The sequence below is a fragment of the Diplotaxodon limnothrissa genome, linkage group LG3 (assembly GCF_057381915.1).
Source record: "Diplotaxodon limnothrissa isolate DT_005_m linkage group LG3, D_limnothrissa_male_GT1.1, whole genome shotgun sequence".
In the NCBI taxonomy this organism is placed as follows: Eukaryota; Metazoa; Chordata; class Actinopteri; order Cichliformes; family Cichlidae; genus Diplotaxodon; species Diplotaxodon limnothrissa.
Window position 1 is genome coordinate 12,882,602 of NC_140598.1, and position 144,179 is coordinate 13,026,780.

Below are 144,179 nucleotides of genomic sequence, written 5' to 3' on the forward strand. Positions count from 1 at the left end.
ATATAAAGAAGAGCAAATACTTTCATAGCACTGTGTTAAAAAAGAAAAATGCTGTTTCTGTGCTGTGCTGAGCTCTGAAACCTGACTGAAACTCTTCAAATAAGCCATTCCTCTGCAGATGATCTGTTAGCTGTTTGACAACTACTCTTTCAAGGATTTTTGATATGAAAGGAAGGTTGGAGATTGGCCTATAATTAGCTAAGACTGCTGGGTCTAGAGATGGCTTTTTGAGTAAAGGTTTAACTACAGCCAGCTTGAAGGCCTGTGGTACATAGCCGATTATTAGAGATAGGTTGATCATATTTAAGATCGAAGAATTAATTAATGGCAGGACTTCTTTGAGCAGTTTTGTAGGAATGGGGTCTAAAAGACACGTTGATGGTTTGGAGGAAGTAATTATTGAAGTTAACTCAGAAAGATCAACTGGAGAAAAAGAGTCTAACTTAACATCAATGGTGCTGAAAGGAGCCAGCTGAGGTGGTTCGGGCATCTGACAAGGATGCCCCCTGGGCGCCTCCTGGGTGAGGTGTTTCAGGCATGTCCCACCGGGAGGAGGCCCCGGGGCAGACCCAGGACACGCTGGAGAGATTATATCTCTCGGCTGGCCTGGGAACGCCTTGGTGTTCCCCCGGATAAGCTGGAGGAGGTGGCTGGGGAGAGGGAGGTCTGGGCCTCTTTGCTTAGGCTGCTGCCCACGCGACCCGGCCCCGGATAAAGCGGATGAAGATGGATGGATACTAAAAGTAGCTGTAGATTGAGTAATTTTTTTTCTCTAATGGTTCAAATTTGATTTGTTTGTTGCTGAGTAGCTGTGGCAGTTAATCTTTGGGCGTTAAATGTCGTTGCTTTGTCCTTGGCTGCTGGTAAGTAAGGGATTCTTAGGTTCTTGATCCTTCCATCACAAATAGATGCTCTGAGACACGAACCCCTTTCACTAGTAGCTTCTACTAGCCACCAGCTATAACAACTGCTTTAATAGTAGTTAAAGCTAAAATTAAGCATTAGATACTGTTACAGCCGTTTTTATCTCCAGCTCTTTTCTTTCCTTTTTTACTTTAGCTTCTTTTTCCTGTAAAATTTGCTTTTATTTTAAGGCTCCTGATCTGGCTAACAGTGTCGCTTTCTCCGACTCTGCCTTTAAACCACCAGATGATACACAATGAGACTACACTGTAGCCATTTTAAAACCATGCTTTGATCATAGCAGCATATGTGAGAGTCACCTTTTCATTTCTTTATTCCGCTTCATTAATGCTATTCTCAGTAATGATCGGCCATCTCGTCCAAGTGCAGTCTGCAAAGTCCTGAAAAGAAGCATCCTTGAAACTTTCAAGCAAGGTTGTTTGATCTTTGTTCATTTTTTCTTTAGAAACCTGTTGAAGCATCTCTTTAACACTGTTCACAGAAGTCTCCAACCTGCCGAACTCAACCATCGCTTTGTTTTATCTTGAATGTCATAACCCCAGAACGAGTTGACATAGGATTTTAAAATTCATACCAAAGGTGCAGTTTCTAAAATTCTTGGATAAGTTCACATAATACATGGCACTAGTCCAAGATGGCGGCCAACCAAACCGGTTTGACAACCGGTTTGACCGGTTTCGTGCGTGTGCTCATGCGCGTTCAGGTGTGGTGGGGGTATGGTTGTTCGTGTGGAAATACCACAGGGGATCAGAGGGGTTATATGAGTTTATAGGTTTTTAACGGGGTTTTAATTTAATCAAACCATAGGGTTTTTAATTAAACTCTTTTTATCACTTAGGTGTATCGCAACATTCAGTTATGTATGTGTTCTTAAAAGCAATTCTTTGTTTCTTGTTTCATTCTTGGCGGAGTGGAAGCTGTTTTGGTTCACAGTGCGCCTTAACAAAGAGGGGGTGCTCTAGTCAAAAGTGTTGGTAATAGTGTTTTAATCACACTAATTTTCTAAATCTGACAATGTCTCAGCTTGCAGTGAGGCATGCATTTTATTTTATAAATGGCACAAATGGGAATTTCTTCTGAATGGGTGATGTCAGCATGTTCACAAGCGTTTCATTTAATCAAACCCCTAGTTTTAATTTAACTAGTTTTTCTTTCCAGGGTTGATGCGATCATTTTATTTAAAAATCGGGATTTCGGAATGTTGAACTAAGAGTGAGACAAAGCCAGCCAGCTAGTTTTTAACACAGTAAATGTCACAAATAGCATTCAGTCCTTTAGAAAATAAATGCTATAAGCAGCCAGTATCGCTCTTTTCAAACTAATCGTCTTTTAAATACACTCATTTTGTGATTCCGGTGTCACACCTTGCACCGATGCAAGCATTTTATTTATTTAAAAACGGATCAAACGGGCCATTTCTTCTGTAAGGGGTTTCATGGTTTCAGAGTAGTTTTTAACACAACAGATAGTCGCAAATAACATTCAGCCCTTTAGAAAATAAACGCTACAGTGATACTTCTAAAACCAGTCGCCCAGACCCGCTCCAACTTTTCAACAGCTGGCTAATTGTTTGAATTTGTTCAGGATTGCAAAAGCCCACCGCTGGGTATCACTAGTTGAGAGTACCATGCGAACAAGGGCCCAGCCTATTGTTTAAAGTGGCCGGTATTGGCTCTTTTTGTAATTCCTCGACAAGGTAAATGGGGCAGGTGTAGCTACCAATTGGGTGGCGACCCCGCCTATTGTCTGAAGTATCGGCTCCTTTGTAATTCCTTGAGAAGACAAAAGCCCTGAAGGGTCTCATTTAAATTGGTTGGAGACATACCTTTCTTTTTGGAAACACCCACCCTATATAAAAAAAACACGCTCAGAGCCCGAAACCCTGAGCCATTTACGCCTCAAGATTCGCTGCAGGGCACACCATTTTCTTTGCGATCATCAACACTAACATCGTTCTTTATAACATGGACATGTAAACGGTAAGTAAAACAAAACCTATTATTGTATTTTTAAAAAGTGTTATGTTAACATATTATAGGATATTCAAACGATTTTTTTTCCTAAAACAAAAGCTTAATTTTTAGGAGTTCGGGAGAACGGCCCAGGACCCTTTTCTTTAGAAACGGGCGCTTTTACAGCTGGAACTAGTTCTCTAACAGGCACAAGGTGTGTACAGCATTACTGGGTTTTAAAACGTATGTATGTTTTAAACTAGCGATTGTTTTAAATTATGTAATAACGTTTTTGTTTGATTTGTTCCAGGGTTAACAAACTGAGCAGGAAAACATTCAGACCCCGCGACCACAGAGCCCAACTTTACATCAGGTGTGTATACAACGGGATGTATAGTTGTGTATTATTTTTTAAAAAGAAAAAAAAATTTAAAAGGGGTTTAAACAATTACAAATGTTCTAAACTGACCGTTTTACACACGCCAGAGAACCGTGTGTGTGGAGGAGCAGGACCATCCCGAATAACGCACACTACAAGGTAAGCATAGGCATATATAAATTAGATAAAAAGAGATAGAGAGGGAGACACGCTTATTCAGTTTGAAATGGGTACATGTATAATATGTTTTAACACATGTCTATCTATCTTCACAGACTGCAGAACAGCACCCCTCCTCATAATGATCAGGACACCGTACGATTCCAGACGTTTTTGGAATGTTTAAGCAGTATCGACCTCCCAGAACAACAAAAACCTGGAGCTTTGTGCAACAGTGGAGAGTCAGAACAGATCTTCATCAGCGAACCTGCAACACCTCCGAGTGAGTGGCTACATCGCGATTTCTCTGATGTTTTTGAGTACAGTATATCAGATTTTGATCTAGTTCATATACCCACCAACCCAGAATGTGTCAGAAAGAGCGTTGATTCACACATAGATTTCGAAGAAGGCGGCATAACAGACTCTCAAATATCAGCGGCGTATGATGCTTACATGAAGCTTCCAGACGCTCAGCCTGCTGAACAGAGTCATATAGCTTCAATAGCTGATAAATTATGTTTGATTGAAGCTAGACTCAATCAATACCACCAAGAAGCACAGGTACAAAGGCAACAGTTTACCAAACTCATAAACAAAGTGTGTAGTACATTAGACAACATCTGCAGCAAAATTTCAAGTCCCTGACTTTTAAAATCCAGACCATGGACCCTCCAAATAAATTATTTAAACATAATAACGGAACCTCCACTCCTGTTAGATGTTTTGACTTAGAGACTTTTATGCAGTGGGCTGAAGAAACAAATAACAAATTAGACGATATTATAGCTAGACTTAATAGGGTGCCTGCATCAGCCTCATCTGATACACATCCTCGTCAGACTGTTCCTACGTCTGCTATTGCTGATGGGGCTATTGTTGCTAATAATAGTGATAGTACAGCAGGTGTTGCTCGGGCCGTTGCTGTTACTGATGCTAACCATATAGCTTGTGCTGCTGGTGATTTTGCGTCTGATGCACAATCTAGCCGGGTCACCTCTGCTGCAGCTACTGCAGTTGTTATTGAGCCTGTTACCGCTTCTACTATTACTTCAACCACACATGCGTGTCCGGGCTCCGCTGGTGATGCTGCAACACCACACACCCCCTCAATCATTGTAAATTTCTCACAAACAGATACTACTGTAATTGAGCCCGTTGTGCAGTCTGGGTCCGGCAGTCGCTCTCAGTCACACATTAGAGAGATATCTAATTTTAATGCTCGCGAATTGCGTGAACGCCTTGATTTTAGAGGTATAAGTCTCGATCATCCAGAACAAGTGCTGGCGCGAGTGCGCGAGTGCTTAGCCAATGTGATAGACAGAGCTGTGGCGGGATCCCAACAGGGCAGTGTTCTAAACGTGGTCCTGCGTGGCCCCTCGCTGGCTTCAGATGTTCAGGCTGTTTTAAACGCTGATGATCGGTATGATCCGGAGCTGTTTCTCGATCAAATTGCACAAGTTATGCAGAGTAATGATGAATCTATCGGTGATGATGAATTAGAGTTTATTGTCACGGTAGCTCAGAACAGTAGTGGTGGGTCTCGCTTAAGACTGGCGCACATACCTTATGATGAGATTCTCTGATGATCCCCTGTGATCATATGAAACATTGCATGCACTGTGGCACCACATATAGAGAATCCAAGAAATTGCCACACAAATGTGCGCAGCCGGGATGCGAGCACCGCCGCGAACCTAAATTAGCAGGAGACTCCGACCATCAGTGTTTCATACAGCCTGTTGAAAAACAGAAGCCTAACGATAAATACATTTTATATGATTTTGAGACGCGGTACCACAACGGTAAACACGAGGCTAACTTTGTGTGTGCGTCTGATCTGAAGGGCAATAAGTTCAGATTTAATACATTAAAGTGTGTGGAGGCGTTTGTGCAGCATTACAGACGCCCAAGGTTTCGTGGGTACACTTTCATAGCACATAATGCATCTGGCTTTGATAACTACATACTCCTCGAGTACTTTGTCAGACAGAGCATAACACCTAGTGTCATAATGAGCGGCAGCCGTGTGATTTTAATGCATGACAGGGACTATGACCAGCGGTGGATTGATTCGTTCAGCTTTTTGCCCATGGGCCTTGCCAAAATACCCTCTGCTTTAGGTTTTCAAGACCTGCAGAAGAGCCATTTCCCACACAGGTTTAATACGAGGGATAATGAGCGTTATGTGGGCCCGTACCCAGATCCCTCCTTCTACGGCTATGAGCACATGTCTGAAAGCGATAAGGTGCGATTCATGGAATGGTACCAGGTTGCCTCGCAGAATCCCTTTGATTTTCAGGCTGAACTCAGGCGTTACTGTGTTAACGATGTTGATGTCCTGCGTAAAGCATGCAGCATTTATCGTGACACGCTACTGGGTTGTACTCAAGTTGATCCATTCACGTATACCACCTTGGCTGCATTTAGTATGGGTGTGTATAAAACGCTGTTTCTGCCTAGAGACGCGCTCGCTCTCACGGGGCATACGTTGAGCAGAACAAGACGTTTTCTAACGTCACTGTCTGAAGACCGTGGTTTTTTAAAACACACACCAAAAAAGAACACCCCTGGTGGACCGCTGCGGCATAGTACACTAAAAAAAATAAAGAATAAAAAAAAACAAATTAAAGGGGGGTCCTGTAGAGTGGTTGGATTTTTGAATTCAGGTTTTTTTCTTATTGCAGAAATTGTTCTTCTGCTAAAAATATTTGCTGTTTGGTGTTTTTCTACTGTTATGGGTTTTTTTTTTTCACTTATTGCTGCTAAATTGTTTTGTTTTCTTTTCTTTTATTACTGTTAAATATTTTATGTCTTTTATTACTGGTTAATGTTTGATGTCTTTTATTTATGTTTAAACAAAGTATGTTATGAATCTATATATATATATATATATATATATATATATATATATATATATATATATATATATATATATATATATATATATACGAGATTTGATAATAAATACCATTGACTCGATTAAATCATGCTCTCCTGTTGTTTTTATTATTATTCTCATTAGTACATATCAGTATCCACATTGCACACACACATAATCACTGCATACAGCAACAGGTTGTATGTTGTTGACAAATCGACACATCATAGCATCATTACAAATTAAATTAGACCCATACATGTTAAGCAGGCGGGCATAAGATACACCATTTTGCATATGATATTAAAAAAAATACACAATGTTGACCGCATGTGATGGAGAAGTCCTTCTGCACTTGTTTTCCTGAATATAAAACAGTGGAACAGTTTTTTAGAAGAAACATCTTTATTGCTGGGGGGAAACTGTCTAACGAGTGTCTGTGAAGGTTCTCAGTCATCCAGGTCATCGTAGTCAAAGGAGCTTGCAAAGAAAAGCGTCTGGACTTCTTTAAGTTACTTGAAGACGTTTCACCTCTCATCCGAGAAGCTTCTTCAGTTCTAAGGTCAAATGGTGGAGAGTCCCAGATATAAACCTAGTGGGAGCTACCCCCCACGGAGGGACAAAAGGACCCCCTGATGATCCTCTAATCGCCTGAGCCAAGGTGTGAAACTGGGTGTGGGTCCCAATCAGCCAGACTTTCGGGTGAGTTCATTGTGAAACCTGGCCCCACCTTATCATGCAAATTCCTGAGATCAGATGGCCCAGGATGTGAGTGGGCGTTAAGGCGTCTGGGAAGGGATCTCAAAACTGGATTATAGATGGCAGAGAGTTGGTGTCGTAAACCACCGCCTCTGTTCAAAGATGGTCGCTCACAGTGGACATAGATGGCTTCTTTCACTCCTCTTTCAAACCATCTGTCCTCTCTGTCCAAAATGTGAACATTGGCATCCTCGAAAGAGTGTCCTTTATCCTTAAGATGCAGATGGACTGCTGAGTCTTGTCCTGTGGAGGTGGCTCTTCTATGTTGTGCCATGCGCTTGTGAAGTGGCTGTTTGGTCTCTCCAATGTAGAGGTCTGAGCATTCCTCGCTGCACTGTACAGCATACACCACATTGTTGAGTCTGTGTTTTGGTGTTTTATCTTTCGGGTGAACCAGTTTCTGTCTGAGTGTGTTGCTGGGTCTGAAATGCACCGGGATGTCATGCTTGGAGAAAACTCTCCTGAGTTTTTCTGACACACCGGCTACATAGGGGATGACAATGTTGTTGCGTCTGTCTTTCTTATCCTCCCTTGCTGGTGTCTGATCTTCTTTTCTGTGCCTCTTTGCTGACTTTAAGAACGCCCATTTAGGATAGCCACACGTTTTGAGTGCTTCCTTTACATGTGTGTGTTCCTTCTTTTTTCCTTCAGGCTTAGAGGGAACATGTTCTGCTCAGTGGTGTAGGGTCCTAATTACTCCAAGTTTGTGTTCCAGAGGGTGATGGGAGTCAAAGAGGAGGTACTGGTCCGTGTGTGTGGGCTTCCGGTAAACTTCGATGTTGAGTTTGCCGTTCTCTTCAATGTGCACAGCGCAGGAAAGGCAAACAGTTGTCCTTTGTGTCTTCCTGGTGAACTTGATGTTTTTATCCACAGCGTTAATGTGCGTAGTGAAGGATTCCACTTCTTGTGTCTTGATTTTGACCCAGGTGTCGTCCACATATCTGTACCAGTGGCTGGGTACTCTTCCTTTGAAAGAGCCAAGAGACTTCCTTTCCACTTCCTCCATGTAAAGGTCCATGTAAAAACCCTTGTTGTATTTAAATGTGTGGTGGTGAGGCAGAGGTCTAACAGAGTGCTAACAGTCTGATCGGGGGTGATCGCTTCTCTCTTCTTGTAGGCGTTTTAGGACGGTCTCCACTGCCTCAGTTGTAGGTATGCAAGTGAAGAGAGAGACTACATCAAAGGACACCACAGTTTCATCTGCCTCAAGTAAAAGTTTCTTTACCAAACCAAATCAAAGCAACTAGTACTGAGTCTCCCTGTTAATGTTGATCAAACAGTGTCATGAGAAATGTTCATCAGCACCATCATTAAAACTGACCAGTACTGTCTTGTGACATCACAGCTATCGGACTCAAAAACAGGTCATTGGCAGCTAAAGTCATATAACATACTGCCAAGAGATGAAAATACTGAAAAATGGTGAAAGCAAAGTTTTCAGCCATGAGATTATTGTTTATGCAATTTTAGGAAAAGATCATAATTTAAAAAAAAGTCCTTGCTACTGGGGATGGTAATACTGTTATTAAAAATATGATTAAAAACATAAAAACCGCTTGTCCACATTTTTTTAAGTTTATTTTAATCAGAATATGAATAGTGTAAAATTTGAGCACTTGAGAATCTCTCAAGTCTTGAATGTTTGAATTCAGTGATGCCACGTTAAAAAATACAGATATTCAGTAAGATACAGTTTTTTTTCATAGGTGTTTTTTAACTAGACAGAATGACCAGTTGGCACAGATGCAAAGGAAATATGCAGCTGAACACGTTACATATTTTAGGCTGGTTAATGAACAGCCTTCAATTATCTGCATCATACTCAAAATTCATTGCAAACCACAAGATCTTCAACATCAGTGCAATAAACAAAGTTATGATCGGTTTAATAGAATAGAACAAGATCCTCCTCACAATACATATTAATAAAAAAACTGTGTTCACTGAGGCAGGAAGTGCTCGTCACAGAGCCTACACCTAAATAACTCAAATGCTTCTTTTGTCAGATCCAAGTCTCACAGTCTCATATAAGTCATTTAACTCTGACGAGTGAACTCGAAATTTCAAGTTAGCCCTGGCAGTCAGGAAGTGCTGTGAAGTTACGTAATGTCCTTGTCACGCTTGAAGCTGGAAGCAGAAGCGGAAGAAATTACGTAATTCAAGACTGGCAATGCTCACTAGAAATTTTAACTTATTTTACTAACTCAAAATTTTAACTTAACATCAATTTTTTTTCTTAAATTTCTACTTGTTAACTTGAAATGTTGAGTTATTCTTGGAGTTACTCTTTTGTTTCCAGTAGCAGAAACCAGCTTCCACAGAATGTTTCAGACTGGTGTCATTGGAAGGTCAGGGTAACTGATTCATGACGTACAAACTGTGTTTGTAACTCCACCCACAGCGTTTTTCCAAACCCAAGCTCTTTCCCGTCTTCTTAGAGCCAATAATGTAAACTACACAACGTGTGTCACTGACATCATTAGAAGCATTAATGGTTTTTCTGTTTTTATATTAATGACTTTGTCCTTGTGTCAACTCAGAAGACAGTAGGTTGTTTTTCTGACATCCAAAAAGATTTATTATTGTTAACAAACAAACAAACAAAGAAAAAATAAATCCAGGATTGATCTCCTGAAACACTAAAATGTTTAAAGAATAAAAACTGAAAAGATTTAGAATTTAAAATTGTATGATTTACAAAAAAAACCCCAACTATTTCCAGCACTATACAAAAGTCTTGGGTCAATCGTCACTTTTTAATATTTTGCTAGGAAAATGGGAAATAGGTTTAATCAATAGCTGCACCTAATTTACATGGAAAAACAGTACATGAGGCCGGCCTCGGATAAAGCGGATGAAGATGGATGGATACTAAAAGTAGCTGTAGATTGAGTATTTTTTTTCTCTAATGGTTCAAATTTGATTTGTTTGTTGCTGAGTAGCTGTTAATCTTTGGGCGTTAAATGTCGTTGCTTTGTCCTTGGCTGCTGGTAAGTAAGGTTCTTGATCCTTCCATCACAAATAGATGCTCTGAGACACGAACCCCTTTCACTAGTAGCTTCTACTAGCCACCAGCTATAACAACTGCTTTAATAGTAGTTAAAGCTAAAATTAAGCATTAGATACTGTTACAGCCGTTTTTATCTCCAGTTCTTTTCTTTCCTTTTTTACTTTAGCTTCTTTTTCCTGTGAAATTTGCTTTTATTTTAAGGCTCCTGATTTGGCTAACAGTGTCGCTTTCTCCGACTCTGCCTTTAAACCACCAGATGATACACAATGAGACTACACTGTAGCCATTTTAAAACCATGCTTTGATCATAGCAGCATATGTGAGAGTCACCTTTTCATTTCTTTATTCCGCTTCATTAATGCTATTCTCAGTAATGATCGGCCATCTCGTCCAAGTGCAGTCTGCAAAGTCCTGAAAAGAAGCATCCTTGAAACTTTCAAGCAAGGTTGTTTGATCTTTGTTCATTTTTTCTTTAGAAACCTGTTGAAGCATCTCTTTAACTGTCACGGTTTGCGGGGCAAGCCGTGTGGATTTGTAGTGAGGATCCAAAAGGCGGCAGCTCTGGTGCAGGTGAGTGTTTATTTACAGCAGTGGGTACAAACAGCAACAGGGTGTGAACATGAAACCGAAACCTAAACTGGGTAAACTAACACACAAACCAGGAATGACGGTGCAGGGAGGTCCGGGGAAATACATGCAGGGAGACCGAGGGGAAACAACACAGACGAACCAGCAACTACTATGACAGAAGACACAACTTAAATACACTCAGAGAACACAGGGGGATTACATACAGGTGGGGACACAGCTGGGAGTAATTAACATGACGAGACTAGGGAGGCAAACTGAAAACACTCACATAAGACACAGACCTTCACAATAAAACAGGAACTTACACATGAAAGGACACAAACTAAGAAACGCGGACTAGATACAGGAACACACGGGCAGAACAGAGTAAACACTAACCAGAGGAAGAACAGAACCAAAATCGCGAAGAGAAAACACAAAACGCTGGGTCAAAAGGACCCAGGATCATGACAGTACCCCCCCCTCAAAGGCTGGCTCCAGACAGCCCAACAAGAAACAAAACAGCCAGAAAAAACAGAAAACAACCCGACCAGGGCGGGCGGCGGGGGACCCAGGAAGGAGGGTGTTCCGTTATTTGAGGTTATGGATGTTATTTGACTGGAGGCATAACTCACAGACACACGAGACGCGCCATTACTCGATGAGTGTCCTTTATTATTTTCCATCCCCCCCTACAACAACAACCCAGCAGAAACGTTCCTACCACTTAACATTTACCTGATACTACATCCCCCCTACTAAATAGGATGTGATGCTGGAATATAACCAAGAAAACAGATTAGACCCGCACGCTTTAAAGTATACTATTACTATGTCCTTGTGCTTTATCTGGTAACAGCTTGTTTACTGAACTCGCTTGGTTTCAAACCAGACTACTCAGAATGTCCAAAAATAAACTCTCAAAGTATACAACTCTGAACACTAAGCATAAGTGCACATTTCTGAACTATTCAGTGCAGCTACAAACAACATGTTTAAACAGTGCAACCATTTGCTTTATTTCTCATTGTCTCTATGAGGGATGGGGTAGACTACCCAGCCCTCAGCCTGAGTGTGGGGATTATTCTGCCCCAGTGCTCACTCAGTTCCAAGCCCTATGAGCAAACATAGTCTTTTAGGTATGCTGGAGGCCTCCTAGACCTGGGTTGGATTTGGCTCCCAGCTTCAGGAGTCTGCTGGCTGGCCTCCTGTGAGATAGTGTCTGGAACCGACACAATCTGTGCAGCTGGAACAGAGTTCTCAGGTGAAGCCTCTGGTGGATCGCCAGAAATCTCTGGTGCCCCAGGTGTCCATGTAAGATGGTAACGGTTTCTTCTCAGCGTGCCCTTTGCTGTCTCGATGATGTAGGACCTCGGTGAGCCTGCCATGGACACGACTGTCCCTCTAGTATCCATGTCTGAGACCCACACTTTGTCTCCAGGATTGAGCTGTAGCATATCATGTGCTCTGTGTCTGCGGTTGTAGTTTTGTCTTTGCTTTTGTCTGTACGATTGTTCTATAGCTTTGAGCTTGTCTGTGTCCGTACCTCTTGGATGTAGCTGTGATGGGATGACAGGAATAGTTGTCCTTATCCGTCTACCCATGAGAAGCTCCGTTGGGCTGTAGCCATTTGCCAATGGAGTGGCCCGGTATGCCATAAGGGCGAGATAGGGATCGCCAGACTTTTTAAGAAGACTTTTGATGGTCCTGACTGCCCTCTCGGCCTCCCCATTGCTCTGAGGGAAGTGGGGACTGGATGTCTCATGGCTAAAACCCCATTCTTGTGCAAATCTTTTGAAGGAATCAGACGAAAACTGAGGTCCATTATCAGAGCGAACCCGCTCTGGTATGCCATGACGTGCAAAGATTGATTTACAGTGCTCGATCACTGCCTCTGATGTTGTAGATGTCAGTTTGGCAACTTCGAAGAATCTGGAAAAGTAATCCACAATGACCAGGTACTGTTTATTCTCTATCTGGAACAGATCAGTTCCCACCATGGCCCACGGTCTTTGTGGGAACTCGGTAGGTAGCATGGTTTCTTTGTGGTTAGTCCGCTCACGGCAGCAAGTGTCACAGGTCCCAATCACTTTTATCAGCTCACTGCTCAGGCCTGGCCACCAAACAGATTGTTTAGCTCTCTCTCTGCATTTCGTTATTCCTAGGTGTCCCTCATGTAGTTTAGACAGAATGTCTGCTCTGAGCGATGTGGGAATCACTATTCTGCTCCCATAAAGAAGCAAACCATTGTGGACTGTGAGGTCACCTGAAAATGGCAGATAAGGCTGGAAAACCCTTCCGATGGAGTACTTATCTGGCCATCCTTCCACACAGAACTTCTTCAGCTGGCTTAGAATGCTGTCATTGTCCTGATGTGTCTGGATTTCTCTGAGTCGTGGCTCTGTGGCTGGCAGGCTTGCTATGACGGACTCCACATACAAGTTGATTTCTTCCTCCGGCAAACCCTCAGTTGTGTCACATACAGGAGCTCTGGACAGTACATCTGCTGTTGCAATGTCTCTACCAGGAACATGAGATATGGTATAAGAGAACCTCATCAATCGCATGCGTAGACGTTGTATACGAGGTGGAAGCTCGTCCAGGCCCTTGGAGCCAAGCAACGAGACCAGAGGTTTGTGGTCTGTTTCAATGTGGAATGTTTTCCCAATTAGGAACTCTGCAAACCTCTCACAGGCCCATGTTGAAGCGAGGGCCTCCTTCTCAATTTGAGCATATCGCTGCTCTGTCGCGCTGAGAGCTTTTGAAGCGTATGCTACTGGTTTCCACCCTAGATCGGCGTGCCGCTGGAGAAGCACTGCTCCCAAGCCATACGAAGATGAATCAGCTGATACGCACGTTTCAGCATTTGGATCATACAGAGCAAGCCCTGGGGGTGTTGTCAGTTCTTTTTTGATGCCGTCGAAAGCCTGCTGCTGCTGTGGCCCCCATGACCACAGGTTGGACTTCTTCAGTAGATCTCTTAGGGGGCGCGTTTTTTCCGCCAGGTGAGGAAGAAACTTTCCTAGGTGATTCACCATGCCCAGGAAGCGTCTCACCTCACTTATGTTGCTGGGCTCATCCATGGAACTCACGGCATGCGTCTTGTCAGGATCTGCGCTAACCCCCGATGCCTCAATGACCTGCCCCAGGAACTTTATCCTGTTCTTGGAGAACTCACACTTGTCGTTCAATGTTACTCCAGCCTCCTGCAGTCGAACCAGTGCTTTTCGAAGTCTCTCATCATGCTCTGCTTGTGACGTCCCCCAGATGAGCACATCATCCATCTGGCAGAGGACTCCTTCTAAACCCTCAAGAATGCGTGCCATCCGTTTCTGGAAGTGTTCTGGGGCTGATGAGATTCCAAAGCACAGACGATTGTAACAATACCGACCAAAAGGTGTAATAAAGGTCGTGAGCAAAGAAGAGTCCCTGGATAAGGGAATCTGCCAAAATCCTGCATTGGCATCCAGCTTTGAAAACACTTTTGCTCCTGCAAGCTGTCCTAGTGTGTGTTCTACTGAAGGGAGTGGATGCTTCTCTCTCATGACATATTTGTTTAGTTCAGTGAGATCGCTGCATATTCTCACTTTGCCTGTGCGCTTAGGAACCACCACCATAGGCGCGCACCAATCAGTGGGCTCCTCCACCTTGGAAATGACACCCTGCTGCTCCATCCTGTTCAGCTCTTCTTTAACCTTTGGTAAGAGTGGAAGAGAGATTCGCCTAGGGGTCGAGAGGGAAAACGGCTGTGCCTCTGGTTTCAGAACAATATTGTACTCCCCCTCCATTTTGCCTAAGCCGTTGAAAAGCTTGGGGAATTCTTGTTTGACAGCGTCAATAGAGTCTAAGCTAATATGATTAACTCTAGCAACCAGCTGTAGTGCCACTGCAGCATGCCCGCTCAGCAGCGGTGTGCATAAACCCTTTACGACATAAATGTCTTCTTTGGTTTTGTGGTTGTTCTTGCTGAGAGTGGCTGTGAACATGCCTTTTACCTTCAGACGTGTTCCTCCTGGGCCCTGCAGAACCCTTTTGGGCTTATCCAATCTCCCCAACTGATGCTGTGTGTAGAAAGTCTCTGGGACTGCTGTGACATCCGCTCCGGTGTCGATTTTAAAGAATGTGTTGCATTTGTCCACATGTATCTCTGTTACCCATGGACTCTCTTTGGTGTCCGCAGAGAGGGAACCCAAGAAAGCGACCTCATCATCTGTATCGCTGTTCTCTGAAACTGTTGCAGCATTGACTTCACACAGTTTTTTGTTTCTGCACATCCTGGCAAAATGTCCTTTTTTCTTACAGTAATTACATGCGGCTTCCCTCGCAGGGCATTGTTGAAGATTGTGACCTTTTATGTCTCCACATCTTCTGCATTGTGTCTTTTTTTCTTTCTGTGTTTTGGCGGTTTGTTTATGTAGCGGTGTCAGCTGCTTGGGACGTGCCCCTTCTTGCCGTTTAGCATGGACGCGGTTCAGTTGTGAGTTGGTAATATCCATTTTAAAGTTAGTGCTTAGCATCTCTTGTTGCTTCTTTACAAGCTCACTTTGTCGGGCTCTGTTAAGCGCTTTCCCTAGCGTTAGTTCTGGATCCATTTGTAGCTGTTCTGACAATCGTTTGTCTTTCAGACCCACGACAAATCTGTCTCGCACCATTTCGTCATGCAAAGTCCCGTATCCACAATGTTCTGCCAGACAATGCAGTGCAGTATGGAAGTTGTCAACTGACTCACCCGTCTCTTGTTGGCGCTGGTTAAACTTCGCTCGCTCAAATATGATGTTTCTTCGGGCTACGAAGTGAGCATCCAACCTCCTTTTAACGGTCTCATAATCGCTCGCCTCTTCGGGAGTCAGGTGCAGGGATACCAATATGTCCTCTGCCTCCTCGCCCATAGTGTAGATAAGGGCGTTCACTTGATTTTCGTCCGCTTGCGTCTCCAATCCAGACGCGATGCGAAATCTGTCAAAACGCTTTATCCATTTGGTCCAGTCGTCGGACCTAAAAGTGAACTTCTCCGGCGGGGTGACTTGAAACTGACTCATGACGCCACGTCTCTTTTCGCGCAGCTCCTCTATGGCCGACCTTTAACCTGGCACCGACGCCGAAACCTTTCACTTATGCCCAACTAACGTTTCCAATTGTCTTCTGACACCATGTTCCGTTATTTGAGGTTATGGATGTTATTTGACTGGAGGCATAACTCACAGACACACGAGACGCGCCATTACTCGATGAGTGTCCTTTATTATTTTCCATCCCCCCCTACAACAACAACCCAGCAGAAACGTTCCTACCACTTAACATTTACCTGATACTACAGAGGGCTCGAAGCAAAACAAAACCGGAGCACCAGAAGGCCAAAAGACAAAAACAAAAAACGAGCCCAAAACCAAAAGAAACGAAGCACACCAAAACACAGGAAAAAAAACAGAGTCCAAAACAGAAGAGTTCAGGGGGCCGACAGCACAGGAGTCCAAAACAGTTCAGGGGGCCGGCCAGGGGGCCAACAGCACAGGAGTCCAAAACAGTTCGGGGGGCCGGCCAGGGGGCCGACAGCACAGGAGTCCAAAACAGTTCGGGGGGGCCGACCGTGCGGACGGCAACGGCGGCGACGTGGATACAGTTCGGGAGGCCGGCCGTGCGGACGGCAACGGCGGCCACTCAGGCGATGGCAGTCCGGGGGCCGGCCGTGCGGAAGGCAACGGCGGCCACTCAGGCGATGGCGGTCCGGGGGCCGGCCGTGCGGAAGGCAACGGCGGCCACTCAGGCGATGGCGGTCCGGGGGCCGGCCGTGCGGAAGGCAGCGGCGGCCACTCAGGCGATGGCGGTCCGGGGGCCGGCCGTGCGGAAGGCAGCGGCGGCCACTCAGGCGATGGCGGTCCGGGGGCCGGCCGTGCGGAAGGCGACGGCGGCGACTCAGGCGATGGCGATCAGGGGGCTGGCCGCGCGGAAGGCAGCGGCGGCGCCCAAGTGTCAGGCGCACCGGCCGAGGCTTGGAGGGCACAGGACCAGGCGACGCTGAAGCAGAGGCAGGACCAGGCGATGCTGAAGCAGAGGCAGAGGCTGGCCCAGGCGATGCTGAAGCAGAGGCTGGACCAGGCGTAACAGAAGCACAGGCAGAGGCTGGACCAGGCGTAACAGAAGCACAGGCAGAGGCTGGACCAGGCGTAGCAGAAGCACAGGCGGATGCAGCTGGACCAGGCGTAGCAGAAGCACAGGCGGATGCAGCTGGACCAGGCGTAGCAGAAGCACAGGCGGATGCAGCTGGACCAGGCGTAGCAGAAGCACAGGCGGATGCAGCTGGACCAGGCGTAGCAGAAGCAGAGGCCGCAGGACCAGGCGTAGCAGAAGCAGAGGCCGCAGGACCAGGCGTAGCAGAAGACTCTGATGAGGCCGGACCAGACGAGGATGAAGACTCTGATGAGGCCGGACCAGACGAGGACGAAGACTCGGATGACGCCGGACCAGACGAGGACGAAGACGAAGACTCGGATGAAGCTGAACCAGACGAGGACGAAGACTCGGATGAAGCTGAACCAGACGAGGACTCGGATGAAGCTGGACCAGACGAGGACGAAGCGGCCGCAGGTGGCGGCTGGACAGGCTCCTCGGGCCCTCCAGCGGAGACAGGAGGCTGAACGGGCCCCTCGGACCCTCCAGCCGACGAGGCATGAGGCTGGTGTGGTTCTTCGGAACCACCAGCTGACGAGGAAGGCTGCTGGACGGGCTCCTCGGGCCCCCCAGCTGAAACACGAGACAAAGGCCGGAGCAGTCCCTCGGACCCTCCAGCGGAGATACGAGACGAAGGCTGGACGGGCCCCTTGGACCCTCCAGCAGAAGCCATCACAAAGCCAGCAGGCATGGAGTCCACTGGCAGACATGAAGGAAATGGGTGCTGTGCTGAGCACTGGCCCTGCTCAGACAGCACTGACACGGGGCACTTCCCAGGTGGCTGCTTAAATTCCAGGGGTCCAGAATCAGCTGAGGACTGGGACCTAGCCTCTGGGGAAGCCCTGGAGCGGCAAACAGTGCCAATGGCGGCTGAATCATGAAAAGCACCTTGAGTAGGACTTAGGCTTTCTCCCTGCACGGAGTGAACGGGTGGAACCGGTAATGCTGGAGCCAGAGCTACTGGGGCCTGCGCTACAGGCGGCACTGGAGCTACTGGGGCCTGCGCTACAGGCGGCACTGGAGCTACTGGGGCCTGCGCTACAGGCGGCACTGGAGCTACTGGGGCCTGCGCTACAGGCGGCACTGTCATGATCCTGGGTCCTTTTGACCCAGCGTTTTGTGTTTTCTCTTCGCGATTTTGGTTCTGTTCTTCCTCTGGTTAGTGTTTACTCTGTTCTGCCCGTGTGTTCCTGTATCTAGTCCGCGTTTCTTAGTTTGTGTCCTTTCATGTGTAAGTTCCTGTTTTATTGTGAAGGTCTGTGTCTTATGTGAGTGTTTTCAGTTTGCCTCCCTAGTCTCGTCATGTTAATTACTCCCAGCTGTGTCCCCACCTGTATGTAATCCCCCTGTGTTCTCTGAGTGTATTTAAGTTGTGTCTTCTGTCATAGTAGTGGCTGGTTCGTTCTGTCACGGTTTGCGGGGCAAGCCGTGTGGATTTGTAGTGAGGATCCAAAAGGCGGCAGCTCTGGTGCAGGTGAGTGTTTATTTACAGCAGTGGGTACAAACAGCAACAGGGTGTGAACATGAAACCGAAACCTAAACTGGGTAAACTAACACACAAACCAGGAATGACGGTGCAGGGAGGTCCGGGGAAATACATGCAGGGAGACCGAGGGGAAACAACACAGACGAACCAGCAACTACTATGACAGAAGACACAACTTAAATACACTCAGAGAACACAGGGGGATTACATACAGGTGGGGACACAGCTGGGAGTAATTAACATGACGAGACTAGGGAGGCAAACTGAAAACACTCACATAAGACACAGACCTTCACAATAAAACAGGAACTTACACATGAAAGGACACAAACTAAGAAACGCGGACTAGATACAGGAACACACGGGCAGAACAGAGTAAACACTAACCAGAGGAAGAACAGAACCAAAATCGCGAAGAGAAAACACAAAACGCTGGGTCAAAAGGACCCAGGATCATGACATTAACACTGTTCACAGAAGTCTCCAACCTGCCGAACTCAACCATCGGTTTGTTTTATCTTGAATGTCATAACCCCAGAACGAGTTGACATAGGATTTTAAAATTCATACCAAAGGTGCAGTTTCTAAAATTCTTGGATAAGTTCACATAATACATGGCACTAGTCCAAGATGGCGGCCAACCAAACCGGTTTGACAACCGGTTTGACCGGTTTCGTGCGTGTGCTCATGCGCGTTCAGGTGTGGTGGGGGTATGGTTGTTCGTGTGGAAATACCACAGGGGATCAGAGGGGTTATATGAGTTTATAGGTTTTTAACGGGGTTTTAATTTAATCAAACCATAGGGTTTTTAATTAAACTCTTTTTATCACTTAGGTGTATCGCAACATTCAGTTATGTATGTGTTCTTAAAAGCAATTCTTTGTTTCTTGTTTCATTCTTGGCGGAGTGGAAGCTGTTTTGGTTCACAGTGCGCCTTAACAAAGAGGGGGTGCTCTAGTCAAAAGTGTTGGTAATAGTGTTTTAATCACACTAATTTTCTAAATCTGACAATGTCTCAGCTTGCAGTGAGGCATGCATTTTATTTTATAAATGGCACAAATGGGAATTTCTTCTGAATGGGTAATGTCAGCATGTTCACAAGCGTTTCATTTAATCAAACCCCTAGTTTTAATTTAACTAGTTTTTCTTTCCAGGGTTGATGCGATCATTTTATTTAAAAATCGGGATTTCGGAATGTTGAACTAAGAGTGAGACAAAGCCAGCCAGCTAGTTTTTAACACAGTAAATGTCACAAATAGCATTCAGTCCTTTAGAAAATAAATGCTATAAGCAGCCAGTATCGCTCTTTTCAAACTAATCGTCTTTTAAATACACTCATTTTGTGATTCCGGTGTCACACCTTGCACCGATGCGAGCATTTTATTTCTTTAAAAACGGATCAAACGGGCCATTTCTTCTGTAAGGGGTTTCATGGTTTCAGAGTAGTTTTTAACACAACAGATAGTCGCAAATAACATTCAGCCCTTTAGAAAATAAACGCTACAGTGATACTTCTAAAACCAGTCGCCCAGACCCGCTCCAACTTTTCAACAGCTGGCTAATTGTTTGAATTTGTTCAGGATTGCAAAAGCCCACCGCTGGGTATCACTAGTTGAGAGTACCATGCGAACAAGGGCCCAGCCTATTGTTTAAAGTGGCCGGTATTGGCTCTTTTTGTAATTCCTCGACAAGGTAAATGGGGCAGGTGTAGCTACCAATTGGGTGGCGACCCCGCCTATTGTCTGAAGTATCGGCTCCTTTGTAATTCCTTGAGAAGACAAAAGCCCTGAAGGGTCTCATTTAAATTGGTTGGAGACATACCTTTCTTTTTGGAAACACCCACCCTATATAAAAAAAACACGCTCAGAGCCCGAAACCCTGAGCCATTTACGCCTCAAGATTCGCTGCAGGGCACACCATTTTCTTTGCGATCATCAACACTAACATCGTTCTTTATAACATGGACATGTAAACGGTAAGTAAAACAAAACCTATTATTGTATTTTTAAAAAGTGTTATGTTAACATATTATAGGATATTCAAACGATTTTTTTTCCTAAAACAAAAGCTTAATTTTTAGGAGTTCGGGAGAACGGCCCAGGACCCTTTTCTTTAGAAACGGGCGCTTTTACAGCTGGAACTAGTTCTCTAACAGGCACAAGGTGTGTACAGCATTACTGGGTTTTAAAACGTATGTATGTTTTAAACTAGCGATTGTTTTAAATTATGTAATAACGTTTTTGTTTGATTTGTTCCAGGGTTAACAAACTGAGCAGGAAAACATTCAGACCCCGCGACCACAGAGCCCTACCTTACATCAGGTGTGTATACAACGGGATGTATAGTTGTGTATTATTTTTTAAAAAGAAAAAAAAATTAAAAGGGGTTTAAACAATTACAAATGTTCTAAACTGACCGTTTTACACACGCCAGAGAACCGTGTGTGTGGAGGAGCAGGACCATCCCGAATAACGCACACTACAAGGTAAGCATAGGCATATATAAATTAGATAAAAAGAGATAGAGAGGGAGACACGCTTATTCAGTTTGAAATGGGTACATGTATAATATGTTTTAACACATGTCTATCTATCTTCACAGACTGCAGAACAGCACCCCTCCTCATAATGATCAGGACACCGTACGATTCCAGACGTTTTTGGAATGTTTAAGCAGTATCGACCTCCCAGAACAACAAAAACCTGGAGCTTTGTGCAACAGTGGAGAGTCAGAACCGATCTTCATCAGCGAACCTGCAACACCCCCGAGTGAGTGGCTACCTCGTGATTTCTCTGATGTTTTTGAGTACAGTATATCAGATTTTGATCTAGTTCATATACCCACCACCCCAGAATGTGTCAGAAAGAGCGTTGATTCACACATAGATTTCGAAGAAGGCGGCATAACAGACTCTCAAATATCAGCGGCGTATGATGTTTACATGAAGCTTCCAGATGCTCAGCCTGCTGAACGGAGTCATATAGTTTCAAAAAATGATATCCTATCTTTGATCGATGCTAAACTCAGCCAACATCAACAAGCAGTACAGGAGGGCTTACAAGAAATAGTCGCTAAACTCAACCAACATCAAGAAGCAGCACAGGGCGACTTGCATGAAATAGCTGGTGGTCTAACTAGTACCCGGCAGGCAATAAACAGTACCTGGGGTTTATTAGATCTCATTAGTACCCGCTTTTTAAATCGCTGACTTTTAAAATCCACACCATGGACCCACCCCGTAAATTATTCAAACACAATGATGGTACCTCCACTCGAGCTAAATGGTTTGACTTTGAGGCTTATAACCAGTGGGCTGCGCAAATAGTAAACAAATGCCAAGTTTTGCATGCAAGACTTAGTAGTGCAGCAGCATCATCCTCATCTGATACACATCCTCGTCAGACTGTTCCTACGTCTGCTATTGCTGATGGGGCTATTGTTGCTAATAATAGTGATAGTACAGCAGGTGTTGCTCGGGCCGTTGCTGTTACTGATGCTAACCATATAGCTGGTGCTGCTGGTGATTTTGCGTCTGATGCACAATCTAGCCGGGTCACCTCTGCTGCAGCTACTGCAGTTGTTATTGAGCCTGTTACCGCTTCTACTATTACTTCAACCACACATGCGTGTCCGGGCTCCGCTGGTGATGCTGCAACACCACACACCCCCTCAATCATTGTAAATTTCTCACAAACAGATACTACTGTAATTGAGCCCGTTGTGCAGTCTGGGTCCGGCAGTCGCTCTCAGTCACACATTAGAGAGATATCTAATTTTAATGCTCGCGAATTGCGTGAACGCCTTGATTTTAGAGGTATAAGTCTCGATCATCCAGAACAAGTGCTGGCGCGAGTGCGCGAGTGCTTAGCCAATGTGATAGACAGAGCTGTGGCGGGATCCCAACAGGGCAGTGTTCTAAACGTGGTCCTGCGTGGCCCCTCGCTGGCTTCAGATGTTCAGGCTGTTTTAAACGCTGATGATCGGTATGATCCGGAGCTGTTTCTCGATCAAATTGCACAAGTTATGCAGAGTAATGATGAATCTATCGGTGATGATGAATTAGAGTTTATTGTCACGGTAGCTCAGAACAGTAGTGGTGGGTCTCGCTTAAGACTGGCGCACATACCTTATGATGAGATTCTCTGATGATCCCCTGTGATCATATGAAACATTGCATGCACTGTGGCACCACATATAGAGAATCCAAGAAATTGCCACACAAATGTGCGCAGCCGGGATGCGAGCACCGCCGCGAACCTAAATTAGCAGGAGACTCCGACCATCAGTGTTTCATACAGCCTGTTGAAAAACAGAAGCCTAACGATAAATACATTTTATATGATTTTGAGACGCGGTACCACAACGGTAAACACGAGGCTAACTTTGTGTGTGCGTCTGATCTGAAGGGCAATAAGTTCAGATTTAATACATTAAAGTGTGTGGAGGCGTTTGTGCAGCATTACAGACGCCCAAGGTTTCGTGGGTACACTTTCATAGCACATAATGCATCTGGCTTTGATAACTACATACTCCTCGAGTACTTTGTCAGACAGAGCATAACACCTAGTGTCATAATGAGCGGCAGCCGTGTGATTTTAATGCATGACAGGGACTATGACCAGCGGTGGATTGATTCGTTCAGCTTTTTGCCCATGGGCCTTGCCAAAATACCCTCTGCTTTAGGTTTTCAAGACCTGCAGAAGAGCCATTTCCCACACAGGTTTAATACGAGGGATAATGAGCGTTATGTGGGCCCGTACCCAGATCCCTCCTTCTACGGCTATGAGCACATGTCTGAAAGCGATAAGGTGCGATTCATGGAATGGTACCAGGTTGCCTCGCAGAATCCCTTTGATTTTCAGGCTGAACTCAGGCGTTACTGTGTTAATGATGTTGATGTCCTGCGTAAAGCATGCAGCATTTATCGTGACACGCTACTGGGTTGTACTCAAGTTGATCCATTCACGTATACCACCCTGGCTGCATTTAGTATGGGTGTGTATAAAACGCTGTTTCTGCCTAGAGACGCGCTCGCTCTCACGGGGCATACGTTGAGCAGAACAAGACGTTTTCTAACGTCACTGTCTGAAGACCGTGGTTTTTTAAAACACACACCAAAAAAGAACACCCCTGGTGGACCGCTGCGACATAGTACACTAAAAAAAATAAAGAATAAAAAAAAACAAATTAAAGGGGGGTCCTGTAGAGTGGTTGGATTTTTGAATTCAGGTTTTTTTCTTATTGCAGAAATTGTTCTTCTGCTAAAAATATTTGCTGTTTGGTGTTTTCCTACTGTTATGGGGTTTTTTTTCACTTATTGCTGCTAAATTGTTTTCTTTTCTTTTCTTTTATTACTGTTAACTATTTTATGTCTTTTATTACTGGTTAATGTTTGATGTCTTTTATTTATGTTTAAACAAAGTATGTTATGAATCTATATATGTATATATATGTATATATATATATATATATATATATATATATATATATATATATATACGAGATTTGATAATAAATACCATTGACTCGATTAAATCATGCTCTCATGTTGTTTTTATTATTATTCTCATTAGTACATATCAGTATCCACATTGCACACACACATAATCACTGCATACAGCAACAGGTTGTATGTTGTTGACAAATCGACACACCATAGCATCATTACAAATTAAATTAGACCCATACATGTTAAGCAGGCGGGCATAAGATACACCATTTTGCATATGATATAAAAAAAAATACACAATGTTGACCGCATGTGATGGAGAAGTCCTTCTGCACTTGTTTTCCTGAATATAAAACAGTGGAACAGTTTTTTAGAAGAAACATCTTTATTGCTGGGGGGGAACTGTCTAACGAGTGAACAAAACTATCAAAAAAAATAACCGCGTCTGTCTCTCGAAATATAAACAGCATGCCAATGTTCCCCTGGCATCGTAGAAGGGTGGGTGTTTACAATACCCATAGCTGGGAGTCTTTGAAGCCGTTCAGTGGTTAGCTGATCATAGGCTAACACGCCTAGGAAATGTGTGTTTTTATTGATAATGCCGCCGACCACGGCTGATAGTTCTATAGTGTTCATGACCGTTTTTGTCTCAATAGTAGTCCAAGAGCACTTGTCTCATGTTAGATATTTCAATGACTGAATCAAATACAGAATAACACAAGAGGTTCACTGTACGGGGTAGTGGATTTCTGAAACGGGTTTCCAATCTCACGTTCCCAGTTTTAATTAACGACACATTCCCTGAATGTCCTTTGTCAGCTTCCAGATTGAAACAGAATAAAGTGTAGCCGTTACCAAAGTCGTCACGTGTTATGGCCAAGGATCTGTCCTTTAAATGTCTTCCTGTGGTTTGTATCAGCTGGTAAAATTCTCTGATATAGTGTCTGTGAAGGTTCTCAGTCATCCAGGTCATCGTAGTCAAAGGAGCTTGCAAAGAAAAGCGTCTGGACTTCTTTAAGTTACTTGAAGACGTTTCACCTCTCATCCGAGAAGCTTCTTCAGTTCTAAGGTCAAATGGTGGAGAGTCCCAGATATAAACCTAGTGGGAGTGACCCCCCACAGAAGGACAAAAGGACCCCCTGATGATCCTCTAATCGCCTGAGACAAGGTGTGAAACTGGGTGTGGGTCCCAATCAGCCAGAGTTTCGGGTGGGTTCATTGTGAAACCTGGCCCCACCTTATCATGCGAATTCCTGTGGTCAGATGGCCCAGGATGTGAGTGGGCGTTAAGGCGTCTGGGAAGGGATCTCAAAACTGGATTATAGATGGCAGAGAGTTTGTTAGGTATTTTAGCACTACGGTTAGCATTTACTGGATATTGTTTTATAGTGACATTATGCAGGAAAACTCTGTTATTCAATAAGGCCCATTTGTTTTAGTTATTTTTCTCTTTGACCCAAGAATTGATGTGTGAGAATCACAGGCTGGTACAAGGTTGAAATACCACAGAGATCACTCCCTCAGCTACATTAGTTTCTTAATCTTTTAGACGCCTGTTGAAGGCCAAATGGTTTGTTTCAGATTTCACTAATGAAAGAACTCTTCGTTTTGTGCCTTGAAAATATGTCGCTGAGATAATCACAATTGTAGCTGAACTAATAAACTACACAAAGGATGCTTCTTCACCCAAGGGCAGGAAGACGCTCCCTTATCTTGGTCTGTACTGGTTTAAACTGATAATCTGCTGTCTCATGAATTTTACCCTCTATATAAACTGTTGTACTTGTGAATAAAGTTGAGTCAATTTGGGAAGACAATCTAAAGCAGTCTCTGTTTTCTTGTTCTCCCAAGCTGCTCCCGAGCTCGTACTAACACGCTGAATGGCATGCTTGAATATTACTTGAGAATATATTTGACTGTGTTACAGACTAAGGGACATTCTCTGCTGATAGACGTCCACGCCTCGAAGGAAGTCAATCCACAGATTAGGCCTTGGAAGCCGTTTCCTTCAGAGTTGGTGTCGTAAACCCCCGCCTCTGTTCAAAGATGGTCGCTCACAGTGGACATAGATGGCTTCTTTCACTCCTCTTTCAAACCATCTGTCCTCTCTGTCCAAAATGTGAACATTAGCATCCTCGAAAGAGTGTCCTTTATCCTTAAGATGCAGATGGACTGCTGAGTCTTGTCCTGTGGAGGTGGCTCTTCTGTGTTGTGCCATGCGCTTGTGAAGTGGCTGTTTGGTCTCTCCAATGTAGAGGTCTGGGCATTCCTCGCTGCACTGTACAGCATACACCACATTGTTAAGTCTGTGTTTTGGCGTTTTATCTTTCGGGTGAACCAGTTTTTGTCTGAGCGTGTTGCTGGGTCTGAAATGCACCGGGATGTCATGCTTGGAGAAAACTCTCCTGAGTTTTTCTGATACACCGGCTACATAGGGGATGACAAAGTTGTTGCGTCTGTCCTTCTTATCCTCCCTCGCTGGTGTCTGGTCTTCTTTTCTGTGCCTCTTTGCTGACTTTAAAAACGCCCATTTAGGATAGCCGCACGTTTTGAGTGCTTCCTTTACATGCGTGTGTTCCTTCTTTTTTCCTTCAGGCTTAGAGGGAACATGTTCTGCCCGGTGGTGTAGGGTCCTAATTACTCCAAGTTTGTGTTCCAGAGGGTGATGGGAGTCAAAGAGGAGGTACTGGTCCGTGTGTGTGGGCTTCCGGTAAACTTCGATGTTGAGTTTGCCGTTCTCTTCAATGTGCACAGCGCAGGAAAGGCAAACAGTTGTCCTTTGTGTCTTCCTGGTGAACTTGATGTTTTTATCCACAGCGTTAATGTGCGTAGTGAAGGATTCCACTTCTTGTGTCTTGATTTTGACCCAGGTGTCGTCCACATATCTGTACCAGTGGCTGGGTACTCTTCCTTTGAAAGAGCCAAGAGCCTTCCTTTCCACTTCCTCCATGTAAAGGTCCATGTAAAAACCCTTGTTGTATTTAAATGTGTGGTGGTGAGGCAGAGGTCTAACAGAGTGCTAACAGTCTGATCGGGGGTGATCGCTTCTCTCTTCTTGTAGGCGTTTTACCAAACCAAATCAAAGCAACTAGTACTGAGTCTCCCTGTCAATGTTGCTCCAACAGTGTCATGAGAAATGTTCATCAGCACCATCATTAAAACTGACCAGTACTGTCTTGTGACATCACAGCTATCGGACTCAAAAACAGGTCATTGGCAGCTAAAGTCATATAACATACTGCCAAGAGATGAAAATACTGAAAAATGGTGAAAGCAAAGTTTTCAGCCATGAGATTATTGTTTATGCAATTTTAGGAAAAGATCATAATTTAAAAAAAAGTCCTTGCTACTGGGGATGGTAATACTGTTATTAAAAATATGATTAAAAACATAAAAACCACTTGTCCACATTTTTTTAAGTTTATTTTAATCAGAATATGAATAGTGTAAAATTTGAGCACTTGAGAATCTCTCAAGTCTTGAATGTTTGAATTCAGTGATGCCACGTTAAAAAATACAGATATTCAGTAAGATACAGTTTTTTTTCATAGGTGTTTTTTAACTAGACAGAATGACCAGTTGGCACAGATGCAAAGGAAATGTGCAGCTGAACACGTTACATATTTTGGGCTGGTTAATGAACAGCCTCCAATTATCTGCATCATACTCAAAATTCATTGCAAACCACAAGATCTTCAACATCAGTGCAATAAACAAAGTTATGATCGGTTTAATAGAATAGAACAAGATCCTCCTCACAATACATATTAATAAAAAAACTGTGTTCACTGAGGCAGGAAGTGCTCGTCACAGAGCCTACACCTAAATAACTCAAATGCTTCTTTTGTCAGATCCAAGTCTCACAGTCTCATATAAGTCATTTAACTCTGACGAGTGAACTCGAAATTTCAAGTTAGCCCTGGCAGTCAGGAAGTGCTGTGAAGTTACGTAATGTCCTTGTCACTCTTGAAGCAGAAGCGGAAGAAATTACGTAATTCAAGACTGGCAATGCTCACTAGAAATTTTAACTTATTTTACTAACTCAAAATTTTAACTTAACATCAATTTTTTTTCTTAAATTTCTACTTGTTAACTTGAAATGTTGAGTTATTCTTGGAGTTACTCTTTTGTTTCCAGTAGCAGAAACCAGCTTCCACAGAATGTTTCAGACTGGTGTCATTGGAAGGTCAGGGTAACTGATTCATGACGTAGAAACTGTGTTTGTAACTCCACCCACAGCATTTTTCCAAACCCAAGCTCTTTCCCGTCTTCTTAGAGCCAATAATGTAAACTACACAACGTGTGTCACTGACATCATTAGAAGCATTAATGGTTTTTCTGTTTTTATATTAATGACTTTGTCCTTGTGTCAACTCAGAAGACAGTAGGTTGTTTTTCTGACATCCAAAAAGATTTATTATTGTTAACAAACAAACAAACAAATAAAAAATAAATCCAGGATTGATCTCCTGAAACACTAAAATGTTTAAAGAATAAAAACTGAAAAGATTTAGAATTTAAAATTGTATGATTTACAAAAAAAACCCCAACTATTTCCAGCACTATACAAAAGTCTTGGGTCAATCGTCACTTTTTAATATTTTGCTAGGAAAACGGGAAATAGGTTTAATCAATAGCTGCACCTAATTTACATGGAAAAACAGTACATGAGGCAAAACCAGGGTTTGTACAATTCTGCTGGCCATCTCTATTCTTCAACACAACAAATGGCACTCTCTTAAGTGCCATTTGTTGTACTTCCTTTAAATAGTCTTCAGGTCTACAGTTTTCCGAGCATCTTAAAGGAGGTAGATGATCTGCAGACTCTTTCAACAATCTCTCCTTTGTTCCTGTCGGTGTCCATATAATCCCACACTACCTCAACGATGTTGAGATTCCAGACTCTCGGAAGGCTAATCCATGACTTCAGTCTATTCAACGATGATTTTACTGCGTTGGTTAGGAATGATTTCCAAACTACAGAATGAAGCTGTTGCCAACAAGATGTTTTCTAGATGGTACAGCATGACAGATAATATCTGACAGTACATTTATGCTTTCTCTTATGCTCCAATCCCAGTTTATAGTCAGTACCATTTGGTCTCCAGCTAGTCAGCTGCCACTAAGAGCTTACATAAAGAAAAATACAGCAGACAAAATGAACAGCGCAACACAAAATTCTGTCTGGCAGCCCCAAACCACAACAGAGGCTCCTCCAGGTTTTCAGGACTGTACTGGCAGTTGCTCTGCTCCTGTAGAAACAGGAGGCAAACTGACATGCTTCATATGACACAAGCTACCGTTTTTGATACTATACAAGATACTGTTGCTTTTTGTGTGTGTGTGACCTTTTGCAGGTGAAAGTCACAACTTTCAGATGTACCGTTTCAGCTTCGTGACTTCTTTTGTCCACTGATCCAGTTTTTTTTCAGGACCCAACAATATTTGATCACCAACTCTTTGGGAATCATCCGGTAATTGTTAAAAATACGAGAACGTCTTTAGAACTGTTCGTACTTGTCACTCATATAACTCATTTACTGCATTCAAACTATTTTCAGAAAACTTGACCTCTGACCTTGAGGCGGCTGATCCCATAACACACTCATGCAGTGTACACATAACAAACTGAGAGTAGGAGTGTTTGTAATTGACTGACTCTGTGGTGCACAGATTACACTGGGGTCAAACTGGCTTGTAGGGGATCAAAAACGCACAAATTAATTTTTAAATCAACTTCAAGTAACTGTAATGTTTCTGAGTTTTTTGAGATTCTGTCTCTCTCCATCAAACTGAAATTATTATAAAGAACTATTAGACTACAGAAGTAAAGGACTATTCATTTCATAAAAATTCAACAGGGGATTGAATAATTATTTCTCCCATCAAAGTCACATCAAAGTAGTAAGCAAGTGCACTTTAGAAAGTTACATGAATAAGATATTTTATAAGGCTTTATATTCTGTACTTTCAGTGATGTCACAGAGGCTTAAAGGCACATGGGAAAAGGAGTTAGGTATAGCAATTGATGATGAAGAGTGGAAAGATGTCTGGAGTTATGCCAAATCAATCTCAGTTTGTAATCGTACCAAAGCAATAGTTAAAAATCATACACAGAATGCATATATCCATATTTCGCAGACATCAGTATAATCCTACCCTTTCACCCATGTGCCTCAAATGCAAGACAGAAATTGGTACCCTAACTCACAGCTTCTGGTCATGTTTGAAATTGCAAGAATATTGGTCTAATGTGTTATCTCAAATGGAGAAGATTTTCGGTTGTGAATTGGAGATGGACCCTCTGTCTCTTATACTGGGCCTCCCCAGCCGGCGATTAATATCCAAGAATAATAGGAGATTGTACTGTGTTCTCACCGATGCGGCAAAGAAGAATATAATACTCCAATGGATTTAGGTTGGCAATGAGTAGTGTTGGATCTAGTGCCATTGGAATATCTTTACATGTGTATTGCACTCAAAAACAGATCATTTCTTTAAGGTGTGGGAACCATACTTGAATTATGTGGAATCTGATGTTTCTAATATTATGTTACAAGGATTCTCTTGAGTGTTCAAACTGCAACGTAATACTGGGACCACAGGTATTGTACTGTATTGTATTTTCTCTTTATTTATTTATTTTTTAGATGGAACTGAGCTGTCGTTCTGTGCTTAGTTATCAGTCTGTTTTTTTTGTTTTGTTTATTTGTTTTGTTTATTTATTTATTTATTTTTGGTTCTGAATTGTACACTTTATTATGTTATGTAATTATGTACTGTTTGTGAAAACAGAAAAACTAATAAAAAAAAAAAAAAGAAAGTTACATGAATAAGATCCAGCCTGGGATGTTCACTAGTGACCAGCTGTCGATTTTAAACGAGTGAACAGTGTTTCCCTGTTTCCACGTGTCAGGACGTACCTGTTCACAGTTGTCTATTTAAATGAAATATGAAGTAAACACAAAGATAAAGTTAGAGACCCACAGGCATTCAGATTTCAGGGAAGCAAACAGCATCAAACACGGTGCGTCTCAGAAAGAAACATCGAATTAAAGAGCTTAATTAGGTTTGAGACAAAGATCCCTCTATGTGACCTAAAACAAACGATATTAAATAAATATTTCATTATGTATTTCATTTCAATGATAAAAAAATTTCAGTATATGCCTGGTTTATGCCGCTGGCACGCTCGTCTTACAGCAACGGTGGCTCAGAGTTATGACGTTTTATTATTTAAACTGCTGAAAAAAATCTGTTTTTTCTCTGGAATTATTGACTTTATCATCATGTTGGAAAACAAAACTGTGAAACTTTGAAAAGCAGCTTCAGTGTGGAACGTTGCTTCATGTCTACTCTGTACCAACAAATAGCATCTCCTGTCTTCATGCAGTGTCCCTCCTACTGTCCTATATTCTTGTATTGTGCGCTGCTGTACTGCTGGCCTGGTGAAATATTTATCCTCTTTGCGTTCAGCTCTGCAGCAAATCCTCGTGCCTTTTGATAAAAGAAGAGCGAGCGCTCCCGGTCTATTATGAAGTTGTGGTAGATGGTGGCGAGTTGGGTGCACAGCTGCAACTGAGACTTTTTGTTGCCCAGATCCATGGCTGCAGCGAGAGCTAAGTGGTAGTATCCAGCAGCATCAAAAGGGTCCTGTCGAGGCAGGATTTCAGTTTAGGCATATCGCAGATCACTATGTTCATCAGATTCACATTTTATTGTTTAAAATACAGAAAACAACCCACATCTATGACCCAGTCCATTACCTTCAGATCAGTGAATATAATGTCTCCCAGTGTTTGGTACAGCCTCACATAATACAGTGGCTCCTCATCGAACTGCAGAGGTGTTGGGCAGAGGGTCAGGGTCTTCAGGTAATAATGCTCAGCCAGTTCACACTGTTTCAGACAGTGGTACAGTGAGCCCAGACGGTGGCACGCCACTCGCTCATTCAGACGCTCACCTACATGTACACAGTTCATTTGGTTTTAGCACAGGACCTAATGTCAGCATGTAAGCCAGTGATACGTTTTCATAGGAGCAAACTTTGGAGTCTAATCATACGTGCTGTTCACAGCTGTCATGATTTATTATAATTTGTCATTACACACCCCAAAATTACTAAAACCAAAAGAAGACATTATAATTTTATCGTCATTATATTAATAGAGATTAATAAGAAAAAAATACTGCAAACACCAAGTAAATTACATTAAAAATGAAAATGTTTGTTTGACTGTTAGGATGTTCTCTGTATTATTTTAACGTCTTTATCTCACAATTCAAAGTACCTTGAGGCGCCTCAGGTCATACAGGAGATAATGAAAATACTAGACAAACTAATGTTTAGAACAAGTTAATGTTGAAAAGGAAAATGCAATCGTTGAAGGCAGCTTATCTAAAATAACAGCTGATACTGTTGTGGGCAGTGCAAAGCAGCTTAACTGGATTCAGGCTCTGGGATTTGTGGATGCACAAAGCACCACAAAAAAGCTACAAAACAAAGTTAGCAAATAACCTACTAACACTCTTGCTTTGAGTGGCAATAGACAGGAACAGAAAACACTAGTAAGCAATAATTGTGTGCTGAGGAAACCCTTGGTTGAGTGTCTATTCGAAGTTACCTGTAGGACAAATGGAAGCCCCTTACATATGTACAGTTTGTAAAACTGTTAATGTTACCGCTCCGACATGCCATTAATGCTTCCATAGTTCAGCATGTAGTCACCTGACAACACACCTATTATCCAAAGGGTTTTTAAAAATGGTTAATTTATGTTCTGTGTTATGTAGGTTAGCAATCAGTGACAGTACAGGTACACACTGGGTACTACCAACAACTCCTAAACCTGAATATTTTAAGTCAGCATCAGCACCTGACGAGCCTGAAAAAAGGGGACTGGGTGAAGCTGCATCTTTAAAGTGCTTTTAATTATAGTAGCAATAGTTTTGAAAAGTACAGAGAATACACTTTGGTCCAGTGCTGACACACTTCATGAAAGACAAAAGATGGAAACGACTTCGGTGTGTGCTGGTTTGCTTACCCAGACTCTTACTGATGTCAGCTGCAATGTGAGCAAACTCCACTGCTTCCCCGTACAGCTTGAGACAGAACATCACTTCAGTGAGCTTATTGCACAACCTCAGTCTACTGTGAATGCTGTTGCTCTTCACTGCGATTGGCAGAGCACGGTCCTACATGCAATGAACATAAAAATACAGCCATTTAATTATGATAATTACAGTGTTGAGCTTTTATTAGTTTGCACCAATTTTGGAGAAATTACAGTAATATCATCATAGCACAATAATGCTGAAAAAGTTTTAACAAACATGGATAAATAATCTAATCCTACATAAGAATGACTGAAATCACATTATTCTAAAGTACCCTGTAGAAGAGGACAGCCTTGTCCCTGTCCCGGCAGCTGTCGAAGAAAATGTCTCCTGCAGTTTCAAGAAGCTTCAAGATAAAGCTTGTGTCTCCTGTGCTCAAAGCTACATCCTGAGCTGCCTGAAAACACCAGAAATACAGGATTTCAGTGTATGATAAACAAATTTCATTTTGGCCAAAGCCAAAATCGCTAAAATTGTGAAGACTGCTCTTTCATCCACACATTTTCTTTGCTGATTATCTGACTTAAGAGTTGTGGTAAGTGGAGTAATTCTTTTATAATACTTTTCTACTCTGCGCAGACCCAGGACACACTGGTGAGATTACATCTCTTTATTGGCCTGGGATGCCTCAGTGTGTCCCTGATAAACTGGAGGAAGTGACTGGGGAGTTGGCTGTTGTCCCCATAACCTGACCCAGAATAAGTGGAAGAAGACGAATGGATGGATTGAATTTGAGAGATATTCATGATGGCTGACATAGTTTTCAATGTAAACTTGCAATTCTGAGAATAATAAAAGTTTAAGACAATACAAATGAAAACACTGGTATCAGACCTGAACATAAATGTCCACCAGTTCAATCTGGCCCAGCAGCTGGTAGATCTTCCCGGCTTGTAGCCAGCCATATGCTTCCTTCTCCTTGCAGCCCAGGTCAATGAAAATACCCAGACTGGTCTTGGTGTAGTCAAGAGCAGCTCGGTACGCCCTGAAACAATTCAAAGATAACTTTAAAGGTCTACAGTGGTCCCAGTGTTAATTTGATTCCATTCAATTTCATTTACCCTTCACAACAGCAGTTGCCTCAAAGCACCTTACACTATAAGGTAAACCCTACAATATTAGAAAAAAATCATCACAATCATACAGCCACCTATGAGCAAACACTTCGTGACAGTGGGAAAAAACTATTTTTATATACTCTTCCTATCTGACAATCACATGCATTCATATTCTGATGGATCCATCAGAGAGCAACTTGAGCAACTTGGCATGCAGACTGGAGCATTCGGCAAACAAACCAGCAACCTTCTGATTAGTAGGTGACCTGCTCTAGCACCTGAGTTATAGCTACCACAGGTTAAGTATACGCTAAATGGCAGGGGAACATGATGAAAACAGCCCCACCAAGGCTGGAGATGGAGCAACACTGGAAGATCACATGAAAGGAGGAAACAAGACATAACAATGCTAAATGGCTAGTGTAGCTAATAGCAGACCACAGCAACCTCCCTGAACAGGATCCAGTAACCATCACAGTGGCAGACATCCAAAACAGAGTCTCAAGCATGAAGAGTTGGACAGCATCAGAGCCTGACATGACACAAGCCTACTGGCTAAAGAAGCTAACTGTACTCCATGAGTGCTTGGTAGCACAAATGAACCAGTTGCTAACGAATGAGACACACCCAAAATGGCTAACTGAAGGCTGGACAGTCCTGCTCCCGGTAGATAGTTGCAGATTGTAAGATCAGACTGACCAACCTGTGCACTACCTGGATTGACTACAAGAAAGTCTGGTCATGGGATGCCTCACACATGGATCCTTGAATGTGTAGAACTATACAAGATCAACCAAGAGCCTTCATCAGGAATTCAATGGGGATGTGGCGAACAACACTAGATGCTAACTTCAAGCCAACTCATACAGTCATACAAACTGGCGATGGCTAACCAACCAAATATAGTAGTGGTGGAGAAGCAGAATAAGACAACCATGGTCCCCGTGGTCAACGGAGAACTCGGGGCAGTGACCCCCTAAGCTCTGTGAGTGGCTCCAGCAGATTCCAGGAATGACATCAGAGATCTCTGTCCAGAAGAGCGCAGTCTTAGGAATGGCTAAGATACTGCACAGTACCCTCAAGCTCCCAGACCTCTGGCAGAGGACCGAAGCTTGAAGGATAAAAGAGGAGCAAGCGGTGTGAAATTATAATGTGTATAGATCCCTTTGAGTTCTGTAGAATGGAAAAGCTAAACAAAAATATCCGAAACCAGCACTGGGCAAAACACATTTAGCACTGTGAAAGTAACATGACAGGAGTGTTTAAAATTCTTCTCCTCAAATGGAAGGTCTGGAATAATCAGGCCTCGTCTTATCATAAAGACCTCAATAGAGCACTTCGCTCTCAAACTGCCGGAGCCTTCAGCTTTCAGTCCCGATCTGATCTAAACCACAGAACACTGCACTTTGCTGCATAAAAGGTAAGTGAATGTCATATTCCAGTCATACTGCAAGTCTACATGCACGTACTGTTCTGTGCCAATAGAAAGGTAGATCTGGCTGATTGCTTCCAGTGCTTCTCCCTCCTGTTCTCTGTATCCGGTGCGTCTCAGCAGCTGGACTCGGTGCTGACTGTAGATTATCCACTGAACCTGGTTTGGAATCTTACACTCATACAGACGACACAGACATCGTGTTACACCGAGCTCGTCTGGCGAAGTGACAGAGAGAAAGAAGGACAGTTTTAACAGAATATAAGATACTGCTATGGTTATGTGACATTCATACTTACACTCTAACAAGTTAGCATTGATTGCCAGAAGCAGAGCCCACTCATAGCATCCTTTCCCATAGTCCAGCTGCTGTTGCTTCACATAATACTTTCCCAGCTCCATCAATACGGGGATAAAGTTTTCCACATTGCTTTCTTCACTGAGCTCAGAGAAAAGCTGAACTGCCTCACACAGATGCCTCTCTGCTAGTGTTTTCGCTCCAGCCTTCAGACACAACAACCCTTTATGAAGATGAGAAAGAGTCATAACATAGTTGGAACGAAACATTTATGCGCAGTAGGATATTCTAGCTCACCTAGATTGGCCTGAGCTACGGCCCCGTTTGGCATATCTTCAAACTCTTGGCAGATGTCAATAGCAGCCTGGTAGCTCTCTGCTGCCCTCCGAACATCACCCATACATCGAAGTGCCACGCCCCGCATGTTGAGAACCACACCTTTGTATTGCATTAAAGAAATTTACTTTAACATTTAAGAAATGCCTGTTTGCTAAATCTTCATCCTACAGTACACTCCACATAGTTTTATTAATCAGTTGAAGGTCTGAGTCTTTCTAAAGGTGACCGCTTTCTTTAGTTAAAAGTTTCAGCTGTATGTAATATATATAACAAAATGAGTTAGTCAAGATCCCAGATACCAAAATAGTTATATGTGCAAAGCTGTGGTTAAACTCTGATGTAACTCTGAATGAAGACGTGGAAGAGAGGCAGAGGTTAATAATAACTAATCATTAAATGCTGAGTGATGCATGAGTGTGAAGCAGAAACACTCCTAGGCCAATTACTAAGGAAGGATTCAGAGTCACCTGATCCAGTTCTAACTAAACAGAAGTACAAAGGGTGTCATTTTAGATGAACTTTTCAGGGAATTTTAGGACATTCTGATAATAATGAATTACAGTAGAGCAGTCTGGAAGTAATGAAAGCATGAACTAATTTATCAGCATCACTCTGAGACAGGATGTTTCTAACTTTAGAGATGTTGCACAAATGGAAGAAAGTTATACATATTTAATACATGAATTAACGGACAAATCCTGGTCGAAAATGACTCCAAAATTCTTACTGTTACTGGAGGCCAACGTGACAACATCCCAAGTAAGCATCTGGTTAGACATGTTTCAGATATTTTTAGTACAAAAACCTCAGTTTGATCTGAATTTTGAAGCAGGAAATTAGAGCTCGTCCAGGTCTTTATGTCTTTAGACATTCCTGAAGTTTAACTACTTGTTGTGTGTTATCTGCCTTTGAGGTAGACCTTGGTTCATAACTACATTTAAGAGTGTGAAACAGCAGATTACAACTTTGAAATATGAGCTGCAGTTTTTAAAACAAAGTATAGTTTGAAGACAAAATGAAAAAGCTAAACAGCTCAGCACACACAGCTTTGCTTATTCCAGTCTCTTAAGGTCAAATGACACATTTTAGAAATGAAAACTCAGGAAGAGACGGTCCATACAGATCTGGGATCAAGAATATAAAAAGCAAATAAAATATGATATCACTTCCTGTTTATCAGCTTTACAGTGAACTTGCTGTAAAGGACATATTTGTAGAAGCAAATCTTAAACTTTTGTGAGGCTCAGCCTGAAGGGCATCTGTGCAAATTTGGGTGAAAACTAAAAAACACTTTAAATTTTTAATGCGATTTATAGAAACCCCCTCACCTTCCTGAGGAGTTGTGCAGTGCTCTGGAATCGAAGCCAGGATTGATTCCAGTATGTCCAAAGCAACTGCAGGCTGACTGTTGTCAATGTAAAGCCACGCCAGCCAGATGAGAAAACCTTTTCTTTCTGAAACAGAGACGCAAACTTGCCTCGAAGGACTGTTGTTGATGAGAGCCTGCATATGGCAAATCGCATGTCCCGTCATCTTGTGTTTGCAATAGAGTTGGCAAAGACAAACAGTGAGCTGGTGGCTCAAAATTTGGTAATGGTTTCTCTCTCTACTTTGGAGCTTTGGAAAAGTGAGAGCTTTGTGCAAATATGGAGCCATCTGAGGTGGAACGGGGGTTTCTTGTTCAGCGACAGTGTCCAAAAGTAATACCATACTGCCAAGACAGTCAGAGAGCGTGGCAGAGGGCAGCAGAGAAGCTCTCCTGACTGAACTGGCACTGAGGTGGGGACGGTGAAGTTCACTGTAAAGCTTTCCCAGTGCCAGATATCCATGACTGGGAGAGATCCTCCATGGTCTTTGAGCTTCATCACAAAGAATGAGTAGCCTTTCCAGATAAGGAACAACTTGAGCTCCCATAGCAGAAGTCCAGTGGTGCTTTGCCAACAGCAGACAAGCCCGGGCTTCTGCCATTTTGTTGTGAGAGAGGATAGCTTTCTTGAGCATGTATTTAAGAGAAGAGTTGTCCTCTAAGCTTTTCAGACAATCTGGGATTCCTATTAGTAAGGCAACAAGTCGTTCTGTCACAGCAAAGAAACTTTCTGTATTTTTCTGCAAAAGATATGTTGCAGCAAGGTTGGAGAAGATGCTGGCCAACAGCCTGAGGTCTGTGAAGCCTTCTCTTGGGACACTGAGAGTTTCCTCAAAATAAACCTGGGCTTGATTGAACTTTGACCTACCCACACAGAGCTTCCCCAACAGGAAGCATAAACGAGTTTGTGACCAGAAAAGGTGTTTCTTCCTGGCTGTCTCCCTGGCAACACCCAGAAAGGAAATCAGTTCATCCTCATCACAGTGACCAGTGAAAGTGGAGGAGGCCAGTTTTTCAGAACTCAGTCCGTACAGAATGCCAAACTCTACTTTGTAGTCTCGGCCGTCCAAAAAAGATAAGAGTGGAATCAATGTGTTCTTGTTCCCTTCAACTGGTTGCACCACGAAAGAGGGAAGTTTGGGGCTTTTTGCCTCCGCAGCCAGGCCCGATTCCTCTAGAGTCTCCCTCTTGGTTACGGTGTAATGAGGGGTCGACTGTTTGTCTTGATCAAGAAACCTGTGAATGTTTGTCTTGAACTCTTTCTGTTCAGACTCAACTTTTCTTGAAAAGCTGGCTGCAAAAGAATAATGAGAGAGACAATAATGATGGCATGCACAGGAGGCCAGTTAGTAAAGAAATGCTAATGTCATACTTACGTGATGTTTTTTTCTCAGAATCCTGATAAGTGACCATATCTAAGATTGAACAACAGCCATTATGAGAAAGTGAATGTGTAAACAACAAAATCCTCAGTAACTGGTAAATAAATGCTCAGAAACAAAACTTAGTGCAAATTATATACACAAATGTACTTTATACTTGTCTTTGAACCTTTATTTATACAAAACGGTAGCGACAGAGAACTGCATGCATCCAAAACAAGCGAGAAGTTGGACTGTGGCCACAAAAGTCTTGAAATTCATAGACACAAAGAAATGCCATAAAATTATTATATGCACGGTGATCTAACTGGAATCTTTGCGCGCAACAGCCTATAAAGGCAAAAAGAGTGTAACTTTGTCACAGTAAAGCAAAGGACACCAGACACAGGTTTCTTTCATCTGTGACAACATGGCAACAGTTTTTGTATATTTAATCAAACACAACCATAACCACAGCAGTGGCAGTTTACAGTGATCTGAATTATTTTAGTCATGCTAGCAGCAAGATTTCACAGATGGCACAGATGTTAGCAGGCTGGTTGGTACGTAATGTTTTTAGACTTTTCCTCAAATGCCACCAACACGTCAAAAATTTACATTTAATAAGTAAGTAATCATTTGGAGGATTGCAATTTTTCATGTCCCTAATTCATATAACACCTCATTATGCTTGTAGATTTTGCCTCCATGAACTCATCAATGGAAGTTAAGCAATGCTGACAGCAGCACTTACAGGTCTTCGTGTTGGACTTGGATGGCGGTTCTTTGTCAGGTTTTTATTCTTGCCACAAACTTTGGCACACTAAACAACCTGTTGTTGGGCTGAGTTCATCTATTTGTGTCAAAATGTCTCAGACACAACCAATTGTAATATCTTATAACTTTCCTATCTTGCAATTTGGTGACCTAGATCTGCTCCATCGTTTAATACTTTTTTCTTCTCTTCCCATGTTACAGCTGCTCCTGGCTGGTCTTTTTTCCATAATCTTGCTGACATACAGACAAAATACTACTTGCACAGTCTTTATTATTAGTCATCCAACAATCACTAGCTAGCTTGCTAAACCAAAATATGGTATTTACAGCAAAGATTTTATTTAACTGGTATGTAAGCATATGTACTATGAGCATCGGTAGGTATCAGTAAGCCGTTTTCCTTTTCCTTCTCACCTAGTTTGTAATTATGCCCAATATCATTATGAGATTTTTTCTTCAATATGGCAATGGATTGTTCGATGACTTTTTCCTCTTGCGGACTCGAGAAAATCCAATCCTCTTCATCTAAAAAAATCTCTGCAGAGCTGGAGTGGTGACAGAGAAGAAAACAGGTACACACTGTCATCATCTCAACCTAAAATGGTGTAATACAATATAACTGTATACTGTATCGGCTGTTACACTCACTCGTAAGCGTCAGTGGACGGTTTTACCAAGCTTGTCCTGACCAGACCTATTTCTCCTGTTGCTTCCTTCTTCCCCGTGAACCAATCAAAACAAGGCACCAAAAATCCCACAATCGTGATGGGATCACCAGGTGACACACTCAGCTCGTCCGGGCCCTCAGCATCATACTCCTTTTTAGCTAGACAGGTTCCTCTGGCTAAACAGAGGAGACACTGCATGAAGATAGTCCCAAACTGTGAGAGAGGTTTCTGTAGCAATAAGTATCTCTGAAAACTGGAAAATCAACTTTACTAATGCATATTTGCCCAAATGTAATCAATGGTATACGTGGCGTATGTGTGGCCAACTGTCACATCACCAAACCCAATACATACAAAGTGTTAAGCATGCCACCTGACTGCTTTGTGTAAAGCTGGGTAAAGGGGGGGGGGGGGGGGGAATTATTGTCTGGGGGTGCTCAGCATACCGAGACATTTTGGACAATTTCATGCTCCCAACTTTGTGGGAACAGTTTGCAGATGGCCGTTCCTGTTTCAAAATGACTGCACCAGTGCACAAAGCATGCTCCATAAATGGTGTGGAAGAACTTGAGGGCCTGCACAGAGTCCTGACCTCCATCCAACAGAACACCTTTGGGATGAATTGGAGGCGATACTGTGAGCCAGGCTCTAGTTGTAGCCCTAGTCCTAGCACAGTGACCTCAAGGCTAGACTGGAAATGATTATATGAGATAAATGAAAGTAACTGAAGTTAACATAATGCAAACACTTACCAAAGTGCAGAGGGAAGTCACAGGTAGATTTACCATCACCTATTAAAATGCTTTCTGCACAAGATTTGAGAAACCACCTGTGGACAGATGGGATTATCTGACCTCATTTACGGTGCTTCATGTTCACATCAAAGTTACTATGAGACTGCTTAAGGTCCACACGGGCCTTTATGTGGCTGTAACTCACTGATGGAAAGGGATGACTGGCTCCAGAGCAGGTCTAGGTGCAGTGCCCCGCGCTCCATCAGCCAGACAGAGAACAGTCCACCCTGAGCCTAGGAAGGGAGGCTCGAACTGGGCTATGTCTCCCTGCTCCAAGTACAGGTCTCCTCCAGAGGTTGAACTGTCAAACATCTGGCTAGCACTGCAACTGGCAAACAATGAACCTAACAACAAAGAGAGTGACCAGGCTAAGTTTACTTATATAATGACAGTAAAACAGCAACTCCGTACACATGTATTAAAAAAATTAAAAAACTGGGGGCAGCCCAGACCTCCTGGTGGCTGGGATACTCAGAGCCCTCCAGCTAGTCTGGAGGAACGCCTTCCCCAGCCAAGCTGGAGGTCATAAGGACATTAATGACATTAAAAATACAAAAAGCTCTTAGTGACATTATTGCACAAACTGACTGGCTCCTGCTGTTGTCTACATTCTGAGGGCTAGAAATGTCCAACAGAGAGGGAAAGAGAGAGAGAAAACATTTTGTCGTGGAAAACTGCAACAGCCTGAGCTGGAGCTTTGAGATCAGCTGACTAATATTCACTCACCTGCATTTATTGCTGAACATTAACTGTAAATAAACACACTGAGCTTGATCTTCCAAACTGGCCTCCTGAGCCCACCTGATCTCCTCAGCTATGACAGTACGATCTGGCCATAAATTAAATAAGCGGACCCATGACTAAATTGCCCCCCCCCCCCCAAAAAAAGCAATATCATGGGTTCCTATACTGTTTGGTATAGGAATGATACAGGTGTGGCTGGTCCTTTAAATAAATGGACCTCAGTCAGGCTGCTTGTGAAATTATTTCTCAGAACAAGTTTATATCAGTCCTTTAAATTCACTACACAACATGGCATTTGAGTGGGAGGATTTGTGTTTTCTCAATGCCTGCATATAAAATGATGTTGCGTTTGGTGTGAATTGGAATTATCAGCATATAAACATATGTAACTAATTTAAATAGTTAACTTATCCTTTCACTCATCTAAGATTTTACCAGGTAAATGCACACCTTTGTTACTAATTTACAGTTTCCTGATATCATGTCTAATCACCTTCTAAAATGATATTTTAGTGCCAACCTTCTTGTAGGAGGATGCCTCTGTAGAAAAGGTTAAGTGTTTCCTCCTGAATGGTCACCTCAATAGCAAAGTCATCCTTCAAAGAACTGAGCCAGAACGTCTGCTCTAGCAGTAGGTTCTCCATGCAATGGCGCAGGAAACCTGGAGGAGAGGAGGATGTTCACAGAAGGCAGTGTGAGGTATTTGGATAAGATGTACCACAAAACATGACATTTTACACTGTGTCATTATTTATTAACAAGAACTAAGACAAAATGCCAGAGCAGTGTGGAACAACCAAATACACTCCACTAATCCAACACCTTTAGCAACAATAACTTGAAGTTTATGTATTAATTTAAAAGGAGGACTTTTATCCTCATCTCTACAACATCTACATCATCTTTTGTCTGTTTATTGAGGTTAACAGGCGTTTGTTTATGTCCAGCTCTCTTAACTTCTTGTCACAGTATTTTAGTTGGATTGAGGTTTGGATTTGACTGGGCCAGTACAACACCTCGTTTTTTTCCTTCTTCAGTCATTCTGTTGTAGATTTGCTGGTGTTCTTGGGCTCACTGTCCAAGCTATAGCCTCCAAACAGAGTCCCTCACACTCGACTCCACACAGAACATAGTCTGTCTCCAGTTATACAACTTCAATTGTCATTAGCAGTGTTGGTCAAGTTACTTGAAAAAAGTAATCAGTAACTAATTACTGATTACTTCCCCCAAAAAGTAATCCCGTTATTTTACTGATTACATATTTTCAAAAGTAATTAATTACTTAGTTACTTTTATGAACAAGATTTAAAACCTGAAGAGGTGATAAAGCGATAGATCTCTCAGCTCAATTCTACTTTTTCTTTCCAAGCTCCTTAGATGACATCACATATACTTCCACCTGGTTCTAATATAATGCTTTGCTACTCTTCTGAGCGCTTCACACAACTTTGTGCATTCACCCAATCACACCAGCACATTTTTTTTTTCTGTTTTCTAACATTCACACTCTGATGGATGCATCGGAGAGCAATTTGGTATTAGTATCTTGCCCAAGGCATGCAGACTAGGAGAAGCCAGGAATCGAACCGCCAACCTTCCGATCAGTAGATGACCTGCTCTACCTTCTGAGCTACAGGTGTACCTACAGGTACAGCTCAGGCGGAGCCACGCTACAGTGTACTCCATACCTATTTTGTAATATGTGGTGAACTTCCATATGTCTTCAAACGTTGTGAACATCACATAAATGGCTTTTCTTTCACTGTTGATGGAGATGAGATGGGCGGACAGCTCCTGAAGAAAACAGAAAACAGTGTTGATACTGAAGTTTCTTAACTGTCCATCTGATCCAATTATCATTTGATGCTCACATTTAACAAACTGACACATAATGAATGTCATTTAAACATCAAACTGAAGGTTTTGACAGCCACTTTTCATGTCTCAGTAAAACGCATTTTACAGTTTTACAGCAGTTACAGGAAGTACAGCAGAAAAATGAGCTGTGGCAGCACAACAAGAAGAGAAGAGTTAATATTTAACTGAAACGTGGTCCAATAATGTTTCACAGCTCCAGCCATAAAAACTCTAAAGACCACCACTTTCCAGATGTTTTTGAAGTATGAGACAGAGAGTGAGCAACACCACATGAAGATAAGCAAACTTCAGAATAAGTATTTAAAAATAAACAAAACCAGCAGAAAACATATATGATGATGATCTGCCCAAAATGTGTCTCGAATAATTCAAACAGTGGCAGGTTGCTCACTGACCACAATCACATGGCTGCCAGTGCACACAAATGACATCAAAACACAACACAGTGAAAAGAACACAAATGTCTGTTTTCTGTGGAGGTCCATAACACTCACTCACTCTTCTCTCAACCAACCTTTGTTTTCACTGGGGCGCTGCGACACAGAGCCTAGGATCACTGTAGTGACCCTAATATCACGGCAGAGCTGTCAGGAAGTGTTTGAACTTTTTCAATTAAAATGGATGAGGAGTTACAGATGTTTAAAAGATGTTGTGAAACATCTGTCTGACACCAGTGACAGGGTACGCTTTAGAGGGTTCAACTCCTGATCAGTTTGTCTGAAACCTCCTCACATGGCCACTCTCAGCTTTTCCTCCTCAATCGCCACTTAAATGAAAAATCATTTTTTACATTTGTATCACAAACACATGCTTTATAGAATACGAGGCTGCACAATGAGCAGAATATAAAGTATTTAAAATGAGTTCAATATTAATCTATTTAACAGCAATGGGGACAATTTTCTGCTGAATAATTACGTTTACTTTTGATAAACAGTTATTTATTTGTAAAAAATGTTTGGAATCATGTCTGATTTTCGTTCCACTTCTCACGTGTTCACCACTTTGTGTTGGTCTTTCACCTGGAATTCCAATAAAATTGATTCATGTTTGTGGCTGTAATGTGACAAAATGTGGCCGGATACTTCTGAAAGCCACTGTATTAAAGAAATATGAAGATGGACAAATATGTTAGCACAAGTCTGTGGGCTTACATTGTAATAAACAGATGAGTAAAATTACAGAAAAAGTTATGTTAGCTCATTGAATGACGGTGGTGGGGGGGTGGGGGGGGGGGGTTATGAATAGGAAAAGCCATAAATCTACAGAAAATATAGTTTCAATACCAAAAATGTTTGCCCCCTTTCATATTTAACAAAACCGTCTCTCTCTTTGCAGGCCGATTGTGGCCCCTGAAGTAAAAACAGCTGTTATACTATACTATACATACTGCAGTGCTGCTGGCATTTCAGATGGAGTTAATAAAGTACTGTACGAACATATGTTTAAATGTGAAAGCTTTAATCTAAAGCACTTTAGGTGGTCAGTAAGAATATTCCCTCTGAAACATGAACGGTGTGAGTGTCAAGCATGCACAGGCATCACTGGCAGACCGTCTCCGGCCATTTCCATGGAATTCCCACAGAATCCTGGAGCTGAGCTCGCAAAGTGTCGGCGGCCTCAAAAGCCAATCCCTGCTGAATTCTACACTGGGAACTGTTGCAGCCACACATCACTTGATTAGGATAAAATGTTTCACCACAGAATATCAGTAGTGAGGTTTTGGGGCTCACTGAAACCTCAGGGGTAGAGTTTCAACCTAAACTAAAGGAGCGACCCCCTCAGGTAAAATTCAACATTTCATAACCTCTTTGACCAAAAGGTTTATCAGTTGGCAGCTCCTTAGAGACAAAGTACTGCCACCCCTGCTGCTACGTCAAGCCGTACATTCCACACTCCACGAGGAAGGAAACAGAAATCAACTTAGGAACAGTGCCTACCATGAGGCTCATGGAGATCCATGAGCACTTCAGGTACTCGTTCACTGCTCCCTCCTCCCCCCAAAAAGTACAAAGAAGACATTTTTTCTCCACACTGTAAGCTGTGTAATGGCCAACAATGTTCTCCATGTTCAGCACCTTATAGCTTCTGTGATGGGCAGGCCAGAAGACGGTTGCCTTCCTGGGATACTTCACTCACTTTTAAGTTTTCAATACACAAAAAACAAACTAAGGAGAAGATATTTATTGCATTGTTATCAATTCATGGAGGAACTTTGTGTTGGAGCACATATATAATGGACTAAAATACTCAATAGAAGGCTTTTGTGTGTGTCTGTGTGTTATGAGTCAGGAGTTATACCTTAAATAGGGTATTGACCTCGGAGCTGTCAGCCTCCAGCATGCACAGTTTCCCTCGCAGCATTTCCTGTGACTTTTCATCTGCAGGAAGATGGTCTGGACCCCTGACCACATCCAGCAGTACAGGAAGAGCTAAACACACAACACACACTTAATATAGACGTGACAGACAAGACTATGAGTGAATCAACTCTAATGTGCTGATTTCATAGCTTTCCTGTCCTGACTGGACAACACAGATTATAATGAAAATGAAATCAGCTAAAAAAATGTATCTGTTGACCAATTATTTCATATTTTATTAAATGAGTTTATGCCTCCTTGAATTTACATATATGGCTGTGTGGTGTCTATTAAAGATATAACCATACAACATGTTTTCAACCATGCATAAAAACAAGAGTAAACGGCACAGAATGAATAATTAGGAAAATACAGTGTTATAAATGAAAGTCATTAATAATCTCCATATTCAAGATGGTGCAGCTGATAGCAGCCTGAATACTGCTCAGTGCTACTTTTCCTGCTTGTGTTTATCTGTTCAGTTTTCAGCTCTTCCTTCCTGTTCACACACACATCAACAAAGTAATCAGGTTGTTTTGTTTGTTTTTAAATAAAACTTTACCCTGTCTTTCATCCATCTGGAGAATTCTGCAAAACTATTAGTTGGAGCAGCTCTCAACAGGATTAGGAGATGCTGATGAGAAACTTAAACTCCTTCCGATCGTACATTGGCCGGTCCATGCTTCTTTCATTTCACCCAGCGAATGTTCAGCCCTGTGCCTCAATGATATCTGGCTGGGTGAACATGTCCCCAACAGCTCACTATATCTACCAGGCTTTCAACTGCAATACAGAGCTTTCTCGAAAAGCGAAGGGAGGCGCAATCATTTCCATATAAACTGTTTCCATATAGGCTTCAACCTACAAATAGGATTCCGGCCAAATTCCAAAACTGAACCCAAGGAGATCTCATAAAATGAGTGCTCTTGGTTACCTTTGATCTGGTATGGCCAAAACCTCTATTAAGCCTCTATAACAATAGAAGATCAATAGAAGATCAACTCACATGGGTTAAAATACAAACTGCCAGTGAGTTCACTGTAAATAAAATCATCCAATGATGAGCTAATGATGAAACTGAGTGTCTCTCTCACAGTTTAATAAGTGACTGAAGAGGAACTTGTGGGTTCAAGGTATAAACCACTTTAAAATGTTTCATAATTTTCTACTGAGGTCACTTCAGTTTTACAGGTTAGATTATTTCCTGTAATACTCCAGGATCAAAGTACCACTAAAAGCAATATGATTTGTTAGGGTGATTTGTCTTCCTCCTAAAATGTTTTATCATGCATTAAAAAAAACACTGACTCCTAACTCATCTAAAATAGACTTCATGAGACCATAGCGTGTTCTGACATGATAACCCTTGCAATCCCAGCATCTGACAATGGTTCAAAGAACTTCTATAAACATCACTATTTTTGGTGTGCAACTTTCTCCAGACTGACAGCAAAACAACTAGTAGCTCAGTGTTCAAACATTCAGAAGAAGGAATTGCTCTCACAGCTAGAGATTGACAAGGTACATAATAGGATCATGGGGAAACTTGAAACCTGGACCCTCCGTAGCCGCTTACCAAGATCAGAACACCATGGCAGCAGTGATCAGTGAGATGACTATAAGATGAACAGCCACAAGGAGCAGTACCCACCATGGAGAAAGAGACTAGAGGCCAAGACCAAGGTAGCACAACTAATGGAGTTGCAGAAAGGTGCCTAAGAAGCACAGAAAGCTGTCTATGCCTGAGGCCTTGAAGACACCCAGGCAAAGACTACCAGCCTTGGACAGCTGCTTGAAGAGGTATACACAGAGAAGTAGAAGGCAGGAAAATAAACCATCTATTCTGCACAGAACCATCCAAGGTGTACTCTCAGTAGGGAACAATATGAGAACAGCACCACCAAGGCTGGAGCCGGAGCAGCACTGGAAAAGCATATGGGAGAAGGATGCAAACCATAATAACAATGCTCAGTGGCTAGTGGATCTAAGAGCAGACCACAGCAACCTCCTTGAACAGGATCCAGTAACCATCATAGTGGCAGATATCCAGCTGGTAGTCAATGAGAGACACCCAGAATGGCTAACCAAAGGTCCAAGATTCCTGATCCCCAGGGAACTCCAGAAATAACCGGTCCCATCCAACTACCGGCCAATAACCTGCCTCAGTATCACGTGGAAGTTCCTGTCAGGCAGGTTAAGAAAAACAGGCACATGGCTCAATACGTAAGCAGGGAAGAGAAACGAATTGGCAGGAATACCAGAGAACCGAAACACCAGGTACTGATAGACAGAGCAAGACTGTAAGACTAGGCTGACCAACCTGTGCACTGCCTGGATTGATTACAAGAAGGCTCATGACTCAATGGCCCACACCTGGATACTGGAATGCCTAGAATTGTCCAAGAATAACAGGACCTTAAAAGCCTTCATCAGGAAGTCGATGGGGATGGACATTAGAGACCAACTTCAAGCCCATCGCACAGGATCTATCAAGGAGATGCCCTGTCCCCACTACTGTTCTGGATTGGCCTGAACCCCCTCAGTGAGATCATTGAAAAGAGTGGCTATGGTTACCGACTATGGAATGGAACAATCCTGTACATGGACATCAAGCTGTATGCCAAGAGTGAACGAGACATCGATCACACGAGTACCTCAGGAAGATGGCCATGGACAGCTGCATGCTCAGTGAATGCCTCAAGCAGCAGAAACCCAATAAAGAGGAGCAAAAGGAGGTACCATCGTGAAAGGACAGGCCCCTGCACGGTATGTAGCACCGGCAGATAAAGGAAGTGGCTGACATCCGAAATCCTACCAGTGGCTGGACAAAGCTGGACTGAAAGACAGCACAGAGGCACTAATCATGGCAGCACAAGAACAAGCTCTGAGTACAAGATCCATAGAGGCTGGGGTCTATCACACCAGGCAAGACCCCAGGTGCAGGCTGTGTAAAGATGCTCTGAGATAATACATCACATAACAGCAGGGTGCAAGACGCACAGAAACAGAAACATGTGTGCCGAATAAGGCCTGGTAGTCTCAAGGTCAAATCGGGACAGTAGGGTGGTCGAGAATGGCCGAGGTAAGATCCTGTGGGACTTCCAGATACAGACGGCCAAAATGGTGGCTAAACAACTGGACATAGTAGTGGTAGACAAACAGAAGAAGACAGCTGTAGTGATAGACGCAGTGATACCAAATGACAAAAAAATCAGGAAGAAGGAACACAAGAAGCTGGAGAAGTACCAAGGGCTCAGAGAAGAGCTCGAGAAGATGTGGAGGGTGAAGGTAAACATGGACCCAGTGGTAATCGGAGCACTAGGTGTAGTGACCCCCAAGCTAGGCGAGTGGCTCAAGAAAATCCCAGGAACAACATCGGAGATATCTGTCCAGAAGAGTGCAGTCCTAGGAAGAGCTAAGAAACTGCGCTGGACCCTCAAACTCCCAGGGCTCTGTAAGAGGACGCGAGCTTGAAGGATAAAATGTCCCCTGCAGGGGTGAGCAGGGAATTTTGTATATAGTCAGCCACTGTTTACCTATTAGCAATGTGACTGTGCATCAAGGTTTTACCAGGACCTTTACCAAGGCTGTCTAGCCTCTAGTACCTGTTATTGGCTATTTTGTAATGACCATATGAGCTACACCTGACCCAGACAGGCATTCTCAGCTCCAAATCTCAGAGTTTGCTGAATGAAACAATAGATAGGTGAGCCTTACTCCCAAGTGGAATTCTTACAGGAGGGGAAAACGTCATTGACAATGCAGTGATGATGTGATATTAAAAAAAAGCCATTAACGTGCGAGTTATTCTAGTAGTTCTTAAGAAGATAGAATACCTACTAACCAGTATAAGAATAGTAAACTACTCTGATTCAGCTCTACTTTGATCACATCATAGATAAGCAACTTCATCACTGATACAGCATTTTCACGTTCACTAACACTCACGTTTACTTGTAGTGTTAACCAATCATCTGTCAAGAAAGTACTTACTGTAACTTGACTTGCATCATAACACTGAAAATTGTGGGGAAAAAACGTGTGATAGTTGTGATAGTCTCTAGTAACGCTCTTGAAATGTGGAATTTCCAAGTATTTCAATGAATGTTCATAATTCAATCACCAATTTTATATATTATATATATAATTAGTTAAAGATGGTTTGACAGCATTAAATTGGAATTGATAAACTCACCTACTGGGAAGTTTTCCTCATACGCTGACAGAGTTCCCTTCAGACTCACAGCATCTCCAGACAAACCATGCACTGCTAAAAACATAAAGTGTTATGTGTTTTTACATTTTACCATTATACAATCATTTGTTAATAACCTGTGAAAGATAAAGCATAATTATAGATGTGCAAATTATATCTAAAATACAGAAGACCTTTACAGTTGGATTTATCTGATTATTTGTTCAGTCACGCAAAATTAATTTGTTAAACTTCATATTTAACTAACAATATTCAATGAACAATTGAAGTTGTTTGCTCAAAGTAATTAAATGTTTAGCTATCGAATAATATTGTGAAATAGCAAACAACTGTTTATTTAATAAAATGCTTGAAGTTTGCATAATAAGTCTCGAAATAACTGAATACAACTAAATACAATACTCAATTACTAAATTACTCTACAAATATCCAGTGACTCTTTGCAATAATACATCTGAGAGGGGATTCATATTTTTATTAGTTGCTATGGTTAGGACTTTTGCACACAACATGTTTAAAATGTGGTGTTTTGTTCTACATGTAGCTACCTAACAGTTCATTCCTGCACATGAAACATTAGTTGAATAATCAACTAGCCAACAGCACCACTCTTTTAGCACAATTTAAACCATTTTTGGTGGAAAAAGTAATCAGCGAAAATAACCACTGAATGCAGTTGGACACAAAATGTCTGTGTAGGTTCTCAGTCATCCAGGTTCTGGTTGTCTAAGGAGGAAGGGAAAGCGACTGGACTTCTTTAAGCTTCCTGAAGAAATGGTGAAGATGCATTTAAATGGAACAACACTGTCATTCCTTATGTAGCAGGTAGAAACTCATCAAACCTCTGCTTATAATGACCCACAGCCTTTTTCACACCTTGGCTCGTGTGACGAGGCACATGACCAGTAGTGAGTCAACACCCTCAGGGACAACTCCCACTAGGGCTTAAATACCTGGGCTCTGCCATTTATTGTTAGAACTGAAGATGCTTCTGGGATGAGAGGTTGAAGCTTCATGTGACTGGACGTTTTTAGGAAACTTAAACAAGTCCAGTCGCTTTGCTTTCCAAGCTCGTTGGATTGGACACAAAATCCTTAAAAATAAAAGTACCTAAACCAACAGTAAAATCCTGCTTTTATATGTTAATGTGTGACTTATTGCAATTTCATGATCTCATGTACAATCAGCTACAGCAGGAAATTTTCTTATTAGAACGCTACACAGCAAATTCAAAAGTGTTAAATTTTTTGGTGTTAATAGTCTTCTTGCAAAAGTAGAGTTAATTTTACTCTAAGCAGAGTCACATTCTTTTAATGTAACTCTGAGGTGTAAAATGATAGTAGTTAAAATCGAGTGTTAAAAATGAGTGTTTCTCTGTCAAATCTGGAGGTGTTACAATGGAAACATTAACTCTTGACCTCTTAACTCTGAACTCCTACAGGGGCTATGACACCAACAGAGTAAATTCGCAGACTCCGCCCCCAGCACGGCTCCAATCGAAGCTGAAGTGAAGCCGTTTCAGAACATTTTGCTCTACATATTTGAGTTGTTTGCCATGCTTGGTAAGTCATTTTTTCAAAGATTGTTTCAATTGTTATTAGCCTTTACTTCTGTGGCTCTTTGGAGTTGAGACAAAGCTGTGTGAAAGGCATTAGCCACGTTGCTCGCTGATAGCATAATATTCTGTTTTAGCTAGCTGAAAGGTATTGTTTGCAGGCAAATACCACAGCCTTGAAAAAAGCTTGCATGTGAATTTTCAGTCAAACGTTTGGTCAAATACACCTAAAACAATGTCTAGAATGTGAAATGTTGGTATAATGGTGCTACTTGAAGCCTGAAAACGATCGCCCATAAAAAAAAAAAAAAAACTAGCAAACAGCAGTAGCAGACGTCCTGACTCGATTCTACGTTAGCATAGATCCCTCCAGAGTTTTGTGCACACGGTTTAGGTAAAAATGAAAAAGGTTGAGGTTTTACATTTAGTTCAGTATTACCTGTTGCCTGTGTCTTTGTCTTTTGGGAAAATACTTTACACAAGTAATGGCTCAAAGAGGATTCCTTTTTTTTTTTTTACTGTGCTGCAATTGTTTACTGGATTATTTGTGCCGTTAATTAGTGTCAACTAATTTTTATTCGATCTCCGCACAGGATATGCTTGTGAAGATGGAATATGGGGGAGAGCAGAAGTGCGTTGAAGTTCCACAAAGGGATGAATGAAGGACATGCATATTGTATTGAAGAAATAAGTGATGAGAATGCTGTTATTTGCATTTACCATGTCAGACCTTTTGATAAACAAAATTCTAATGAAAGTGAGAACATGTATACTGTTACATCTTTCAGAAAATGTTTTGAAATTGTGGTGCACAGTTCAGAATAAATGTTTTTCAAAAACCATTGCATCTTTTTAGTAAATGTTTATTTCCAAAAGAAATTTCTAGAAGTTCAGAACGGTGAAATTCCCGCTTTTTAGAATGAATTAGAAGATAACTCTTACGTAGTTAAACTAAAATACTCTTTGAGAGTTAATATATAAACTCTTAACACCAAGTGTTAAATTATCAACTCCAGACAGATTTGGTGTTTAACACTAAATCAGAGTTAACGTACCAACTCTCCAAAAAGAGTTAAATTAACACTCTGGTGTGGACCCATATAGACACTTTAATAGTGTTGAAATCAAATCCGACAGTGTTAATTTGGACATGCTGGATTTGCTGTGTACTTTTACTTCTAAATGTAATTTTTTTAGTGACAAAGAGTATCTGAACTTAACTTTAACAAAGAACTTTTAACAGAACACGATGTTAGACACATATTTTTACGTAAGTCACACAGTCAGCTGCTTTACAACAGATAATTTGCTTATATAAACAGAAAACAGCAAAACAAAATTTGTCTTTAAGTTTCAGGCTTTCACACAATTACTGTGAAAAAACAATATAAAACGCATCTGCTAATTTGTAGTGAACAGCAGCATGAGAAGGATCTGTCTCATTACCCATTCCGCTCGGCCGGTGTAGTATCTCCGTCATATGCCTGTACTGCTGGACGTCAGTGGAAAGCTGTCTCCGGTACTTGTGGCTCCAAGAATCCCGCTCCGACCGGGCTGACATTTCCAAGGCAGCTGCGCAACGTCCTCTGCGACCAGTCAGCAGCACAGCATCACATGCCTGTGCACGATGCACCTGGTAAATCCCAGTGAGGGACACGGAGGTCTGCCTCGCTTTTCCTTTTCAAAGTAAAAGTCTTCAAAAGTTTGACTTAGTGAGCCTGTAGGTCAATACGAACGAGTCCGAATTAACATACTATTACTACTACTAATAAATATAAATCAATATAAATAAATACTACTAATAAATAAATCCTTCTGATTTTACTGTAGAATTAGGTGCAAATGTTTTTTGTGTATGTGTTTGTGGTGCGTTTTATGGGTAATACAATATGTTGACCTTGATGTAAGCAAAGAGGGAGATCTTTGTTTCATTGTTTGCTTACTTCCCTTTTCTCATATTGTTGTTATTTACATTTATAAATATATCACAAAATCTTTTTTCACTTAATGTCATATATAACCTAATTAACGGTATATTACATTATTACATTTTTCAATCAACATTTAACAAAGTATACTGATTATACCGAAGCAACTTTTATTATGACGTTAAATGTGGATTATTTCCTGTGTTGGTTCGGTGAGCTCTACACTGACGTACATAGTGAAAAGCTGTCGCTTTATTTCAGTTTTTCTTTTATTATAAATGCTGCCACTTGTTTATCTGCACACCAATAACCAGAACAATTCAGTTACGTGTCTGTGCTTGAACATGGAAAGGTTGCACAGTTTTTCCTTAAAATTAAATTGCGTAGACTTCACGTTAATAATCACCCAGTGAGCAGCTGAGTCACATGATATTATTAAATCACTCTTTGCTTTGTCCCCTACCTCTACCCCAAAGCATTTTTTGGAGATGAACACATTTATTCCAAACATTTTCCATCAACTTTTTCTCTCTGTTTGCTTGCACGTGGGTTTGACTTGAGTTTTTTTCCTCGTCAACATCCCAGGAAAAGACTCAGCACTTCCTGTCCTCCAGTCAGTTCCTCTGTCAGCTCAGAATTGCAGCCAACTAGCAGCAGTGTTGTAGAAACACAAGAACTGTCACAGTCATGAAATCAGACACATAAAGTGATACACATTCTGCAAGTCTTGCAAATGTACTGCCATAAAATACTTCAGTTCTTTTTATTGTACTCACTAGTAGTCAGATAAAGCACTATGTCAGCAACATGCGACCCTTAAATTCTCTTTTATGGTAAACTGACTAGTTGTTACTCTGCTCAAGCACTCAAAGCACCTTATGCAGCTAGTTTCATTCATGCACCAGCAAACTGTCAAAGTGCTGTCTAACATTCATGCTACAATGAATGCAACACATCTGCAGCAACCTGGGTTGAGTATCTTGCCTAGAACTGACCCACCAACCTTCCACTTAGCAGATGAGCTGCTCTGCCTCCTGAGCCACAGCTACCTCACAGACAGTTGGACAGATTTTGACTGGTATTTCTTTATTAAATGACAATTAAAACAAGAATGAGTTAAAAATGACAGCAACATGATACGTGAATAAAATTAAAGGTGACCACAGAACACGCTTAGTTACAGTTGTGGTCAAAAGTTTACATACACTTGTAAAGAATATAATATAATGGCTCTATCGAGTGTCCCATTATTTCTAAAACTCTGATTTTTCTCTGATAGTGATTGGAACAGATACTTCTTTGTCACAAAAAACATTCATGAAGTTTGGTTCTTTTATGACTTTATTATGGGTTAACAGAAAAAAGTGATCACATCTGCTGGGTCAAAATTATACATACAGCAGTGCTAATATTTGGTTACATGTCCCTTAGCCATTTTCACTTCAATTAGGCGCTTTTGGTAGCCATCCACAAGCTTCTGGTTGAATCTTTGACCACTCCTCTTGACAGAATTGGTGCAGTTCGGTTAAATGTGATGGCTTTCTGACATGGACTTGTTTCTTCAGCATTGTCCACATGTTTTCAATGGGGTTTAAGTCAGGACTTTGGGAAGGGAATTCTAAAACCCTTATTCTAGCCTGATTTAGCCATTCCTTTACCACTTCTGATGTGTGTTTGGGGTCATTGTCCTGTTGGAACACCCAGACCCAACCTTCGTGCTAAAGGTTTTAGGTTATGTTGAAGAGTTTGAAGGTAATCCTCCTTCTTCATTATCCCATTTACTCTCTGTAAAGCACCAGTTCCATTGGCAGCAAAACAGCCCCACAGCATAATACTCCCACCACCATGCTTGATTGTAGGCATGGTGTTCTTGGGGTTAAAGGCCTCACCGTTTCTCCATCAAATATATTGCTGGGCGTTGTGGCCAAAAAGCTCGATTTTTGTTTAGTTTCGTTTGAGGTGAGATCTAAAACCCTCGAGGCCTGGAATTGCCCACCCCTGCTCCAGAAGGTCTTATCTTTGTCCATGTGATCAGCAGCAAACTTCAGTCGAGCCTTAAGGTGCCGCTTTTGGAGTGAGGGCTTCCTTCTTGCACGGCAGCCTCTCAGTCCATGGAGACGCAAAACACATTTAACTGTGGAAAATGACACCTGTGTTCCAGCAGCTTCTAATACTTGGCAGATCTGCCTTTTGGTGATTCTTGGTTGACTCTTTACCCCCCTGACCAATTTTCTCTCAGCAGCAGGTGATAGCTTGCATTTTCCTCCTGATCTTGGCAGTGACGAAACAGTGCCATGCACTTTATACTTACAAACAATTGTTTGCACTGTTGTTCTTGGGACATGCAGCTGCTTTGAAATGGCCCCAAGTGACTTTCCTGACTTGTTCAAGTCGATAGTTCACTTTTTCAGATCCATGCTGAGCTGCCTTGACTTTCCCATTGTAGCGTTTGTGGGCGTTTGTATCCAGTGAGCCCTATTTAACTGGCCTAGGAGAAGTCACCAGCTGTAGTCACTCATAATCACTCACAAGAAGTTAAGAGGCCACGCTATGAAGCTCAGTTCACTGACAACTTTCTAAGTCACCAAAATTTCTAATTCATGTTGCTGTATGTATAATTTTGACCCAGCAGATGGGATCACTTTTTTCTGTTAACCCATAGTAAAGTCGTAAAAGAACCAAACTTCATGAATGTTTTTGTGACAAAGTATCTGTTCCAATCACTATCAGAGAAAAATCAGAGTTTTAGAAATAACGGGACCCTCGGTAGAGCCATTATATTATATTCTTTACGTATGTAAACTTTTGACCACAACTGTAAATATGAACTTTTCAGTAAATTGAAACCACAGCTAAAGTGACTCCATAATGACAAATGAACAAAAATAACTTACAAAATAGTTTTTTTAAAGAATGACAACAAAAAGACAGCCTGGATATGCGCTGGATTGTCTCAGTGGCGTCTTTGCACAGCCTGTACCCGGGGTCTTGCCTGGTGTGATAGACCTCAGCCTCTATGGTTTCCTTATCCTCACTCTCTCACCTGGTAGAAAGTTCTGCATGATTCTTATGATCAGCGTCATGCTGCATTTTAAACTGACATTTCTTCACTGAGTGACGTGCAAAGTCATCCAGTGGAGACACCGTAGAAGGCAAAGGGAGGATGTCCAGTTTAGTACACATCTTCCTGCCAGACAGGAGTTCATACGGAGGACGCGATAAAACTGTTCAATTGGTCAGTTTGCAGCTGGGTAGTAGACAGATGTTCTGCTGATGTTCTGGCTACCAGGTGTTATATTTGACATCCCTGGTCTGTATACTGCACATGCTGCAAGGTAGGTCTGGGGACCTGTACGTGCTTGACCATGAATCTCACAGCAGAAAACTCATTCTCAATACTCATCTACATTCACTCCTCACTTCAATCTGACAACTCATCAAAGCAGTTTGTACTTTTGTCACACACAGCTCCAGATTGCTCACTTTCCTGAATACTATCCAGCACTGCATTAATGTTTACAATCAAATTACTTCCACATTTTTTGAAGTATGTACGTAAGAGTGAATACAGTAACTCGCTGTCAGAGGTTTACTTGCAACAAATATAAATACATATTTTCAGTCTTGTGTCACAGCTGCTCATCCAAATTTCTCTTTCAAGTACATCCCAGGGACTACTGGAAACAGATCTGATGACTGAGCAGGTCATTGGAGTACAGTGTTGTCTATTATTGGTGAGTCAGCCAATAACTTCTTACAAGGAAAACATTCTGCAATTATTTGGAAGAACAGATCAAGTTGTTTTTTGAGATGAATGACAAAGACGATGTATCACCTCTATTATTGTGGGAGACGTTTAAAGCATATGTGAGAGGCTGTGTAAACGTAATAACATGGAACGCATGGTTCAAATACAAAAATTGGACTCTGTGAATGCCAGACAACCGTCTGTACAGCTACATAGTAAAATATCAGCTCTGAAGTATAAACTCAATAACTTGCTCTCAGATAAAATTTCCAGGGCCTTCATGTATGTTAAGCAGACCTATTTTGAATTTGGTGATAAGCCACATAAATTACTGGCCAATCATCTAAGGAAGAGAAAAAGTGATAGGGCCATTCATGCAGTCAGGTCAGACTCAGGGTTGTTGACCAATTCTTATAAGGATATTAATACTGCTTTTAGACAGTTGTATGAACATATACATCTCCGTGTAATGCAACCCCTGTGATTATGTGGATTTACTAAGCAAATGCAACTTGCCTACATTAGCACAAAAGGACAGGACATCTCCAGATGCAGACTTAACATGTCCAGAATTGATTAATACCATACGCTCCCTGAAAAACGGGCAGAGCCCAGGACCTGATGGTCTATGTAATGAGTTTTATAAAAAGCAGTTTACTAACCCCATATTTGCTGAAAATGTTTAATATGGCCTTGGAAGATGGTGCACTCCCACAGACCCTGAATGAAGCAACTGTGGCTCTCATTCCAAAGACAGGAAAAGACCCAGAATTGGTGAGTTCTTACTGACCAATCTCTTTATTGAACACAGATCAGAAAATACTGGCCAAATCTTTAGCCAGGAGACTTAGTTCCCACATAGGTGAACTGGTTCACCCAGATCAAAGAGGGTTTATCCCAATAAGGCATGCATCTTATAACCCGAGACGTCATAACCCACAATCGCCAGACATCACTGCCGATCGTGGCTCAAGAGTTGGGAGTTCGCCTTGTAATCAGAAGGTTGCCGGTTCGAGCCCCGGCTTGGACAGTCTCGGTCGTTGTGTCCTTGGGCAAGACACTTCACCCGTTGCCTACTGGTGGTGGTCAGAGGGCCCGGTGGCGCCAGTGTCCGGCAGCCTCGCCTCTGTCAGTGCGCCCCAGGGTGGCTGTGGCTACATTGTAGCTGCCATCACCAGTGTGTGAATGTGTGTGTGAATGGGTGGATGACTGGATATGTAAAGCGCTTTGGGGTCCTTAGGGACTAGAAAAGCGCTATATAAATACAGGCCATTTACCATTATTTATTCCTCTAGGGATCCAGATACAAATCAAATCAAATCACTTTTATTGTCACATCACATGTGCAGGTACATTGGTACAGCACATGTGAGTGAAATTCTTGTGTGCGAGCTTCACAAGCAACAGAGTTGTGCAAAATACAATAATGTAAACAAGCAAAATACAAGAATGGCTACATCTGAAACTAATAAATATATGTACAATATATAATAGTATATGCATTTCTGGATGTGTATACTAAATATTTTTCTACGTGTGTGTGTGTGTGTGTGTGTGTGTGTGTACACATATTTTACAAATTAAATAGAGTAAACAATAAATAAAATATATAAAAATATACAGAGTTGAATATGTGCAAAACAGTGGCATTACTGTACAGTATGGAGTGCATAATGTTGAAGTTCCAGTAGTGAAGCTGAGGTGTCTATGAAATGTTCAGCAGTCTGATGGCCTGGTGGAAGAAGCTGTCTCTCAGTCTGCTGGTTCGGGACCGGATGCTGCAGAACCTCCTTCCTGATGGAAGCAGTCTGAACAGTTTATGGCTGGGGTGACTGGAGTCCTTGATGATCCTCCCCGCTTTCCTCAGGCACTGCTTCCTGTAGATGTCTTGGAGGCAGGGAAGCTCACCTCCAATTATCCGTTCAGAGCACCGCACTACTCGCTGGAGAGCTTTGCGGTTGTAGGTGGTGCTGTTGCCATACCAGGTGGTGATGCATCCAGTGAGGATGCTCTCAATGGCACAGTGATAGAAGGTCCTGAGGATGCGGGGGCTCATGCCGAATCTTTTCAGTCTCCTGAGAAAGAAGAGGCGCTGCTGCGCCTTCTTCACTGTTTTGTTTGTGTGTACTGACCACGTAAGATCCTCAGCCAGATGTACACCAAGGAACCGGAAGCTGCTCACTCTCTCCACAGCAGCGCCGTTGATGGTGATGGGGGTGTGTACTTCTCTGCACCTCCGGAAGTCCACTATCAACTCCTTTGTCTTTGCGACGTTGAGGGTGAGATGGTTGTCTTGACACCAGTGGGTCAGGGCGCTGACCTCCTCCCTGTAAGCCGTCTCATCACCGTTGGTGATAAGACCCACCACTGTAGTGTCGTCCGCAAACTTCACAATGATGTTGGAGCTGTTAGTGGCCGTGCAGTCGTAGGTGTAGAGTGAGTACAGGAGAGGGCTCAGTACACACCCCTGTGGAGCACCAGTGTTCAGTGTGATGGGGGATGAGGTGATGCTGCCCAGTCTGACCACTTGGCGTCTGTCAGACAGGAAGCTAAGGATCCAGCTGCAGAGGGAGCTGCTCAGTCCTAGATCCTGCAGCTTCCTGTCCAGCTTCGAGGGAACGATGGTATTGAATGCTGAGCTGTAATCTACAAACAGCATTCTCACATACGTGTCTCTCTTCTCCAGGTGTGACAGGGCAGTGTGTAGTGTCAGGGCTATGGCATCATCAGTGGACCTGTTGTGGCGGTATGCGAACTGTAGAGGGTCCAGTGAGTCGGGTAGTGCAGAGCAGATGAAGTCCCTGACCAGCTTCTCGAAGCATTTGCTCACGATGGGGGTCAGGGCTACAGGTCGCCAGTCGTTCAATGAGGAGATGGTGGAGGATTTGGGTACAGGGACGATGGTGGCCATTTTGAAGCAGGCTGGGACTACAGACAGAGAGAGGGAAAGGTTGAAGATGTGCGTGAACACTCCAGCCAGCTGAGCCGCGCATGACTTGAGGACGCGGCCGGGAATCCCGTCCAGACCAGTAGCTTTGCGTGCGTTCACCTTCCTGAAGCACTTCCGCACATCCTCCTCAGACACAGTGTGCGCACTGACGTCATCCGCGGTGCGCACACAGACCTAGTGATACTGAGCCTTGATGCAGAAAAGGCCTTTGACTGTTTCGAATGGTCATATCTATATGCAGTATTAAGTAAGTTTGGAGTTGGACCTAATTTTGTCTCCTGGATTCAGTTGTTATATAGTAATCCGTGTGCCAGAATACTCACAAACAAAAAACCCTTTCCGAACCATTTAAGCTATTTGATGGCACGAGATAAGGATGCGCGCTGAGCCCTTTATTGTGTGGCCTCGCATTAGAGTCGTTGGCGGAAACAATTCGGAAACATAAAGAAATACATGGCTACAATACAGGACACACCTCCAATAAGATCTCACTGTACGCTGATGATATTCTGCTGTCTTTTATTGGTGATTCAGTGCAAAATGTAGCCTTAGTTTCCTGTTGTAGCCGAGCGACATGCCCCCAGTGTTGTCTTCTGCTTAGGAAAATCTCAGTACAACAATGTACGTACAGAAGCCCGTCTGACATCATGTGACGTGAGAAGCCAATCTCAGGTTAGTAATTCATATAGGCATGTAGACATGGTCAAGACAGCTTATGAAGTTCAAACAGAGCATCAGGTAGAAAGGTGAGTGGCATGGTTGTTTGTCTGAGTGTTTCAGAAAGTGTTGATCTATGTTCCTACTCTGTCACAGTCCCTGTTTTGTGTTTTGGGGGATGTTTTCAGTTTTCTTTAGCTTGTATTTTTGATCATTTTTGTTTGCCTACCTGTAGCAACGTGTGGTTTGCAATATCAATCTAGGAAAATGCTATAGATGTGCAAAGGTGTGCATGGGCTAGCAACTAGCAGTGGATTCTCTGTGTTCTCCAATAGTCACACAGCAGCTTCATCCTGTATTTGTTTTTATTGCTCCCACCGCAGACACATTTGGACGATGGGTGGACTGAACATTGTCTCGTGGTTTGTAGTGATCCATTTTGGTTCACTTGTAGTTCACTTGGGTTTTTCTCTCATTTCAAACTCATCAACTGTTTCAGATCAGAGTAAACAAACCATTTATGTGAAAATTCCCCTATGTTTTCTGATTTCATACTTTCGTACTCGTGCAGTATCTTTTTGATTTCAGTCAGGTTTTTCAATCTCAGTTTTTTCCTGCTTTCCTTGTGTTTCTGTTTCTGGTTCAGTCTCATTTGTGTGTTTGTTTTCTTTTCTGTCTTCTCTGTCAGTCATGTGTCCATGTTTGTCCAGGGGCCCGTTCTTCGTACGTCGCTTACTACATCCAAGATCAAATGACACATCCAAGACCAAATCATCACGCTAACCGTGAGCTCGCTAATCCGGTTCTCCGAACACACCTGCTGTTGACGATTAGTACAGCTGGATGAAGTAATGTGACATCACTGGGTGTCGTAAAAGGGGCTACGCATCGATAGTAGAAACATTGATCGGCAACCCTTTGATTGGTCGGCGAAAATGTCGAAGGAGTGCGTTCTGTATTTTTCGGCAGCAGAGCAAGAACTCTTGATTGAGGGATTTCAGGAGTTTCAGAGTTTAATTAAAACGCAAGGGAACACTGCAAAGGCTGCAAAAGCAAGGAGAGAGGGCTGGCAGAAAGTTGCTGACAAATCAAACTCGTAAGTAATTTCATATCACACTATATTATCCAATATTATATTACATTATATTATATTATGTTATATTATATCCCCTTTCACATTAGAGCCACAACAGGACCCACTAGAACATGGGAACAAGTAAAAGTGAAATATAAGAATATTCTACAGAATGGTAATATTTATCACTTATATTGCTTTTAGTCTCTTGGAAAGAGACCCTGAAATAATCTGTTTGTTTGTTCATAACAGCAACCAAGAAAAGGGGCAGAGCAAAAAAAGACAGGTGGTGGTCCTGCACCCCCTCGTCAACAAGTTGGTTAAGTAAATAATACCCTCACGGGAAAATCGATATCTCTCTATGAGCACACTGTCGCGCTGAGCTAAAGGATCCTGTCTGTCCCGCAATATACGCTGAATTCTGAAAACTCTCCTTATTAATCTTGCACCTTCCGCAATGGGTGGCTCGCGTATACGGACAGGACATGGCTGCGACAGGCTTCCCAAATCCACCTTCGCTTTTATAGCCGTGGTCTCTCATCTTGATTACACGAAGTAATTTACAATTACTACTCTGAAATATGAATTACATCTGAAATAATCACATACATGTAATAGAATGTTAATAGTACATTTCCCTTTTTTAGGAAATGACCTGTATGTATCTGTGTGACATCAATAAAAGGATCAAGTGCTGCATTATCTTTAGTTACATTGATGTTATTTATTTATGGTGAAACAGTGGTGGAATATCGCTGTTGCTTTCGTATAAATGAAGCGGACATACCTGCGTGGCCGCGATCTAATCCTGTTTACATAAAGTAAACCTGCTCCCGAGCAGGTTTACGCTTACGGCTCTGTTGCTATGACAGCAAGTCCCGGATGAGCTTCGGGGAACCGAACGATCCAAGATCACGCGAAATCGTCAACAATCTAATCCAGCTAATTTACTTAGCGAGGTACGAAGAACGGACCCCAGCTCTCAGTGTTTGTTACTACTCGTTTTGTTTAGATAGTCCCTCGTCTCGTGTTTGTTGTGTTTAGTTTTGCTTCCCCTTGTCTTGTTGTCTGATTCCATTCAGCTGTGTTCCCCAGTGTTTGGGGAGGAATTTTCCTGGTGTGCGTTTATTCTACGAGACTCTGTTGGGACTTTGTTGCCTCATCCTGTGTTGTTTTGTCCTCACTTACAGTTTGTGTTCCCTTAAGATTAGTTGAAGTTTGCTTTCCTAGTTTTATGTGCTGTCTTTTAGTTTGAACTCTTTTTTGAACGTAGATGATAGTAAGGGTGTGCAGCTACTGCATTGCATTTGGGTAATCTCAGTATCTCACTGAACATGCCTCTTTACTGGCCAGCATGTCATGGAGTGGGTGGGAGGAATCATCTAGCATTGTTCTCATCTTGGACAACATCCACCTCTCGTAACTGTAACTCTCTCTACTCCAACACGCTTCCCTTTACCGTCTGCAGTTAGTTCAAAATGCTGCTGCACGGGTTCTAAAAGGTACTAGAAAGTATGATCACATCACCCCAGTTCTAGCTAATTTACACTGGCTCCCTGTCAAATACCTTATACTCTAAAATTCTCTTCCTTACTTTTAACATTTTAAACAATTTGGCACCCAGTTATCTGACTGAACTCCTCAGCTTGTATAACCCCAGGACAGCACTAAGTTCATCTTGCCAGATGCTCTTAGAACAACCTAGATCGCGGCTGAAGTCCAGAGGTGATCGGGCTTTTGTAATTGCAGCACCGACACGCTGGAACAACCTCCTGTAGTTCTGAGTCTATTCATTCCTTTAAATCGCGTCTTAAAACTCAACTTTTTACTTTGGCTTTTGAATCAAATTAGTTTAAATCATCATCAGGCCTGTTTTATGTTTGTCACCTTTGATTTTTTTTTGGTGTGTTTGTTGTTTATTTGTTAACTTTTTTCCCTTGCATTGCCTTTCAATGACTCAATGATTTTTGCTGATTGTTAAGCACTTTGATCAACCCTGTTGTTTTAAATGTGCTATATAAATAAATAAACCTTAAACCTCTCGTACACCACCTACACCAGAGTGCAGCTCCACCCCAAAATGTTACTGGCCTTGCAGATGAGTTTATTTAGTCTGTTGGCATCCCAACCCTCAACTACAGCATGCAACACCATTGAGGATGGCACTGGCTGAAAATCCCGAGCATTGTCTGACAGATGTTAAAAGATTACAGCTGCCTCAGGAAATAGCGACAGCTCTGACCCTTCCTGTAGTGTGAAGTAGTATTTTTCTTTTAACCCGGTCCAGTTTATTGTCATTGTGTACTCTGAGGTATTTATTATCCTTCACTGTGTCCACTTTGACCCCCTGAATTAAAACAGGTGTCACTGGTTTCCTGGTCCTCTTAAGATCCACATTTATTTCCTTGGTGTCTGTCACACTGAGCTGCAGATGATTCTGTGTGCACCACATTATATGACTCCATCTCTTTACCCTGACCGATGCAACTAACCATCACAGAGTAAGCAGAGAACTTCTGAAAATGGCAGGACTCTGTGCAGTGGCTGAAGTCTGTGCAGTCAATAGCTGCTTGTGGTGCCCCTCTGTTGCTGATAGTTTTTAAACCAAAGTTTTTCTTTATCTAAATAACGCACTAGCATATCAAGTTCTTTTACCACTTCACTCTAGTTATACCGTCTATAATGCATTTACTATCAGTTTAACTCTTTGCTCCTCTCTCATACTTCCTTACTGTAATTTTAAAACTATCCATTAATCCTTTAGATATATTTTTACAGGTACATCCACATGTATTTGGACTCTCACACAAGTTGTTGTTTTTTTTAACTGTTTACTGAAACAAATTCCAATTATAGTTAAATAACAGACATAATCTGTAGACTCTCAGGTTTCATTTGAGGGTATCAGTACATTACAATACATACATTCAAATTAGATGAAGGTGTTTCGATTCGATGAAATGTTGTGGTTTGTGATCACACGCTGGCTGTTTTGATGTGTGGCTCCTCCCATTGGTGTATGTGTGTTCTTTGAATCTCCTCCCTCCAGGCTGGGTGTGGGGGTGTGTCTGTGTATTTGCTGGTGAAACAGGTTAGAGAGCTTATTGGCTAATTCAAACAAGCTCTTGAAGTCTGGATTGGATGATTGAATGGACAGCAGCCTCTTAACCTCCAGCTGACAGCGCCCTCCCTTGTCTGCTCTACACCCAACAAAGAGCTAGCTGTTTGTAGTTCTGAGCATCTGTGTGAGAAAGTCTTTTCGTACAGTGTGAGCTGTTTGTAATTACGATATCTTTGTGTTGAGCTAAAAGCATTTTTGTGAAGTCTTATTCATGTGTACACATTGAGCACTGCAGCAGTGAGTGAGAAGCCCTTTTTCTCTTTTTTGTAGGAGCTTAGGTTAGACAATTGTCTTGTTTGCTTTTACTTTCTGAAGACGGGAGAAACCTTTTTGTTTGTTATTTTGACATTGTTCATATTTGAAGAATATAAACTGCTGATTAGCCCCTTTAGTTAGTGTGTTGCTGGCCTGTCATGGGAGTCGTGGGAGTGGGGAGTCGCACCTGCATGTTGGGTCCCGGTTACCCGTAGGCCGGGTCATAACAAAGGGTCGAGGAGTTTCAGCCCCTTAAAATGCGTCTACCAGATCAACTGCCTATTTGCACATGTGCGAAGGTAACTCTACTTGGACAAACTGCTCGAAATTTTGAGTCATTCTGCACTCCAGATGCGTTAATTGCATTAAACATTTTTAATCGTGTTAACGGATTAATTTACGTTAACCCGTTATTTTTGACCGCACTACTTTAAACACATCAGTCATGTAATCTTTATCTATTTTGGGATTAGGAACTTCTGTATCATCATTAAATATCCACTAATGGTATCCAACTCTTGCTTCTTAAAACCACCCTCTCTAGGATGTTTATTGTCGGTTGACTCAGCCAAGTCAGTCAGAAATGACTCCACACAATCAAAGAATTTTATTTTGGAATATTTTTTTGTTTTTAGTAATTCCTTCCTTCCTTTCCTTTCTTTCCACAGCAAATCATATTCTGTTTTATTTTTCATTGACATACTCTTAATTTAATGGCCCCATAATAAAGTATTATATACCAGCGAAATCTCAATCACTGATCCCGAGTTTCCTCTTCTTCATTTACGGCACCAACAAATTACTTTGGACATCATGAGTAGGACAGTATGTTGTTGCATGTCAGTGCTGCTTTATTGATCGAGACTCACCAGCCCTTTTATTTGATAAACACTTCTACAAAATAGAAGTATGGGGCTGTACTGCTTCCTGTCTATTGTAATGAGGAACGTTAGGTTGCTAGCAAACAAAACAAAGGAGCTAACAGCGATACTGCAGAGTCAGAGGGAATATGGAGACTGCACAGAGACCTGCTATCTTCACTCTCGTTGGTTTGATGCATCAGTGAAGGTGATGAGATGGAGTGCTGGGCTGGGCTGGACTCCTTTGTCATGCGGTGTGAACACAAACATCTAGAGATCAGTGTGACAAAGATCAAGGAAATGATTGTGGACTTTAGGAGAACCAGGAAACCAGTGACCCCAGTTTCAATGCAGGGGGTCGATGTGAAAATAGTGAAGGACTATAAATATCTCAGAGCACACAGTGAGAAGAAAATGAAGCTTATACATGATTTCAATAAGGGAGCTCTGAGGTCTCACATCTGTCTGATGTCACTCATGCTGTGTGATTAGTGTGGTATCATACATAATTTTTATAACTTATACAATTCATATACATACATGTCATAGAACCCTCCAACGCATAGTGAGAGCTGCAGAGAGGATCATTGGTGTCTCTCTCCCCTCCCTCCAGGACATTTACAGCACCCGTCTCACTAAAAAAGCCCTTTGCATAGCGGCTGATCCCACGCACCCAATGCAAAGCTTCTTCAAGCTGCTGCCGTCGGGGAGGAGGCTGCGGAGTCTCCAGGCCAGGACCAGCAGGCTGAAGGACAGCTTCATCCATCAGGCTGTCAGGAAGCTTAACTCCCTCCCGATTCTGCCCCCTCTCTCCTCCACGGTCTCACTGAACTCTGTCACACACACACACACACACTCTGACTCACTCACTGGCCTGCACCAGTTACCAGTCACTTTGTGGAGCATTGGACTGCCATTACCTCATAAGACTTTGTTGTTACACTATCTCTTACCGTACATTACCAAATCTCCATTTGCACTATTTGCCTATTTGCACTACTCTGCCTGGTTTACACCCAATGTCATTTACCCATTATAGTGTATATTGTATAGCTTTCTTGTTATATGTAAAATTGTATTGTATTTATTAAAATTTTTACTTTTTAATTATTTTACCTGCATTTTTTAATCACTCTTATATTTAAATGTTCATTTGCTATTTTATCTAGGGATTGAGAGTAACGTCGTTTCTATTCTCTGTATGTCCTGTACATGTGGCAGAATTGACAATAAAGTTGACTTTGACTTTGAATTCCTCATTTAGCCCCACATAATAACTGGTGTTGTAATTTAAACTGGTCATATGTTTTCAGTCTCATTTTCCCTCCGGCTGTGCCATCAGCTGAGCTGCAACACCATGAGACACGTGTCTGTTTAGAGCCGATCCTTATCTGAAAAGGAAGCTAAAGAAAAACATGCATTTTTATTTGCTGAGATGGTTTGTAGTGGACTCACCAGTTTATTTCTGAATTGCTAAAACAACTCTCATTCTTCGAACTCATTTATTGAATCAACACATTACAAATAAACTCAATCAACACTGGCAATGTTTGCATATTCCCCCTAACACCTGGGATTGATTATTTAAAGATAGTTTTCACAATAACCATCGATTACCTGTGCCTATGACGAGTTTCCTGAATATAATAGTATTTAAGGAGATCGGTGGAAGAACTATGAGGTAAACGGTCGCTAATCTAATCGATGTGCGTCATTAAATATATTTATTTCTAAACCAAAAAGCCTGCTCACACACAGGTTCGCCAATAAACTGTATGATGCCTTTAAATTTAAATCACGTTTTATAATTTGAGATCAGAAAAGTCACACTGAGAGTAAACGCAAGCTCCAGCAGCTCTGCGCTAACAAAGCAAGGCACACTGGCTGCGATGACGTTATGTTGACCACACAGATGTCCACGTTAACCTGACCAGCACAGGTTAGCGTGGGCGTGATTCCTAAACAAGCAGCAGGTGTTAAACAGCTGGTTGTCATCCGCGTGACACACAGGGAGACCCGTCAGCGAAGCCGTCCAATCGGCGGATGCAGCACGTGGAACACGGAGAATATGTAAAAAATCTAATCCGGTGTAAAAGTCATTTAACGTGAAACACCGGGAGCTACTGGCAAGCTCCACGAGCCACCATTTCTGTATTTAAAAAAAAGGTTTACGCTTCGTAATTACACGTCACCTTTCGTCACTACCGCACCTGCGCAGTCGTCGTATACATTTAGCAAAGAACGGTCACAGAAAGGCAGAAAGAGAGAAAATACACTAACCTAACCGGAGGAAACGATTTTATGTCCGTAAGGATTAAAGCTATAAGAGCCGATAGAAGCCGACTACAGCGGAGGAGTCAGAGCAGTGACGGGGACGGTAAACAACCGTCGATGTGCCTCTGATATCCGGACATACAAGTCATCTTTTTTTCCTGAGTAGGAAGAGACGAGTCGCCGACAGAGAAACATCCAGACTGCAAGCATGAATCCCGAATAGTGAGTTTCACATTAAACACAATCAGCTGCACGGCTGTTGTTATTGTCTTCTTCCAGGAAGTATCATTGTGTTTGGCTAGTTTTCTGCTACATCACACCAGGCTGGTTGTGCTAATGGAGAACAGCGGCTCGGCTTCTGTAAACAGGGTGCGAACAGCTTCTTTAACGTGTCAGCTTTCCCAGTGCGGTTTCTCCACACATCAACAAATACTTTGCTTGCTCGTGTCTCCCGTTTCCCCCGTGACCGCGGACCTTTAACCACGACCCCCTAACAAAACAGTGCAGTGTAGAGAGAAACACTAATGTAGTAACAAAGAAAGAAACGCGGTTATTGTTCGTTTCAGATACCAGAGCCAAAACGTGTAACGTTACCAGCTGGTGATTGGGCTGTACTGGCGTGTTATGGCTGACCTGTAGCCTGGGCGAACAGGCTCCGCCCACTGTTTCCCCTTTCTCCATGGAGACGGCCACAGTATGGAACACTCGACAAAAATACGTTTTTAGTCCCACTTGCATTTAAACTTTACTATTTCCATAGCAATGCTTTTTAGATGTATGCAAAGGCAGCTCATTTGTGTTGTTTGTGTAGGCTGTTGCTAACCAAAAACATAGTGTCCACACTTTAGTTCGAAATTCTTGAATGTCACACCATGGAACTTGTTACATTAATTACCCTGAATGTGTTCATATCTATCTATCTACAAACACACACACACGTGATATAAATATTTATACGTTTAAGGAATGTACAAGGGATTATGACTGATTAATCGTACACTCATAATCTGCCTGTGCACTCCAGTGAGTCCTGTTAAACCGCTGTGTGTTCTTGGACCTGTACCTCAGTTTCAGGGTGCTGTCAGTCTTCTTATAACCAGGGCAACTTTATGTAGAGCAGCAATTCTTTTTATCAGACAGTTCTTCTTTCCATGAGGTGCTATGTTGAACTTCCAGAATGAGAGAGTGGGGGAGCAATAACACCAGCTTCTCACCTGAGACCTCGTAACATGACGCTGAGTAGGAATAAATAGCTAACTGGGCACAATTTGGACATTTGCACTTGAAGGTGTTCTCACTTTTGTTGCCAGGTTTAGATATTAATTGCTGTGTGTTGAGTTATTTTCAGCAGAGGTAAATTTACACTGTTATACAAGCTGTACACTGACTGCTTCACATTGCATCAAAGTGTCATAGCTTCAGCGTTGTCCCATGAAAAGATATTATAAAATATTTACAACAATGTGAGGTTTGTACTCTTTTGTAAATATACATCCATTAGTGTGTAATTACATTTGATACATTTTCATAGACTTAGAATTAATCCATTAAGTTTGTGGCAGTACACCAAAGGTAGAGGACAGAGAACTTGTAGGCATCACAGGCTGTGGAGGCAAATTTAATTTCATGTTCGCACCTTCAGAGTCTCGATATTAAGGGTCATAGCTAAGTTTTGTCATCTGAGAAGGGGTCCCCTTCACCTGGGATGTGAAAACACGATGCAAAGTAACAACCGGCATCTGAAAAAAGTGTCCTCTCTTTCTTCTTTCTTTAAGTCTCATCTTCTCTAACACACAAAACACTGAAGGCCTACACTCAGAGTCAGAGTTGTTTTGTCTGCTGCAGCTATATGCAAATAAATTGGGAGGAGTAAAGGCCCCAGTATACTCACCGTTAGGCACAGGAAGTGGCTGCAGTATTCTTCTGAATGATGGGTGTTGCCACTCAGACAATATTGGTATAAAAGTGTTAACATATAAGGGGAAGAAGTGCAAATCGAAAGCAAAGACTCTGCAGCGTTTATTTATTTGCAAAGTTTTTTCCACAAACGTCCCTCCCTCTTCTTCTTTCACTTCTCCACTGCGTAAAACTCTGTAGGTCTTCTGAAAAAGAAAGTCTCACGTCAGAAGTGCTTGACTAACTGGTAGAACTCTCAAACATGTCTCACAAATTTAGAGGATCATCATTTAGCCTGGAGAAATAGTTTGTTGCTTTATAAGAAAGCCCTCCACAAAGCCAGAACATCTTACTATTCATCACTGATTGAAGAAAATAAGAACAACCCCAGGTTTCTCTTCAGCTCTGTAGCCAGGCTGACACACAGTCAGAGCTCTGTTGAGCCAACCATCCCTTTAACGTTAACTAGTAATGATTCTGTGATTCATCTTTCTGAGTTAACTTCAGTAATTACCTCCTCGAAGCATCAACGTGTCTTCTATATCCCGATTCTACAGGAGTGCTCACAGAAGTCCTGCCATTAAGTGACGTTTCAGTCTTAAGTATGATCAAACTATCTCAATTAATCAGCACAGGCCTTAAAGCTGGCTGTAGTTAAACCGTATATATCACATTATGCTTGAATAACCTCCAAAAACAAATGTTTCAACCATAGAGTGCCTAAAATAGCGCTGGCATACTCGTTTTAAACCAACCATTTAATAGTTTTTCTACTTTGAATACTAAAAATCAGAATGAACTGAAATGTTTTATTTTAACCATTTTTTTTATCCATCAGTTGCACACAGAGGTTTTTCATAGATGGCAATGCTGTCACAGTACGTCTCTCTGAGGTCAATCATAGACCTCTAACAAACAAAGAGTCATAGCAAGAAAAAAGTAAGTCAAACAAGAATTCATGAGACTGAAACATAGGGCTGCTCAATTAATCGAATTTTAATCACGATTACGATCTGGGCTTTCAACGATCATTAAAAATGACTGAGCCGATTATTAGCCCCTCCCCCGTGCTTTACTCTCGCGCTGCTCCGTGTGGCAAATCGAGCGCACCTCTCTGCATTTCGAACACGTGTCACAACAATTAAGAGCAGCGGTCTCCAACCTTTTTTGCGCCACGGACCGGTTTATGCCCGACAATATTTTCACGGACCGGCCTTTAAGGTGTCGCGGATAAATACAACAAAATACAACTAGTACCGGTACCGAAAAAAAGAAGATTTATTCATAACACATGTGAAAAGACCCAGGAAAACCGAGTAAACGATAAAAACGATAACAAAATAATGCTGAAAACCGATAAAAACCCTGAAAACTATACATTTCACACCTGAGCCTCAACTCTCTCATACCAAACGACTCACGGACCGGTACCGGTCCGAGGCCCGGGGGTTGGGGACCGCTGATTAAGAGGAAGTTCGGAAAGCTAAGCAGAAGTTATTTGGAGAGGAGAGTGACTGCCGTTGGTTGAAAAGAGAGGTAAAAAAACTTCAGTGGTGTGGAAATATTATGGGTTCGCGGAGTCAGAACTCATTTTTCATTTATTTTTTATATTGCAAACATTTGCACTGTTATCAGTATTTGCACACTATTTTATATTATTTTTTTGACAATCTTTAAAGTCATTATTCAATACATTGTTATTGTTAAATAAATATCGTCAAATAATCGAGATCTCAATTTCAGTGAAAATAATCGTGATTATCATTTTTGCCATAATCGAGCAGCCCTACTAAAACATTGAAATTAAAAAGATGCTTTTTTGTGAACATAAAATATTTACAATTTAAAAAAACGTGATGCCCTCAAATTACAGAAACAAAAGTCTAGATAGTGACTATGAAAATGACTGACCACGAACAGCCACAGCTGTCACAGCTTAACGTTTTCTTTGGCGTGTGGGGAGACGTTTAAAACATTCGTGCTTTTGCAGCTCGACTTTTCCGACTTTACCTTTTGCAGCAATAGTTTAACAGCATGTTTTGCAAATTACTGCATTTTGTTCACCGTCACCTGAAGCTCCTCCTGGCGCTGTTATTCCATGTCTGGTAGGATACAAACACACATGCTCACTGCAGTGTGCCGGGTAGAATATTCTCCAGTTGGGAGGGGGCGATAAATGATGCATTCACAGTGTGCGGAAGAAAAAAAGTGAATGTTGCCGTGGTAATTTATACTGGTTTGTTTCAGTAAAGCCATTTTAACCATTGTATGTGGAAACACTTGCCATACCTTTATCGAGTCTATGCGATATATCGCCCACCCCTGATTTGAAGAACGCGGCACTTTTCAGGGGTCGAGTCGTATCAGCTTAACCTTAGCTAACGTTTATCTGCACGCTCCTTTTGACAGTTGTGTTTGAACAGTAATTGTAAAAGGAAAAAAAGTTGCATTGTCCATTGTTATAAAGTCACATAGGTCTGATTGTTGTAAGATGAGGTAATATTGTGTATATTATAGTATATTTATGTTTTTGTTGTGACTTGGTACACATTTGTTTGAGCATCCCTACTTCAAATTAAAAGAACAATGGTTCCATTTAATTAAAGGGGGATTTGCACTTAGTCGGGTCGTATTATAAAATGTTTCCCACTGTTTTTGTTTTTTATTGCAATGGTAATTTTTCAGCCTTGTTCTTTGTATTTCAGTGACTATCTGTTCAAGCTCCTGCTCATTGGAGACTCTGGTGTAGGAAAGTCTTGTCTTCTACTGCGTTTTGCTGTAAGTAGTACTTCCTCACCGTAAGATGTTTTTCACTTCTGTTGGACTGAATGACTGTTTTTAACTGGTTTTGCTGCTGGCCTGAATCATGCTGTCCCTCCTCTTTCTGTAGGATGACACCTACACAGAGAGCTACATCAGCACCATTGGAGTGGACTTTAAGATTCGCACCATCGAGCTGGATGGCAAGACCATCAAATTGCAGATTGTGAGGGCACATGTACACACAGAGCACCACATTTATGGTCTTCTTTTGGGGCTGGTTGAGGGAAATTTGGCCAGAGTGTGACAAAACTTACAATTCTGTAATCTGTGAGATGTCAGCTTTTAGAAAGTGGATTGTTTGCTTGGTTACATTTGGTGGACTGAACATGGGGGTCAATACTTTATATTTATATTTACACAGCAGACCTGACGCCATGACTGGTGAACCTGGAGTGAGTGAACTTTAGTTTTTGACAAGTCACACCGATGTCTCTCCCTCCCAGCTATCCCAGCTCAAGTTCCTCCAGATTTAATAATCCTCTGATAAGGAGCTCGATCTTCAGTTAACCCTACTGATTTTTAGTTGGCTCTGTGCAGGCCAGTCAGTAAAGTTGTTGTTAGTTTTCTGAAGGTAGTTTTTCACTATTAGAGAAATATGTTTTAGATCGTTGTCATTTTGGGAGACACAGCGATGATGCAAATCCGTTTTTGCTCTGACTGCTTCATGATGCAATCACTCCAGCTCTTGATACTTGGAAATGCTGTGATAACTTTGCATATCCATCTCCTGCTTTGTGAGAATCAACAACTCTTTTTCCTCAAGTCCAAACTGATGTTTGTTTTGATCGTTTGTGAAGTGACAGGTCAAATCCTTGCTGAACTTTTTATACTACATGTACATTGGACGATTTCATTGTAACCACTGGGCAACTCCTGAGAAACAGCCCTACATCATAAACCTCCTGCAACAAGCTTTACACTTTGAAACTCAGACAAGTACTGTTCTGGCAACCGCCAAACTCAGATATGTCCATCAGATCGCCAGGAGAAGTTACCCAACAGAACGTGTCTACATAGCCTACCACGTCACGTCTGAGTTGCTGTCCTTCACAATTGCTTCCACTTTGTTATTGGAATATTTAGTATGAAGGTAATTTGGTGACTGTACTTGTTGCACAGGTGGCAGCCTATAGCAATATCACGCTGGCTTTAACCCCTGACAGGGACTCATTTGTAGAAGCAGTTTGCATGCCTAGGTGCTTGATGTTATACACCTGTGGCTATGGAAGTGATCGGAATACCTGGGTTCAGGGATTTGGATCGGCGAGTGAATACTTTTGGCAGTATAGTGTATTCTTGACTCTGCCCTGAGGCGTGTCTACTCAAGGTAGATGTGTTTCCTCAAAGCTTTCTAATTTACCAAGTCATTAAAAGGCTAGAGTCATCTGGAAAACAGAAATATTCAGTCTACTGGCAACTTTATAGAAATGTTACCTTTGTCAGAAATCAGACTACAGAAACTTAAAACAACGACGGTGCAGGTTAACTTTGGTCTATTATTAAGTGTATCATGGATTTAGGGTCAGTTATGGACATTTACATTTACATCTGCAGTGTTAAATGGTAAAAGCAACAGTTGACACTGCTTAACTGGTGGCTTCATGAATGTTTCATTTTTCACAAACACAATTGGTTTTCTATCATAATATGCTTGTTATCATTGTAATATATTAATATATCCTCCCCTTTGCTCCTCTTTCTCTCTCTTCATCCCTCCAGTGGGACACTGCAGGCCAGGAGAGGTTTCGTACTATCACCTCCAGTTACTATCGTGGAGCCCATGGCATCATAGTTGTGTATGATGTGACAGACCAAGTGAGTGAGCATTTTTATGGAGTTATGGTCTATTTAATTAATAAATAAATATTTGCCAATACTTGCTACTTTTATCTGAAGGAGTGTTAACTTGGTAACAAATGACAGTCTTGTCTTGCTATGTTCTCCTCAAGGTTTGGAGGAAGATTTGAACACTGTCATGCCCTGATTTTTGAAGATACTTTGTATTCATGTATAGAGACGGCTTTTTGTTCATATTCATTCTCATTGCACAGGAGTCCTATAACAATGTCAAGCAGTGGCTTCAGGAAATTGACCGATATGCCAGTGAAAATGTCAATAAACTTCTGGTGGGCAACAAGTGTGACTTGACGACTAAGAAAGTAGTGGACTACACAACTGCTAAGGTGTGGCTGCTTATGAATAACTGTCTCTCTCTCGCTCTCTCTCTCTCGAGGTCATTTTGATGGGACCTGATTGTTCATATCAAACATGAAGGCATATCTGGATGGATATAAAACTAGTTCATGTTATTGTTGGACTGTTGTAAATCACTGTTAGCCTGTTCTCTTAAAACCTGCCTCAAAAGCCTTCAGTTGATCAGAGTGCTGCACTGAGTAGTGTCGGGGGATCGTCTAAGGAGCTTAGAAAACGTCTTCAGTTCTTAAACCAAATGTTGGAGAGTCCCAGGTATTTAATCCCTAGTGGAAGTTGCATTTTTGAGATCGTGCTGCCTCAACTGCCACTCACATCTTGCATCGGGTGATCTCACTTGAAAGGGTGACCCTGATCAAGAGTGGGTCAACTACCGTATTACGGGACAACTCCCACCAGGGATTAAACACCTGGGACTCTCCAACATTTGGTTTTAGAACTGGAGAAGCTTCTCAGATGAGAGGTGAAACATCTTCAAGAAACTTTCTTTCTAAACTCCTTAGACTACCTGGATGACTGAGAACCCACACAGACACCTAATGGGCTGAAATATTCTGACTGCAGATTTCTGACTGTTTGCACTTGAATTTTCTTCTTATCTTTTCAGGAGTTTGCGGACTCTTTGGTGATCCCCTTTCTGGAGACCAGTGCCAAGAATGCCACAAACGTAGAGCAGGCTTTCATGACCATGGCAGCCGAGATCAAGAAACGCATGGGCCCTGGGGCCACAGCCGGCGGGGACAAGCCCAACTTAAAAATCGATAGCACCCCCGTCAGGCAGTCTGGAGGGGGCTGCTGTTAAAGGACCTACAACCATCTCAGTGATTTCTCTACTCTGTTCCCTCCCATCACCCGTAGAACTCACACCCCACCATATAGCCCACTCCCACTCCCGACTTTCCCCCTGTGACCTGCTCGGACAGAGGTCTAAACTGCAAAGTCAGATTGAATCTGTATGAGGGTTAATTCAGACCTGTTTGATTAGACAGAGAGGAAAGCAACCAGGAAACACACTGAGACCATTTTATCTTTCGCCGTGGAGGCAGAAGGAAATGAGATACGGCAGGAGATTGGCATTAATTTAAAATGACATGGAGATAAAAGATTAGGTTCAAATTCAAGTGAGGTTATTGCTACGAAACACACACACAGTAGTGATGGCACGAGTTACAAAAATTAAAGCCGTTTGGCCAAATGCATTTGTCCTTGGGCTCCGTCTGTTTTTACTGATCTCAGCCCAAACTTCACTCGCTCTGCACACACTCACTACGCTACACACTGTGGATGACCTGAACTCTGTAGGATGCTAGCAGTCTAACTGTGACGCATCGTTGTTATTCCTGAGGAGGGTCTAGGATGGATGGATGGTCTAGGGAAAGCCCAATCAGGGAGCCCCTCTCCTTCATCTGTTTCCTTCCTCTTCTGAGCCACTTTTTTATAGTGTGTTTAGACAAAAGCAAGGTGAATGTTTTTATTATGTAACTCTTGTTTGAGGAGTCAGCGTTCTTTCGCCTCAGTCAGCCAGTGTACTAAACATGCAGACGTGTGCTGTGAGCCAGCAGGAAGCAGACCCCACTGACTGTGTCGACCAGAGTCTGCTTTCTCTGTTGGTCTGTGTGTTGGAACGGTTACATTTCCCCCCAAAGTTTTTAACTCGAGCACCCGGGTCTGACTTTGCTTCATCATGTATCATTTATTGTGTAATATATAGTCACATGTTCTGTGTGGACACGCCTCGCTCACTCTTTCTCAAACAGACTGGGACTCTCTGCTACGGCCTCCTTAGTGCTGCACTCTGTTTCATCCATGTAGAGAGGTGGAAAGTGTTGATGTGAAAGATGGCAGAAGGAGAACTTGCTCTCAGTCTCTTTATAGTGTAAGAGTAAAGTAACTAAGCCTTTGTAGCAGAGACTAGCACGATGAACCACAGGGTCACCTGAGCCTGACTCTTACTGTTGTTTTGTTGTTGTTTTTGATTTGAGTCAAAAATTCAGATATCAATAAAACCACCAATATTTGTATTTATCTACATACAGAATGTAAGTATTGAATAGAATCAGAGCTGCTCTGCTGGATAAACTGTGATCGCACCATTTCTAAATTATCTCGAGCATCTTTTTGCTACATTCTGTATGGATGATAAACTGAACTCGGGCCATGAAGGTGTTTCCCTGACACTGCACATAGATGATGAAGGATGACTGAGCTGGAGTGAAGAGATTCACTCAGTCATGTTTCATCAAAGCCTGCAGAACGTTTTGTCCCAGGAAATGTTTTTCAGGATCTTAAAGGTTCCTTTAGATTGGAGTTCGTCTGTGTTTCCACTGCAGTCTGGAGCCAGTCAGTCTACTGGAATGCAATAAAGATGAGCAACCATGTTCTGCTGTCGTGATCACTGCTCTCTGCGTCTGACTGGTCAGTGCTGAGCTACAGAGGCCACTGTGAACGGGGCATTAAAGAGCCTTCACAGGACTCTTTTGTGTGGGAGGTTGGACACGTACTTTAGGATAACCGCAGTGAAACTGTTTTCAGAGTAATATTTTTTGGTAAACATCACCCCTCACCTCATTTGACTGCCAACAAATTGATCAACAAATTGATCAACAAATTGATTGCAAACAGTAAAAACTTCTGTCCAATAACAAAGGAGCTACAGAGGAGTGAAATACTGAAGAGTAATGAACACAAGATTGAAATGTTAAGCATTACCAGCATCTCTCTAGAGTTTCTTTTTAAGTGGATTTTAAGGGGTAAAATAATTTTATTGGAAACTAAATTTCAGCCCTAATCCCTGCAGTGGAAACTCTAAAGGAACCTGGTTCTGCTGATAGAAACAGGGCTTTCTTCTGACAACACTGGCAATATCCTGCAATTATCTTACAATAAATTTTCTGTTGGTATTTTGTTTTATATTTCGTTTTGTATTTTCTAATTGAGGCCTCTTGTCCGGTTTCATAACAGCAGATTTCCTTCTTGTTTGCAGATGAAGCCGGTGCAGAGATGTGCTGGTTGAGGCAGTTTTAGGAAACTGATGTTCTTTGTCTGTTATGGACCTCACATTGTTTCAGTCCACGAATATGTCTGGTTTTTCATCAAATTCTTTAGTGCTCTTCTTTGTGTCTTGTTTGCATTTGAATGGGAATTTGAATGCCTAAGAAAGCTGTACTTATATACTGCAGCCAGTTTCATCTTGTGCCTTGTGTTTGTGGGTGTCTGGATGTCCAGTGCTTTTGGTTTTATGGCCAGATATGCACTTCCAGTACGGCCTTTAGCCAACGATGTCAGAGAAAATTGGTAAACCTCAAGATCAGTTCAGTCCTGACCTGCTGTCAAAAAAAATGAAGCCCCCCAAATTCTGGCTCCCTTCTCTCAACCTGGCAGCATTTCCAGCTCATGTGAGCACAACTGCTACATGTATGAGGACAAACATCGAAAAAAGAAACAGCAGACGGCACCTTGAAAAGGAAAATATGAGAAAATGCAGATACCCCCCAAAACTTGTTGAGTCGTGTGTGTGTGTGTGTGTGTGTGTGCGCGCTTTCAGAAAGTTCTAGCTCTGCATAGATTTGAATAAAGCAGGTGTGATGGTTGCTTCATGTGTGGAACTAACATAGAAGCCTCAGTTTGCAGAAGGTGATTTAGTCTTAATTGAATAGATGCTGAACAAGCAGTCATGTCATAATCAACATGATGATGATGATGATGCACTGATTAATTTTTTAATTAAATGTTTTCTTTCATCAAGTCTTAATATTCTTCTGATTTATAGACCCTGAATCCTGCTCTGCTGTGTAGTCCATGGAAATATAAGGAGGCCGTCTTTGTCTCTGAATGTGATACATGTCAAACATTTCTGTTTATTTCACTTCCCATTTTGTTTCCTGTGTTATTTGGACTCATTTATTGCTGCTTAGTGGCTTAATAAAGACACTTGATGTTTATTTATAAAAAGCAGGTGCTCAGCTGTCACCTGCTGTCTTTTTCACTTTGGTGCTCTCTCCCTGCTAAGCGCACGCGCACACACACACACACACACACACACACACACACACACAAAAAGACTGACCTGAAAGATGGCAAACCTGGATGACAAGAAGATGTGAATGCAACATTGTGGACAGTCCCTACTTGTGCCCATCACCACAACCAAGCAGCTAGCCCACCATGGCAGCTGTGATCAGGCAGATGCTTGGTTTTAAGATAAACTTGAAGAGATGGAAAAGATGGAAGCCAGGAGGATGAACCAGCTCCACCGAACCATCCGTGGTGTTCTCTCTGGCAGGAGTCTGGAATGTGGTGAACAACACTAGAGGCCAGTTTGAAGCCAGTTGCACAAAAGTCACCATGAAGTGTGGGATTTACCTAGGAGATGCTCTGGCTCCATTGCTGTTCTGCCTGAACCCCCTCAGTAAGATCACTGGCTATGGATAGTAACCATAGAATAGAGTAATCGTTAGCCACCACCTCTAGATGCTTAACACCGATCTGTAAGCCAAGAGTGAATGGGATTGATTGATTCTAGGGTCAGCGACATTGGAATGTCATCTGGATTGGAGAAGTCGAGTTGGATAGTAGTGAAGAGAGGATAGGTAGTCACCAGGTAAGAGCCTAGGTGCAGGCTGTGCAGAGATGCCCCTGAGACAATCCAGAACAAAACAGGCGGAGGCAAGATGCAGGCACCCAGGGCATACGTGGTATGCCATAACCAAGTGTCTGGCATAGAGTACAGGAACATCTGCGTTGAGTGTAGCCTGGATGTCCCGAGGTAAAAAACGTGATAGGATTGTCAAGAATGACCGAGTTAAGATCCGGTGGGACTTCCAGATACGGGCAAACTGGTGATGGCTAACCAAGCAGACAGTAGTACCCATAGTGATGCAACTATACCAAATGACAGCAACATCAGGAAGAAGGAACATGAGAAGCTTGAGAAGTACCAAGGGTTGAAAGAAGAACTTGAAAAGATGTGGAGGATGAAGGTAACAGGAGTATTGCACTGTTGCACTTGGTGGACCCAAGCTAGGCGAGTGGCTTCAGCATATCTCAGGAACAACACCTGCAATCTGTGGCCTGGGTGTTACATGTCCTGTAAATGTTGGCTTGCTGTGCTTCTTAGTATAAAAGGTCTATCATTAAGACATGAGAGGAGTCAGACATAATGAAGCTGCAGCCCTGGTAGCGGTGTGAGAGCAACAATTAAAAAAACAGAAATTAAATGGTAAGTAATCTTGCAAATGTTGTGTAAGCTCAGTAAGCCACAGGGCTTAGATGCACTGTTTTACCTTCACCTTGACATTGAAACCCATGATTAAACCTGAGGTTATCTGCTAAGCTTGTAATTGTGCGATTAGTAGGGTACATGCATCTGACTGTGCACACAAAAACATTCATTATGCTTGAGAGGTGATACAAGAAGTAGTTCCTACCATCAATCAGTTCGACAATCCAAATAATATGATTACTTTCTACTGTGTTCCTGTTAAATGAATTCACACTGAATTTGTTTCTCTCTCTCGTAGAGCATTTGTTTCAGCTCTTCTTCGTTTTGACGATCTGTAGTTAGTTCTCAGTTTTTGTGCTTTTTAGTTTTGTTTAGCACATTTTCCATTTTGATACTTTGCTTTTTACTGTTAAGCTGGCTGATATTTTGATAACATCAGGTCATTCAGCAAGTTCAGCTTTGAATATTTCAGATATTTTTAAGCATTTCAGGCATTCACAGCATTCACATTGCATTTTACGACAATGTGCTTTATTAGGCCTATTTATGGGCCTTATTACTACTGCACATGTTCATGTTTGTCATATTTCTGAATTCATTATTGATTGATTTAAAGTATATTGAAAAGACAATCACTATGTCCTTCTTAGTGGTTTACTCTTTGTGCACGACTCTTGTTTAACAAATGTAGTATTGCCTGTGAGAAATTAACCTTTTTGTTATTTCCTGTTATTTCTGTATCTGTCAGACAAATCTAATGGCCCAGCAGTTAATGCCCCATAAAGAGCTGTAATTACAAGGAGAACAGTACTATAGTACCACTGTTACCTCAATTTGTATTTGTGTGTGTGTTGGAAACCATGATGGCTCGAGTGTAATTAAAAAAGGAAGTGGGGGCCATTGTGCAGAACAGCCAGCAAACCCACGAGTGGCCTTACATACACCCCATGTGAAGCACGAAACCCCGTCAAAACCACGAGTGTGTGAGTGACGTGCTGCATGAAGGCATGGGTAGGAGGGAGGGCTGGGACAGGTAAGACTGGGAGGTAGAGTACAGTGAACGACTGGTTCAGTAGGCTCCCTTTATACACCACAACCCGTGATAGCAGGGAGAAGGCCGGCCCGGGGCCAGCGTGTCAACGCCCCGGAGCACCACAGAGTCTGTGGCAGCACCCATCGCACCACCACAAAGAGTGGAGTGTGCAGACGAGTCTCACAACATGAGACATCCACTCAGTTACACAAGACACACTGTGAAGGAACGAGACTGGTCTGGGTCCAAGACATAGACAAGTTGTAACATTTATAGTTTCATTACACTCTGTGGACTACACCTCAGCTAGCTCCGTGACATAACAAGTTATACATGTGTAATTACCTCCTTTGGCATGAAGACAGGGGGTGTGGTCAAGTTGGGCGCCACTGGAAACAAAAAGCTAAGCTAACAGAAGAGTTAGTAACGGTTTGACTCATGTGCATGTGATTCTTTAAACATAAAGTTTTCATTCAATAAGATGATAACAGGACTTGCTGGTGATGTTCAACAACAATTTGGCAACATCAAAAAGCAGCCATGTTGTTACAATGTGACAAACCAGAGCTGTGAATGACTGAGGTTAAAAGAAATATGACGAGTTGAGACCTAAAAAATAGGCTGGTGATGAACAGAAATAGCATCCATCCACTGTAGCAGAGATCACAGCGAGCTGAGTCCCTGTGTCTGAACATGATGAAGTAGAATAGCTGGTGTTTTGTTTTTTACAACTGCAAACAATTAGAAGCAAGCAAACCATTTATTTATACAGCACTTTCAGAACGACTCCCAGCTAAACACAAAGTGCTGTACACTTCACACAGAAATGATACATTGAATAAGTAAAAATAAATTAATTAATTAATTAAAATAAAGATAAAAATATAAAAAAATAAGATGATAATTAAAATGACATTTAAAACAATAAAATGAGCACTTTAGATTAAAACGACAAAATCAGGGTCATGCTGTGTCATATGCCAAAGAGTAAAAGTGGGTTTTAAGACGTGTTTCACAAGTGGACAGTGAAGGGGCCTCTCTGATGTGCTGGGGCAGCTTGTTCCACAGATTAGGAGCAGCAGTAGAGAAGGCCCCGCCCCCTCTTGGACCTGGGTGCCTCCAGGAGCAGCTGGTCAGCTGGCCTGAGAAACCTGGGGTCTGAGTAAGGATGCAGAAGCTCAGAGAGGTAAGGTGGGGCAAGACTGTTTAAACATTTAATAACAAACATAAGAATTTTAAAATGAACTCTACGATGTACAGGCAGCCGATGGAGTGACGCGAGGATGGGAGTTATGAGCTCTCTTTTACGAGTTCTGGTTAAAAGTCGTGCAGCAGCATTTTGGAGCAGCTGCAGACGAGAGAGAAGACACCGACTAACTCCAAAATACAGACGTCACAGTAATCCAAACGAGATGAAGTAAAAGCATGGATTACTGTTCAAAATGTGACCTGGATAAATTAGGTCTTAGCTTTACCAAACGCCTTAAATGATAAAAACTGGACTTGACAGTAGCCCTAATTTGAGTGTCCAACTTCACTGTCCATCCTAAAACCCAGGTTTGTAACAACAGGTTTAAGATACTCTGCCAGGGGTCATGATTCACAACAGGAAGTCATTTACTATTCAGCAACTGAAGGTTTTTAAGATAAAACCACAGGATTGCAATCTGTGGCTTTAAAAGAAAATCAAACAAAAACAGACTTTCTCAGTTTGTTTCCCCTAATAAGGCGTTTAAACACTGCTGATATTGTTGCGTTCTCACTGACTTTGTGACCAATAAGCCACTTTAATCGAGTCCTTTGGTAAAATGTATCATGCCAGGTATTGAAATGGAACTTTTTTATTTTGCTATTATGTATTTGTTTCCTTACTTTTAATTTATCATTATTTATCTCAACTTCACCTTTAACCTTGTTTTTTTTATTTATTGTTTTATATTATTATCACTATTTTATCTTCTTTTTACTTTCTTACTACATTATTTTGTTGTTTGTTCTTCTTACTTAATTATTTGATGAAAAAATTGTTGATATTTGTTTGTACTTTGTTATTACTCTGGTTTCTATATTAATTGATTGTTGGAGCTTAATCCTAAGATTTTTATTTTCATCTATGTGTTTATTATTCCTTTGTCGCCTTGCTGTGATGTAATTGGCCTTCAAGTTTCTCTAATATGGTTAATCATAGTTAATTTATAATTTCTTACTTTTTGACACAAGGCCAAGGATTTGGGGCCCTGTGGGGGAAAACATCCAACTTCGGGCCCCAGAACTTTAATATTGTAAACCATGCTGACTCTAAAAATATGATACTGTGCAGAAATTGATCAAAATTTTGCTTCGATGTTTTGATTTTGTGCAAAACTGATGAGATATCTGCAAGTCTTTTTTTTTTTTTTTTTACATTTTAATGTTTTTAATAATAACATTATTAGATATATGATGTAGAGATATAGAGAAATTAAAAATAAATTAAAAGTTACACTAAGTTAACACTCAGATATATAGGTACACTTGAGAACTGCTTTAATGGAAAATGTCAAAAACTATTAACAAAGGCATTTTAAACCATTAATCACAGAATGAATAAATGTGTGGCACCTCGCATCGTGCATTATCAGCATCACACGTTATGCTCCAGACAGCGGGGAAGACAACACTTAAATAACCTGATGTTAAATATGAAAACGTGTTGCTATAGAGGATGTTCACGGATTACTAAAATACGACAAATTAACATTTGAAAAACTCATAAATTGCAATTGAAAAGTGTGGCGCAGTTTGCGCACCATGAATGATGCAAGCTGTTTGAAAATTAATAACTACTTCAACAAAACTTAAAATCTAAAATAACAAAACAATAAATCATCCTTTTTCTTCCTCTCAGGTTGTGGGTCAGCAGCAGGGAAGCCACCGGCTCCAGGTTATCTGTGGAAACATCGAGGTGTTCCAGGGCAGCCGATAGATGTTATCTCTCCAGTGCGTCCCAGGTCTATCCCGGGGCCTCCTCTGGGTAGGACATGCCTGGTCGGAAGACCTTACCCAGGAGGTGACAGCCTAGTGTCCTTTGAACTTAGGGGAGTTGCGGCTCTACTCTGCCCCCTCCGAATGGCTGAGCTCCTGACACTCTAAGGGAGAAGCCCGTCCACCTTTCGGAGAAAGCTCATTTCAGCAACTTTTTCAGTAGCGTTTACAAAACGATCAGGCTTAGATTAACAGATGTATCTTGCTTTCAACAATGCTGCGCTAACTGCTGGCAGACGGCTGCATAACGTTTAGGACAAAATAATTGAAATAATTAAGTATTGGCAAATATGACTTAAATGATCCTTTGGATATCTTTTTAAAATGTAATTTTCCAAGGGGCCGCCTGCAATTAGACACGTTTCTAGTGTCCAGTTGTCTCTTTTAGGTTAATCATTTCTGTCTTTTTTTTAATCTTAAAAAAAAAGACTAATAGATTGTTCTGCTGTTTTCTAGAGATCCTGTCAATCATGGACCCTTTCCTCCCTCTGGCGCCCCCTGGCTGTACTGTTTACCAGCTGCATCCTACATGGATGCGAGCAGCAGTCTGGCTATTAGAAGGCTGACACAGGAAAAAAAAGATAAAGACGTGTTGTTTTCAACACAATTTATTTTACATACTCTCCATACACTTCATATTCCGTGTGAAGCCTTGGTATGTACTATTGCAAGTTGCTTTCAGCTTATCATGTCAGCACACACAGTCTTTAGTCAGCAGGTCCTTAGTCAATCTGCCCGCACTGAATTCCCTCAGCTTCAATCAACGGGCCCCTGGAAGATGAGTTTGATGTGGCCCTGCTCTCCTGTCAACCAGGTACCACAGAAAGGGCAGGCAGCATGAAAGGCATGAGTGCCGTGGGGCAATGGGATTTGGCTCCATCCTGCTACTGTCTTTTCTGAGCAAACATGACCACAGGGGCAGAAAGCATGAGTGGGTGGCCCAGCGTCCAGGTACAATCCCCCCTCACAGCCCAACCACAACGGCACGTAGGGGCCTACTCTTCGACACATAGGGCACTCCCTCTCACCTGTGCCGGCAGGTGCTGTGCCTCCGGGGCCGGGGGGCCCTTTTTCTTTCCGGTAGCCCCAGTTGTGGTAGCCGTGTACGTGACCGCAGTTGACATAAACCCAGGGTTGCTTCTTGTCAACAATCTCGCGCTGGGCCAGGCTGGGGAAGGCCAGCGTGTTGAAGCCCACAGGACACTGAGGCCTCGCAGCGTTCAGCTCCTGTCGAAGGCACTCCAGCTGTTTGAGAGTAGGAGTATGCCGCAATCCGGGGGGGGTCCTCCACAGCAAGGTTGCTCCACACAGATCAATCAGTGAACCATCCTGGAGTGTGTTTGACTCATTTTCAACCTTCAGAGCAGAACAGAAAAAGGAAAATGTGAGTGTAGATATGAAGCAAGGAAAGCATCATTATCAGAAACTGAACCAGGCAAAATCATTTTTCGTATTCCTGGAATTTTGGGAATTTTCTTAAACTAGAAAAACTTTTACACTTCTATGCCACCACACAATGGGTTCAAGGGTTCAAGGTTCAAGGGATGTAGCAATCTATGGAGTGTACAGCATTGGAGCAGCGGTCCCCAATCCCCGGGTTGGGGACCAGTACCGGTCTGTGAGTTGTTTGTACCGGTCTGTGAGAGTTGAGGCTCGGGTGTAAAATTTAGGGTTTTCAGGATTTTATCATCTTTTCCTGTGTTGTAGTTGTGTGTCTTATTTTGAAAGAAATATTTACACGTTACCATAGCGACCAAAAAGCATTATGATGTTGCTCTCAGTGTTGTTGGCGCATTTCAGGAGGAAGCTGCTAATAAAGTTACACAGCTTCACAGTGAATTCAGATTTATTATTATATTTACAAAGTACCACAGTTTTTGTCTCGGTCATATCATGTTGTTGCATTTATCTGCGACACCTTAAAGGCCGCTCCGTAAAAAAATTGTCTGACGTTAAACCGTGGCGTAGAAAAGGTTGGAGACCGCTGATGTGTAGAACCAGACAGCAGCTTTGTTTGTTTATGTCTCGACGAAGCAACAAGTCAGCAGATGTCTGAACACAGGCAGAAAAAAATATTCAGTCACATTTAAATTTATTTACTCAAAAGACAAAGAAAACTCAGTGTTTATGCATTTATTGTTTTTATATTTGCATCTTTCTTTCAATGCGCTAAGAATAAATACTTCCTAGTTTGACTATTTCCATTATTTCTAATGCTGCTCTAAGGTCACCGTCCTTAAGCTGCAGTTCGTCTTTGACTGCTTTACTTAACTTGTACACCTTCTGTGATCATTTCGATTATTAGATTAGCTTTTATATTAGATTATTTAGATTTAGATTATTCAGCAGGCCCCAGAAATGGACTGAAAAATAAGATTTCATTCATCATTACAGGATGGTGTGCAGCCAACAGCTTGAATGTTTCAAACAAAGGAAGTAGTGGTGAATTATGACACTGTGTTCGTCCAGCTTTGGTCTATTTCCTCAGAACGTTTTTCTTTGTAAATCAGCTGAAACTGTTACTGGAGTTAAAATCATCCACATGCTGGGAAAAACTGGATGTTTATCCTGGGCCAAGAAATGTTTGTATAAAGTCAACCAAGACCTAAATTTAAGTTTAGTTTAGTTTAAGTCGAGTTCGTTATTCGACTCGATATTTCTGTAATAACAGAGAAACCAACCAAATCATTGCCTCCTAATTAAATGTCAGAGAGACTGTGCTGTACGACTGCATACTGAGTATACTGACGTTTTTCTTTTCTTTTGTTTGGTCCTTGTGGCTACGGGCCTTTACATGGGCTTTACATTATTGCACGGTTTAAAGAATAGCGTGCAGTTTAACTGTAGCTCAGAATCCCATTTAAAGAATTGCACTCAAACACACATCAGGAGCTAATACTGCTGAGAGGACGTCTTTCCTCCTTTTTGAAATATTAATAAAAAAAACATAACAGGATCTTTAAATACAGACTCTTTAAATACAGACTCTTTAAATACAGACTCTTTAAATACAGTTATTCGTAGCTTTTGATATTGTTTAGCTTTGCAGTCTGTGATGAATCAATCATCAAAAGAAAGCCCTGCAATTTTAAGCCAGGCTCAGTAGTTTGGACACTTGTATCCACATGAAGTCTGCATGAAACACATCAGCTGCTTTCTTACCAGTTTTCCTCTCTGCTGGGCTGAGCGTGTCTCCCTCAGTGCAAAGACATTGCCACAGACTGAGATTTCTCTCCAGACCCCAGGAGCCGGCTCAGACACAAACTCGCCTGCTGGGTGCATGACCAGCACACCATTGGTAGTCAGACCATCCATCAGGCCGTCTGATGTTCTCCATTTGGCAGCCCGCTCCTTAGATTCCCCACATGGACACACACAGAGCAGGCAGATATTCAGGTTAACGTGAAGACTGTGAGGTGCTGGAGGCTGTTGTTAGAGATGGTTAGTAAGGAAACAGCTATGGCTGCGTTTGCCTTCTGCTAGCTCAGTGTAGACCAGTGCACTGACTAAAGCACAGAGATGCTGGCTTTGATGATGACTTTGAAAAGCACACTAAGAGTTCCTAACTTAAAACTATTTTACATACAATAAAAATAACCTTTATTAAGCATAAAGGGCTGCGTTCCTCATTCTGACTGTAATTCAGCTTAGAAAGGCTTTTGTGGACTTGAAAACAAAATATTTCTGTTTATTTTTTACTAAAAACATCACAGTAAGATGCATGAAACAGGTCGTAGATCATTTTTAACCTAATGTAAATTTATCCCAATACAAACTATGATCAGGTCTCTGTTTCATATTTCGTGGAGTTTCATAATTTTCTATTTACACAGGTTAGTGTCATTGGGCCTCATTTATATTTACAGTGCATAATCTGGCTAAAAACAGACAGAAATGAAGAGTGTACCAAAGTAAATCAAGCTCTTTCTCCTTTCACCCCACACAGGGCTTACATAAAGCTCCTCACCTATTGGCATCCAGCCTTTACGTCACTGCCACAGTCGGCTGTTGTCAAAGCTGCGCTTGTTTCACAGCTCATCAGAAACTAGGGGTGCGTTCCAAAAGTACCTCCTGTGTCCTATTCCTAACCTCTTTTAGTGGATAGGAGAATCAATATGGACTTAGGAGAAGAGAACAGCCAGATGTTACGCCAGATGTCCGCTGTGTTGAAAGTAAAATATAGAATAGAATAAAATAGAATAGGCCTTTATTGGGTGCTCCACACCAGTTGCTTTGGCCTCTGTCACATTCTGTACACACAGGACAGCCTGAGTGAAGGTCTCCAGTTCCTGCTCTCCAAAGATGGACCAGTCTGTGAGATCAACACAGTCCTAGAGCTGGAGGAGAGCATGGCCATGTTTTAATGGCCCAGGTGTTTGGAGGGGTTTGTTTCCTTAGGGGGTGCAGGCAGGGATACAGTAGGTGGACTACAAAATGTGCACACTTGCCACAGCGTGTTCTAACAACAGTGTTTTATGGAGGTAAATAAAACACAGAACAGCCTGTGAAAAATATTACTTTAATATAAATGTTGGCATTTTAAAGAAAAAGTAACATTTAGGGCCTGATTTATGCCTGACTTAGACTTCTGCAGGAAATCTACTTATGATGTAACCTTCCTTCAGTTGTTGCTGCGTCGACCAAACCTGTAGTTACAGTTCTGGTGAAGTGCACTTCGGGTTAAGTGGACGGTCAGGACGCAGGGTTGTGATGTTGTAAGTTACCATGTAGATTCTACACTATGTCCATCCGTTTAAATATATTAGTTATCCCTGATCTCATCTTATCATATCTCAAATGTTATCTTTAATTAAAAGTGACTTTTATTATTGTAGATGTCAGATTATGTTACGTTGTCCTTTTTCCTCCTGTGTCTGCTCTTTCTGCTCTTCCAAAGACAGACGACCAGGAAGCCTGCAGGACCCGAGGGCGTGTCCCCCTCCTGCCTGAAAGTCTGTGCTGATCAACCATTTTCAGCTGCATCTTTAACTGGTCTCTGGATTTGTATCCATCATCCCAAAGAAATCCACCATGATACGATTAAATGACTACAGGCCTGGCGCCCTGACGTTTGTGGTTATGAAGTCTTTTGAAAGAGTGGTGTTGAGCCACCTGAGGGACATCACAGACCCCCTGTTTGTCCAGTTTGCCTACTGGGCAAACAGACTGGCCAAGGATGCAGGACTATGTCCTGCAACACCTCGACCAACCTGGGATATAAGCCATTATGTCTTGGCCTTCAGGTTAACCTTTAATCCTCCACTGAAAGCTCCCCAGTTTACTGTGCCCGTCTCCACCTATCAGTGGATCACCAGCTTCCTGTTGGACAGGCAGCAGCAGGTGAGGCTGAGGAGCATTTCAGCCTGTCCCAGGGGTGTGCTCTCTCCCTGCTGCTCTTCTCCCTCTACACTAATGACTGCGCCTCCGGAGAGCCATCTATCATTCTCCTGAAGTTAGTGGCTGACGCCAGCATCATTGTTCTGATCCAGAATGGTGACGAGTCTGTGTACCGATGGGAGGTGGACTGGTGCAGTCAGAAGTAGGGATGGGTATCGTTTAGGTTTTATCCGATACCGGTGCCAAATCGGTACTTTTGAAACGGTGCCGGTGCTCAAACTGGTGCTTAAAGAATGGAGAACACAAAATTGGTCCAAAAATCTCTCATGTTCAGCTGTTTTTTTGTAAAAAGATAACAATGTTAGCCTTTTCTGCAGCTATGGGGCATATATGGTATCACTCTTGGCTGGAAGCAGTGCTTAAACAATGGAAAAAACACAAACTTTGTCCAAAAACCTCTCATGTTTAACTGTTTTCCTCTTTTTCTTTGGTCATTTTAGCCTTTTTGGCCAGGGTGAAGGGAGTATCTGCCATCAAACAAGAAGACAGCCACATGTAGCTATGATGATGTTTGCTAGTTCACCTTACATGCATTAATGTAATAACGTGGTTAGCCTACTCAACGTAAATTACACACGAACAACATTAAGCTACTCATGCAGAGAAGAACGGCTGTTGCTGCATCATCATCCGTCATCCTTTCTGCTACACTGGCAGGGCTAGGGGCCAGGACTCTTCGTGTTTTTGGGGGATGTTGCATAACAGTCAACCCACCCGCAGTAGATGTGCTCGGTGTGAGGTCTCGCAGCAAGCTATCAAATACGGCGCATTTCTGGGCTTTAAAAAAAACGCTATGCGTCGCCAGGTGTTTCATCGGATTTGAGGTGTTACCTCCTTTGACAGTATCACAGTATCAGCTTAAAGCACTTGTTGCTGCTGAGTTTGCATATTTTGCTGTGAAGTACAGCCAGACTTTTGACCGCTTCGCCTTGGGCATTTTTAATCTGTAGCTCTGCTCTAACAGAACGTACGTACCTGGCCCCGCCTACTATCCTCGGAAACGTAAAATGATTGGCTAGAAGTGTATCACAGCTCAGGAAAAAAAGCACCGAAATAAATGTGCGCTGCTTTTCGGTCTGGTTACCACCGTTTATGTCAGAACTGGTGCCATCATGGCACCGGACACCGGTACCCATCCCTAGTCAGAAGTACTTGGAGCTGAGCCTGTTCAAGACTGTGGAGATGACCATGGACTTTCTGAGAAACCTTCCCACCATCATCGTCTTATCATCCTCAAAAATACTCTCACTTCAGATTCCTGGGATCTGCCTTTACACACAATCTGGTCCTCACATATAGAGTCTGTCGGGATGAAGGCCCAGCAGAGGTTATACGCACTGCAACTCGGAGTTCAACCTGCCACAGGAGCTGCTGTTCCTCTGCTACACTGTCATCATATATGAGACCATTAACAGGTGCCTGTGCCACTTTTGTTTTAACTATGTTGTTTATTTCTTGTTTATTTGTATTCTTTATCACCTGCTGTAACACAACAATTTCCCCGTGGGATGAATAAACTCTCTCTCTCTATCTAGCTGGTCGAGTCAATACAAACTAAATTAAATGACTGTAGATTTCTTTCCTTCATAATATTTTCAAGTCCACAATCAACAGCCGCTTCATGAATGTAAATATGCACAACAACAAGGCGCAAACTAGGTGTTACACTCAAAACAGGAAGGCCAAATTAGACTGTGGTGGGGCGTGGCCTGTGGTGCCGTGCAGGGAGGGCGGGCGCACCTGCACGGCATCCTTAATCACGCACAGTTAAAAACACGGGGACTCAGGTTGGGGTGTTGTGATGTAAATAAAATAGCTCAAAACACTGATCCCTGGACCCGCTGTGCCTTATTCACTCCACATAGACGTTGCCAGAAAACATTTAAAGCCTCCTTAGGCTTGAAAAAAAAATTCTTTGGACAGATGAAACAAACTTGTACCACAATGATGGAGAAGGAAAGGAAGTAGATTCAGATTCATACATCTTCATCTGCCAAACACAGTGGAGACAGTGTTATGACATGGATCGTCTCCAAAGGTTGATCCTGTTCATCTGGACGTAGCGTTTTGTGGGAGAAACGTTTCGTCATCACCAGGTGACTCCTTCAGTCTCAGCTGACTGCAGCTTTCAATCTTATAAACAGGACATTTGCATAATGACTGAAACCAGCCCACTGAAGGAACAATGGGCTGGGAGGTCAGTTCCTTAATCTTAATTATGCAGATTCTCATGACCACTGATCAACAACCACTGATCTTTTGGAGATTTACTTACCTGGATGATTGAGCGTGCATCATCATAACATGGATTGTATGGCTGACAGTGAAACTAGATTCAGTGTTTATGTTACTGCTGATTAAAGAAGCAGGATGAATTCTGAAGTGTGCAGGGCTATAATCTCTGGTCAGGCTTTGCTAAATGCTAAAAAGGTGCTTTAAGTGACTTTGAATGTGGCACGTTGGTCGGTGCCAGAAGTGTTTGGTCTAATTATTTCTGAAACTGCTGACCTGCACATCCATCTCCGCTTACAGAGAAATGAGAAAAAATCCAGTTAGCAGCAATACTGGCTGAAAATATCTTGTTGATGCCAGAGGTCAGACGGGACTAACCACACAGCTTTGATCTGACGGAAAGGCAACAGTAACAAACAACAAAGCTGCTAAATATGAATGAAAAGACAACATCTGCTCCGTGCAATATTATACATCTGTCTGTGTAAAGCGCTTTGAGTGCTCAGAGTAGAAAAGCAGTCCAGAAATTTAGTTCTGATAGCCACGTTGTCAGGGCTGTCAATCTTATTATCATTCCTCGGTACTCTTAGCACAGAGGTGTCACATTTTAAATTGTCCCCCCCTGCTTCTGCTACGGTTCTTAAGATTATCAACATTTAGAAAGGAAGGAATATTTCAAATACCGTACGGGAACTAACAGCCGGAGGCTAATTTGAAAAAATATCCCCAGATAGCTCATATCTGGGTTTATATATTGTAGAAGTCAGATTTCCCACCAACTGTCTCAGACTTGCAGTTAATTTAGAATTAATTAAGTTAACATGCATATCTTTGAGAACACACCCAGAGATATAAAAAGTGGTTTAGTTGGTGAACTTATCCACAGGTTTGCAGACTACGTGTTTAGGGAGTCAAAGGCACCAGTGTCTGATGAGTCCGGAGTAGAAAACCGTTGTATGTAACCATAACATGTATAGATTATTTCATTTGGTGAGTACAGTATTATAAAAAATGAAGAAAAGCCTGCAAGCTAGTTCAGGCAAACTACTTGCTATACTGTCTCTTCCTGTCACATCCGAAAACAAATGGTGTTCAAATGCAGGATTTCACTTAGCATAGAGAGACTGTAACTGTTTCAGAAACCTCCTTTAAACCTAGTATTAGTTACTAGTTACTGATGAAGGGAAAAGCAGAAGGACACTATGTTGCTTTTCAATACTTTAGCCTGGCTGACAAAGAGTCGCAGCACGTTTGAGCATCGTTTTGCTTTAGCAGTAGTGATGACTTCAGTAACTTTGTAACCACGGCCGTCTCGAGTCACACATCTGTTAACAAGTCAAACTGCTTCAGAAACTGCTGATACTTTACAGACCACTTCTCTCCCGTTGATCTCTCTGGGCTACTTTATGCAGACTGCCGCTAAATGCACAAGACCCCATCCCTGTAAAACTCTTTAAAAAAGTTCTGCCTCTAAATAAAGCGGAGATGAGTTTGTTGTTATTAATAAGTTAGGTACCACAGGTTTATAAGGTAGATATAATTAAGCTGTTTGAAAAAGCTGATCTAAATGGGCTCTGTGATCGTTTGCATAATTTCAGTCTGGATTCACAGCGCAGAAACAACACAGTGATCTTGGTATCAGACAGTGGACTGATATCTGTGCTTGGCCCAACAGACCTTATTGCAGCTCTCAATACTTTACATGGGACAGAGCCTTTAACTCTCTGTCCCATGAGACCAGCCACAGGAGAGGAGAAAGACGTCCTCTCCACTTTTAAATGCAGGATTTAAACTTCCCACTATTATAGTCAGACCATTCATGCTGCAAAATATGCTGCTGCTGCCCTGCATCACTGTCTGCTGATGTTGTCTGCAGGGAGTGATGAACTCAGCTGTAAGACACTAAACACAGCACCGAATATTAATTTGGATCATAAATGTTATAATATGTGATCTGTTTACTGACTAAAGATTAAACACATGACCAAAGTCTCTTTCATAACTCATGAGTAACAACTATTAACTCCCACACACACACACACACACACACACGCACGCACGCACGCACGCACGCACGCACGCACGCACGCACGCACGCACGCACGCACGCACGCACGCACGCACACACACACACACACACACACCCCTTCACGTTTTCATGCAGCTCCATCACATGAACAGACATGCATTCTTGCAGCTCTGATGTCACACGTGGGTGGAACAACCACATCCCTTCTGTCAAACTACCGTGGTTGCTATGGTTACCAGTGGCGCGTACCAAGCGATGCCTGTCACCCACGTGGGAGGGAACACTCACCCCCAGGAAGATGTTCTTGGAAGAGTCAAAGCCAGCGGCGTAGATGCGAGCGGTGTAGGGAGCGCTGCGCTCACACATGATGCGGCAGGCGTATCGTGAGATGGTGCTCTGAACTGATTGGCCTCCGCCCTCCCCCACCGCACCCCCAACTTGACCACTGCTGCCGGCTGTGTCCGTCACCACAAAATCAATCATGCTTTCTGTGGACCGGCCAATCTGAGAGAACCGAGAGAGAGAGAGGGCCCACTGAGACCATACAAAGACATGCTGAGCACAAACACTCCAGTGCAGTCTTATTGTGCATGTTTTAGAAATATGTGCAATTATTTGCATACAAGCATCAGTCGGGTGAAGAATCCTAGAAGATAATCATATGTTCCAGCTGATTTTTTCTTTCTTCAGTTTCTGTCAGCTGTGTGATTTTAGTAAAACTTTATAGACCTCACTGTGTAAAGGAAGAACAGGCCAACAACCTGGCCCTACAATAATAGCAAGACTGAATTGATTTACTTAGTTGCCAGGCAGATGTGGAAAGTGTAACACCAGCACAAAGATGATTATTCTGAAAAATGGTGAGACCTGGATTAACCAATAAGAATGGGTCCATACGTTTTGAATGGCAGAAGCCAGTTTTCAGTAACATTTGACCAAATACATAAAGTAGTACAACACTTGTGATTAGTGATTTCACTTTGACCGCTCTGAGTAGAAAAGCACCACACGAGAACCAATCAAGTCCATGTACAACGGACACGCCTCTGTGTTTACTATGTGGTGCTGCATTTTGACTATCAACAAAGTGAGAGTCAACGAACAAAATGCTTTCGAGCCTGGCTCGTGCATGTTTTAATTATAAAAAGAACAATGTGTGACAGGAACAGTATTTTAATAGTTACTGGAACCAGGCTGTACCACACAAAAGGTCAAACATGCAGACTTTTTTGTGTGTTATTCAGAAGGAGCAGGGACTCCACTCATGGATCTGACCCTTAAATAGAGAACAGTGGAGCCCTGGCTTTGTTTGGGTCTTCTTCATACGAGAAGGTGGCTGGAAAACAACTGCAAGCTGCTGAGGGCACACAGGTCTGACTGCAGACTGGAAAACAACTGCTGCTGGTTTTACAGCTTTATGTTGATCTACAACAACTGCTTTAAAGTCTGAAGCAGAAAAACAAAAAATATTAGTTTAATTTTGTAAATATGTGATATTTAGGTCAATCAGTGACAAAGAACATCGGAGAATGTTGTAATCTTTAAACCTTTTCATCCTGAGAGACATAAATAAGCTTGAATAAAGGCTTGTAGCCATTATTAAACCTCGATTATCCTTTGATTTGTCATACTGTTACTCGGTATGAAAGGTCCAAGTTTAAATAAATATCATCAAATTTCAGCTTATGTTTTTACAGTTACTATTTTCCTTTTCATATTCTTCCTCGAGCTAAGACTATCTGAGGGTAGGTGTTCAACAGCTAACAGATTTCACCCCGACCAGTGTCCAGTGGTACGGCTCTGTCTTCTGTTTGTGGTACGTTGTTATAATATTTTACACGATTTTTTACTGTCCAGTGTCTTTTTCCACAACAGGAAACAAAACTAAAACGTTGAATTGGCAACCACACACGTGTGTGTGTGTGTGTGTGTGTGTGTGTGTGTGTGTGTGTGTGTGTGTGTGTAGACACTGACCTGAAACATATCTGTGTTGGTGTCATGGGTGTATTCCACAATTACAGAGTGGCTCCGTGACAGTGTGTAGGAGATGCTGTGCTGGCTTTTGTTGCTGAGTGCCTGCCAAAGGAAAACAGATTATACATCAACCACATCACATCACTGACCTCCAGAAAATCTACTTGGAGAGCATTTTCTATTTTTAAAGACAACAACAGCACTTGGATTTATATAGGTGTTTTTTGTAAATACTAATCATAATATTAACAACAACACAGACAGCATCTATCCTCAATGTCTTACTGTCAATGTGACAGCACGGTGTGTTTTTTTTACATTATTAATGCAGCCATTAACCATGTTCTAAAGGCAGATTTAAATATTAACCATTACATATAAATTTTGCTTTTGCAACTTATTTGGTTTTGATCACAGAGTTGAGCATTCAAAGCTTCCCTCTTAGTTTTACTTGCACAGATGAGAAATACGACTCCGTTAGCTCAGGTTAGTAAGGTTATTAAAGACTGTTAAATAAATAGCCCGTAGCCATGGCAGCTGAAGTTTTAAGGCTTTGGCAGAGTGATGAGGTTAAAACTAGAAACAGTTTTTTTCTTTCTCTTCGCTAATGAGGAGTCCAAGTCTAATGAGGTCTTTTTGGCCTAAAGTAGTAGTTTGCTGTTTGTACAAGACCGAACATGAAAAACTTTAATTGTATATAAATAATTGTATATTTTTAATGAAAGAGCCAATGACCTGTAAGCTATTAATCGCGTGAAAGAGTCAGTGGAATTAATCCACTATGAAAGTAAAGAAGTGAAAAAAAATATGAAACTATCAAGAGAGTCAATAACATTGAGCTAAAAAAATGGAAAGCAAGATACTTGAATTATCATGTATCAAAGATGCCAGGACCTATGCCTATAGGGCTCCCAAACCTGGAGCATCTGTGCTTTAATGAAGACCTGTGCCCAGATGACCATCAAAGAAGAATTGCACTGGTTGAGAAAACTTGAAAAGCAGGGAAATGGCCCCAAACCTCACCTCACTGAAGCAGGAGGGAAAAGAAAAGAGCTTCAACTTCTCGGATAATATGTAATTTCAAGGTGGTGCATACGTTACATAACTCCCATTTGGGGGTCTCCAGGTTACTGTATTGATCTCATTAGTGTTGCTCAATAATTGTTACATTAAATCTTGCCAACGTTTGCTATTATTGCTCGCTAGTTCTTAATGCATTAAGCTACCATTTACAGAAGCAATCCAAACGTAAAAATAATCACTTTTAAATCTCAAGACACATAACCAAAAAACCCCGCATATTTCAAAATGCAAAACAATTTGAAAACCAGCTTTTGCCCAATTTAAGAAACTCATTCTCTACTAAGTGAGACTAGTTTTTTGTAAAAAAGGGAGGGAGATGTAATCTTGCTGTATCTATGTCCTTTTCTATATCTATTTCTATATTCTTAGGATTGTGCAATCGAAGCATGATCATCATCACGCAGCGCCTCTACTCAAGACCTGTGCAATATCAGCTTCAACAGAGACCCAGACATTTAGGTGGGTCGAGAAGGAGGTTTTTGAAAATGAAATGAAATTTTCCAACACAAATAACTTGACAGATGTTGGTTTCTTTGTGCTCAGAGTTTGAGTCCAGTTTCCTTAGAAAGAGCTCACCAGGAAGACACAGACGGCGCTTCCTTTGCACAACATGTAAGGTCATCATACATAGTTTCAGAGCGCCACTGTATAACAATACTAAACAATAACTCAAAATAATTACAAGGGGTTTAGTAGCCCTGTATTTCACATGGGTTACAGTCATATGACCTCCCAACCTGAATGCTGGTAATAAACAATGCAGAATTTATTGCAGTACCTGGCAGAAAGTGTCTGAATCCTGACAAGGAATGAATACTAGAATAACTTTATTTAAAATTATATTACATAAATGTCTTAACAGTACCCCTCCACGAATCGCTATCTTATCGTGGTGGAGGGGCTTGTGTGTCCCAGGGATCCCAGGGGCTATGTTGTCTGCTTTTGCCCCCTGGTAGGGTCTCCCATGGCAAATTGGTCCTGGTTGAGGGACCAGACAAAAATCGATTCAGAAGACCTCTATGAGTGCACGATCTAGGGAACACTGCCTGGGATAGGTTGACTGGAGCCCCGCCCTAGAGCCAGGCCTGGGGAGGATGCCCGAGGGTGAGCATCTGGTGGCCGCACCTAAAGGGACATAGGCCCATCGTCCTGCAAGCCCACCACCCGCAGGAGGCGCCACAGTGATGGGTGGAATCTGTGCTGGGTGGCACCCAGGAGCAGAGTCCTGTGCAGATCAATCCCCAGTAAGGACATGGAATGTCACCTCTGAGGTGGGGAAGAGCCTGAGTTAGTGCATGAGTTTAAGAGATACTGGCTGGAACTTGTCATCCATGTCTTTATGGACCTGGCTTTGCAAATTAGTGTACAGTCGTGTTGGGACAGGAAGGGGCTATCCCCAACTGTTTCACAAAGCTCTCTATACTATTGAGCTTTGCTGTGGCCTGGCTGGGTCTGTGTCTGCGAGCTTACTGCACAGACCGATTCAACTCTTTTGGCACCTGGACTGATACAGTGCTGTGAAAAGTATTTGCCCCCTAGCTGATTTATTTACTTTGGCATATTTGTTACCCTCACGTTTCAGTACAGATGCCCCACAGGAAACAGTCCTGACTCCATGTCTATATATCCATATACACCACAGACTTCTCACAAGTCTGCTAACACACACAATAGTTACACACAAGATTAATTTAGCACTATTTTAGCACTAGCTACAACACTTAAACCTCAGAGGGTGCACGTGTGAGGCACACAACAGGAGAGCCATCTGAGGTTCAATTGAGGAAATTCATTATGAAACCATGCCACCATGCTAGTCTCCCAACTACAAGGCTTAGTTGGGATGGTGCCTCAGGTCAATCAGGTTCCGCACCTCCAGAAATCAGCTTCTTCCCCTTGTGCATCCGGACGGTAAACAAACACTCCCCCCACACCCCACCCCTGCCCACCCACCCAAAAATCAGAGCCACTGTCTGACTAACCCTCATAACTCAGGCCGTTCACACATGGACTCGATGTTCAGTCCACTGAGCTACTTTCAAACACTTTGCAATTGTCCTGTAATGTGGTCCTGTCCTCTGTTGTGCACCTTCTTCCTGTTTTGTATATACTCCTCTTGTCTGTTATTAATTCTTGCTGTCCTACTATTAATATCTTTATACCATGTACAGCTGGTGTGGAGCCCACCAAACTCTTATGACAAGGAAAACTTCGTCGCTGTTCCGGGTCGCCGGTAAGGTTCCAAGAAGAGATGGGCAGTATTGCGTTACAAGCAACGCGTTGCTGTAATCTGATTACTTTTTTCAAATAACGAGTAAAGTAAGGGATTACTATTGCAAAAAAGGTAATTCGATTACTGTTACTTTCCCGTTAGCACACGGTGTTACTGCGTTATTAAACCTTGATTTTGTTTGCGAGAGTGTCTCATGACAATGACGTAAGCGAGTGTGACGTTCGTGGCAACAGCTGTGTGCAGCTCAAAAATGGATAATGTAACGAGTGCAGGAGAGAGTATGAGCGTGCAGCGTTTAAAGCGTGGAAGCACTGACGTTACTTTGAGTTTGATTCCGTAAAAAGTGACAAAAACATTAGTGTCTGCTGTTCACTGCGTGGGAAGAAAACTTCTTTTTACAGCAAAAAAATACAGAAACTTTCGAGCAAGCACCGAGTGTGCTGCCACGGGAATGTGAAATTCACAGAGAAACTCCCGGATCCCTCCACCGACATGACCGCCGCGGCACACCTGCACCAGGGCAAACCTCCGCCTGCCCCACTCCTGCTAAACAGGTGAAAATAGAGCAACAGGACCGCTGAGTCTTTCATTTTATTTATTTTCTGCTGTGTTTTACCTGCATCTATTTGAAAGAGTGAGTGTAAACACAACAACATATTTTATTTATGCAGGAAATGGGTTTAAATGGTAAACAAATTTATTCCAGTCAGAGAATGTTGCATATAATTTAATTTTTGCTTGATGCATAAAGTTAAAAGATTAAAACTAATAAAACAAGTTTTAAATGTTTTCATTTGATTACATTTTATATGATGGATTATGCAGAAAAAGTAGAATTGCTTTAATACCTATTCATATTTTTAAAAAGTAACTAAGTAACTAATTGCTTTTGAAAATAAATAATCAGCAAAGTAACGGGATTACTTTTTAGGGGAAATAATCAGTAATTAGTTACTGATTACTTTTTCAAGTAACTTGACCAACACTAGTTCCAAGGCAGGTATACTCCATGCTATGGTGGCTTTGGGCTGTAGGCAGACCCTGGTCCACTAAACCCTGGTTCCCCCAGGCGCACTGCTGGGCACAGAGCGGGTGGAGGTTAGGTGTGTGTGTGGGGACATTCATAAACATCCCTTGGTTCTGGTGAAAATTAGGGTATAAGCGAAAAACGCATAGACTGACAGCTGTGGCCCAGAGAGTGGATGTTGCTGTGTTGCAACAGTGATTTACAGATGTGTTCTCTACTTTGCCCGGCTGTATGAATCTGGTGTGCAGCCTGGTGTGACGGTGTGTTCACGGCCCCACAGGTTACCTGAGCACAAGACACAAACTGTGTAAAAGGAATTGGCTGAAATGCTGAAGCTGGGAGTAATAGAAGCCCCATAGTTCTTGGAATAAAGAGAGATGGGTCTATATGGTTCTGTGTTGACTACCACAAGGTGAACGAAGTCTCACAGTTTGATGCCAATCCCATGTCCCGGGTCAATGAGCTCCTGGACTGGTTTGGCACTGCTGTTTGTTTTATGATGCTGGATTTAACCAAGGGCTACTGGAGGTATGGGTCGTGCCAATTCCTCACTCTTCAGTTCAGCTTGCTCTGAGCCACTTTCCAGCACCTCATGGTGCTACGTCCACACACTGGAGCTGCTGCTGCCTACCTAGATGTCCGTGACGCATGCAGGGCTCACGGCCAACCCAAAGAAGTGCGCTGTTGGACGGAGGGAGTTACAGTGTTTGGGGTACCACTTTGGAGGCTGGCTGATGCAAAGATGGAAAAACAGCCATTTCAGCCTGCCTGCGTCCCAAGACAAAAAAGGAGGGGAGGCGGTTCTTCGGGCTTTTCAAATAAAAAAGCATGCCTAATATGGTGTTTGGGCATAATGGTCCCATTAATAAACACCTCAAATGCAGGACACTGGTCAAAAACTGAGGGGGAAGGTAAATATCAGTGGGCTCCACCTTTAAAACCGTTCATGTTGTCATGGTTCTGACCCAGTGTTTTGAGTTTTCTTGTTTTATTATTTCAGGTTGATTTATTAGTTTTGACTTGATTCTGTTTGACTTCCTCGTCCGTTTAGGTTCCCGTTGTGTCTTTGTCCTCTGTGTCCCTCTCTGTGTGTTTGTTTATGTGCCTGTGTGTGTCCTTGTGTCTCGTGTCCCCTTTCTGACCCCTTGTTCTTCTCGTGTTCATTCCATGCCTCCACTGTCTGGAAACTTTGTCCATGTTTCCATCATTTCTTTCCCTCAACCTCTCTCGCTCCCTTGTGCTCCCTCACTCTCTCTCGCCCCCTCTCCTGTGCTCCCTCGCCCTCTCTCGCCCCCTCTCCTGTGCTCCCTCGCCCTCTCTCGCCCCCTCTCCCTCTGTTGTGCTCCCTCACTCTCTCTCGCCCCCTCTCCTGTGCTCCCTCGCCCTCTCTCGCCCCTCTTGTGCTCCCTTGCCCTCTCTCGTCCCCTCTCTCTCTCGCCCTCTCTCGTCCCCTCTCCCTCTCTTGTGCTCCCTCGCCCTCTCTTGCCCTCTCTCTCTCTCTTGTGCTCCCTCGCCCTCTCTCGCCCCCTCTTGTGCTCCCTCGCCCTCTCTCGTCCTCTCTCGTCCCCTCTGCCTCTCTTGTGCTCCCTCTCTTGTGCTCCCTCGCCCACTCTTGCCCTCTCTCGTCCCCTCTCTCTCTCGCCCTCTCTCGTCCCCTCTCCCTCTCTTGTGCTCCCTCGCCCTCTCTTGCCCTCTCTCTCCTCTCTCTCTCTCGTGCTCCCTCGCCCTCTCTCGCCCCCTCTTGTGCGCCCTCTCTCGTCCTCTCTCGTCCCCTCTGCCTCTCTTGTGCTCCCTCTCTTGTGCTCCCTCGCCCACTCTTGCCCTCTCTCGTCCCCTCTCCCTCTCTCGCCCTCTCTCGCCCTCTCTCGCCCCCTCTCCCTCTCTTTTGCCTCCTCTGTCTCGTCGTGTCTGATTAGCTCCAGCTGTGTTTCCCTCCCATTTCTCGTTCCCTCATGATCCCTTGTGTATTTAACCAGCAGAAGGTGAAACTGATCAATAAGCCCTTCTGCTCTGATTAGATCAATATCCCAGAAGTTTAACTGAGTGGATGTTTGAAAATATCAGGTTAATGTTTTGAGCAGTATATACATATTTTTATTGTAACTTATTTTTTGCTCAGATCAGTGACAATTCAATGATGAATTACTTAATAGTATAACAAACTGATTTCTTACCTTTGACACCAAAGGAGTTGAGACATTGTGGATAACATCAGGTTTGACCCCGTTGGCTTTGGGTCTCTTGTAAAGAGCCAGACGACTTCTTCTGCGACCTTTGTCCCCATTGGCCAGTGACCCGTTGTGCCTGTGAAAAATAAAATCAATTGTACCTCACTATAATGGCTATAAAGACTTAAGTTTAAATAATTCCTTAGCAGAAAAACAAACATCGTAGCAAGTTTTTCTTTTTTTTTTATTCTATATAAGTCAAAGGTGCTCCCAATGGAAAACTGCATCAGTGCTGGGCTGGTCAGTGGACTTTTGAAATCAACACTGGCAACCTGGGATGAGGAAGAAATCTGTTTCAGAAAGAAACTATTTCATGCACCATGTATTCAAGTGTACTACGTAGGTGCACGGCTTAAAGTGGGATTTGGCAGGTGGTAAAACAACGACTCATGTCAGTCACATATCTGTTGGTAGCTCTTGGAGATGTGTTCTTTGTCGACAGGCTATCTGACCCTTGATGTTGCTGGCTCTGAAGTTCACTACTCTTTGTGAATTGTACCAACTATATTCTACAATATATAAACAGCTGTTACAGGAGCCATTGTGGCTGCTTTCCAAATTGTAGCCAGTAAGAAACTTGTACAAAAGCAGTACTTGGCAAGTGTTTAAAAAACATGAGCAACTTAAATTCAAATTGATGAGTCTTTCAAGAGGCAAGTCAGTATACTCAGCAGTCAGATTAAAGAAAAAAAGGTCAACAAAAATCTTTTAAAATACTGCAAATGACTAGTTTTAGCCTACACTAACCATCCCGTGTAACCGCTGAATAACATTTAATTATAATTCTGTTTGTTAAGCAACAGCTCATGTGCAGATCTACCATCTGAATGAAAAATAACATGAATTAGAATCCCAGAAAACTGATGCTTGTCATCTGAGCGTTGCATTTTCAGTGGAAGAAACGTTTCATCACTTTTCACTCAAATGAACTCTTCAGTCTCAGCAGACTGCAGGTTTCCATAGACTTATAAACAGTGCATTTGCATAATGACCAAAGCTAGCACTGCTGACTGACAGTGAGGTGTGTGGTCAGACTGTGGTGATATGCAAACTGATATTGAACAATGGTCATGAATACCATTCAAGGGGAGTTGAGGAAGGGCTGCACACTGCACCGTAAGATGGTGAAAGATGCAGCCCTGGCCCCTCTTTGGTTCAGAGATGGTCTTTCCCTTTTCACATAAATGACCTCATTGACTCTGTGCTCAAGCCAGCATTCCTCCTTCTCCAGGATGTGCACATCACCCTCATCTTTGAAAGAGGGATTAGTTTGAAATGATGGCTGCACAGAGAGTTGTCGGAGGCAGCCTCTTAACCGTCACAGAAATATACACCTCCAGATGCAGGAAGAGGGCCACCTGTATCATGCAGGACCCCACTCACCCAGCACACCCACTCTTTGTCCCCTCAGGCAGGAGGCTGAGCATCAAACGCAAAACCACCAGACTGAGAAACAGCTTCATTCCAGAAGCTCTGAGACTTCTCAGTGCATAATGGACAAGAAACTGCTACTGTAGTACCTTAATCAGCTGATACTTTGCTGCTAAAATATTTATACCTACACTCAAAACTCTGGAACAGCTTGCCGATTGAGCCAATCCTTTAAATCACGTTTAAAAACCCACCTGTTCAAGCTTGCCTTCCAAACAACTTAGTTTTTAACGTTTCCCCGGTTCATGCTTGTTGTCACGTCACCATTTTATAACTGTATTTCTCTTGCTGATAATTGTATTTCCTGCTCCTTTACTGCTGTAACCCCGCAAATGCGGCTCGTCTGTGAAGCACTTTGATGTACCTGAGACTTTTAAATGTGCTATAGAAATAAAACTGAAACACTTCTATATCTATACTCCATACTGTTACTCAGGTTGTTGCACTTCACTTATTTGTATTATTCTATTTGGTACTGTTTTATTACTTGTCATTCTGTTGTTTTTATGGAAAACTGGGACCATGGGTAATTTTGTTCCACCTCATGGAAACATGCAATGAGAAAGACAATAAAGCTTCCTTGAATCCTTGAACCCCTTATTACTGGCCTATAGGTGTAAATAATCCTAGCCTCACATGGTAGCTGTTCTGTATCGTGCATCCATTCAATCAGAGGTTGTTTGGTTTTCTTGATGTGTAATTTACAGCAATCCTCCTGGAACTTAACAGAGTGCACTGCATCAACCTGTTTGTCCCAGGGCAGCTGACCTTGGGAGTGGACCTATTTTTAATGCAAAGTGTTTTGGGGTTTGAAAGCCACAGAGAGGTGGCATTCTGAAAAAATGGGCCTGCTCACATATAAGGGACCACTGAAGGTTCTCGTTTATGCAGCGGTGATCCTTCTCTCCTGGATTACCTGGAGCGTCCTCACATTCACTCAATGCTTTTTTGATATCATGTACTTTTGCTGCTCTTGCTGCTGCATCTGTGGGTGAGGATGGTTTTCATTGTGTTTCATAACACAGAATGAACACAATTTGTGTCAAACTTGTATTTCACTGGATAAGAGTCAAACCTTATTTACTCATCTGTATGTGTTGGTTATGTTACATGATAACTTTTAAATGCCCATTACTGAATTTCACAGTCTAAGAAATCTAGCCTTTAATTTTCAGATCCTCCCTGGTGAACGTCATGTGTTTGTCCACCAAGTTAATGTGATCAGTGACTTGTGGTATGTCCTGAGAGTTTATTTCCACCCTGGTATTATCCAAAAAAACTGAGCCAATGGCTGGGTGGCGTTTGGGTTTTCAGTACAGACTTGGTGTAGCTTTCCCCTGCAGTCCATAGGATTGTCATTTTCTAGCTGTGTCAGACAATCTATCACCATCTTGCTGTAACCACGAGCTGGATCCCCTTTCAGGGTCACATAAATATTTTTGTCACTACGCAGTAACAACATTTTCCAATGATAGTCTGTCTGGTTTAGCAAAACTCTGCTACTGTCAATATCAACGTCCATTTTTATTTCTGTAGCACATTTAAAAGCAACAAAGTTGACCAAAGTGCTTCACAAGTTAGTTCATGAACAAGAGAAAACAAAAGAAAAAAGAAATACAGGAAAATAAGACATGCGAATAGAAAGAAGCAAGAAGCAAATACAATATATTTAACATAAAAACACACAAAAAGAGGACCTGGTGTCACTCAAAATGAACTCGAATTAAAAGCCAATGTAAAAAAAATTTCAGAGTCTTCAGAGTTTCAAGATAGCATTTGAAAGACTGTATAGACTCTGAACTATGAGTATCGAGTCTAGGCGCTGCAACTGAGAAGGCTCGATCTCCTCTATGCTTTAATCGAGACCTCGGCTGTACTAAAAACATTTGGGTAGATGATCTCAGTGCTGTTTAGTTGCTATTGCTTCAATAGCTGGGTGTTTATTTAAAACATAAAACTGAAAGTAGGTAAAAGCATCTTAAAATAAGCACGATAATGGACAGGGAGCCAGTGTAAATTTGATAAAACTGGAGTGATGTGATCGTACCTTCTAACACCTGTTAGAAGACATACAGCAGCATTTTGGACTAAGAGAACCACAGTAGTCCAATCAAGAGGTGTTGAAGGCATGAATAAGTTTTTGCAGGTCTTTAGGAGGAAAATAAGGCTTTGCAACTTCACGGAACTGATAAAAACTGGTCTTCACAACTCTGAAAACTTGCTTCTCTAATTTAAAAGAGCTATTTCCAGGATTTCTTACAGTCTGGGAATGATGACAGGTAAAAGGGCCGAGGGTATGAGTTAACTGATCCAAAAACAATAACTTCAGTCTTATTTTTGTTTAGGGTAAGAAAATTCTGTGTCAGCCAGTCTTTAATGTCTGATGATGATGTTGTGTGTACTGAGTGACAAGAGTGCTTTGCTTGTTTTGATGTTGATATTGGATGCTGGCTTAGCAAAATTCTGCTAATGTCAATATCATGTCAATTTTATTTCTGTAGCACATTATGTGTCAAATCGATCTATTCTATCGTTGCTCCATTGTGATGACCATCTCACACAACACCAGAGAGTGGATGGTTCTGCACTGAGATGTGTTCTCCCAATGCCTGGTTGCACAACGCTTTTAGAGCATCATTTTCAAACGTGTGACAGTGTGTTCATGTCCCTATAGACTGTCTGTGCTTAACAAGCAAATTATTCGGAAAGAAGTGGCTGCTATGCTGGAGATGGGGGTGACAGAGGAGTCACAGAAAGCTTGGTGTAGCCCCATCGTTCTTGTAGTGAAGATGCCTGCCCCATGCCCCATGCTACTGGTAGATTACCTTGTCTACACAGTCCAAGGGGAAAAAAAGGTCTTCTCCACTCTATATACAGTAATTTGCACTAATTTGTCACTCCTCCTGGTCAGAGCACCACTTTGCTGCGCCTCATGGACCATGCTGCATCCACACGCTGCACATGCTGCCGTGAATGATGTTATCATCCACAATGACACCTGGGTGGAGCAGATGCAGCGAGTGTACACAGTCCTACAGTCGCTGAGGAGCTAGCTGCTGGGGCCAGAGAGGAGAGAGAGGTAGCAGGAACATCCGGAGTGAGGAGCGCTGACAAATCACGAGGAGCTGGAAAAACTCCCCGCAAAAGCACAACACGAGTAAAAGTATGCTTTAAAGACTCATCCATTGCTGAGCATTGGGTCAGTCCTATTTTTGTTTTTTCATTAGTGTCTGCTTACATATGACACTTTGCAAGAATGCTGGACTTTTTTCATCATTATCAGACATTTTTTACCATATCTGTTTAAAATGACAGATTCTGGTTCATTTTGAGCTAAAGCAAGACCTGCGAACACCAGGCTCAGTCAAATTCATGCTCAGTCATTGCCAAAGATTTCAGTGTGCTGAAAGCATGTTGGCACACTGCTTAACAACAAATATTTCTGGAACAACTTCACCTACTCTCAGGGTGGATGGAGAAGATAAGGATGTGATGACGCAGAGACTCCAGGAACACTTAAGAGTAACGAGACACAACTTTAGCCCAGTGGTTCCCAAAATGGGGGGTGTGCCTCCCAGGGGGGGCGCAGGGCCATTGCAGGGGGGGCACGGTATGAATTTAAAAAAAGAACGCTTGGACACTGCTAGCATAACGGACAGGTTTTTGATGCGGCTCCCACACAAACGCAAAGCAGAGGATGAAGCATCGCCAAATATGCTTCCAAACCAACTTCCTTCCAAGCCAAAGACTAGAAAATATGATGAAGCATTCCTGCCTTTGGCTTCACCTGCACAACAGTTTTAATCACGGACAAACAGTATCCCACATTCTTCATTTTTAGTTCACAAACACTTCTTATAACGACAAACTACTCCTGAAAGAGGTTTTAGCTCTTTATACAGTAAAGTTACAGGAGGATGAAAATAATTATCAGGCAAAATGTCCTTCGTTTGTTAAAATAACCCCATGATACCACGTGAGCACACTATAAGCACACTATATACACGGTATATGAGTTACAGAAACATTGTGGGTGTGTGTACAAGGGGATTATATATGATATAATAAGTAAATAAGGGTTTAAGGGCTGTGGTCATTAAGGATGAGGATGGTAATTGCACATCTGCCAGAATATTGTACAGAAAAAGGAAAGACCAAAATATCGCACAGAGTCAATAGCAGCGACAGAATGACTGTATGGCAGAGGTCTGCTCATGCTCTTAATTTGCATTAATGGTTCTGACAAGTTGTTCTTTAGTCTGTTGGTTTTGCTCCTGATGCCAGAGGGCAGGATGTTGAAGAGGTGGTGGTTATAATCGCCGTGGCTCTAGAGAGACATCTAGAGCTGACAATGGAGTCCAGGGGTGAGAGTGGACAGACGATCACCTTCGCTGCAGTTCTGATGACCCTCTGGTGTCTCTTCTTATCGGCTGTTGTGCAACCAGCGTACCACAGGGATGGCAGCACTCTCGATTGTGGCGTGATAGAAGAACACTAGTAGGTTTGCAGCCTGTTCCAACTCATCTCAGGACGCCCTCTCCACATACTCACCTTTTATGGACAGGGGAGGGGGATCAGCTTTTGTCTTGCACAAGTCCATGACCACTTCCTTGGTTTTCCTGGTATTGAGGGTGAGGTTATTGTAGTCACACCATTCTGTCAGACGCTGGACCTCATCTCTGTAGGCGGTGTCATCATCGTTGGTGATGAGCCCCGTGCTGTCGTCTGCAAATTTGATGATGATGTTGCAGGGATAGGGGGGTGCAGTCAGTGGTGTAGATGGTGTACAGGAGTGGACTCAGCACACATCCCTGTGGTGAGCCAGTGCTGAGTGGCAGGGCGGATGGTCTCTGGTTGCAAGCCTGACTGATTGTGTTCGGTCAGTAAGGATATGTGCACTAAAGGACATATCCTGGCCGAAAATGACTCCGACGCTCCTCACAGTGAAGGCCGAGGCAGTGCAGTCCAGAGTAAGAATCTGGTTAGATCCTTCTATTTCTACGATTATTAGTGTCACGGCCAATAACCTCGGTTTGATCTGAATGTAGAATCAGAAAATTAGATGGCATCCAGGTCTTTATGTTTTTAAGTCATTCCTGCGTTATATAAGGGATAATATTCCCAAAAAAGTAATTACATTACCGGTACTTTCCCGTAAGCAGGCTGCGTCACTAAACTGTGATTTTGTTTGTGAGAGTGTCTCATGACAGTGACGTACGAGCGTGCGACTCCGTGGCAGCAACAGACATGTGCAGATCAACAATGGATAACATGGAGTGCAGGACAGAGTACGACCACTCAGTGTTTAAAGCTTGGAAGTACTCACATTACTTTGAGTTTCTGTAAAAAGTGACAAAAACATTAGTGCTGCGTCAGGTTGTTTGATAATTCCAAAGAGCCTGACCCGCCCCCACAAAATGTAGCCCACACAGCTGATAGGAGTGATACACGCATGCACATCTACCAAGGTAAAACTGGTAATACACTAATACACTTTCATTTAGCTTGAAATAACTTTCCAATCTAAAGTACAAAGACAAGACTCAAAATGATTTGAAAAGCAGCAGTGTTCAAATAACAACTTTGAAATAGCTTCATGAAGCCTGCAGAGCACTTAAAAAAGAAGAACTTAATACAGAGAAATTATGGGTCAAGTTAATGTCACATGGTTATTGGTTACATGTCTGCAAAACCTCGAGTGGTTGAAAACTAGTCGTCAACTCAGTTTGAAGACAAGTTGGCAAGTTTATGCTCTTTAGTAAGTAAGTAAGCTTCCTGGTGAAATTCCAGATGTGCAAGTGCAACTGGTCATAACTGGACTTTCAATCTCAAAATCAAACCCACACTGAAAGAGGCTCAGAAGCAGACAGGAAGATATCCTTGACCTCGACGCCAAATGAAAATCTGGGGCTTGACTGTTATTAGCCTATTCCCTGAATCATCATTTCTCCATACATGCATGTGACCTACACTGACCTACTGTTTCTAATCAAGAAAATATTTAGTGCATCAAGATCTTTATAGCACATCTAGAGAGTACAGAAATTAATAAGATGGGAATTATTATCTTATTTACTAATATTTTCATCTGTCTATCAAATGCATCTCATGGCTAAAACATGGTTTCCATTTAATGTGGAACTTTTGACACTCAAAGGTCAAATGTCAGAGCTGGGAGTGACATCATTCCCAGCTTAAACATTTGTTCAGTAGTAAAGCTGGAAAAGCAAAGAAAGAGAATTTGTTTTGCTCCTTGGCAGAGGGTTGAGCCATTCATGCGTTGCTAGCAACACAGTGCACTGTACGCAGTGTACAGACAGAGCATGTTCAATGCTCTGCTTTTGTTGGACTTTCTAAACTGGAAGTCCAACTTTAGGGACTTGGAGCTAAGGAAGCCTAAGAATTCCAAACATGAATGAACACACCTGTATAATCAGGCAGATTCATGAAGTTAACATCAGACGTACATCAGAGCACACAGTACTTTAATATCATACCCCAAGACGACGAGCTCTCCATACTTTACAGGCTCCTTGTCCTCAGGAAAGACTCCATCGTGGGGTTGTGAGCTTGAGCCCAAAGGAGGCGAGGGCTGGCTCTTGTTGCAGGATGGGCGCAGCTCCAGAGATGGGGGGGGACACAACGCCTCTGAGCTACCCTCCAAAACCATGCCCACCGGCCACAGCTGGGGCTCGCTGCTGGGGAGAACAGGTCAGAAGAAAATCATAAAAGCCTGTGCGTTTGAATGAGAAACGTACATTTAAAGTTGTAGTGTAGCACATCTTTAATATCTGATCATATCACAATGGTGTGACAGATGATAAAATGCAAACAATCTCATGCATGAATTATAGGTCAACATTAGCACACAGGCTGCAATATAAAAGTATTCATAGCTTCCTCGAACTCTACCACCTGCACCGTTAAGCAGTGTTTTCTCACACAGAGAAGATTCCCAGTTCCAGTCTTCTGGTTGGCTGTGGCCCCGTCTGTGTGGAGGTTGCATGTTTTCCTTTGTGTACATGAGTTTTCAGCTATTTGAGTTCGTTATTCGTTTGTTGTTGGGTTAATTGGTGACTTGAACTATTAAATTTAACAGTTTTGGCAACAGGCTAATATAGAGAGCAGACAACCATTTGCACTCACAGTCACCCCTGTGTGCACTTTAGACTCACCAGTTAACCTAACCCCACTAACTGCATGTCTGTGGACTGTGGGAGGAAGTCAGAGAGAGCCCACACAGACACAAGCTCCACACAGAAAGGGCCCGGCCCTGGTGGATTCGAACCTGGGACCTTCTTGCTGCGAAGCAACAATGTGGTGGTGTTAACACTGTTGCCTCACAGTATGAACGTCCTTTTTTAACAGAGCGAGAGATTTTTCATCATAGTATTTCTGAACATAATACTTTTCTTTGGAAATTGTTTTTACAAATAACAAAATTATTTCAGCAAAAAACATAAATTTCAATCATCAATATTATGACCCTGAGAAAAAAATGACTCTTTGATTTAGTCATAGAGCCAACCATGATGTGCTGTTCAAACTTTCAAGTTAAAGCTGAGGGTTAGCTTTTAATTCACATACAGTATAAAAACATCAGGTCTGAGCCGTCACTTGAGGGAGAATGATGCCAAAAACAGAAGAAATCAGGTTAAACATGAGAAAAGTAATTTCTGATGCTGAGAAACCAAAAGTCATATCCAACATAGCCTGTTTTTCCAATTTTCAAGTCCTGGGATGAGAAATTCAGAGCCACTCGGTACAAAACAACAGTAGCAAACAATAGATTAGAGACTGAAAGACAGTCAGAATCAGCTTCACTGTCCCAGTATGCAGACCGAGTATTTGGGTATTTCTTTGATTTCAGTGTATGTGGCAGATTAGACACACACAATGCAGACAATAGCAACAGACAGACAAAAACAAAAAGGACTCTTTGATTCAGCAGCAGGTGTGACGAGTCTTTTATGTAGAAACTTAAGTGTTCAGAGGGTTTCCGCCTGTGGGGTGCAGTGCTGTGTAGTGCCTACCACAGGGGAGGACCTGGAACAGATTGTGTTCAGGGTGCGAGAGCTTTGCAGTGATGTTTCTTTCTCATTCATTACATTTGTTTTTATTTTTAAAGTCCCAAATTACAACACCAAGGTTTCTGCAGGCCTCACTGTCTATTACGATCTGTTCTTCCTGAGCTGATGGAGGAATTATATCCTCTGCTGAGCCTTTTTAATAAAAATAGTTAGAAATGTGTCTAATGATCCCAGAACAACTGCCAAGACACTTGTGAATGACTTAACCAAGTCCTGAGTGTGGTCTGAAAGAAGACTATTACCATGTTCATGCACAGAAATTGATTGTGAGGATTACAAAGAAAATGTCTGTTACAGGAAATATTCTGTGAAAAGCCAAAATGTCCATAAATATTAATCTCTCATAGTAATTTAGTAAAAGCCGGACACGGCCCAGATTCTTCAGTGTTTTCTTTGAAAGTTGCTGCCTTCAAGCCCCAAAACAAAGTAGACGATACTTGCAGTTCCTCCAGAGTATTCTGAAACTCAGGACAGTATCCAGGAGTACAAAGTCAGTGTGCAGCGGTCTAACATAACAGCAGCAGCTACGACAGAGTGAAATGACTCCACAAGACTGAAGGACAGTCCTGATGTCCTCTGGTGTCTCACTGTGGTCTCCTCTGTGGACGCTTTGATGTAAAGCAGCTAAACTGTCTCAGCTGCACACGTGGGTGCTGCCAAGGTTTTGGGACCCCACAGAAAAATATCCCTGTGAGTCGCACGACATTAATAATTCAAATCATGACGCCCTAAAATATATTTATAACACTGAGCAGACATGGACGATGTTCTGCTGAGAAAAAGATGGGTTTTGAGATTGATGAGATATGTGCAAGCCATCATTCTAATGTTTTATTATAACGTTATTATTTATTTTATTTTACATTTTCATCTATAAAATGGTCCAAAAGTATTTTTTACTGCTTTAACATTTTTATTTATAATATTAATTATTGTCAGATATAAGTTAAATAATCCTTTGGATTATAACACAGTATAAACAAATGAACCATGCTTCTGTCCTGAAGTTGAATTGGTTTTGATTTGTTTACTGAAGCTCTGACGTGCAGCCACACAGCAAGTAAAGGTACACAGCAACAGCCAAAGTGGAAGAGATGAGTAAGTGTCCTGCATTTCATCCACTGAAGACAGAGATTCAGCAATGCAGCCGTAGACCGAAGCTTGAAGTTAAGGCGTTAAGCTTTGCAGCTTACTGATAAGTTCTATGAGAGGTTCAGAGGAAGTCTGTTGTATATCAAAGTCTACGTTTGGTCAGTGCATGTCTCAATCTGTTTAAAAGAATGAAAAATATTTGTTGCACAAGCTTCATACATTTATAATTTTCTTTATCTTGTTTTCATCCACATTCACAGAGGAGAGGGAAAGAAAAAACTAAATACATTTGTCATGTGATCATTGTACAGAGCATTTCTTAAACAAAACAAATGTGATTCAAACACATTTGAAATACTCACCAATCCTAACGAGCTTTTACAATGACAGAGCTAAATGGAAACCAACTACTGCATTTCATAGGCAGAATATCACGTATCTGTAAAATAACAAAACTATCCATTAGTCTCAAAGCCATTTTCACAACAGTGAGGTAAAGCATTCAGCACAGTTCAATCCTAAATATAGAAATAAGCACATGTTAGCATTCACGGTATCTAAGGCAGCTCATCACAGTGTAAATGAACTGAAGAAGGCTTTTGGGTTACAGTCACAACATACTCAGACGTTAGATGTAGATCAGTCACAGATAAGTAACATCACAGACACACTAAACATCTATTATTATTATTATTATATTATACACACAAATGGGAATTATATTTAGAATATTATTTATTTATGATTCAATGTTAAGTACAATTCTCTCTACAAGTTATTCTTACATTTTTAGAACTCTTTAGTGAAACAGAACAGCATCTGAACTAACGGGGACACCGTGACGCCCAACAGCTTTCCAATCGATGTGCACGCTATTCCAACAAATGAAAGGAAAGCTTTTCACTAACTCCCCTTCATGGCTAGGCTGGCATAACATTAGCTAAAAGCACAAAGCTTTCATTTCATATAAAAACTGTTCTACTGAAACTCAGGTTTCTGCTTAGTTACTGACTGCAGCAGCTACCATGTAGATCAGCATGTACAGGGGCAGCTGCTACGTGGTGGTAATGTTGCTGCTCCACACTTTAACGGAGCAGCAACATTAACAGTAAGGAGCTACAAATATAATCCTAAAAATAGTACATGAGCATGAATTTCCTCATTTTGTGGCAGCAGACATGTTTCAACAAGCAAGAAACTCCGCCCACATTAGCCTGTTTAATGCAGGCACCTTTCCTTACTACATGACCGATGCAAGTATGTAACTGTCTGTCGTCATACACAGAAAAAAGTCAAGCAAAAGTTGCAAAAAATAATTTCTCAGATTTTATTCACTTATATTTGTTTACCATTGATTTAAAGAAAAGATTTGACATTAGATAACAGGGTCCTGATGCTTGTCTCAATAACATACAGCAAAAACTAAAACCCCAAAATTTAAAAAAACAAAACCCACCTCACCCAGTAAAAATCCAGCTGGGTCGAGCGTCTACAAAGGATCGAAACTCTCTGTGTTACAGTTTTGAATTTGTATTTACTCTTAAAGCGTCCACACCCACTGGAATTCAGTTCAGTTTTATTAATATAGTGTCAAATATCAAGAACGCACTTTATATTGTAAGATAAAGATTCTGAGATAATATAGAAACAACCCCAACAATCAAACGACCCCCTTCGAGCAAGCGCTTGGTGACAGTGCAAAGGAAAAACTTCCATTTATCAGGAAAGCTCTGGTAGAACCAGGCTCAGGGGGGGCAGCCATGTGGCTGAAGGTGAGCGGAGGAAGGCAGGTCAAAAGAGCCAGACAGGAATAATATCTCAGGATTAAATGCAGAGTAGTGTGTAAAAAGGTGAATGAAGAAGAACCATGAGAAGCCCCTGGCAGCCAAGACCCATTGCAGTGGAACTAGAGGAGGATTACGGGAACATCTGATAAGCCCTAACGATAAACGAAACGAAAGTTTGAAGCCTTAATCTTCAAACTTTCCTTTGACTTTTCCTTTGTTAAAATCCGAGAAGTAAAATACAAGATGTCAAAAAGTGAGCCTGTGAGCTTGAAGGCTACTTCTGGCATTAGAACGCAGCTCCGGACAATAAGGACCTCGACGTCCACAAAGACGGGACACATATCTGCCAGTCTTTGGCTCCTTAGTACTTAATGCTAACCTTTCACATATGGTAAATGGCCTGTATTTATATAGCGCTTTACTAGTCCCTAAGGACCCCAAAGCGCTTTACACATCCAGTCATCCACACATTCACACACTGGTGATGGCAGCTACATGTAGCCACAGCCACCCTGGGGCGCACTGACAGAGGCGAGGCTGCCGGACACTGGCGCCACATTAATGCTAACCTTTCACATATAATGGATATAATGCACCGCCTTGGCTGATCAGATTATTCCACAGTTCATTTCCTGTTTTTACCAAGATGCAGTTTGGAATGCTGCAAAGTCAATTTTCCTTCAAAACAGAAACTTGGTGGTTTTCCAAAGACCTCTCCCTGCCATTGAAGAGAGGAGGATGATGCTTTGGCTCCTGGTGGCAAAGGTTCAACAACAAGGTAAGACAGCACACGTCATCAGAGGCCAGCCTTTTCTACCAAGAACCTGAGGGTGGCAACATCCCACCGGTCAGGTTTTTGCTAAATGTAAGACTATAAGTTCTATAACAGTTCCAGCCATTGTCCCGTGAAGTCTTAATTACTATGAAGGCTGTATGAGAAAATGCCAGAGGGGATTTTTGGTAGCAACTAAGAACTGGCCAGTACCTGAGAGCCTTTGGTCGTAGCTCAACCAGAAAACATAAATTAGAAGAAGAGAGGATGACCTCCACCATAATGAGCTTGTCACAGAAGAAGCCCTCAGATATGTGAGAGCAGGACAGGGTAAATTTATTTCTGGAATAGCTTAAAGTACCAATTTCACCAGCCACACCCACCTTGGCAGCTTCTCTCTATATCAATGCACTTGCTAACTACGTGGAAAACGAAGCCCCAAAGATCTGTTACTGTTAAAGGCTGGACTAACCTGTAAGAGCTATTTATAAGATGTAAACTAATGCTCAGGTTTTTACGTGTTTCACAAAGAGTTAGTCTTTTTGACTGCAGGATAATTTATTAAGCCAAATGATAATCACAGACTCAAATCACTTGAATTATACTCATCTAAGGAGTTAGAATCCACAAGAAAACAGCTGAACTGCTTGGAAGTTGTAATTGGAGCGTTGAAATTTAAGTCCACAGTCTGGGCAGCAGTTGATCCCTGTGGTTCATCCAATCATCTGCACTGCAGGAGACAAAGAGGCTGATATCTTCTGCACTATTTTTTTTACCCAATCCACCAATAAAAAAAATTAGCCAATCAGAATGCTCTATCATTCACATACATTTAAATTCACCAACTGGAAATCCCTGTCAAATGTGTCTAAATTTGCTGTTCCTCCTATCAAAATACGTTTTGAACGCGAGGGTGTCGAGGACTTGTTCTACACAACAGTGTGTTATTTTATGTTCCTGCTGTCAATAATGTGGTGCCAGGAGGGTTTAAAAGTGGGGTTGAGACAATCTCCTGACTGAAAACTCTGTGGGTCAGTTAGCAGGTAAACACTTGGATCTGCACAGGTCACAAAGTGTCCTTCTCTTATCTTTGACAACGATGGCTACGTTCTTAACATAAAATGATGACCTTAGAGCAAAGAATGTGGACTTCTTATTGATTCTCTTTATATTTAATAATGATTCATAATTCATTTTAAAATATTAACACATAATTAGTCCTTTTATTTTAAAGTAAATTATCAAACAATACATTACTAGCATGATATCTAAATAAATAAAAGAATCACAAAATGAAATTGTAAATGAATTTAATAATGGATTATTATTGTTATTATTATTATTTTTGCACAATTCATTACTGAAGCACAAAATGCTTTAATTTGATGCATGTGACTCTTCTGGTCCTCCATACAAATCCATGGAAAATGAAAAATAATGTAGGAAATGAATGAAAGCTACTATAAGAAGAAGGTGATCAGAAAGAGAGAAACAATGTAGAAAATAGAAGAAGCTGGGGTTTAAATGACAGGGACAGGTGGAGCGCGGAGAAAGAAAAGACACAAGAAACCTTAAATTACTTTCTGTGGATGGAGAAGAGAGGAGGGTGCTTTTGTGTGTTTGATTATATGTGTCAGCAAGTGCATGCGCACAAGTGTCAGGGTGATGAATTGCCTGTTCTAAGCCACACATTTTCTAATAAACCCACAGTCACATCCTGTGTGTGCAGACACAGGGATGCAGCTCTGAGCAGAGTGGATACACTTGCTAAGCTACTGTAGCCAGAAGTACTTAGTTACAATAGTTTGACTGTAAAGCAGCAGAAGGCTTATTGACATAGTTATGAAGGTATGTAAGTAAATACTGATTTTTATAATATATAATTTGTCTCATTGTTGAAAAATATTCAAAAATTGTGAATACTTAACAGATTATGAATTCCTCCTTCTTCCATGGGAGACGGGGGGAGAGTAACTATTAAAGGGAATAACTAATAGGACCTAAAATTTTTGTTTTTTATTTGTAGCATTTCCAGATTTAGTTTTAGTGCTTATACTATGACATGTGATTTGTCCTTAAGGGCCACACTACAGTTTTCAGGAGTAGAGAACGACATTATGAAATATGGAAAAGCATATTTTGTAAGACATTACTTCTAAAAACCTTTTCGCTTATTAGGCAAGTATTCAATTAATTCAACTGTGAAGACCTGACCCAATATTTACTTTTGTTTTTTTCTTCTTGATTATCACTTAATACAGATCAGGTTGCTTCTACAAACATCGAGATGACAATTTTGGCTTTAGGTAAATTTAGAGGTCATTTTTTACTTCAATTAAATGTCATAAATGGTTAAGAAAAAGAGGCAGGGCAAGTTTGTCTGTGGAAGAAAGGGAAGAAGGCCCAAGAGACAGAAAAGCCAAATTTGTCTCTTCTATAAACAAATGAACAGAGAGCTAAATATATTCCCCTGACAAATGAACTCTGCATTGAAATATGGCTTCAGGACAAAACTGCCTCACTAGTTGTGTTCTTCAATCTATTTAAATAAAGATGTTCTACTTCTGTCCTTGGACGAATTCTTAGTCACTCTGGTTGAGATTAATAAACGTATAATTTTCCCCATAAATCCAGTTTAGTTGTCAAAATAAGGGCAGATATATTTGTAAACATGTAACTTTATTAAACATCAGCTCCGACGTGGACATTTTTGTTTTTTGAAAGCAGGGCAGAGAGCCACAGAGCATGTGTACTATGCATCATGTAACACTTTATTATGTACAAATCCTACAAGCCAGTGTTATGAACGATTACCCTCCCCCGGTAACAAAGTCAGCCTCTGATCTCTGCACGTGTCTTTCTGCTCGCACTGGGTATTATTATTTATCTTTAAGTTGTTAAACTATTATAAAATGTACTTGTCAAGGTCAGGATGTTATGCTATTACAGGTTTGTCCAAATTCTCCACATCAGACGTGAGTGCTGCTATTATGGGATGATCTCATCTCAGTTTTTTTCATTGTAGTCGCTTTAATATTTTCATTTTCTAAAAGCCAGAGTATTCTAAGAGGGTGTTAATATGCAAGTATTACCAAAGAAAAGACATGATCTATCTCTATCTCTTAAAATAATCTTTACCTTTGAAGATGTGTTCTTCAAAGGTAAGGATTGCTCTGTAATGTAATATTCTACGGTCCTTAGTGGACTGGGAGGCAGTCAGAGGTGGGGGACCTGGTGCTCTGATCCCTGGAATGCCGCCTCACTGGTGAGGAAGGAGCCTGACCTGGTGCTGGAGGTTGGCAGATACCAACCAGATATAATTGGGCTCATGCCAAGAGGCTCTGGAACCAGTTTCTGGAGAGTGGACTCCACCCTGGAGTTTCCCAATGGGAGGCAGTGGTGCAAATGTATCTCCCTGGCTCGCTGCCTGTGCGTTGGAGTTTTCCTCAGGCCCCAGGTCCTGACTATCGTTTGTACCTAAGTGCCAGAATCCCTGGATGAGGTGCTGGAGAGTGCTCCACACAGAGACTCTATTGGGGACTTCAATGCTCTCACACTGATGTTGTTAAACAACCGCACGCTGGCATGACCCCTGGGGTGGGTGAGATTCCCCCTCAGTTCCTGAAGATTCTGGATGATGTAGGGCTGTCAGGACTGACATGTCTTTGGGTGGGTTTGGGGGTTTGGGTGCCTCTGGATTTGAAAACTAGGTTGTTGACTCCCCTGTTTAAGTAGGTAAATGGTAAATGGTCTGTATTTATATAGCGCTTTACTAGTCCCTAAGGACCCCACAGCGCTTTACACATCCAGTCATCCACCCATTCACACACATTCACACACTGGTGATGGCAGCTACATTGTAGCCACAGCCACCCTGGGGCGCACTGACAGAGGCAAGGCTGCCAGACACTGGCGCCACCGGGCCCTCTGACCACCACCAGTAGGCAACGGGTGAAGTGTCTTGCCCAAGGACAAGGACACAACGACTGAGACTGTCCAAGCCAGGACTCGAACCGGCAACCTTCCTATTACAAGGCGAACTCCCCCATAAGTAAGGGGACCATAGGGGGTGCTCCAACTACCGGAGGATCATACTCCTCAGCCTCCCAGGGAAAGTCTATCACAGGGTACTCGAGAGAAGAGTCCATCCGTTAGTCAGCCCTTGGATTCAGGAGAAATAAAGCCACTTTTGCCCTGGTCGTGGAACACTAAACCAGCTCTTTATGTTCTTGAAGATATTTAAGGGGTTGTGAGCATTTGGCCAACCAATGTACTAATGTAATTTCGGGACTTGGAGACAACATTCAACCAAGTCCCTCGGGGTATCCTGTGGAGGGAGTTTCAGGAGTTGGGGCTGTTTGGCCAGTTGTTATGGGCCATTCAAGCTCTACAACTGTAGCAAGTAAGTCAAACACCTTTCTGGTGGCTGGCCTTTGCCGCAGATTCTCTTCATGGATCGGATATCTAGGGGTAGCCAAGTCGGGGAGGGTCTCCTCTTTGGTGAGGATGTGGTTCTGTTGGCTGTGAAACGTGAGAATGAAAATTAGCACTTTGACCACGGGTGTTGAACTCCAGTCCTTGAGGACTCCTGAAACTTTTAAATGTGTCCCTGCTGCAACACACCTGAATAAAATTAGTAGGTCATTAGTAAGAACCGACTGCATGCTGATGTGTCAACCCCTAACCTCAAGTAAATGTAAATAAATCTAAGTTTGTGAAAAAATCTAATTCTAAAAGTACTTTTATTGTTGTTCATTCAGTCATGAGCTGCTGTAACATGAATCAAATGGCTGAATTGCCACCTCAGCATGGAGTCAAGTTCTATAGAGTCTTGCTAATGACCTACTAATACAGGTGTGTTACAGCAGGGACACATGGAAAAGTTTAAAGACACCGGCCCTCGAGGACTGGAGTTCGACACCTATGTCCTAGACTGTGGTTCTCAGCTGGAAAAGGGTCGAGTGACGGATACAACCAGCATATGTGAATTTTCTTCAAAGAGTGGCTGGCCTCGCCCGGGTGAGGAGCTCAGTCATTAAAGAGGGAGTCAGAGTAGAGGTACTGCTCCTACTCATCAAAAGGAGCCAGCTGAGGTGGTTCGGGAATCTGACTAAGATGCCTGCTGAAGTATTCCGGGGATCTCGTACTGGTGAGGAGGTTCTAGGACAGGACTTGCTAGAGAGATTACATTTCTTGGTTGGCTTAGGTACATCTCTGTGTCCCCAACAGGTGGCTGGGGTGAGGGAAGCCTGGGCTTCTCTGCTCTGACTGCTGTCCTAACTACCTGAACCTGGATAAGCAGCACAAAATGGATGGCTGACTGGATGGACGGAAATATTCATCCATCCATTCAGTTCTGATTGACTGATTGATTGTTTGTTTTGGGTTTTTTTTTTTTTCAAGTCAGGTATTGGATCAATGCATGTATTGCTATTTTGTAAAGCATCTTGCAAAGCAAACTAAAGTATAAAATTTTGGGTAATTTAAAAGTTACATAAAAATACCAAGCAGTTAAATAGAGCTTAATGCAGGCTCAACTGGTTAGTCTGGTGCAGAGCAGACTGATGCTTGTGTCACTGTAAGGTTACATCAAGGATGGCAGACATCAATAAGTTTAAGATGATTAGATTTACTCACTTAATTGCCAGCTCTGTTCTAGGATGCCCTCTGGACCCAGTGGAGGTGGTGAGTGACAGGAGAACGGTGGCTAAGCTGTCATCCCTGATGGACAACGTCTCCCACCCCATGCAGCAGACTGTGACAGCACTGAGCAGCTCCTTCAGTGGGAGACTGCGGCACCCACGGTGTGGGACGGAGAGATTTCGCAGGTCTTTCCTCCCCACTGCTGTCAGACTCCACAACAAAGACTTTAACTGAACAAACACACACATCCACACATGTGCAATAACACTAAGTGCAATAATCTTTTCTGGCATCGTTGTATTTTTACTCAGTTGTATATAGCATTCGTATTCTATTTTTATCTTATTGTATATTTTTATTCTATTTTATTCTACTGTATATAGTATATTATTTTATTCTATTCTGTACAGCTGTGTACTGTATTTATTCTTATTGTATTCTAATTTTTGCGTCATAACTTTTGCACTGTCCACTTCCTGCTGTGACAAAACAAATTTCCCACGTGTGGGACTAATAAAGGTTATCTTATCTTATCTTATCTTATCTTTCATGCTGCTTTTATATGACAGCTCATTTTGCATTTACTTATATCTGGTGGAATCAATTTAGATACAAAAATACACAAAGAGCAAAAAATCCCAGAGCAGCAGCAGAAACAAATCAGCTGATCACAGCCTAAACACAAAGAAGACTCAACGGGAACGCACAATACAAATTATTGTGTGACTTATGGAAAGTGACAAAATCCCTTCATACCACTGTATCCATTGCACCGCTTACACATGACCTTAAAGGTCCTCCACATTCCATATCTGTAACCCCTGCCTGTTACCCAGGTAGTAAAGGTAGTAGTTAAAAAAAAAGCATACTCAGATAATAATCAATGCTAAAGCGAATATTAAATCACACTTTCAAATATCAGCAGTCTCATAAATGCCTCCTCAAGCCGACACAACTTTAGACACCTCTGCTGCAGGCAGGCAAGCACACAGGTCCTGTCCTCTCACTAACAGCTGAAGTAGTCAACGTAGGTAATACTGAACAACACTTTAGGAGGAATTTTTGAGAGGTCAAGCTCCTGTTTCAACAGTTATAATTTAATCTTGCTGGGACACACAGTAGTGTTTGCCGTTGTGGTCGGGTATGGTTTGTGGCTCACCTGCAGAGGAGGGGTGGAGCAGTGGGATTAGGATTTCGTGTCAGGGAAGGCTGGTGGTCACAGCCGGCAAGCACAACCTAACCATGCCTTCTCTACTCGAGTACTGGGACCTGAAGCAGCTGAAAAGCTGTGCAAGTAGTGGAAAACCTCATGAAGAAACACATTTTTCTTGCAACGACGTGTGCGACTGGTCCTTTATGATTATAGCAGATTAACTATTAGTAATTTTCAACAGTCACGTTAGCTGTTTTTAATCATTAACATAGAAACTAGCAGGCAGTCGTTAGATTAAAAACCCCGAAAAGCAATAATTGCTGTTGGGCTGAATGGGTCACCGATGGGATATGGAGCTGTGGCTGACTGGATTACAGACGCCTGGAGAACCAGGTGGGTTGCTGGCTGTGCAGAGCAGCAGGAAAACTGTAGCTGAACTGAGATTATTTTTTGTAGCACGCTGTGAGGTCAGTTTTAAAATGCAGGCCGTCGCTGGATCAAAGAAAGCTCTGTTTTTGATGCCTTCATTTTAGCATAGCTGAAATCACACTGATCCAAAGTTAATTTTTAACATTTCCATATTTCTCTTCCTATACAATAATTTAATTATTTAAACGTGTTAGGTAGTGTACTGTTGTACCCTTCATTAGTTGGTTCTGAAATATATTGTCTTCAGCATACGAAAAGAGCTAAATCATCTGCAAAGCGAATACAACCTCTAAACTTAAATACTTTGTTAAATCTACCTTATGGTTAACAAAACTGGTTGATAATTATCGTTTACATTTTCATAGAATTGCTTCTTCTCGTTCAGAGTTGTTGCAGAATGGGGTCCAAAATTTCATGTGATATTGAAAAATGGTTTTGAGTATTTTATCCTAGGACAACTGTAAAGGTGAGACTATTGTTTTGTGTTATTTTTAGCACTACAGCACAGAACTGCATATGTTCATTAGTGATGTTGGTGACAGTAATATGCTTTGGAATAGTTTGGCTTCGCGTCTGTAGCCACTAGCAGCCGAATCACAGCACAAAGCCTCAGCAGCACTGAGAATACACAGACGTGTGTTTTGTGTACGGTCACATCCCATCAAGTTACAAATGACTAATTATTGTTGCATCGTGAATATCGTCGAAGGACTGTTACTTTTAACGCTCTGAGCCTTTTTGAAGGACCATCCCACCAAATCCTCCTCCGCCTCATTCACTCTGGAAACGTCTAGAAGCTGGAAGTGTCACATGGAAGTGTTAATGCACCACAAAGGCTTGATTTGTGATACAAGATGATTCAAATATGGCTTCTTTCTCCTCTTCTTATTCCTTATGTGTGCGCGGATTGCAGCCAATTGCGTTTTTTCCGGGCCATGTTTGTGTGTGCACGGAGGACGTGTAGTAATCTGAGCAGATGTGATCACACAAACAGGCTACACAGAGAAAAATAAGACATTTACGTAGGTGATTCCCCCGCACGAACAACATAAGCTACATACTGCGAGCACACACCCTCCATGCAGAAGCACGTATATCTGTGTACGACATGTACACAGTAGCCGATATAACAACCAAACGAAACCCGTTCTTCATCACTCACATTAGTCTGACATCACATAAATCTCTTTACCTCATAAAGACTCACGTCAGCCTTGAATAGGCGATAAAGTCAACAATCCACGAATTAAAAGGCGACTTGGATTCCCATCACCTCTCCAGAGGAGGAATAAAGCACAAGACAGGCCGGCTGGCGTCTCCTGACATTTGATGTTTTGTAGAGGAAGCTGCTGTAAGAGGAAAGCTGTAAGAAAGACAGGTGATGGAAAATGGGGATAAACAGGCCCGTACCCGCGGATGTTTGCCAGCAGAGGTCCAGGACGGCTCGGATCTGTGTGGAATTCCTCCTGTTGAAGGGAATATTTGCGGGGGCTTCAGTCGCCGCACGGCCTGGGAAGCGTAAAGAGGAGTGATGGAGAAGAACAGGAAGCGCAGAGCATCACAAGCAATATCATCTCTCTTCCGTTCATCTTACGCCAGAATCGATTCTCCCACAAATAACAGCAGACAGTGCGATGTCACCTCTGTCTCCCCCTCTCTCTCCTCAGCTCAGTTCAAAAGTGCCATACGGCCAGTTTCTTAAAACAACAACACATACATCATAATAGAATAAAATAATAAAAGACAAGTAATTTAAAAAATACAATAAAATAACACAAAGATTAATACGCAGTTCAATTTATTATATGCTTCAATAGTCATTTCAGATCATTCACTGTGTCTCCTGGGAGTATTTTCCGTTTTGCAATGTCACTGAAATGTAGATTTACAGGACAAAAATGGTAACAGCAGGTGTTCTTTACTGAATGATTTCCATTTTAGGAGGCCAATAAAGTATGAAATGTATTTAGATGTTCACTGGTGATTGTTTGTCAAGGAAATCTAGTATTGTTTTGCTTTATTTGCATGATTTATTCAATAAAAAAACCTTTCAAGCCAATTTGAAACAAAAGGTTGTGTTACAGAATTCTACAATAAGGTATGTGTGGCAAAATATGATGCGTTAAATAAATGTATCAGGAAAACCATGAGCTGTTAAAAATTGAGACAAAGCGATGCAACCATTTATGACCATGCAACCATGTAAAACAACAGAAAAGCAAAGAGGCTTTGCAATGTTATACTTTATTCATCTGCATATAGTCAAGTTGTGGGGAAAAAAAAAAGGTTTCATATTCAAAAATGAATGAATTATTTATATTGTGTCTCTGACCTAAAGTCAGAGAAATTGGACTAAAACCTGCACTGAAAGGTTGGATGGACTTAAACCAAGTTCTGAAACATAGAAAACAAAGAACAGGCACAATAATCCTCGTCCCAAACAGGGTAAAGACACAAGGGTACTGGGGAAACTAAGATCAATTACATTACTAAAGATTATAGACCGATTATAAACTCAGGCTGTATCACAACAAGACAAAAAAAGAAGCTTGTGTTAAATGCTGGGTGCAAAAAAATCCATGGATTTAAGAAGAAGAGTGCCCTTTATTTGCCATGAGGGGATGATGCTGGTCTGTGCACTGGTATCCAGCTTGAATATTGTCTTTACATTTTCGCATCCAAGTTCTCTGTCTGCATGTGCGCCAGCCTCATCTTCAGTTACAGTAACCACAAACAGTTTGATGGAGCGCACTTCTCTACGACCTGATTCATGTGAAACTTCGTTCTATAGGCTTTTGCAAACTAATATTTTTTGTATTTCAGACACTGTCAAGCATTCTGCTTGTGTACTGTGGTGTCTCACGTGCCTTAACTGGTGCTTCTAACCTTTCTCGTAACCCATCAGCGTGCCCTACTGTGCCCTTTCTTCCATGTTTATGTTGTATTGAGTGGACCTCGTGGCTGTTGCTAGCCATAGCCTTTAGCTGCATCTGAGCTCACTCATGGGAGGGGCCTATGTCTGTTTAGGTCTGCTCCTTAGCTGGGCAGCTTTTCCCTTACTATTGATGAGCAAGTTCCAAATACAATACAGTCCCTGACCATTTGGTCATTATTTCTATAGTTACAGTCTTTCACCTGTAGCTTCAGCGCTGTAACAAAGTGCTGAATTGACTCATTGGGGAATTACAAAGTTACCAGTTACCAGTTTTCAGTACCACGGAAAAGAAGAGTTCCTTTATTTTATTCCAATATTCTAAATGGCACCATATTGTATAAGTTGCTGCTGCAGTGACACTTGAATTCATCACTTTTTGTTGGCTAATTTTGTAATAGAGGCTGACAGAGGTGCAGGAGCAAATCAGCCTGGCCTGCACTGAACACCCGCCTTGGACGGGTGCAGAAGCTAATTCAAGAGGTGGATACACATTGAAACATTGCACATACCAAATGCTCCAATGTGTTTATGACCTCGGATAACCTGTAGGAGCACCTTTGGCAGGCCTACACACTGACATTAGCCCACTCTCATCAGAACAGTGTGAAATTATTGCACATGTCTAAAAGCGCTGCCCATCTAATGATGCTGGAGGATGAAGAAAAGGGAATTATCCTAATTCCAGAGACCACAGCAATGGCTGAAAGTCTGAAGAGATGTCCTGCAGGGAGGACGTGAAATGTCACTGTGGATAGTGGAGGTCCAAATGTACCCGAGTGAACCAAACACTGGAAAACTGGAGAATCCCCAAGAGTGTTGGGGTGATTGTGAAGACTAGCCTATCCATTCACTTAAACACTGGAACCCAAAGCAAAATCAAATATACATTATATAGATATAAAAACAACTGGGCTGTAAAATCCTTAAAATATCTTAATAAAAACCACGTCTGCTTTCAAGGAGAAAATAAAACAGGCAGGTCAGCTCTGACTCCGTCTGTGCTCTCAATTTTTCCTGCTTTCAACAGAAGATGTTATTTGTAGCATTGAGTGACATCATCCTCACTATGATCTGTTACTCACACACTGCGCCGCCATAAAAAGTATATTTATATTTATATACAAACAAAAGCTAGAAAAACTATTTCCTGACAGATGTGTTTTTTTCCTATCCCCCCTTTTCTTCCCAGCTATGCAGGTACACTATGACCAAAAGTCCAGACTCCCAGTGATAAAGTTCAGGAACGTTTCTGTGTATTACAGCAAACACAGCAGTCTTTTCTCTGTATGTTTGACTTTATAAATTGATTTATTATGAGCAACGCAAATGTTAACAAATGGAGACACTAATTGTTACAGTCACAGCCTGCTGTCTTTAACAGGCTCAATATGTTTCTTGCCTTGATTGTGTGAGGATTTCTCCAAAATCCTCAGTGTTGATCACCGTTATTGACAGTCTGGTGTAATAAGTAGCTTTGTTTGGAATTGCTTCACAGGAAAGCATTATGAAGATGTAGTCATAGCCAAATTGGGCCAGCAGATGTCACTGTGGAGGAACTAAGAGGAGAACAGTGTGGCACATGCTCAAATGATCCAAAGTATTTATTAATCAAATCCCCCCCCCCCCCCCCAAAAAAAATGGGCCCGATATCACAGAACTGTTACATGATATTAAACCGAAACTGTCAATTCACCTCTGTAGAGTGGGCAGTCATAATGAAGCTCATATGAAGCTCAATGAAGTTAATATCAAGTTGTAGATTGAAGCTGCTCTTCATATTTCTGGCCAGCAGATGTCATCACAGAGAACAGTGTTGAAAAGCTTCGAGTAACCTGTTTCGATACAAGCTTCAGAAAGCTTCATTTGGTCATCGCGAACTTTTGGAACTCACCTGCATCGTAGATTAATCGCATCGTAGATCCCACACGGCCACGACCCAGAAGAAGACGAAGAGGACGCTAACGGTAGCACCAGCAAATATCGGAAAGGAGATACGATGACGTAATCAGAAAGCGCCGTAGACGTTAGCAAACCAGTTAGCTCCGTTAGCCCGCAATTTGAAAGGAGCTTACTGACAGCTTCGTAGGTCGTGTGGGCCAATGTTTTATCTTGGTAAATGACCCAGCAGCACCTCTGGTTCCTAGCAGCTGTTTGGTTTAGTCCTGGCTCGCCTTCATTATGACAGAGGAAGATGATTTACCAGCCAACTTTTTGACAGAGAAGATGCAGCACAGCAGTGGAGAGCTGGTCCCTCCCGACGGCCTGTGTTGGTTGTCAGTGCTGTTCTGTCTGATGCTGGCTTGTTTTTATGTTGGCAGCTTATATGTGTGGAGGAGTCACCTGCCGAGGTGAGCTACATACGCTTTATAGTGGGGCTTATTTGAAAGGAGAGTCAGTGAACTGCTTTCATTCCTGTATTATTTACCCATACTCAAGTTTGCATCAAGTTTGAATTAATATTTAATTAGAAATAATTGATCAGTCTGCATGTTTGTGGAGCATGTTAAAGAGTCACTGAAGAAAGGCTGGTGGCATCTGCAAGTGAGCTTTTTCACGCGGTTCCGTTCGTTTTATTGAGGAAATGTATCTTCTATGATAATCTTCAGTACTCATGTCACAGTGTGGCTACCAGTGCAGTAATGAAGCAATGACAGCTTCCTTGTTTCTGACTGGATTAACCTGTAAGGAGCTTCCAGGGCTGTTGCTACTTTACCTCCACCTGGGCACACTGCAGACCAGGTTTTACATGTGTCCTTGAACACAGCTGATTTAAGTGGCTAAACGACTCTTCAACCTCTCTTGAAGTTCTCCAGGCCTGGTAATGAATGAATCATTTGATTCAGGTGTGTTGACCCAGGGTGAGACCTAAAACCTGCAGGAGATGGGCCCTAGAGGCCTGGAGTTCTCCGCCCCCGCTGTAGACTAGGACAGCTTCTTTTCTCAGGGTGTTTTTTAAACTTGAAGTAAAACTTGGTTCAGTTTTTCACTCACAGACGCACAAAGAATTTCCTGTCATCTGACAAGGGCATATATGGATGCAACAGTTGTCAGATTCTGGGCCAGAGCAAGTATTTAATAACAAAGTGGCCAATTGCAAAAGCAATATTTTCTTTGTTTTGCTTGACTCTGATTGTTTTTCTTTCGTTCCTGTGCTTGTATCAGGGGATCTTGAAATTTGAATGGCTACAAAATAGGGCTGCTAAATTTATGGAATCCTGTTTGGCAACGACTTGATGGCAGTCGAGGCAAAAATCTAACAATGCAGAAGTTTGCACAAAAAATAATGGATTCCTTTCTGTGAGGAAAAATGAGTCCTTGGTTCATTCTGCAGCTAAGTGATACTTGTACTACAAAATGTTCATGCTCCACTATATCACAAGCACCTGGCTCAGGCTTTACTTTGAAGTTGTGTTGATTATGTTGCCACTCAAAATGGACCAGGGCAGAGACTAGATGGTCTCTTAAGTGTCACTGTGTGTAAAGATGCATGTATCCTGTCACCTATCATTGTGAATAGCAAACGCCACAGGACTATACTGCGATGTTCATATTAGCTGGCCCCAGTCATATAGGGAAAGAAAATGCAGATTCTCTAACCACTTGTGAGTGGTTTCTGGTAGTAGTTGTGAAGCTGATTACTAAAGCGCCAGTCAAATGGGCCTAAGACCCGTCAGTGACTCTCTGCTTGTTCCTAGGGAAAAGTGTTTATTCCAGGACTGAATGGTGAGTGGTTCATAGCAGTCGTGAGAATGTACAAAGATAGATGAGCTGTATAGTGCTACGCCATAAGTCTCCTTGCTACTAGAGCAGGGCGGCATGGCCAAAAATATATATCACAATATATATTTGAAAATTTGCGATAACCTTATAACTGACGATATAATTTCTGCGAGACAAAGTAAAACTCCACAACTTTACTCACGCAAAAACCCCACCATCCATTTATTTTCACTTAAACAAGCAGCTGTTTTTTATGTGCATTAAAGCTGTATAAACATTTAACAGTGCAAATGCAAATTCCTTGCTGACAGTTTAACCAAAAGGCATTTCCAGTAGAAATGGGCTGACATATCCTGAGCATAACCATGTATAATATCCACTGAAGTTAAAAAGAGGTGCTCTGCAACATTAAACTGCAGTGTGCCAAATAAAAAAATCAAATATGTATTTTTCGGACCATAAGATGCACGGGATTAAAGAAGTCCAGACGCCTTTGTTTCCCAGCTCCTTAGACAATAGAAACTCTCCTGTTTCTTCCCCTCTTATCTACTGTGTTTGCACAGGTGTAGAGAGCAGCTGCTTACACCTGCCCACAGAGTCATAACAAGTGGATGGCACAAAGCTAATGCACCAAAACGCTGGCCTCCACCCTCCTGTTTGGTTTAACAACTGTTCTGGGAGGAAAATGTTGCACTGACAGTAACGTCAGACATTTAGCACTGCTGTCTTTGATGGTACTAATGTAGCAGAGACTGTGGCAGCTCATCGTCATCACCACTCCATTCATAGTGATGGGAACTGATAAGTGTTTAGTGATTCACAGATATCACTTATTGATTGTGTTAATGATTCTCACTGGTTCCCTCGAGACATTTACAGGCGTTAGTCTGCACGCTGTGGTCAGAGGTTTGTGCATGCTGGAGGTATTTCCCCTCTTTGTTGTGTTTGGGTCATTACTCAAAATAGCGATCTATCACACAGAACACTGCTCTTAGAGATAATGCAGTACATTACTTAAGTACTCCAGGTAATAGTAACTTTTACACTCTTTGCTGTGTTACTTTCTCTGTAAAATGATCTGAAATGAATTGTCTGATAATTACCACTTAACTGTAAACTGACCCAGGCACCACCACAAATCTCTATTAGAGAAAGATCATGTGTGTGTCCTCCTTTAGAATGCAAGTATGACCAGAAAGCAAAGATGAAAACCATCAACCAAAAAAGGAGACTTTAAAGCACGAGTGGGGAACTCCAGGCCTCGAGGGCCGGTGTCCTGCAGGTTTTAGACGTGTCCTTGATCCTTGAAGTTCTGCAGAGGCCTGGTAATGAACAAATCCTCTGATTCAGGTGTGTTGACCCAGGGTGAGACCTAAAACCTGCAGGACAGCGGCCCTCGAGGCCTGGAGTTCCCCACTGCTGCTTTAAAACGATCACCAGAGTGATTTACAAACATGAGCCCGACTGCTCATCACTGCTTTTGCTACCAGTTGAAGGTCAAGGTCTGGCTGCTGGGCTCGGATCAGCATTCACTCAGCTTTTTAACTCCTCTGTCTTCTTGGATAGCTTAGGCGCAGCGAGCCGTCTGTGAAGATGCCAACGCTGTGTTAGCAGCATAACGAGGTGCTTCTGTCCCACACATCGTGCTCTTGTCTTTTTGTGCCATAAAAATATGTAGACTGTACCACTAATCAACTGAAATCAGCTGATTGTAGTGTAAGTGCCAGTGGAACCGATGAGCTGAACTGACAAGAAGACTAACAAAGACTTGAACTACTAGGGACCGCTTCTCAATTTCCATCCCTGCTCAGACTAGAACAGCACACCTGCCCCCACAGACTGAAGGAACATCTGTACTGCAGATGTTAAGAGATCTTAGTTTCCTTAGCAACAAGCGACAACTCTGCCCTTTTTTGTATATTTTTTCTGTATTTAGGGAGTAGTGTGGTTTGTTACCTATGTGTAACCCTAGATATTTCTATGTCCAGCCCAAAGACTTTCACAGGCTGGAGAGGAGGCCTGAATCTTTGAAATTCTACTATCATTTCCTTCATCTTACAGGTGTTCAACAGGAGGTCGTTTTTGTGACTTTTACAGGATCCTTATATTCAGAATTCTGTCCATTGTTAAAACCACAATGGCAGTATCATCTGAGTGTTTCTGGATGTGGCAGGACTCCGAATGGTATTTGAAGTCTGCTGTACGCGATGTGAAAGGGGACAAAGCCAGGACAGTCCCCTGTGTTGCCCCCGTGCTGCTCATTAATGTTCCAGAAACACAGTTTTCCAACCTGACTGTGGTCTTTCTGTCAGGTAGTCTGTAATCTCTGTGAGCTTGTCAAAGATCACATGAGTGCCAGATTTCTCCAGATGAGCTCGGGCACGGTGAAGCATGTAGAGGACGGGGGTCTCGTATGTTGTTGACCTGAAGTCACAGTCGGTGTAGAATCAGCTGTTCCAAGGTTTTCATGATGTGCGATGTGCGGGCCACTGCTCTGTAGGCGTTCAGTTCAGCTGGACACTTCATTTTTGGTACAGGATGTTTTCCACAATGTCAACACCTGCTTCATTTGTACTCAGATTAATGACACAGGTGTGAGAGGGGAAGGAGAAGGAGGGAGGGGGGGCTGTGGTGGAGAAACCTGAAATCTGATTAGGACCAAATATTTAAAACATTCTTGCACCAACTGAATGGATGTAAATTGCAGTGACCGTGTGATGCATGCTTCCACAGCTCACATACCTCCCGGATCACAACGACCACTAAATTAGACACTGAAAACTGTGGCGCTTGCAGACGGTCTTTTGAGTGCTCAGAGGAGAAAACGCTGTATAAGAACCAGCCCACTTACCAGTTACCATTTAAATGGGCAACTTTAAAGCATGAAAAAACTGTTTCACAGCCCGCTGTTTAAATAGTTTTACTACAATGTAAATCCTGCAAGGCAACTGCTGTTGTGAGTTATAGATGTATCAGTAAGACTGAATGGGGCTGAAATGAACCTGAAAACTTTTGGGTTGTTTCAGTCTTCAGTACGACTCCATGCAGCGCGGCTTTTATCATTCACATTGATACCAGAGTGTGTCTGCGACGCATCACTTTACATTTGCAGATTTGTTATTGGTTGGAGGATTTTAATGTGCTTCTCTATGTGTGCATTATTAAACCAAAGCTCCTCCATCTTATCAGCACACAGAAGCTGTTCGTATCTCCTGCTTGTGTGCTTGGGATAACGTTCTGTGCGTGTCCCCTGTCCTCAGGGACCATCCTGCTGTCATAAAGAGACGCTTCACCAGCGTCCTGATTGTGTCAGGGCTGTCGCCCCTGTTTGTGTGGGCATGGAGAGAATCTGCAGGCGTCGTGGTGAGTTGAGATCTTGGATAACTGTGCTGTGTTCCAGTACCTCAGGATGGACATTTTGTGCTGCGTTGTATCACAGTTTCTGTTTTCATTTGTGTGTCAGAATGGCCCGTCTTTGCTGGTTCTCATGGGAATCCGGTTTGAAGGCCTCATTCCTGCCATTATACTTCCTCTGCTCCTCACCATGGTAAGAAACAGCCAGTGTGCTTACCTAACATTACTACTGGGTTAGTACATGTTCATCGTTAAACTGCTTGATTGGAATATTTTGGGAAAGAAAACATTTATTTTTCTTTAGTTTGAATGATGAAAACATCAGTTGTGGGAAACATGCACGCTTTTGTGTCCTTTATGTCCTTGTAATGTCACTCAGAATAAAATATGAGAATGTATAGAAACAATTTCAAATAATAATTTAAATTGTTACTTTATTAATGTTCACACACTTATTTTCAACCTAAAAATATTCACAAATGTGATATTTATACAAATATACTGAGAACTGTGAATCTGTAGTTAAATATTTTAGTGTTGCTTTCATTCGTACTTACATTCACCTACAACCACAGCAGAAAAGTAGCCAGGGAGATGAAGAAAGGAGGCGGAAATACCCAGAGTCTATGAGTTCAACAAACAGGCTGGTGGCAAAAACAAAAAGGCTTATAGTGACTCACATGTGAGGCTTGACACTGAGGAAGGAGAAAAGGACTTCTACCATGTGGCTAGACAGAGTCATAGAGAGTCTTGAACGAATGTACTGAAGAGGTGGAACCTCTTGAGGAGCTGGAGGAAAGAAAAAGGAGAGTGAAGAGGATGGATGGAGGACAGCGAGGGCAACGCTGGCAGCTGGTCTAGATGACATGTCTGTGGAGGTGTGTGGATGTTTAGAAGAGATTTCAGTGAACCTTTTAACACAAGTATTTAGTCTTGGAAAGTGGGAGGATACCTAGAGATAGAGAAGTGGTGGTTTTCAAGAACAAGGGCGATGTGCAGAGCTGTTGTAACTATGGAGGGATAAAGTTGATGAACCATATCATGAAGCTATGGGAAAAAATATTGATGTTTGGTTATGAAGAGAGGTGATGATCAATGATCAGGGCGAGGGCTTCGTGTTGAGAGATAACACGACAGATGTTTGTTTTCAGAGTGTTGTTGAAGTATAAAGAAGGTCAGGAGTCGTACTGTCTTTGTGGATGTATAGAAAGCTTATGATGAGAAGGAACTGTGGCCCCACATGAGGAAATCACGAGTTCCAGTGAAGTATGAGGACAGCGAGACAGTGGTGACGTGTGCAGTAGGAATGCTAAAACAATGGTTTGAGTCAGGTGAGAAACTCGAGATGCAAGAAAGACACAGATGCTCGGATTTGTTTGACTTTCAGATTCAGCTTCCTTTACTGTCATTCAGTCAGTGCTCACAATTACACTGCTGAATGACATTATGTGGACAGAGGAGAAAACATACATTTTATATGCAGCTCTGGTAATGGCAGCAACATCTCAAATATTTGGAAGTACTTTTATTTGTCTGGCCATGTGCTGCAGGTCCTGTTTCTGGGCCCACTCATGCAGTTGGCCATGGATTGTCCGTGGAGCTTCACCGATGGGATCCGGGTGGCCTTTGGTGAGCCAACAAGCTGTGCTGTGTTTTATTCTTGATTCATGATTTTAGATCTGTTTCTAAATTTGGTTTACACCTGTTGCTCTCGCTTCTTCCCCTAGACCCGTGGTTCTGGATGTTGTGTGCCAACGATATGCGGTGGCTGAGGAATCAAGTGGTGGCGCCGCTAACTGAGGAGCTGGTGTTCAGAGCATGCATGTTGCCCATGTTGGTGCCCTGTGCTGGTCCTTCTACTGCTATCATAACCTGCCCCCTCTTTTTCGGAGTGGGTGAGTGCAAGTTTTTTCCAGCTTAGCCACAAGTTGTTTATTTATTTTTCTGTTTTTATTCAGCCGTTTTAAAAACTTCACAATGTGCTGAAATAAATACTCAAAAGTCCCATCGAGAGGGCCGATATGCGTTTATCATCTTCCATATTGAGTTGACTGGTTCAGCTGCCCGTCACTACCAGATCAACTGCCGCCTGCATGTTCGAAGGTAACTGCTTGGACAAACTGCCCGAAATGTGTTTACAGAAACATTTCAGGGATTTTGAGTCATTCTGCACTCCAGATGCGTTAATTGTGTTAAATTGTTTTTTTACTGGTTTTACTGTAATTATGAATTACAATAAAACCAGCTAAGAAGAAATAAATACACGAGCTTCTAATTTACAAAATATTGCACCAATGGAAGAAAGCAGTTCTGCATATTTGTTTAATATTGAAAGATGTGTCCTTCTCAAAAATGACTCCAGGATTCCTCGCTGTTACTGCAGGCCGAGTCAGTGCCACCCAGAGTGTTTAGCTCTTAGCTGGAGGAGCAGCAGCTCTGAACGGGCTCAAGAGACACTAACGAGGGAAGCGAAACAAAGTGTCCGTAAACTCGGCGGGGATGCACGCTTCGATTCACCTGGCAAATATACTGCCAACAACACGGATGAACTGCCAGATTTGCAACTTTGTGCTTCAGTAAAAGCTAGATAGGTGACTACATCCCCGGCTGCTTGTGGATCGTTATACGGAGCTTTCTGAAAGAGGAGGCGAAATCTGTTTGTATATAAACAAAGGTTGGTGTTTAGATGGCGCAGTGTTGGGAAAGAAACATGCAGTCCCTCACCTAGAGACCATTATCACTGAGTTTAAATCATTTCATACTCCACAGGAGTTCACCTTGTTAGGCCTGTGTTAGCAAAGCATCATATACCGAACACTGAGGACAACACCTGGACTCCCTGCTCGTTGTTCTTCAGACATGAGAATTCAGCCAGCACATGAACTGTCCACCAGGGACAAAAGCACCTCTGTCCTCCATCTGCTGTAGTCTGATCACTGCCTGGTTCATCCTCTCCAGACTTACAGGCAAAATCTGAGCTCTGTCGCTACCCTGTTTACAGGACACTAGCCTTTATACCCACCATTACAGCGCAGGAAGCCCTGCAGTTTTCTTCTGAACGATGGTGTCGCCACTCAGACAATATCGCTGCAAAAGAGCACAAGTCAAACAAAGAAGCCACGACTTTGAGTGCTTTTTGGAAAGTTTTTTCCCCCCTAACTTTTGTGTTGATTGGAAGTAGCAGTGTGTATAATAAGTAATACAGAGTGTGTTCCAATAATGTCTGTGTTGAAGTTGCAGCATGTCTGAGTGCCTGCTCTGTCCTCTCTTCCAGCTCACTTCCACCATGTGATTGAGTTGCTGAGGTTCAGACAGGGCACTCTGTTGGGTATTTTCGTCTCTGCAGGTGAGAACATCTTTTTCACTGCGTTTATTGTGACTTCATCACAGGATAGCAGGAAGATGCACTTTTGTTCTTCTGTTTTGCACCAGTGTTTCAGTTTTCCTACACGGCAGTGTTTGGAGCCTACACAGCCTTCATCTTCATCAGAACAGGTAAGAGGCTTTCCTTCACTATTCTTGTTCTTGGAGCGTCCCGTCGGCCCGGCGCTGGGTGGTATGATTAAGTTTGGGTTTTCTGAGCCGGGCAGTCCAAGCCTGGGCTTAAGAGCGTTTACAGAAATGTTGTCTGTCATCAGTCCTGAAGCAGCAATTAACCTGAGATAAACTAAATGAAAGAAACTTACCAGTACGTCATTTTAAAATAAAATGCACAGATCAGCCATCGTATGAGCCAACAGATGTGCATTACTGGGAAAAATATATCTGCTGTATGTGAAAGAGGATTTAAGATCATTTGTGCATAGCTTTCAACGTTGAAGTGCACTGAATGTTTTTTACAGTTACAAAATAATTGAAGGTTTACTGAATATGGACAAGTTTGATTTGCCATATATGGTGACATGCAAAAGTTTGGGCACCCTTTTCCTTCATAAATGATTGGTTGTTTGGATCAGCAGTTTCATTTAAATATATCATATAGCAGACGAACACAGTGATATTTGAGAAGTGAGACGAAGTTTCTAGGATTTACAGGAAGTGTGCAATAGTTACTTAAACTAAATCAGGCAGGTGCATAAATCTGGGCACCCCAACAGAAAAAATACATCAATATTTAGGAGATCCACCTTTGCAGAAATACCGCCTCCACTTCTTATAGCTTCCAATGAGAGCCTGGATTCTGGTTGAAGGTATTTTGGACCTTTCGTCTTTACAAAACGTCTCCAGCTCAGTCAGGTTTGATGGTTTCCGAGCACGGACAGCTCTCTTTAACTCACACCACAGATTTTCAATAACATTCAGGTCTGGGCTGAGATGGCCGTTCCAGAGCGTCGGACTTGTTCCTCTGCATGAACGCCTTAGTGGGTTCTGAGCAGTGTTTCGGGTCGTTGTCTTGTTGAAAGATCCAGCACCGGTGCAACTTCAACTTTGTCACTGATTCTTGAACATTGTTCTGAAGAATCTGCTGATACTGAGTGGAATCCATGCGACCCTCAACTTTAACAAGATTCCCAGTCCCTGCACTGGGCACAGCCCCACAGCATGATGGAAGCACCATCACAGTTTACTGTGGGCAGCAGGTGTTTCTCTTTAAATGCTGTGTACTGTTTCTGCCATGCTTTGTTATGCCCAGATAACTCAATTTTAGTCTCATCAGTCCACAGCACTTTATTCCAAAATGAAGCTGACTTGTCCAAATGTGCTTTAGCAAACCTCAAACCTCTGTTTGTGGAGTGTGTGCAGAAAAGGCTTCTTCTGCTTTACTCTCCCATACAGCATCTCCTGTGCAAAGTGCGCTGAATAGTTGAACGATGCACAGTGACTCCATTTGGTGTGTGGGTTGACTCTGACTGTTCTCACCATCCATCGCCTGCTTATCTAAGGTTTTCCTTGACCTGTCACTTCCGGCCTTAACTAGAACTGTGCCTGTGGTCTTCCATTTCCTCACTATGTTCCTCCCAGGGGAGGTGATAGCTTTTTGTATCCTTCCCCTAAACCATGATGTTGAACATGGTTTGTTTTCAGGTCATTTGAGAGCTGAGGCTCCCATGTTGCTGCTCTCGAGAGAAGATGCAAAGAGGAGAAAAACTTGCAACTGGTCACCCTAAATACGCTTCCTCATGGCTGGATTCATCTGTGTATGTAGGTCAAGGGTCAATGAGCTTACCAAACAAATTTTATGTTTCAATAATTAGTGCTGAAGGCATTCAAATCAATAAAACAACAACGCGGGTGCCCACATTTATGCACCTGCCTAACTTAGTTGAAGTAACTATTGCAAACTTTCTGTAAATCCTGTAAACTTCATTTCACTTCTCAAATATTGTTTAAATGAAACTGCTGATCCAAACAACCAGCGATTTATGAAGGAGAAACATGAAAATTATTAACTTATTAACTTATAATTAACTTTTGCATACCACTGTAATTGAGTAAAACCTAAAAATAAAATGTTTTCCATATTAAACAGTCGTATATAAAGGCCTATGGTATATGTAGTTAACTGTTTGGGACACTGCAGCCTGCAGCTTGTTCCACAAGCCTACGTCATAGTTTATCCTTGTCTCCAGCAATGTTATATGTGCGGGATTTAGAGACATTAAGTTAATAAGTGTGATGAAGTAATTTAATTTGCTGTAGCAGTTATGCGCTGGACGTTGGTGTCATTGGCCTTGGATGAGTGTTTAAAGTGTCACACGGTGCACAGGGTGGCCAGTGTGGCCTTGCAGTGTGGAGCAACTGCTCCGTCTACCAGTAGCTCATGTATTGAGTGTGCCTGTTCATCGTACTGTGGTACTGAGGTAGGTTACAGGCCGGCAGTTGGATGAGAGCGCTCTCTTCTGTATATAAACTATACTCTTCATCACTCAGCAGTTTGGTGTCCAAGCTGCATGTTAGCTGATTATCTAAAATTCTTTCCTCTTGTCCAAATGTTCTCTTCTGTCTTTAAAACACAGTTTTAATATTTTCAGTTACAGGATTTAAAGGATTATTTTTAAATCAAAGCATTTGTTTTTCGCCTGTCACAGCTGAATGGGAAGCTGACGGAAGCTGTAACGCTGTCAACCAGTGGGAGTAAATGGCTGTTTTTTCTGTCTGTTACAGGCCACCTGATTGGTCCGGTACTTTGCCACTCCTTCTGTAACTACATGGGTTTCCCTGCCATCAGCACAGCTCTGGAGCACCCTTACCGACTCACTGTCCTCTCCTCCTATTTGCTGGGGGTCCTCCTCTTCTTTCTCCTTCTGTTCCCCTTCACCGACCCCTCCTATTACAGCCTCCCAGTCTGCACCCTCACCTCCTTTCCCAGTTCCTCCTGCCTCTCCTGATCCTTGTCCCACCCTCACATTTCTACTGTTGTCAAGAAGTAATTGAGGGTGTTTTTGCTTTTTTGACTTTTTTTTTTTTCCTCATTAGCGTTAAGAGTTAAGGTCTGTTGGGCCAACAGTGACGACTCTGTTGCCACAGAGACGGGAGGAACTCTGTAGACCTGTTCCTCGGTCTGTAGACACTTTGTTTGTCTGTATTTATGTGGCACCAGTCCTGTAACTGGTTCTCATGGTGTGCAGAAGTTAGAGTCGCGTTGCTGAGACTAAGCTGAGAATAAACTGGGACAGTCGATTTCCAAAGACAGCTCATGTGTCCTACACTGCCACACAGATACAGGATAGTGCAGCAGAACTGACATAACACAGATGAGCAAGTTGTCCTTAGAATGCTGGTACATCTCTGTGATAAGGTACCACAGTATACTCTGTGATGGACTCCATTCGGTCTGACTCGTTTCCTGTGAGTCTGCTTTGCTGCACCTCATGTTTTCATTATTACGATGGCTGCAATCACCTCACTGACATCACAGGACAGGTTGGAAACAAACGTACTTCCTGCTCCTTTCACCTGGCTCGTTGTTTGTGAGAAACATGACTAATTTATATTTTCAACAAATAGTCCGTTGTATATTGTGTATGTGCAGAGCGATTGCTAAGTTGCTCACGTCAGTTGCTAATTATTTTCACTTTTGTGCCAGTTTTCCACGGCAGGTTCCAGTTTGTAATCTAGTCTCTGTTTAAAATGAGATTTCTTAGACTTTCCTACATCGTATGTGTGCAGACTGAGTAGGACTCATTTAATTTAGCTTCAACTAAATCAAACCCCAACACTTTGGGCATAATTTAAGAGAGAAGCAAGCAACGTGAACACGCTTTACTACAAACAAGAGCTAGTCAGTGTTGCTGAAATTAGTCACCAGTACATGCCCAAAGGACAAAAGGTTTGTCGCTGTTTTAACCATCGTTCGCCATCAGCAGGCAGAAATACAAGCACTCAGGATTGTCGCTGTTGATGGCGCCCTCTTAAATAAACCAGATTATGTAAACCACTTATTTTTACATCATATTGAAGCCAAACAAATACATTCAGCAAAAACTGAATAAAACCCAAGTAAACAGGAAGCTTTGAGTAAATCTCAGTGACCTCAAGGTCCGAGGTCAGGTTCTCTAACACTCTTGTGAACACAAAAACTATATCATAACTAAGTCGTCTAGGATTTTCAAATTGATGCAGTTGGTGCGTCTACTAAAAATCCTGAAAGAGTTTGATTCTCAGTGACCTTGACCTCAGGGTCGGAGGTTTGATAGCAAATGTGCATCTATAAGTAGCTCTGGCAGCAGCTGGTATTTTTAAAGAGGGTAGCATCTGTGACCAGTCAGTGACTAATAAGATGATAAGCCCCAACTGGGAAACTCCTGAATTGAACCCTGAATGGCACAATGTGCAATGTACAGAGGTACATTTCATTAAAGTGCAAAGTGGTTTAGATACTATGGTTTAACTATTACCTGACCTGTGCATGATTAAGAATAATCATGAGAGAATAGTTACAACAATCAAACTCAAGCTTTAGCTGTTTGCACCAGACTTCTGTGACACAACAGTGTGCCCTGACCCTTCTTCTTAGTGACAGACTGGTACAGTCGCCCAGTGTCTCTGCTTGCTTCATGTCCACTAGTAAGCCAGTCACAGGTTAAAGCTAATGTGAGACTGGAGAAAACAAACAACTAAACAAAAAACCCAGAAAACTTGAAGACACAAAGCTGCACTCTTACTGTGAAGACAAAGTAGATTGCTCTGACCTTCAGCAATAAGTCCTACGTATGGAAAAGCTTGTAGATTGATCTTCAGTCAGTGAAATATGTCATTTTTGTTCGTATCTAATTCCAAACATTTTTCATGTGGCGTGTTTTGTCTCGGCCTTACCTCCCTGAAGCTGTCAGTCGAGGGCAGCGAAGCACTTTGGGAAATGCAGAATGAACTGATTGTAAGGAACAAAGGACCTTTCAGTTCTGTTTATCATCCCGATGGCATCAGTCATCTGGTACTGAAAAATCATTTCCCTCGAACTTATCTCCTTGTCTGCTTCCTACTTTGACTCATAAGTGCTTGATTGCTCTGTTCAGTCCAGGCAGGTAAAAAGCGACGTGCACACCTGATATTCACTATTATAGAAAACTTGGAGCAGTGGTGAACCTTCCCAGAGTGGCCAGCCTACTAATATTAGACCAAGAGTGCATCAATGACTCACCCGGGAGGAAACAAAAGAACCCAGAACAACATCTAAAGAATTGCAGGCCTGACTTTCCTCAGTTAAGGTCAGTGTTCGTCATTGAAGAATACAAAAAGAGGAAAAAATGGCCTCTGTGGGAAAGTTCAGAGGTGGAAACGAGGGCTGACCTAAACAACCACAAATACTTCTGGGAAAATAGTTTGTGCACCTGTGAGACAAAAAGTCAAGCCTTTTGGAAGACTACCCTCTCAGTATATCAGGTGTAAAACTAACACTTAATTTCCTACAAATAACATCATGCCAACAGTCAAACATGGGTGGTGGTGGTGGTGTAACTGTCAGGGCTGCTTTGTTGCTTCAGAGTGAGCAACATGACCTGTAACGACGCTGTTGGTGGTCGAAAACCTTTCATTGTGTCTGAATTAAAACAATTTTGCAGAGAAGAATGGGCTGAAATTCCTCCACAACAACGTGAACAACTCTGGTTGTGTAGTTATTGCTCCCAGTACTACACAACCAGTTACAATATTTAGGAGGCACCACTAGACACACCGTCTGCCAGTTTCCATGTGGCTGTGTGGTGAAATATTTGATTACTTACCCCAGTTTATTTGTATAACTGCTGAATAGAAACAGTGCTGGCCTGGGCGTCAGTTTCACATTGATGTTATGATCCACCCTGTTCCAAAACACAGCGCCTGAACTTTTTATTAATGGGGTTTTTCTTACATTTTACTGAAAGGTCTAGAAGATTATATTATTATTTTATTTTCCAGTAATACAAAATAGTGTGCAGAGTCCAGTAGCCTCGTGAAGGAAGACTTAATTCAAATTAGATCCAGTCTGGTAATCAAGTCACACACTGTGCTGGGTGATTTACTCACGATTCTTTTAGTAATATCAATTTACAAGAGTCAATCCACAAACAATGCATGCCAGTCAATTCAGTTGCATTTACAGATAAGGGCAGGAACGATTGTCCCCAGCTTGTTAGTATTTGTTTTGGTCTTCACAACGAGCACTGTATGGTTTGGGCTGTCGTGTTGGAAGACGAAACGATGACCCAGGTCCAGTTTTGCTGCTGACTGCTTGAGTTGTGCTTTATCATCTTCACATATCCTTCTTCATGATTCCTTCCTTGACAAGATTCCCAGTTCCAGACACACTGAAGCAGCCCCGCAGCATGATGTTTGACTGCAGGGATGGTGTCCCTTGGGGTGTGTGGTCTTTGTGACCAGAGCGCTCCAATTTCATCTAATCTGGTCAAAGAGCATATTTGCAGCATGCACCATTTTTCTCAGGGTTCTCCTTCGATTACTTCAGTCTGGCTTTTTCTTGGTCTGCAGTCCTTTACTGATTCCAAGCTTGGCTAAGTCTAGAGTCTTGGCAGTTGTTCCGCGGTCTTGAGAACATCTTTTACTAGTTTCCTTTCCAGAGTCTTTGAAATGGTTCACCTCCTCGTCTACCGTGTTTTATTTGTGCGCTGTGTGGTTCTCCTTGAGTTTCTCGATCATACTTCTTATGCCAGTTTTGAAACCCAGTGATAACTTTGTATAGCCATCTCCTGCTTTGTGAGCATCAACCATTCTTCTCCTCAAGTCTTTCTTTTCATTTTGGTGTGATGTTTGACGACTTGAGCCCTCGCTAAAGTCTGTGTATAAGTCAGAAGATGACTCTCAGTTTTATAAGAAGTTAAAGCACATCTTTGCAGAGCGGGGCTTTGTGCAGGGGCCCAATAAAGTCAGTTTGTCAGGGGGATAACTACATTGAACTTTGATTCTGCTTTTATGTGCAAATAGAAGTAATATGTGCTTTCTAAAGAATTTAAAAATGCTATTTTGAAAATCCAATGCTCTGTCAAAAAAGACAAACTGAAAATATTTTTGTCCTCATCTGTGTGTCTCTATAAAATGACATTCTTTATGTAAATGTGTTGCCAACAACAGTCACAGACAGATATCTGAACAGTTAAAGCTGCACTCCACACCTCTGCAGAGTGAACATTAAGGCTAACAAGCCAGATGTTGAGTATTGAAAGGAAGGGTGTCAATGCAGAACGTCCCATCCTGTGTTTAATATATTTCTAAAAGTAGATTCAATTCAGTTCAGTTTTATTTATATGGCTCCAAATCACAACAACAGTTGCCTCAAGGTGCTTTAAAGTTTAAGTCGTCAAGTTTGCTTGCTACCATTTTGCTAACATCCTGTATGATAGAGGCATGCAGTTT

General features: G+C 42.2%; 4 protein-coding genes across 4 annotated transcripts; 2 read left to right on the forward strand and 2 right to left on the reverse strand.

The window, feature by feature from the left end:
- Positions 1-31,138: 31,138 nt before the first annotated feature.
- Positions 31,139-53,264, reverse strand: sh3tc1 (SH3 domain and tetratricopeptide repeats 1). Its single transcript, XM_085350443.1, has 19 exons — positions 53,150-53,264; positions 50,128-50,202; positions 45,871-46,001; positions 43,380-43,485; positions 42,212-42,352; positions 41,093-41,291; positions 40,906-40,982; positions 40,134-40,329; positions 39,900-40,030; positions 38,724-38,762; positions 37,310-38,641; positions 35,940-36,080; positions 35,644-35,865; positions 35,382-35,562; positions 33,689-33,839; positions 33,129-33,251; positions 32,782-32,932; positions 31,504-31,700; positions 31,139-31,390 (listed from the first exon to the last, which is right to left on the reverse strand). The coding sequence occupies exons 1-19, from the start codon at positions 53,262-53,264 to the stop codon at positions 31,139-31,141; spliced, it is 3,960 nt and encodes a 1,319-aa protein (XP_085206569.1).
- Positions 53,265-68,515: 15,251 nt separating this feature from the next.
- On the forward strand, positions 68,516-79,402 carry rab1ba (zRAB1B, member RAS oncogene family a). The gene is made up of 6 exons (XM_085377277.1): positions 68,516-68,793; positions 73,173-73,245; positions 73,358-73,453; positions 75,010-75,105; positions 75,342-75,473; positions 76,109-79,402. Exons 1-6 carry the CDS (start codon positions 68,780-68,782, stop codon positions 76,301-76,303), a joined length of 606 nt encoding a protein of 201 aa, XP_085233403.1. The 5' UTR covers positions 68,516-68,779; the 3' UTR covers positions 76,304-79,402.
- A 6,005-nt stretch (positions 79,403-85,407) lies between these two features.
- Positions 85,408-111,107, reverse strand: peli3 (pellino E3 ubiquitin protein ligase family member 3). Its single transcript, XM_085350444.1, has 6 exons — positions 110,911-111,107; positions 102,929-103,058; positions 96,412-96,513; positions 94,726-94,941; positions 87,942-88,130; positions 85,408-86,135 (listed from the first exon to the last, which is right to left on the reverse strand). Exons 1-6 carry the CDS (start codon positions 111,081-111,083, stop codon positions 85,536-85,538), a joined length of 1,410 nt encoding a protein of 469 aa, XP_085206570.1. The 5' UTR covers positions 111,084-111,107; the 3' UTR covers positions 85,408-85,535.
- A 17,171-nt stretch (positions 111,108-128,278) lies between these two features.
- Positions 128,279-139,729, forward strand: rce1a (Ras converting CAAX endopeptidase 1a). The gene is made up of 8 exons (XM_085377639.1): positions 128,279-128,662; positions 133,295-133,397; positions 133,498-133,581; positions 134,939-135,017; positions 135,116-135,283; positions 136,663-136,734; positions 136,821-136,883; positions 139,494-139,729. The coding sequence occupies exons 1-8, from the start codon at positions 128,493-128,495 to the stop codon at positions 139,715-139,717; spliced, it is 963 nt and encodes a 320-aa protein (XP_085233765.1). The 5' UTR covers positions 128,279-128,492; the 3' UTR covers positions 139,718-139,729.
- Positions 139,730-144,179: the final 4,450 nt, after the last annotated feature.

What these genes read in the sequence shown, in the direction of transcription:
- rce1a (XM_085377639.1), top strand. Translation starts at nt 128,493, where the DNA reads ATGACAGAGGAAGATGATTTACCAGCCAACTTTTTGACAGAGAAGATG. An exon ending in TTCCTCTGCTCCTCACCATG is followed by an intron (nt 133,582 to 134,938) that starts GTAAGAAACAGC and finishes CATGTGCTGCAG; the next exon opens with GTCCTGTTTCTGGGCCCACT. An exon ending in TGGGATCCGGGTGGCCTTTG is followed by an intron (nt 135,018 to 135,115) that starts GTGAGCCAACAA and finishes TTCTTCCCCTAG; the next exon opens with ACCCGTGGTTCTGGATGTTG.
- peli3 (XM_085350444.1), bottom strand. Translation starts at nt 111,083, where the DNA reads ATGGTTTTGGAGGGTAGCTCAGAGGCGTTGTGTCCCCCCCCATCTCTG. An exon ending in GGAGAGCTCGTCGTCTTGGG is followed by an intron (nt 103,059 to 110,910) that starts GTATGATATTAA and finishes TATTTTTCACAG; the next exon opens with GCACAACGGGTCACTGGCCA. An exon ending in CAACTCCTTTGGTGTCAAAG is followed by an intron (nt 96,514 to 102,928) that starts GTAAGAAATCAG and finishes TTCCTTTGGCAG; the next exon opens with GCACTCAGCAACAAAAGCCA.
- rab1ba (XM_085377277.1), top strand. An exon ending in GTCTTCTACTGCGTTTTGCT is followed by an intron (nt 73,246 to 73,357) that starts GTAAGTAGTACT and finishes CTCTTTCTGTAG; the next exon opens with GATGACACCTACACAGAGAG. An exon ending in TGGACTACACAACTGCTAAG is followed by an intron (nt 75,474 to 76,108) that starts GTGTGGCTGCTT and finishes TTATCTTTTCAG; the next exon opens with GAGTTTGCGGACTCTTTGGT.
- sh3tc1 (XM_085350443.1), bottom strand. Translation starts at nt 53,264, where the DNA reads ATGTCAGCCCGGTCGGAGCGGGATTCTTGGAGCCACAAGTACCGGAGA. An exon ending in ACACCGGCCGAGCGGAATGG is followed by an intron (nt 50,203 to 53,149) that starts GTAATGAGACAG and finishes TTATGTTTTTAG; the next exon opens with CAGTGCATGGTTTGTCTGGA. An exon ending in TGAGGAAAACTTCCCAGTAG is followed by an intron (nt 46,002 to 50,127) that starts GTGAGTTTATCA and finishes TTGTGTGTTTAG; the next exon opens with CTCTTCCTGTACTGCTGGAT.